The 144,179-nt window shown below is 37.7% G+C and overlaps 1 protein-coding gene across 1 annotated transcript; it reads left to right on the forward strand.

The window, feature by feature from the left end:
* Positions 1–9,828: 9,828 nt before the first annotated feature.
* EPYC (epiphycan) lies at positions 9,829–112,723 on the forward strand. Its single transcript, XM_053716911.1, has 7 exons — positions 9,829–9,958; positions 11,889–12,065; positions 94,312–94,477; positions 96,998–97,156; positions 101,050–101,252; positions 110,206–110,301; positions 112,138–112,723. Exons 2-7 carry the CDS (start codon positions 11,898–11,900, stop codon positions 112,306–112,308), a joined length of 963 nt encoding a protein of 320 aa, XP_053572886.1. The 5' UTR covers positions 9,829–9,958; positions 11,889–11,897; the 3' UTR covers positions 112,309–112,723.
* Positions 112,724–144,179: the final 31,456 nt, after the last annotated feature.

The following is a 144,179-nucleotide window of genomic DNA, read 5'->3' on the forward strand; positions in this document are numbered from 1 at the left end:
AGCCTAATTAATTATACAGATGTGAAATCACAGGAAGCAACATAATAGGAAATGATATTTGCGCAAACAAAAAGAGGGAAGAAAATAATAAAATAAGTTTAAAAGAGAAAAATGCAATAAATGTTCACAAAAAAATGTCATGTTATGTATGTATACATATTTCACAGATACCCCACTCAGGGCTAGATTACAAGTGCCACAGTAAATATTTTTTTTTTCATTATCAAAAATCGCTAGCTTGTCGAGTTCCGCTGGTATTACAAGTTGAAAAAAAAAACATATTTTGCGATAGTGGTAACCAAAAAGCACAAAAATCCTAAGCATAGTTTTTACGTGCACATGCATGTGTTCCCCCATAGAAATCAATGGAGACAAAAAAGTTGAAAAAAGTAACACCCTACTCGCGCAAATGACCTTGCATTTTCGCATTCCTCATAGAAATTAATGGAGGAAAAAAGAGTGAAAAACAACCCTTCCATAGGCCCCTAGCCTATTAAGCCCTAAACCGCCATCCCCCCATATCGCAAACACTAAATAAAACTATTAACCCCTAAACTGCCATCCCCCCACATCACAAAGTACCTAATTAACTGTTAACCGCTAAACTACTACCACCACATCGCAAAGTACCTAATTAACTTTTAATCCCTAAACTGCCACCCCACATCGCAAAGTACCTAAATCAGCTGTTCACCCATAAACCGCCATCCCCCACAACGCAAAGTTATAAACTTACAACTAAACCCCCTAACCTAACCCCCCCTAACTTAACCCAAATTAAAATACCCCTAAATTTACCAAAGAAAATCCTAACTACCTTAAAATAAATTACCTGTAAAATTAAATAAAAACCTGATCTTACCTTTTAAAAATAAAACCCTAACATTACAAAAAATAAACATTCCTAGCATTACAAAAAAATTTAATATAATAACATGACCGAAAATAGTAAAGTCTACATTTACAGAAAATAAAAAAGTAATTATCCAAATATATATAACTCCCTAACATTACAACCCCCCAAAATAAAAAAACATAACTTAAAAAAAAATAAAAAATTACCCATTGCCCTGCCCAAAAAAATAAAAACCCTAATCTATAAAAAAACCACCCCCAAAAATATTGTTTTTTTTAACACTTACCTCAAAGTTGATGATTACCAATGATGGCCTCGCTTCCATTGAGTCGTAATTCAGTTTGCGTGCACTCGCAAACCGATAAATATGCTGTTGGAAGCAATATCGTTTATCGACTGTTTCCAATGGCGCGTTATACCTCGATATCGGCAGAAAAGATCTTCGCGTCCCATAGAAAGTAATAGAAGCCGTTAATCGATAAATTATACCAGGTTTCCAATGAAAGCGCTAACCGTTAATACATTGTCGGAGGCTGTCGATACATTGAGATATATTACCCCCAGCTCAACTAGGTGTAAAAGAGGAAAATTGTGCTTTTTGAGACCTATTTTCTATTGAAATTATAAAACTTGCAAATAATGCAAGTGTTTTAATGTAGAAATAAATTGTTATAAGTAATATTTATTGTTGTCTCATGTATAGAAATAGTTGAACTTATATTCTAATAGAAATATCAGTATATATTTAAATATAATAATATATGCAAGAACATATCTACAGAATGCAAACTAGACCTATGCCTAGGGCAGCAAGAAATATTACTTATATTTATGAAGTATTAAATATAATTATATTAGAAAATAGTATTTGATTATTAAAAATATGGATAAGTGTTTTTTTATTTGTCTTGAGAGGCGATCACAGGTAAGAAGCACGGACGTTAAACGTAAATTCTATAGCGTAAGGTCGGGTTACCTTAGCAACTAATTGATTTTCAAGAAATCCGACGTCAGATGGAAGCGTTAACACAACGTTAACTTACAGCTACACGAAAAGAGCGACTGCGCGCAACACGCTAATCTTTTCAATGGAAACCTGGTACTAAAATGCAGCCGTAAATTACTTTTAGCTGTCGGCCGCTTCGGTAGCTTACGGCTCCATTTTTAACGACTCAATGGAAGCGAGGCCGATGATGGGTGGTGCTCGATCTTCATTGCGGCACTCCATCTTCATCCCGGCGGAGGTCATTCTTCTAACTTCATCCTGGTAGTGGCAGTGACGTCAGTCCTCCTCAGACCTTCAACACAGAGGTCCTTTTTGTGTGGTCTACAGCTGCACACTGAATAGTGAATGTGAGGTACCCCTTTTATATAGGGGTACACTTGCATTCCTGGAAAATTGTGGAACTAGAGTTGTTCCACTAGACAGTATGCACTTATAGCACTCTAATGCCCAGACTCTGAAGGTGTAGCTTCACAAGGATAAGTTAAAATATAACTTTTATTGTTCTATTTAAAACAGGGTTAAACAAAAACACTAAAATTATTAAAATCAACAATGAGCGATAGAACCTATATGGTGATGAATGTGATATTATTATATTGCGTGCCTCAATAAAGTCTATTTCATAGTATCTTCATCTGCTCTAATACCTAGTAATTATAGGGTCCACTAGGATTGTGGAGATATAGTATCTAGCTTAACATTGTGTGATAAATTGGCTAGGACTATAAATATTACTAACGGAGTCCTCTGCTCTATATGTAATCGTGCTGATTATCATGAGTGGGGATTCAATCTGTGTGCTGTAATTCACCCAACAATTTCTTCCACTTTAAATTAATTCTTACCACTAACGTAGGCATCTCAGCCTCTGGTAGATTGTTTCATACTGTGATTGGTTAATATACACCCCTGCAGGTTGTGCTGTATGCATTTGCACTAAATATCATAGGTAATTGCCAGATATATATACTGCTATTGGGTGGTTAATATACACCCTTTCAAGTGTGTCAATGGAGAACCATAGTAATTTTAATATACTCTGGGTAGAATACTGTGGTTCTAATGGTGGGGAACCATGCACTGTATTGGATGGACAGTTTATCTATTGTAAGGGTATTTGTTATCCTTAAGTAGGATTGACTAATGTTCTCACCCCTTGTATATAATAGATACTATCTATTCTCTAATAGTTAATATATTACAAAGTTATACTGTTTTACTTAAATAATCTTTGGTAAGTATTATACTTTAGGTAGTAATATAATGCTAATTGTGCCTGAGTTCACTCTAAACTAGGGGTTTCTGATAAGGACTTGTGTTAAATTGGTAAGTATCAAATCTAGGTTAACCTTTCAGTGGGGATTGCGTGTGTAGATTGTCAAATATCTGATTGTTTGTATCATCGTGTTTTACTGTGGTATCTCCACAGTGTACATCAATATACTTTATATTCCACCTTTTAGTGGGGATTGCATATGTGGATTGTCAATAATCTCACTGGTTTGATCTCCGTGTTTTACTGTGGTATATCCACGGTGTATATTAACACCATAAATATTCCCCTATAATTGTCTGTCAGACTAGAATTATGATTAGCCGTCACAGCTCATTATATTTGCTCGAGAATAATATATCTCTTTATCTGTATGTGTGCAATTCTCGTTACATCAATCTTAATAGCTGTTTGCACAGTTTTGTATCATCTGTGAATTGATCTGGTTACTTGTAATTGATAAACAGTACCAATATATACCAGGTTATATCCTAGTTAGTAATTTAGTTTTAAGCATCTTGTGGATTGTAATATCACAGTTTTTAATATCTGTGAGCTGTAGTGCCGGAGTAAAACTAGAAAAGCTGGATGTTTGTGTTACTAGTCGAATATTTGTATCCGTCTTAGTGGGTCAGGTTCCTATGTATGGAATATGTTTTTATTATAAATAGCAAGTTTTTGACGGGTTTTCTAGCATTTACACAGTGGGGAGATATAATTGGTCGTTTGTGCTAGTGGATGTATACAGGGTTAATTGTACTACATATATCCCCAATTGTGTGCCTGTATTTGGCCAACATAACTTTAACTTGTAGCAATCCCCTACTCCGAACGGATTTAGGTTCATAGTAAAAGTTGCACCCAGGTGGTAAATCGCCATAGAACAGGCTAAAAATAGTATTGAGCCAGTTGTTCGTTCCTGTGAGTGTGCTTCTCTCTGTGTGTATTTAGTCTCCCTATGGGAAAAAGGGGAAACCAGATGTGGACTCCTTACTCAGTGTGCTTAGAGGAATATGGCTATACCTCACTGACGAGGCCCAATGAAGGCCGAAATGATCATCTGAGGTTGCTGTGTTCCTTGTTCAGAGAGGAATTGCCTGGTATTTCAGCGTTAAACTGACCGTAATAGGCGGGATCAGACTGATATACTACAGGAAAGTTCTTCTCTGTGAAAAGCATTACTGGGCTAAAAGAAGCTGCACCCAGGTGGTAAATTGCCATAGAACAGGCTAACAATAGTATTGAGCCAGTTGTTCGTTCCTGTGAGTTTGCTTCTCTCTGTGTGTATTTAGTCTCCCTATGGGAAAAGGGGGAAACCAGACGTGGACTCCTTGCTCAGTGTGCTTAGAGGAATATGGCTACTCCTCACTGACGAGGCCCAATGAATGCCGAAGCGATTGTCTGGGGTTGCTGTGTTCCTTGTTCAGAGAGGAATTGCCTGGTATTTCGGCGCTGGACTGACCGTAATAGGCGGGATCAGACTGATATACTACAGGAAAGTTCTTCTCTGTGAAAAGCATTACTGGGCTAAAAGAAGCTGCACCCAGGTGGTAAATCACCATAGAACAGGCTAACAATAGTATTGAGCCAGTTGTTCGTTCCTGTGAGTGTGCTTCTCTGTGTGTGTATATATATATATATATATATATATATATTGTGTAGAGAAAATAACTCATTGTGTAAACTATTTACAGAATCCTTTGCTGCATTGGAAACAGTGTAATCGGAGAGTTTCTGTGGGAAAAGCAAGTCTTCGGACTTGTCTAGATTTGTAAATAGTTTACACAATGAGTTATTTTCTCTACATTTTGTATTTAGTGGAGGATTTTAAACTCACTTTTCCCCTCCCCATAATTTTAATTGTTGTTATATATATATATATACACACTGGCTGATAAGTGAGCTTAGTACACCTCCTGGTCTAAATGACAAGCTCTGGCTTAATCTTCTCACAAAAGTAAAAGGAGTGATCATGACCACAGAAAAAGAAGCAAAATATTACAAATGGACAGAACCCACCGGCTCACAGCACTGCAGCATGATTGTTCATGTAATAGATAGCCACGAGCACTGAGCACAATCAAATTGCTACTGCTGGCACAACTATACATTAAATGAGGGGGAGGTGCATAGCTGTGTCTGGGTGCAGAGATAGAGAAATCAGGAAAAACATTTTTTTAAATAAAATTAATAAGTAATGAGGAGTTAAACTTCCTTAGAATTTATTAAAAGTAACATAAATAAATAATTGAAGAAAATAAAAAAAATTACCACAAGAATATAAAGATTATTTATATGATAATCACTTACAGTAGAAAAAATTAACAAGTAAAAACCAAACATAACTGCCACTAGACAGCCACAATAACTATCAATAGTTCTTAGAACTGATGCCAGTCCGCCTACAATAAATGTCCCCTGCATTTCCAGCTGAGGCAAAACTGAACATGCATAATTTGAAATAGCTAACTGAAAAATATTAAACGTGCACTGCTTAACTGTCACACAAGCAAAGTGTGGAAAACAGCACCAACAGATATGTGGCTTGTGGGGCACGGAACCCAGGATCTGCCTTATCCTGCAAATACTCCAAGTAGCAAAAAGGATTTGTTCCAGCCGCCAATAGTTAAAAAACCTTTATTTCTTCATATGGGGTCTTTAGACAAACATACAACGTTTCAGACCTGCTATAGGTCCTTAGTCATGTATCTATAGCAGGTCTGAAACGTTGTATGTTTGTCTAAAGACCCCATATGAAGAAATAAAGGTTTTTTAACTATTGGCGGCTGGAACAAATCCTTTTTGCTAACTGTCACACAAGACAAGGGCTAGTTAGAGAAGAAGAAAGCAGTGGGTGGAGCTTGGTGGCCATTTTCAGTTGCTAACAAACGATTATTTAAAAGCTTCATGTACTTCTTAGAAGCTTATAAATGTTGAAACCACTGCAAGATACTTGTTTGGTATGTAACAATAAGTAGTAAAGAATAAATATTGGGTCTAGACTGTCCCTTTAAAGGTTGGTGAAGATTGATAAATTAGAAGCCAGACTAGATGTGGATAATTTTAATATTAATTAAACCTTTAATTGTAATATTACTGAATAAGTTACATAAAATACCACTAAAGTTTGATGGACAAGCAAAATATAATTACATTATACACATGTATTAGAAATATTATGCTTAGTAGCGATTCCTCTGACATTTCATAATTTTCAAAATGAGCATAAATCCCAGATTAACGCAGAATATAGTAGTCATGACCAGTACCAGGGAAGCCAGCACAAACGCTTATTATACATAGTTAGGCATAATGCTTTCTATTGCAGAATATCTATTTTCTTTCCTTTGGTGGTCTCAAAGCAATATGTGGAAATTATAAAGCACCTGATACATTTGGAATGTATTCACTGGTGTCATTCTTCTGGTGTCTCGGGGAGGCAAACATGATACTTAAATATTGTGTGCTTTGTGTTTAATACAGTCCGTAGGTGTCTGGAGAATATAGGTTGACTTATACCGACCACAACACTGGAACAAGATTTGAACAAAGTCATGGAAATAAAATGCAGAATGGCCAGCAATTTGAACATGCAATATCTTATGGTCTGTTAGAACTTCAAGACCACAATGGGGTGAAAACAATCTTGGCATCCTTATGCGTCATCTTTGATGTATAATTTCTTCCCTTTGCTGTAAAGCATGTTGTTGTCAATGGCACCATCTAAGGAGAACAGTTGCTGAAACAGTAAATAGCAAGACTTCCATCTTCAAGCACAATTATTATTATTATTATCAGTTATTTCTAGAGCATCAACAAATTCTGCAGCGCTATAAACGTAGGCATTATATGCAGGCAACATTTATAGGGAACAAGTGGTGAAGGTGATTTACAAACAGTTGGGTTCATAGGCGTACATGCTAAGGGGGTTCAAGGGGATAGCTGAGGAGGAGAGGAACTGAGGTTAGAAAAGATTAGCATGTATTGAATGTACCCCTGAACCGTAGATTCTGTAAGCAGAATTTTGAACTTTAAAATCTAGGGTAGAGTCTTGTGGAGTGAGGCAGATAGCTCCACAAAATGGGGGCCAGTTTGGAGAGGTCCTGTAGACAGTAATGTGAGGAGGTAACAAGAGAGGAGGAGGTTGTGAGCAGAGCAAAGGGGATGGGAGGGAGAGTATCTGGAGACAAGTTCTTGAGATATAAGGGGGAGCAGCACTCTTGAAGGCCTTGTATGTCATAGTCAAAATGTTGTGTTTTATTCCGGAGGCTAGAGGAAGCCAGTGAAGGGATTGGCAGAAAGGTGCAGCAGATAAAGAGCGATGTGTAAGGAAGCTGAGCATGAAAGAGGCATTGATTATGGATTGTAAAGGAGCTAGACAACAGCTTGAGAGACCAGAGAGAATGGAGTTGTAGTAGTCAAGGTGCAAAGGATGAGAGAGTGGATTAATATCTTAGTTGTGTCTTGTGTGAGGAAATGTCAAATTTTGGAGATTTTTTTAAGGTGGAAGTGGCAGGAATTGGCCAAACACTGAATGTGAGGAGTGAAAGAAATATCTGAGTCAAAGATGACCCCCAAGACATCAGGAAGAAGGAGGGAAAATGAGGAGTTAAGTTTTGGAGAGATTTAGGTAGTGAGAGGACATCCCAGATAAGATATGAGAAAGACAATTGGGGACACAAGTAGGCAAGGAAGCAGATAGGTCTGCTGCAGAGAGGTAGATTTAGGTCAGCATACAAATTATATTAAAACTTGTGGGACTTTAATAATTAACCTAACGATGATGTATAGATTGAGAAGAGAAGAGGACCAAGGACAATTATAAAATAAGACTTTTTATTTTTATGTCCCCACTTAAATTCATTCCTACATCCTGAAAATCTATTATTTTAAGTAGCTTTTGATTGTAGACATGTTTAGAATACACATTACTTAGACACTTGTTAGATAATTTAATTTAGACTTCTAGACTATTGTTATGTATGGAGTTCGCGACAGAGATGATGGAGAATACACATTTGCTATCTTGGTGGATTTTCATGCTCAACTTTCAGACTACACAGTGTGAAAACTTGGAGAACCTTATCACATTTGGCTTAATATAGACGTAAAATACATTAAATTGATCAGGCATGAATACAAATTGTGAACCTGGGAGCAGGGAAAAAAAACTTGTTTTGGATAGGGTACATACTTTGATAAATCTTAAACCTGAATTATGTATGTTTTTTGACACACGGACACAGGCAGATTGATTGTTGAAGCCATGATAAATTGAGCCCATAGTGTCCGGTCTATTCTGAATGTAGCTGCTTAACTTTGGTTTTAATCTGAACCAATCAGATAGTAGGTATGTTTTGAAAGGACTATGTACTGAGGATTATTTTAGATTTATAATTACAGCCAGTGAGAGAAACTTGTTAGGTCTTTATGTATTTGGACAATTTTTATGCTTGGCTCTGTGAAGCTTCTATTACTATTTCAAAGTGCTTGATACATGGCATTTTTTTGTGATTGTGGAGTAAGGGGACTCCTCCGTCCTACAGAGCCTAGCTTATAAGCTGCCTTTTAGTTCCTTTGGGTATGGAAGCAAGTTTTAGTGGCATGGAGTGAATATCACAAGCAACAAACCAAGGCTTCAGTTGTGAATTGTATCAATGATCAAGTGCCGTCATTATGTAGGCCTGAGCCAGTATTAAGTGGAGGTGAGCACTTGTTTCCAATACAAGTAATTATTACAGCCATAATCACTGTAGTAGGGTGTGTGACTTTATGAGTAGGAGTGATAGGTATAGCTACAGTTTCAGGCAGTTTCCAAGATGGGAACAGTGGAGCACTTATTTATATAAACACCTCATGGCTTTTATCATTGAGTGTGCCTTGCCTTATATTTAGGCTGCATATGGTAGCTTCTTTTACAATAGTTCATTCTCCCTCAGTTGGATATAACATTTTTAAATGACTTTATTAACTTTAATCCTCAAGTATGAAGCTGGGCTTATCCTGAACTGTGCTTTGAACACCTAGTTATATGCAAGCAATTATGCACTAACAAAATGTTTCAATATATTAAAGGATTTGGCTTTTTTTGCATGCTTATATCCCTTTAAATGTAGTTTGTTTGGATTCCTTGAGGACTGGGGTTGAGAAACACTGCTCTACTTCAGTTAAACAGGTGTATTTATAAGATGTAAGCCTTGTTGCATACATGTAATCCATGAAGTTAAAAGTTTGACAACTTGAGATCTCTTAATTTTATTATACCGAATACATAAAGGTATTAGGCAAAATATCCCCAGTAAAATATTATTCTATCTGGATGTTACTTTTGTCTGTCCTAAAGTATTTGAAATAGGGTCAAATGTATTGAAATCATATTACTAAATGTAATTATAATATCTACAATACATTTAAGATATGTCTATATCATTAACTATTCCAATTATTATTTGTAAATATATATATATATATATATATATATGTATATATATATATATTCTGATTTTTTTAAAAATCATTAAGCTTCTAAGCTTGTTTGTGTTTGTGTGTATAAATAATTATAGGTATGTATACATTAATATATCATTAAAAGGAACTTAGAAATCCAAAGCGCTATTACAATATGTCATTATCCAAATAAAGTGTATATTGAATATTGAATATCTAAAACCAGGTGAAGGGCAAGTCACAATGAGATCTTTAAACTGGAGGATAGGATTTCCATCCTCCCCCAGACTGGAATGTTTTACCATTGGTCAGTGTGAAGTAACATTCAAACTGCAGGCAAACTAACCTTAAGCCATTTCAGAAGTTAGGACTCAAGGTAAGTGTAAAATGTATTTTCCCCTTTTACTACTGATTTAAATAATTTACCTAATCTTTAAATGGGCAGATTATCAGTACCTTTGTTATGGTAAACATAGCAATATATAAGGAAAACCTACTTACACAGAATATAAATTATAGTATCCAGATAAAAAAAAAAATACTAAATGAATTTATGATATCTGCAGTCTTTATGTCTTTGTTTGTATGTGTAACTCAAATAGCTACAATATTTTTAATACAGAGTATGGAAATTTACCAGTTATTCCCTGTAATTCAGATGTATCACTAATTCACTGATTGCAGGAATCAAAATTGTAATTGTATGTATGTAAGAAACACATTCCACTTTACAAAATATTTCTAAAAATTTAAACTGTGTTTATATATATATATATATACACATATATATTTATATATATATATATATGTATATATATATGTATAAGTTTCTACATCTTTCTATCTACCTTTTTAACTTTCTATATATTCTTAAATTATACTTTTTAATATTTGAAGAAATACATCTAAATATCAGCACTTTCTTTTCAATGAATCTATTTCATGCAGAGTACTCCTGATTCAGACTCTTCATAGAATATCCATGAGAACCCAACATAAAAGGGATCTTTGTGCAATTCTCTGTTCCCAGAGGAATTTCATATCCTCATGACTAAATCTGGTTCATAAAGACTTTCTTTCAAGCAAGTGAAATATAGTTTGTGTGTCAGTGCATTCGGGTACATGAATTCATAATGTTATTGAATTGAACTAGCTAGAAATTGTAGATGAATAGAATATCATCATATCATATCATATCATCATTCCAAGACTAGCTTCTTCAAAAACTGACATTCTAAGAAGGATCAAGTTGCTCATATTTATTTGCCTAAGTATCAGACATATGGTTAATATGGGAACACCTGATAGACTCTTTTTCCTGGTATCAGTATCATTCTTATAGCAACATAAATTAAAGTGTTCAAAGTATTTCACATGTTTATTTAACAACTTAGCAACTCAATAGTTAAATATACATGGCAGAAAAAAATATGCTTTGTTTTTTTGTTTCAGCTCACTTATATTGTTTAACAGATCATTTTTTTAGCAATAGTGAAAAATACTCAGATTGTCCAACAGTTACTAATGACAGTGTATAAAAACTATTCACATGAAGATATTCTCCCTTTTGAACATCCTAAAAACTAATAAAGTATTTTGGAACATCGCCATCTTCATGGTACATTGATGATATATATATATATGTATATTGCTTAATAAACAATATCAAGTGCAACTTTATTAAACAATATTTAGTGCAACCAAATCCCCCATAGCTTTAATCTAAAATTAATGAAATATATGTAGTGCAGGCACATATAATACTTTCCTTGGAAAAGATGTTACTGTATGCTTATTTATATATTATGCATATATCAGTTTATTTTAAAAAAAAAAGTGAACTTTTTCTATTAAAGATCATTTTAAATATTACAAAAAATGTGTTTTCCATATGAGTGAGCTAAAGTTGACATGTGTCATGCTACAGTATTATCATTGCTATGCACTATCATCACTAGTTTCACAATGGGTGTTAAGGTTTTCTTCTCCTCTTCATTGAAAGCTAAGGGAATAATACTAATACTGGTACCAGGTGTTGGGCAAGACACAACTCTGCTCTGAGAAAAGGTGAAATCTTGTTTCATCTAATTAGCAAAATAAATTAAAATACTTTATTATTTAAACAAACAAAATATACCTTGCTAGTATTTAAGAGATGATGTAGAGGAAAGTTAGACATTGCATATCTTTTTAACTAATTCATTGACTTATAAGGTTTTGCTGCCTAAGGTCCAATGTAAAGTATTTTCTTTGTACACAAGTATAACTATTATAATGTTTTTTATTGATTATTCTTCCCACCGAAGCTTTGAAGAATGAAGACTTTTGCAAATGTTTTCCTGGGACTTTTTATTCTCAAAGCATCTATAGCTGCTCCTCCAACAGATAGCATTAACTATGATACCGATACATATGATGTTGATCTAGAAGATTTGGATAAGATCTACGATTATAATGAAGGACTTTCTGTCGATCATGGAGAGGTAAATTTGACATCTTGTTTACAAATAATGTTGAGTATTGATTGCAGTTTGTTGTAGTTTGTCGTAGTTTATCATAATACAATGAACATGTGAGATTTTAAACTGTTAAAAGTCAACTCTGCAAGGTTTTACTTTATTTACTTGGATTGTGTTATTTCAAAAAAACAACCTTTTAAAGACAGTACTAGTTTCAAAACAATGTTAATTCATGCAGGACTATTTGCAGTGATATAAAAATGAAATGAGCTGTTTATAATAGTTAGCATTGATAAGTTATTCTACATGCAGATATTAGGTGCATTTAAGCTTTTGAGAACCAGTTAGGTTATTTTGGCAATAACTGTGGAGTATTTATGAATAAAATATGTAAAAACAGAATAAATAGGTTGGAATCTTTACTACCTGACAACTGATTAATTACAGCTAAACAAAACGGAGCACTGTCAAAGACTGTGTTCAATGGAAGCTTTCCATGTTGTCTGACTTAAAGTTCCACAAGGAAACAGCACAAATATTTTCTTTCTGTAGAAACTGAGAAGCAAAGAGTAAGAAAACACTGCATGTAGTTGTATAGCCTTGAATAGTAATATTAGGCTGCTGGGGAAGGGTTTCTTTCTGTTTTTTTACAATTTGAAATGGTTTTGATGGCTTACATTTAGAAGATCTTGCAAAATATATATATATTTGTGAATAAGTAGATTAATATTTAAATTAATAAAATAAATGGTCCAAGCCAAATTAAATGCACATGTTTCTGGTATAATTGGTTTCTAAAAAAAACACGATAATCAATTAACAATTTATTTAATGACATATATATTTGAAAGCAAAATGGTAAATTTAATTTTCAGAATTTCATATTAGAATTAGAATTTAGATATTTATATATATTATAAAAAACATGACTTTCCTTTTATGCAAATACTTTCCTCAACAAACATTTCATGAGCTAACAGATAGGGCTGATGCATTCAGCAACCCTCTATTTTGGCAGTATCTGGGTGTCACCACAACTGAGACATGACAAGTGAGGCAGTGATGAGGAGCGAACCATAAAATGCAGTTAGGAAGTGTGCTGCAATGCAGTTTTCAGTCCAGAATCCCTTGAATCTCTTTTGCTCAGTGTGGTTAGGTTTTAAAATGGAAATTTCATAGCTCTTGAGCATTAAAGGTCATTTTTGCTAAAGATATTGGTGTTTATCTTCTTCAGCACTTTATGACTTCAGCTTGCAGTGCCTGCCATATTTTTTGCTAAAGATATTGGTGTTTATCTTCTTCAGCACTTTATGACTTCAGCTTGCAGTGCCTGCCATATTTTTTGAACAAAAACACAGGGAACTTTTCCAATCATTGAGAAGCATAGTGGGAAGTGATTTTTTTCATGTGGGGTTCAAATTCTAAACCAATCCAATCCATTAAAACAATGTTTTACATAGTTTCAAGAGGATTTGCACCAAAATGTTGTGAACATAATATACTTCATTGTCAGTTTTTCTTATGATTTTTTTTTGGGCTTTTCTCTTTTAACATTCTTGACTATTTGAAAACCCAAATAGCACATTTTATCTTTTTAATAATACCTTTGGATTTGCCTTTGGATTATATTTTCTAACACATCTTTACAGAGCTTCCAGGATATATAATTGGGCAGTGTTGTATGTTTTCTTAGCATTCTTTTGGGTTTTCAGAATATTTAAATATCCTTACTGCAAGTTAAGTCCAGAAATGGGTGTCTCCCTACAATATTTTTAGATTCATTAATTGGTGAATAGTATAAATAAGATGTGCTTTAGATACAGTGCTTTTCCATCTTTTGTATGATGTACACAGACAGCTAATTATCACTTAAAAGCACAACAAAATAGGGCCTACAGTACTTAGCAGTTGGTATCATGTTCAAATTGATCTGTATTTATGTTAGCATCTATTTTGTGTGATGTTCTTCAAGAATGTATGTTGTACATATGGTTTGATCTTTAGTGCATTGCTGTAATGACATTATTTTGTTGTCACATTTGTACCTTATGTTAGCGCTGTGCTTTATAAGCTTATTTTGATTTATATGCATTCATAGGGGCCTATCTATCAAGCTCTGAATGGAGCTTGATGCCCTGTGTTTCTGGCGAGCCTGCAGGCTCGCCAGAAACAGCAGTTATGAAGCGGCAGTCACAAAGACCGCTGCTCCATAACCCTGTCCACCTGCTCTGAGCAGGCGGACAGGAATCGCAACAATTCAACCCGATCGAGTATGATCGGGTTGATTGACACCCCCTGCTGGTGGCCCATTGGCCGCGAGTCTGCAGGGGGCGGCGTTGCACCAGCAGCTCTTGTGAGCTGTTGGTGCAATGTTAAATGCGGAGAGCGTATTGCTCTCCGCATTTAGCGAGGTCTTGCGGACCTGATCCGCACTGTCGGATCAGGTCCGCAAGATCTTTGATAAATAGGGGCCATAGTCTGCAATCTGCTATGTTAAAAAACAATGTAATTTTGTATTTTTCTTAGCTAATTGATTTATGTTCTATATAATACAGCATTCAATGTGCCTTACTTCAACATCTTAAGCTACTGTTTATTTATTCTATCTCTTTATTTTAAACTAGATACTTATTTAAATTCGCTATTTTCTTTTGGCTCCTGTTCTTGCCTACACTCCTTGCTTCTGTGGGGCCGATTTAAGTTCTGTATGGAGCTTGATGCCCCTGTTTTCGCGCGAGCCTTCAGGCTCGCCGTAAACAGTAGTTATGAAGCAGCGGTGTAAGGACCGCTGCTTCATAACTTGTCCGCCTTACCTGAGGCCGCAGACAGAAATCAACCCGATCAAATACGATCAAGTTGATTGACACCCTCTGCTAGCGGCCGATTGGTCGCGAATCTGCAGGGGGCGGCATTGCACCAGCTAGTGGAATGATAAATGCTGACAGCGTATGCTATCGGTATTTATTTATGTGCAGCAGACATGATACGCTACATCGTATCATGTCCGCTCGCACTATGATAAATCTACCCCTATGTATCATTCCACTAATTTCTTCTTTGCTCTAAACTATGAACAAATAAAAGCAAAATTTCAAAATTTGAATCACTTTATAGCTTACAGAAGTGTTCCTTTTTGTCTACATATATTTAATAACAGAAATTTCTGAGTAGAATCTTTGCTCTTTTTTTTATGTATATACAAAACTTTTCACTATCTACAAAAAAACAACATTTGAAATAAATATAATTACTCAATGTAATACATGCATTTTTATATCACATATTTATAAATTTCAGACAATGTAAACAAGGCTGTTGTGATGATTTAGCAAGACATTTTAGAGATGTTTTTTTTTATTATTTAAAGGGACAGTATATGTGTAAAACATTTTTTCCCTTAATAATAATAATAGAGTACCCTGTGAATAAATAACATAAAAATAATTGTCATGTGGTTGGTGCAGATGTGACAGTGGTATGGTGCAATCTTGCTACTAAGTTTGATGAACTGGCTAAGAAAATGTTTTAAGGAATATAAACCCACATTTTTCTTTTTTGATTCAGATAGAGCATGCAATTTTAAGCAACTTTCTAATTTACTCCTATTATAAAATTTTCTTCATTCTCCTAGAATATTTATTTGAAAAGGAAGGAATGTAAGCTTAGGAGCCAGACCATTTTTGTTTCAGCACCTGGGTAGCTCTTGCTGATTGGTGTCTAAATGTAGCCAGCAATCAGCAAGCGCTATTCAGGTCCTGAACCAAATATGGACTGGCTCCTAAGCTTACGTTCCTGCTTTCAAATAAAGATACCTAGAGAATGAAGAAATATTTATAATAGGAGTAAATTAGAAAGTTGCTTAAAACTGCATGCTCTATCTGATCTCATGTAAGAAAAAAAATTGTGTTTCATATCCTTTTAATACTGGTAAAGTAATGTTTGTCTGTAGTGTTTGAAATCATTGATTACTTGATTATATTATAGATTAAATACATATTATACATTATATAAAGTTGCATATATGAGATTTGCATTTGTAACACATTTTAATATATTGAGAAAATCTTGCTGTTAAAAAAATAAGTACACTTAATACAATACGAGAGTAGTGTTTGGTTGCATAAACCAGTTGCTTAGCACCTTTCAGGTTAGCCAGTGTGGTATGTTCATGTTCTTTCATTCACCCCACAGCTACACTTTCATGACACTCTCTTCCGCTCCCCAATATATGATCCCAGCTCACACACAATATTATCTTGCATTAAAGGGAAACTCACACTTATGCGTTTACATCCGGGACCCATCTCCTTCAACAGCATAAAACCTGATAATTACATCCGGTTTGCCATGGAGACTCCACACATTCGCAGATGCCCGGCTCGCCCCCTCTCTCGGCGTCCTGTGTTGCCTCTTCCCTTCGGCGTGTGTGCGGTGATGTCAAATGGGCGTACTTCAGTCACCTGACCTGCAGTGGGGTGTGATGGATTACAGCTTCTGCTCCGTGTGTGTGCACTCCCTCGATCACTTGAGTTAGACAAATATTAAAGATATAGGGGCACCACCACAGTGTGCAGTTAAAAGTTCCTTTATTTTTTCAAATAGAGTATGACAATTCATGTCAGTTACACAGCTCAGGTTGGAAAGGCATAGACTGCTCCCAGTGACCCACTGATGCGTTTTGGCTTGCTGGCCGTAATCGTAGTGTGGTCTGTTAGCCTCTGACAGCTCCTTTTAAATTAGTAGGCTTTTGCCCATTGGATAAAACCAAAAAACTGGGAATTAACCTCTGCCTCTTCAAATTTAATTTCAACAACAATTCATGTGTTCTGTAGCATAGTACTATTTCCCAATCACCCAATCTAGAGGAGAAATTCTGGAAATGTTTCAGAAACGAGTTGAGAGGGATTTGAACCAATTAGCGTATCGTGTAGATAAGAATAAGAGAAAAAAATTGACAAAGGCAGAACAAATAGCGTTGAAAAAGTTGGGAGAAAGAAAAGAATTGGTGATCAGGGCAGCAGACAAGGGGGGCTCGGTCGTAGTCATGGACCGAACCTTCTTTGTCAATGAAGCACTCAGACAATTAAACAATCCCTACCAATACAATAAACTTACTTTTAATCCTACATCAAGATTTCAAAATGAGCTAAGGCATCTAATTGACAATGGAATTGAAGGGGGTTACTTGGATAACAAAACCAAAGATTTTCTTTTAGTAGATCATCCTGTAATTCCTATCTTCAATTTCTTACCTAAAGTCCACAAATCGTTAAAAATTGTGGTAGGTAGGCTGATTATTAGTGGCATAAATTCTATCTTTGAACATCTTTCACAATGGTTGGATGAAATATTCCAACCATTAGTAAAACAGTTGCCAAGTTTCCTAAGATATACGAAGCAACTGTTAATTGAAATGGAAGCTATAGTCTGGGAAGAAAAGTTCAACTGGCTTACTATAGATGTAGTTTCGCTATATTCCTCTATTAAGCATGAGAAAGGTTTAGAGGCAATAAGGTATTTTTTACGTAGAAATAAACTATTCAGTGAAGGTTTTTGTCAGTATATTCTACGAGTAACTGAATTTTTGTTAACCCAAAACTTCTTCGCCTTCGAGGGAGATTTTTTCCTCCAGAGGTGTGGGACGGCTATGGGAGCAAAGTTTGCCCCATCCTATGCAAATTTGTTCATGGGATGGTGGGAGCTGTCCCACATCTTTGGAGGGGAATATCCTGAAAAGAGCCACATAGTGTATTATAGAAGATACATTGACGATCTTTTATTTGTGTGGTGTGGCAGTCCCTTGGAGGCAAAGAGGTTTGTGGAAAGGCTAAATAACAATGATGTGGGAATTAAGCTCACATTTGAGGTGGGCACTGAAAGCATTAATTATTTGGATGTCACCCTCAGAGGGAGAGATTAAGGGAAAGTAGAAGTTGAAATATTCAGAAAACCCATATCGGGCAATACAACTTTGCATGCTCACAGCAATCACCCGAATAGAGTTTTTAAGTCGGTAATTAGAGGTCAATATATACGACTTAAAAGAAATTGTACAAATAAAGATAGCTACAAGAAAAATGCCGAAGATCTTAATAAAAGGTTGAGGGAAAGAAGATATAAGCAAAAGGACATAGATTCTGTGAGATCACATATTGACGATAAGGATAGGTCCAATTTTTTGAGGTATAGAAATGTATCAAGAAAAAAATAAAAAGAAGAGGACAAATTGGTTACTTTTGTAACCCAGTATAGTAACCAATTTGAACAAGTCTGTAACATTGTCAAAAATAATTTACTGATGATGGATTAGAAGAGATAAATCCAAGAAATTGGAGATTTTCCTTTAGAAAGGGATTGTCCATAGGAAACAGGATAGTCCCTACCCAATTAAAATCAGATACCCCAAGGATGAGTTTGTGGTTAGAGCATAAAGGGGTTTTTAGGTGCAGTAATCTACACTGTAAAGCTTGTGAGAAATTGGATCTCAGATCAGGTTTCAAGAGTAGTGTAACAGGAGAAACTTTTGATCATAAAGAATGCTATAATTGTAGAGCTATATATTCTATTTACCTCTTAACATGTATAGATTGTGAGGTTCAGAACACGGGACTCACGACAAGAGAAGTAAGGTACAGAATCAGAGAGCACCTATCTAACATTAAATTAGGCAAATTGACCACACCACTGGTGCTCCATTTTAAGAATTACCATGATAAAAGTAGTAAATCCCTGAGATGGACTATAATAGATAATGTGAGAATGGAATCAATTTTAGCCAAAAGAGAGATATTTTGGATACACAGGCTGAAGACTAGGATGCCTTCTGGTTTGAATTCAGAATATGATGTAATTACTTTTTGGCAGTAGTCTTCAATCTGTGTATCTAAACAGTGCAAAAGGAAATAATATGGCATATCTATGTTTTTTTCAATAAATAGATGCTAGAAATACATACATATACAATATATGGTCCAGAGTTTTTTTAAAAGATAAATATACAGGTATTTATATATGTTTTCAAGCATATGTCTATGATAGACTTGTAAGTTTATACTTGAAATTAATTAAGAAAATTGAGCCTAATGATATGTATTTAAATTAATCCTGGGAATGTTTATTGATCTAAGCAAATCAATACACATATGCTTAGTTAGTCCACAGTACACTAATAAGTTAACGTATGTTTAGCAAATATGCAATGTATATAAATGAAATTGTGTAAACACATAAGGAAACTAACGATTGATAACATGAATAATCACAAAAAATAGAAATTTTTGAAAATATGATCACAATAGATTTTTGCAAATAGTACATGTATTTAGTTAATCTGCCAAAAAGAGTAGCATGTATATAAGAATGCTCATGAACCAAACAGGGTGATTTTGAAATAGTACTATGTTACAGAACACATGAATTGTTGTTGGAATTAAATTTGGAGAGGCAGAGGTTAATTCCCAGTTTTTTGGTTTTATCCAATGGGCAAAAGCCTACTAATTTAAAAGGAGTCGCCAGAGGCTAACAGACCACACTACGATTACGGCCAGCGAGCCGAAACGCGTCAGTGGGTCACTGGGAGCAGCCTATACCTTTTCAACCTTAGCTGTGTAACTGACATGAATTGTCATACGCTATTTGAAAAATAAAGGAACTTTTAACTGCACACTGTGGTGGTGCCCCTATATCTTTAATATTTGTCTAACTCTAGTGTTTGGTTGCACCAACACTACTAGATGAAGAAGTGGAAAACTGGTACAGAAAGGCATCTGCTCAGTATCTATTTTAGCTTTGATTGTTTTTAAAATATTTTAGCAAAATTACAAGTTTTGCAGTATGGCTATATCGCTGAAAAATTGGTCATATTGCGCGGAATATGCAGGTCTTCCGTATTACAAGTTGCAGCAGTACGGCTATGCACTCAAAAAATGACTTTTGAGTGCTGGATTTTCATTGCGCCTGTATTACAGGTTGTGCAGTCCGGCTATAACGCTAGCATTATAGTCTATACTGCCGCAATCTATTCCGCCATCTGAGACCAGTAGTTATGGATTTTGTGAAAACATTTTTTCACAAAACTCATAACTAAAATGTTACAAAGTACACTAACATCCATAAACTACCTATTAACCCCTAAACTGCCACCCCGCATTGCTAACACCTAAATAAACCTATTAACCCCTAAACCGCCGGCCTCCCATATCGCTACTACTATAATAAACATACTAAACCCTAAACCGCTGCCCCCCACATCACTACTACTATAATAAACCTATTAACGCCTAAACCGCCGGCCCCCCACATCGCTAAAACTATAATAAACATATTAACTCCTAAACCACCGCCCCCATATCGCTACTACTATAATAAACCTATTAACCCCTAAACTGCCAGCCCCCCACATCACTAATAATACAATAAACCTATTAACCCCTAAACCACCACCCCCCACAATGCAATAAACCTAATTAAACTATTAACTCCTAAACCGCCATCCCCCCGCAACGCAAATAACTAATTTCATCACTAAACCCCCTAACCTAAAACCCCCTAAATTAACCCCAATTACATAAATTAAAAAATACTAAATTAAAATTAAAACAAAAAATCCTAACATAACTTTTAAAACAAAACTAAGATTAATTTTAAATAAATAAATCTAAAATTACAAAAAATAAAAAAGTCTAAAATTACAGAAAAAAATGAACCAAATTATCAAAAATAAAAAAATTAAACTTAATCTAATACCCCTATAAAAATAAAAAAGCCCCCAACATAAAAACACCCCCTAATCTAACACTAAACTGCCAATAACCCTTAAAAGGGCCATTCGCCATTTGTAGGGCAGTGCCCTAATTTAAATACCTCTTTTTTAAACTCAAAAATACAAATTAATACCTAACAGTAAACCCCCTAAACCACCAAACCCCCAAAATAAAAAAAACTAACAAATACCTAAGCTACCTAAGCAATCAGCTCTTTTACAGCCCATTAAAATAAAAAAATCCCTAATCTAAAAAAAAACCCACCCCAAAAAATAAAAAAAAGCCTATGTCTAACCCCTGAAGTCCGGCGGTGAAGGTCTTCTTCCAGGCGGCGACATCTTCATCCAGCACTGGGACCTCTTCTATCTTCATCCAGGGCGATGACAGAACAGAGCGGAGGTGGCCGCGGAACAGGACCAACGTGGAGGATCCTCTTCATGCGATCGATGCAGTACACTGAAGCTTGAATGCAAGGTACCCATTTTATATTTTGGCTACCTTGCATTCCTATTGGCTGAAAAATTCAAATCAGCCAATAGGATGAGAGCTACTGAAATCATATTGGTTGATTTGTACTTTAGGAATGGTGAGTACCTATTTTGGGGTTAGATTTAGGCTTTTTTTTTAGATTAGGGATTTTTTATTTTAATGGGCTACAAAAGAGCTGATTGCCCCTTTAAGGGCAATGCACATACAAATGGCCCTTTAGGGGCAATGTGTATCTTAGGTTTTTTTAGTGTTAGGTTTTTTATTTTGGGGGGTTTGGTGAGTTGGGGGGTTTACTGTTAGCGGTTAATTTGTATTTTTGAGGTAAAATAGCTGTTTAACGTATGGCAATGCCCCACAAAAGGCCCTTTTAAGGGCTATTGGTAGATTAGTGTTAGATTAGGGGTGTTTTTATTTTGGGAGGCTTTTTATTTTTATAGGGGTATTAGATTAGGTTTATTTTTTTATTTTTGATCATTTGGGGGGTTTTTTCTGTAATTTTAAACTTTTTTATTTTTTGTAATTTTAGATTTATTTATTTTAATTTAATCTTAGTTTTTTTCAAGTAATAATAGGATTTTTTAATTTTAATTTTAACTTAGTATTTTTTTATTTTACGTAATTGGGGTTAATTTAGGTAGTGTTAGGTTAGCGGGTTTAGTGATTAAATTAGTTATTTGTGCTGTGGGATGGTGGTTTAGGGGTTAATAGTTTAATTAGGTTTATTGCGTTGTGGGGGTGGCGGTTTAGGGGTTAATAGGTTTATTTTATTAGTAGCGATGCGGGGGGCTGGCGGTTTAGGGGTTACTAAGTTTCTTTTATTAGTAGCAAACTGGAGGGCCGGCAGTTTAGGGGTTAATAGGTTTACTATAGTAGTAGCAATGTGGGGGCCCGCAGTTTAGGGGTTAATAGGTTTATTATAGTAATAGCGATGTCGGGGGGTGGAGGATTAGGGGTATTTAGACTGGGGGTTTATGTTACGGTGTTTGGTTTTTACATAACTTTCTTTTCCACATAGACATCAATGGGGATTGCATTACGGTGATCGCTATTCCGCGATCGTAGGTGTTAGTTTTTTTCTAACAATTTCTCTCCATTGATGTCTATGGGGGAAAACGTGCACAAGCACATCAAGTCAGGCCTTTTGGTTTTGTGCGGTATGGAACTTATTGCACCATACTGTACAACAAATGAAAGTTTTTTTGTAACTTGTAATGGTAGCGCTATGGAGAGTGTGATACTACTCAATTTTTTGCGTTATTTATGTACCCGGTTTAGCGCACAACTTGTAATCTAGGTCTTTGTTAATACTGAATATTAAGTTACAGTATATTTAGATTTCTTGATTGGTTTTGAATGAGAAACACAGTTTTTTTATGTAATGGACGTGTAATATGTAATTTTTATTGCATTGCTGGGAAATTATAATGGGTTATAGTATTTTAAGTTGGTACAGGTGTTTGGTCATGACATCCAATATTCATTAAAGTAACTGGAAACTACAATCCAAACTGAATATTAAAGTACACTGCAATTATATCACTTGCTGTTTGAGCTATAATTTAATCTGCTTTGTCATTAATAATACCACATGCTATGCAGTAAGTGATGTAATTTTTCACATGACCTATGATGTCATCCCTTATATCATTGATTTCATCAACAAGACTTCAAAGATGGAAACCTTTTTTTCCCATTTTTCCTGACTTGTGAATATTTGAGGAATTACACAAACTCATGCAATTATTTTTTTATTTTTGTTTTTTTATAATGTAATTTTTTTTTGTGATCATTTGAGCTTATCTGCTTTGCAGTAACTTATGCTAGTTTAACACTTTCTCTACCACATACTATTTATCTGCATATATTTATATAAATCTTCTGTAAGTAACTTTGAATATTTTCTGAAGCAAGTCAGTAGGTTAAACAACCTTATCTCCTTAGTATAAGTATAATAAAACACCAGGGAAAATATTTTTTCATCTTTTAACTACATCTTATGTTTTATCTTAACATTTTTCTTAATAGAAAAAAATGTAATGAATAACCTGAAAGATTTGACATCAAGGTTGTCAGTTTAAGATGTTTAAAATTCAAGATTTACAAATAATTTGGTTTTGTGGAACATAGAACTAATATGTTTTACATAGGAATATACCACCTTATTTCTGTCTGTATAAAGCAACGTTGGAACATACTATATTACTTCAACCTATTAAGCATTATTTGGACAGTATTGCACTGCATAAATTAGTATATTGCTATTATAATAATGAGAAAAAGGCAATAAACCATTTAAGACAGAGAGATCATCTTTAAAAGTATAGTACTTTACTTTAAAAAAATTGCAAAGAAAGTCAACTTATCAGTGAGTGCAGTTTACTACACCACCAAAAGGCACAACCGGAAGAGATCTGGCAGACCCAAAGTCACAGTGGAAAAAGAAGACATGTTTCTGAGAGTCAACAGCTTGTGTGATAGGTGGCTCACAGAACAGCAGCTTCATGCACTTCTTAACAATGGTCAGAGAAAGGAAGTCTCACATTTAGCTGTGAAGAAAAAACTTCAAGCTGCAGGTTTGAATGATGGAGCAGATAACAACATTTAATTCTTGGTTAGATAGGTGGTGCAGGGAAAGAGGATGTTAAAGGAACAGAGTATCTGAGAGAGGAGTCCAAGTGCTTTATTAGAAATCATTTAAACTAATAAAGGGAGTAGCATTAATATAACCACCTGCCCCCCACAAAACTGTTAGTCCAAGTAACAATTCTAAAAATTCTAGTAGAAAAATTATTTGTGCCATGAACACAAATGCTTGCAGCTTAGGAAATAAATGACCTGAACTCACTTCAATAATGACTAGAGACAACTTGGATTTAGTAGTTATAAGAGAAACATGGAACAATGATTAGCCTGACTGGGAAATAGTCATACCTGGATACAGGTTATTTAAAAATAACAGAGTAGGAAAGAAAGGTGGAGGAGTTGCTCTGTATGTAAATGAAAATATAAAGGTTACCAAAATTGTGGGAACAAATGATGAGGTGGAAAGTATTTGTAAATTGGAGATAAAAATGGTTTTAGAATAGGGGTTGTATATAGGCCTCCATTGCAGGATGAAAAACTGGACAATCTGTTATTAGAATAATTAACCAAAATGACCATGAAGGGTAAGGTTATAGTAATGGGGGATATAGACTGGAAGATTCCTTCTGCTAGATCAGCTAGAAGCAGGTATATGGTGTTGGGGAATCACTTGAGCAATTAGTTAAGGAACCAACTCGTAAGGAAGCTATATTAGATGTAATACGTACAAACAGTGATACAGTTTCAGATGTGTCTGTAGGTGAGAACTTAGGATCCAGTGATCATAAGTCTGTTTGGTTTAGTATTCATGTGCAGAAACTGTCCACCCAGACTAAAATGAAAGTTTTAGACTTTAGGAAGGCAGATTTTTCATTAATGGGACAATACCTAAAAAAACTATTTTAAAGGGAAAACTCTTATTACAGGGGTTCAAGAACAGTGGGAATTTGTGAAAGGTGCCATTTTAGATGCAACCACACACTGTATTAGAGATGTCTGTAAAAGTAAAAGAAGGCGGAAACCAATTTGGTTTTCCAAAGAAGTAGCACATGCTGTAAAGACAAAAAAGATAGCTTATAAGAATTACGGACACACACAATCAGATGATGATATGAAAATATGGAGACTCCAACAAAAAAAAGACTAAGCAGTTAATTAGGAAGGTTAAAGATCATGCAGAAGAGAAGATAGCACAGTCAGTAAAACATGGGAAAAAATTATTCTTTAGATATATTAGTGTAAGAAGAAAAAATAAGGTAAGAATAGTAAAATTGAAAACAGTTGATGGTAGAAGAATAGAAGGAAATAAGCAAATTGCAGACTGTCTCAATGATTACTTCTGTTCTGTTTTCACAAAAGATTGTGAAAATAGAATGTCTACATTAAGGGATTTCCACGAAAAATAGAAACGATCTTAACACTAATCTTTTTACAGAGGATATGGTTTTGTTAGCATTATCAAAAATAAATGATAAAAAGTCAGTGGGTCCTGAAAATATTCATCCCAGGATTTTAAAAGAACTTTGATCAGTGCTAACTGTCCCATTAACTGATCTGTTTAATCAGTCACTATTAACAGGAGCTGTTTCAGATGATTGGAGAATAGCAAATGTAATACCTCTTCATAAAAAGGGCAGTAGGGAAGAATCTGGTAACTACAGCCCAGTTAGTTTAACTTCAGTAGTGGGGAAATTATAAAAAAAAAAGCCTCTTAAAAGAAAGAAGTATTACTTACATAAAGACAAACAATTTAGAGGACCAAAATCAGCATGGTTTTACTTCAGGGAGATCATGTCAGACTAAGCAAATTGACTTCTTTGATTATGTAACAAAAGTATTAGACAAGGGTGGAACAGATGATGTAGCATATCTAGATTTCAGCAAATCATTTGACACCATCTCACACAACAAACTAATTCACAAACTGTATCTCCTTGGTCTAGACTCAAACATTGTGAAATGGATAGAATACTGGCTTGAGGACAGAAAACAATCGGCTAGATTACGAGTCTTGCGTTAGGGTTAAAAAGCAGCGTTGAGAGGTCCCAACGCTGCTTTTTAACGCCCGCTGGTATTACAAGCCTGGCAGGTACAGGTGTACTGCTCACTTTTTTCTGCGACTCGAGCATACCGCAAATCCCCTTACGTCAATTGCATATCCTATCTTTTCCATGGGATTTGCCTAATGCTGGTATTACGAGTCTTGGAAAAAGTGAGCAGTAGACCCTCTCCTGTCAAGACTCCTACCGCATTTAAAAGTCAGTAGTTAAGAGTTTTATGGGCTAATGCCGTAACATAAAACTCTTAACTAAAGTGTAAAAAGTACACTAACACCCATAAACTACCTATTAACCCCTAAACCGAGGCCCCCCCGCACATCGCAAACAGTTAAATAAAATTTTTAACCCCTAATCTGCCGACCGGACATCGCCGCCACTGTAATAAATATATTAACCCCTAAACCACCGCACTCCCGCATCGCAAACACTAGTTTAATTTTATTAACCCCTAATCTGCCATCCCTAACATCGCTGACACCTACCTACATTTATTAAACCCTAATCTGCCAATCCCAATGTCGCCGCCATTATACTAAATGTATTAACCCCTAAACCTAAGTCTAACCCTAACCTCCCTAACTTAAATATAATTTAAAATAATCGAAAAAAAATTACTACAATTAACTAAATAATTCCTATTTAAAACTAAATACTTACCTATAAAATAAACCCTAAGCTAGCTACAATATAACTAATAGTTACATTGTAGCTATCTCAGGGTTTATTTTTATTTTACAGGCAACTTTGTATTTATTTTAACTAGGTACAATAGTTATTACATAGTTATTAACTATTTAATAACTTCCTAGTTAAAATAAGTACAAATTTACCTGTAAAATAAACCCTAACCTAAGTTACAATTACACCTAACACTACACTATAATTAAATTAATTACCTAAACTAACTACAATTAATTACAATTAAATTAAATTAACTAAAGTACGAAAAAAACAAATACTAAATTACAGAAAATAATAAAATAATTACAAGAATTTTAAACTAATTACACCCAATCTAATACCCCTAATAAAATAAAAAAGCCCCCCAAAATAATAAAAATCCCTACCCTATACTAAATTACAAATAGCCCTTAAAAGGGCTTTTTGTGGGGCATTGCCCCAAAGTAATCAGCTTTTTTACCTGTAAAAAAATACAATACCCCCCCAACATTAAAACCCACAACCCACACACCCAACCCTACTCTAAAACCCACCCAATCCCCCCTTAATAAAACCTAGCACTACCCCCTTGAAGATCATCCTACCTTGAGACGTCTTCACCCAACCGGGCAGAAGTAATCCTCCAGATGGGCAGAAGTCTTCATCCGATCCGGGCAGAAGAGGACCTCCAGACAGCCAGAAGTCTTCATCCAGACGGCATCTTCTATCTTCATCCATCCGGAGCGGAGCAGGTCCATCTTCAAGCCATCCGACGTGGAGCATCCTCTTCCAACCGATGACTAACACTAAATGACGGTACCTTTAAGTGACGTCATCCAAGATGGCGTCCCTTCAATTCTAATTGGCTGATAGAATTCTAATTAATTCGGAATTCGGAATTAAGGTAGAAAAAATCCTATTGGCTGATGCAATCAGCCAATAGGATTGAAGTTCAATCCTATTGAATGATCCAATGTCAGGGAATTGGTGTGTTTGGTACTGTACCTTTAAATATCACTACTACATACCCCTATATAAGGCTCCTCCTCAATCAACTCTCTGCTTGGTAATTTGATTCAGTTGTACTCTCAGACTTCTAGCAAAGAAACCTAGCCGTTCCCTGCTGTTTAGCTTGGATTCCAATACGCTAAGCCACCTTCTGATTCTATTTCCCCCTGTTTGGGATATCCTCTGTGTGCATCTCTACACGGGTGTGCATTGTCCTGATTTCAGCCGGAACCAAGCTGCCTGTCTCTGCAGCCGTTCCTCTCGCTGCACCGGGTGCGTGTGACGTCACACCCGGCTCGCCTCAGCACTATCAGCGTATGCAGCTCTCTCTCAACAACAAGCAGAGTCACATATCTCTGCAGCACATCCGGAACTGCTCTCTCACCTGGATTACCGGTCTGTATAACATACATAACATACATAACGTTACTGGTAAACTTTCATCCCTGCCTAATAGACTATGTATTCCAGGCTTACAATTTGAACTGTGATATTGTTTATTTGCTTTGGAACTCTCTTCACAAGCTCAACTATCACCAGCTTTTGCCTCTCTAATCTGGATACTGACTGTTTAGCTTACTACTTCTGTGAAGTCATTAACCCATTCTAGTCCTTATTCTGGGAATTAGATATGTATTTGATTCTTCCTTGATATCATACCTAACTCAGTGGTCACTCTAATTACACACTAGGATCTATTAATATCCTGACCTTCTATTACATTCAGTAAAGGCTTTGTGTGTGTGAGAGTGTGAGTTAAATTGTATATATTTGATTTGAATGGGATGGATGTTTGATATTCTCTGGCATAAGTTGCATCTCCAAACCTATAACAGTGCCCTTATTACTAAGTATCTTGCAGTTACTGATACTAAGCTATACATTTCAAGTTGCGTGACGATGGTAAGTGGTCTGAGGACGGGGGAGACCCCGAAAACGTTTACCAATAAAGGAGGTTGTAAACGGAGAGTGTCTTCCCTGTTATATATATATATATATATATATATATATATATATATATATATATATACAGTTGTGCTCATAAGTTTACTTACCCTCACAGAATGTATGATTTCTTGGCCATTTTACAGAGAATATGGATGATAACACAAACACTTTTCTTTCACTCATGGTTAGTGTTTGGCTGAAGACATGTATCATCAATCAACTGTGTTTACTCTTTTTAAATCATAATGACAACAGAAACTACCCAAATGACCGTGATCAAAAGTTTACATACCCTGGTGATTTTGGCCTTATAACATGCAAACAAGTTGACACAAAGGTGTTTGAATGGCTATTAAAGGTAACCATCATCACTTGTGATCTGTTTGCTTGTAATTAGTGTGTGTGTATAAAAGGTCAATGAGTTTCTGGACTCCTGACAGACCCTTGCATCTTTCATCCAGTGCTGTACTGAAGTTTCTGGATTCTGAGTCATGGGGAAAGCAAAAGATTTGTCAAAGGATCTGCGGGAAAAGGTAGTTGAACTATATAAAACAGGAAAGGGATATAAAAAGATATCCAAGGAATTGAGAATGCAAATCAGCAGTGTTAAAACTCTAATCAAGAAGTGGAAAATGAGGGGTTCTGTTTGATAACATACTGCATTCATCTTGCCATCATTTCTGACCAAATTTCCTGTGCCTTTGTAGCTCACACATCCCCAATACATCAGCGATACACCTCCGTATTTCACAGTAGGAATGGTGTACCTTTCATCATAGGCCTTGTTGACTCCTCTCCAAATGTAGCGTTTATAGTTGTGGCCAAAAAGCTCAATTTTGGTCTCATCACTCCAAATGACAGAAGGTTTGAGGCTTGTCTCTGTGCTGTTTGACATATTGTAAGTTGGATACTTTGTGGCATTTGCGTAGTAATGGCTTTCTTCTGGCGACTCGACCATGCAGCCCATCTTTCTTCAAGTGCCTCCTTATTGTGCATCTTGAAACAGCCACACCACATGTTTTCAGAGAGTCCTGTATTTCACCTGAAGTTATTTGTGGGTTTGTCTTTGCATCCCGAACAATTTTCCTGGCAGTTGTGGCTGGAATTTTAGTTGGTCTACCTGACCGTGGTTTGGTTTCAACAAAACCCCTCATTTTCCACTACTTGATTAGAGTTTGAACACTGCTGATTTGCATTTTCAATTCCTTGGATATCTTTTTATATCCCTTTCCTGTTGTATACAGTTCAACTACCTTTTCCTGCAGATCCTTTTACAATTCTTTTGCTTTCCCCATGACTCAGAATCCAGAATCATCATGCAGCATTGGATGAAAGATGCAAGGGTCTGTCAGGAGTCCAGAAAATCATTGACCTTTTATACACACACACACACTAATTACAAAAAAAAAGATCACAGGTGAGGATGGTTACCTTTAATAGCCATTCAAACCCTTTTGTGTCACCTTGTGTGCATAATATCAGGCCAAAATTACCAGGGTATGTAAACTTTTGATCAGGGTCATTTGGGTAGTTTCTGTTGTCATTATGATTTAAAAAGAGTAAACACAATTGATTGATAATAAATGGCTTCAGCCAAACACTAACCATGAGTGAAAGAAAAGTTTTTGTGTTATCATTCATATTCTCTGAAAAATGGCCAAGAAATCATAAATTCTGCCAGGGTATGTAAACTTATGAGCACAACTGTATATATATGTATATATATATATATATATATATATATAGCTTTGTACCAATGGATGGGAAGAAACTTCATGGTAGAAACTTTCAGCTCTTTGTATCCCCCAGGAGTATGGTTATATGGTAGTAATTCTCGATGGAGTATTATGAAAAGATAAAGAAGACTTGCATAGTGTAATACTGTCATAAAAATAATGTATTATTTACAGATAAAACAATTTGCACTCACATTTAGTGCCCTCAATCCTTAATGAGGTAAGCATTCAGGCACATCAATCATTTAATCCCATATGAATATGTGAAGCTGTAATATTCGCCTCTGTTCTCTGAGGTCTAGATGTAAATTAATTCCCACAGAGTTCCCTCTATTTGGGAGCCTTTAAAAGTCACACCATATAGTAAACAATGTTTCAACCCTTTTTTGTTGGGTAATATAAAAGGATGTTTTTTTGAACGATACCAACTCACACTTAAATAAAATGGTCTCCTAGGGGTCTATAAAGATGCTGTATCAGACGTATACTGATATCATAGAGCCCCAACGAAACAGTAATTCACAATTAATAACAATTAATAACAATAATGTATCCGGAAATGGTGAATAAAAGCAATGATGATTTAAAAAATTGATGAATAAATAAAACCACTGCAAGTTGTCGGTTGCGTAGTATAAGTACTGTACACCCACTTCAATAATCCTTGCGCTGAATTATATTGATCTCCTCTTGCTTATTTTTAATCTTTAACAGTGCTACAGGTACACTGTATCATTTTGAAGCAGCACGATTAGAAAGATTCATATTGAAACATTTGTTCTTGACACTGGTACACGGGTTCTGTTACAACTATGTACTGAGATTTAAGTTTTTAGCGCTGGTAATTTATCTTTATTTTATATATATATATATATATATATATATATATATATAAATCCAAAGAAATTAAGGTATAGAGCAAAAACAGTCCAAAGACACCTGCTCTTAAAAAGTGAAAGATTTTAATGTAATCCAAGATTTAAAAGACATCGTAGTACAAAAATAGGAGTTAAAAAATGTTATAACTCAGTGTGTACAGAGACACCTGTCTGCAAACATGTTTCGTGCCTCAGCACTTGTTCACTGCATATGCATATAACTCCTATTTTTGTACTACGATGTCTTTTAAATCTTGGATTACATTAAAATCTTTCACTTTTTAAGAGCAGGTGTCTTTGGACTGTTTTTGCGCTATACCTTAATTTCTTTGGATTTCTACATTTCTCTGGAGTGTTTGCAGACACTCTGATTAAGCAGCTGCAGCAGTTCAAGTCTCCCTGCATCCACCCACTCTCCATTGTGCCGGGGAAGAAATCACAAGTTACATGCTGAGGATTCAGGATCAATGAACAGCAGTGTCACACATTAAGGGTAAGCTGATATTTGTAGTGCTCAGGTTTGGTGTCTTTGTACTTTTATATATATATATATATATATATATATATATATATATATATATATATATAAACAATATAAGGAAAGTGGCACACACCATCCAAATAGCTGCCTAGTGCACTGCTGTAGTGAAGATACAAACAGTCCAAGTATCCCGACCCAAACCTGGCTGGGGGTAAATCCAAAAAGGAACAAACAAGTAGGGCCTTAACCCATAACATTTCGGTTCAGATTTGAACCTTTGTCAAATGGAGGCCGTGACAGACATAACCGTAACCCACACAAACCCACCCTTATATACCTAAATAAGTGCATAGCCATACCAGGTGTATCTCATCAGCTGTACGCATCCAAAGAGAGCATGCCGCAAACACGGAAGATGCCGCCACACCAACCGATGACATCATCTACAACCGCCGGTGTAAACACACGCACAAAAGCAAATATAAACATAACAGTGCTATATACAAACAATGCTATACTCAAACCAAGATTAAATCAAGATTAAATAAACTAAGCGCAATTATTGCAGCAGATAAATGTTATAACATAAATATATCCTGCTAGAGGAAGGCTGACATTCTATACCCAATAGTATCAATGTCCAGCCCTCATATAACATCAATGAAACACCAAATATCTGGTGTTAATATTTATAAAGCTTAAAGCTTCCTGACACAAGGAATAAGTAGAAACGTTTTAGAGAAACTTTTTAGAGAGGATTCCCGCAGTTCAATGCGTCACTTGTACCAACACCCAAAGTCAATCATGGTGTTAAGGCTTCTTGGGGCTACTGTGTTTAGATTTTGCCTCTAGGCATAGCAGGGTCAGTGCCCTGTCACCCCCTGTCATCACAATCAAGAGACGTGATCAATAAGAATCGTCCTCAGTGAAGATACAGGGTGGCCCACGATGGGTTGATCAGAACGGCCTTTATCAATTGCATTAGAGCTTTTGTTGTTAAGTAAATGAAAACATGAAAAAAATGCAATATTCATATTTAATAAATGTTTTAACTATGTATTTACTGTAAATATTTCACATTCCAATGTTCTTTGTATTTTTAAATAGATAATCGTATATATATATCTGTATATATTTATACCTTTATATAATCATATAATGATAACACACATATATATATATATATATATATATATATATATATATATATATATATATAGTCACATTGATTGGAGTAGCCGTGTTAGTCTTTGTATTGCATTGAGCAATGATACTTTTTTTATTGGACTAACTATACATTTATAAGTTGACAAGCTTTTGCTTCAGACTTGACAAAGGAAGAAACTCTTCCGAAAGCTTGTCAACTTATAAATGTTACATATTAGATTTAGTGGAGGATTTTAAACTCACTTTTCGCCTCCCCATATTTTAAATTGCTGTTGTATTTCCCCCAGAAAAAAACTTTATCAAGTGGTGATGCAACCTACTCCCAGTTGATGAGTGGCAATAACCATGAAACAGCTGTCCTGGGATTGGTCTGAATCACTGTACTACCCCTAGCTAAGCTTAGAAGCTGTGTAATGCGGCGATGCTATGGCGTAAAGGGAAGTCTGACTTAAAAAGCAGGCTAGAAGTAAAAAAGTGAGTCATTGTGAACCTTATTTGCATATCTCACCCAGAATCCTTTGCTGCATTGGAAACAGTGTAATCAGAGAGTTTCTGGGGTAAAAACAAGTCTTCTGACTTGTCTAGATTTGTAACTGTTTTACACAATGAGTTATTTTCTCTACATTTTGGATTTAGTGGAGGATTTTAAACTCACTTTTCGCCTCCCCATATTTAAATTGCTGTTGTATTTCCCCCAGAAAACAACTTTATTAAGCAGTGATTCAACCTACTCCCTGCTGATGAGTGGCAATAACCACAAAACAGTTGCCCTGGGATTGGTCTGAATAACTGCACTACCCCTAGCTAAGCTTAGAAGCTGTGTACTGCGGCGATACTATGGCATAATGGGAAGTCTGCCTTAAAAAGCAGGCTAGAAGTAAAAAAGTGAGTCATTGTGACCCTCATTTGCATATCTCACCCAGAATCCTTTGCTGCATTGGAAACAGTGTAATCAGAGAGTTTCTGGGGTTAAAGCAAGTCTTCTGACTTGTCTAGATTTGTATATGGTTTACACAATGAGTTATTTTCTCTACATTTTGGATTTAGTAAAGGATTTTAAACTCACTTTTCACCTCCCCATTTTTAAATTGCAGTTGTGTATATATATATATATATATATATATATATATATATATATATAAATATATGAATAAATATATATTTGCTTAAAATACCATCAGATATATGTAGAAATATTTAATTATGAATAAATAGAACATTTTCCGTTACGTAAAGAACATTAGAATATGCAAGATTTTTGCGCTATTCGGCTTACCGCAAGAGCAAAATCAGTTTACTTTCAACTTGCAATACCTGACTAGCGCAATAATCTTAATTTTAGTGGAGTTATTGATATAGCATATGTAAAATACCGATCCACTTGTAATCTGACCCTAAGTAGGCAAAATTATGGTTTCTCATCATGTGACCCTAAGTTTCTGAGCCAAAAAGATTACCCCAGTATTATGCATCTCCATGCAATACCCTATGATACATAGCTAGTTAGTCAGGGGTTCATCCTACAGTAATATATTGACCTAAAACATACCTCAAGGCTATGTCAGAAGTATTTTGAAGCTCAATGCAATACCCTATGATTTATAGCTAGTTAATCAGAGGTTCATCCAACAGCAATATAATGACCTAAAATGTACCTCAAGGCTATGTCAGTGAACTACCTTAGAAGAAAATAACAAGGTGGTAGGCTTCAAATCATGGAATGTCCAGCACAGTCTCCAGACTTAAACCCCGTCAAGCTGGTTTTGCATTATCTGAACAGAAGAGTGAAAGCAAAGCAACCTACAAGTGCAACACATTTGTGGAAAATTAAATTCTGCAACAGTGGTAGGAAGAACTTTCTGAACAATATGTGATGTCCATTGTAGAAAGAATTCCACAAGTGTTTTTGGCTGTTATATATTGTTGTATATACTAGGTTACACAATTATTTATTATTGTCTCAGCAGTAACCTTCAATTATGTTGATACGTCTCAGGAGTGTCCTCCAACGTGTTATGTATTGTAATTATGAATATTAATAATTAATAGCAGTATAAAATTAATGTCAGCGATATCTACAATTAATATAGCAGAACTTTGTCAATACACTTCAGTAAGATAGCAAATCTCTGCAGTATACTCCAAAATATCACTACTGAGATATCTATAAATTGGACAACAATATTATTATTAAAAAATAATATTTAATCCTTTGTTCTGATCAGTTATCTTTATAGACACTTTGAGTTATATTTATGTAAAAACTAGATTGTGAATCAATTATATACGCTTATTCAGTTACAATTTTCTATATAAAACAGCCCGTAAAATATATCTCTAAAAATTAACCTTACTTACAATGAATCGCTTATTAAAATATCACAAATGAGAATACCAGAACAGTCTATAATTATCCAGCAATACTTACTCCAATACCAAAATATGGACTGCTAACTTAAAGAGACAGTCTACATCAGAATTGTTATTGTTTTAAAAGATAGATAATCCCTTGTTTACCCATTCCCTAGTTTTGCATAACCAACACAGTTATTATTATTATTTATATATTTTTTACCTCTGTGATTATCTTGTATCTAAGCCTCTGCAGACTGCCCCTTTATTTGTTCTTTTGACAGACTTGCAGTTTAGCCAATCAGTGATGGCTCCCAGGTAACTTCACGTGCATGAGCACAGTGTTATCTATATGAAAAACATGAACTAACACCCTCTAGTGGTGAAAAACCTGTTAAAATGCATTCTAAAGAGGCGGCCTTCAAGGTCTAAGAAATTAGCATATGAATCTCCTAAGTTAAGCTTTCAACTAAGAATACCAAGAGAACAAAGAAAAATTGGTGATAAAAGTAAATTGGAAAATTGTTTAACCCCTTAATGACAACTGACGTACCAGGTACGTCCTGCAAAAACTTGCAGTTAGTGACAATGGACGTACCTGGTATGTCAGTTGTCTTAGAGAGTGCTGGAAGCGATCGCAATCGCTTCCAGCAGCTCTAAGGGTATTGCAGTGATGCCTCGATATTGAGGCATCCTGCAATACCCTTTAGAAAGCATCCGATGCAGAGAGAGCCACTCTGGGGCCCTCTCTGCACCGGTAGCGATGCGGCCGTTCGTTGGTGGGTGGGAGCTTACAGGGAGGAGGGTGGGCGGCCCATCGCTACCCGGCATCCGGTTCCTTCAAGTGTATTGTGCACGCCGGATGCTGGGAGCGTGCGGGGGCTGCGTGCACGCGCGCGCATGCGTGTGTGTGCGCGCGCGCAGCAATCACTGGCACTGCCACCAATGAATTTAGGTAAGAGGGAGGGGGGCAGAATTTTTTTAAAAAATGATCAGGATCTGGATCTGGGGGGGGTGGTGGGGGGGGGGGGTTGGGGCAGCTACACTACAGAAAAAATAAAAATAAAACATGTAACAAAAAAAAAATATATATACATGTCAAGGGATATTCAGGGATTCCGGACAGATATCAGTGTTCCAATGTAACTAGCGCTAATTTTGAAAAAAAGGGGTTTGGAAATAGCAAAGTTCTACTTGTACTTATTGCCCTATAACTTGCAAAAAAAGCAAACAACATGTAACCATTGGGTATTTCTAAACTCAGGACAAAATTTAGAAACTATTTAGCATGGGTGTTTTTTGGTGGTTGTAGATGTGTAACATATTTTGGAGGTCAAAGTTAGAAAAAGTGTGTTTTTTTTCCATTTTTTCCTCATATTTTATATATTTTTTATATTAAATTATAAGATGTGATGAAAAAAATGGTATCTTTAGAAAGTCCATTTAATGGCGAGAAAAACGGTATATAATATGTGTGGGTACAGTAAATGAGTAAGAAGAAAATTACAGCTAAACACAAACACTGCAGAAATGTAAAAATAGCCATTGTCATTAAGGGTAAGAAAACTGAAAAATGGTCCGGTCATTAAGGGGTTAAAATTACATGCTCTATCTGAATCATAAAAGTTTTTTTTGGACTAGACTGTCCCTTTAATAGTGCTTAGTTAACAATATAACAAATTACTTAACACAAATCTTACTAAATCTCAGTAAATCTAAGAGAACTTTTAGAAAAGTATGATTAAACTATTTAATACAAATGGCTCTATATAACTTCAATTAAACCACCAGAAATGGTATAATGCTAATGCAACAGCCCATTTATATGCCAATTAACCTGGCCTGAAACAACCTCTTATTTAGCCACAATAAAACAAATTCTAAAATATATCGCAATAGCTGCAATTCACTTATGACATTAAAATACAAAATTTATTTATAAATTTTAATATTTAACACCAGTATACTTACTACCCTTGGTTTAATTAATATTAAATATAAGAATATATTTCCTTTTAACTCACAGCTTCAATTTAACTATAGTTTTAGAATACCTTGATTTAAAAAATTTAAAATATAGAGCAACCGTGTACATCACCAAATAAACCAATTAGAGGTTTCAGCTTTTTCAGATAAATCCGTTCACCGTCATATGAGCAGTATTCCTATTTTGGAAGTAAAAAGGTTAACCCAATTTTGTATTCTAGAGATTGTGGTCCACTGCAGCATGTTAAGTCAAAATTCAGCAGCCTTTCCTTTTTCCTTTTGTATGAGACTTTTATCAACTAAGTAAAGCCTACCTCTACTCTATAATCATTGGTGAAAACTAGGATATGCCCTAATCGGTGCTTGTTTCTCATTGACCCTCAAAGCTGAACATTTCATTGGTTCTTTGAGAATGCATATGGGGATTTCAGATTTCCCTGACACTACAATACCCTTTGGTTGCAATTCTCGCATAAACCACCGTAGAGCAACAAACAATAGAAAAACAGTTTCAATATCAGTTACTGCTACAGCTTAATATATATGTTTTAAAGTGTGAATTAAATACACTTATAATTTCCAGTATCAGCAAACAATATGTCCAATATGTATGGGACCATTTAATACTTTTAAGCTGAGTTTTTTCATACTAAACATGATATACTACTACTTATAATATTTTAAAAGATGCTTTTAAAAGTCCCATTTTTATGAGGGTCTAGTAGTATAAATTAAAAATTGATATATGTATATCTGACTTTATTTGTATATCAGTTTATTTGATATACTGGTATATATTTCATTTCCCAGTCACTATCTTATATCATATATGTAATTGGAAGTAAACTTTTCCGTAACTACTAGTCATATATGGAACCTAATTTGTACATCAGATGTCCGAAAAACAAAAGAATATGTTATCCATTTTGAAACAAGTTGGTTAAATGTTTTACATATGTTGTTATTTATTTAACACAGCAGACACTATCTGATATAGTATATTTAGGCATGTCTCTCAGATCCATTTATTTATACATATTATTTGGTCAGTCTGAGGCACATATTAAATATTTGAAAATCAGACACAAGAAATTAACAGCTAGATTACGAGTTTTGCATTAAGTTGAAAAAGCAGCATTAACAGGTCCTAACGCTGCTTTTTCACTACCGCTGCTATTACGAGTCTTGCAGGTTTAGGGGCCCCGCACACTTTTTTGGCCTTACCGCAAACCGACTTACGTAAACTTTGTAAACCCTTTTTTCTATGGGACTTCCATAGCACCGGTATTACGAGTCTGTCCTGGGAGGCCAAAAAGTGAGAGGTACACCCTCTACCTCTAAGTTCCATAACACATTCTAAAGTCAGTAGTTATGAGCTTTACGCCGTAGCATAAAACTCATAACTAAAGTGCTAGAAAGTACACTAACACCCATAAACTACCTATTAACCCCTAAACCGAGGCCCTCCCGCATCGCAAACACTGAAATAAAATTATTAACCCCTAATCTGCCACTCCGGACATCTTCGCCACTATAATAAACATATTAACCCCTAAACTGCCGCACTCCCGCCTCGCAAACACTAGTTAAATATTATTAACCTCTAATCTGCCGCCCCTAACATCGCCGCCACCTACATTATATATATATTAACACCTAATCTTCCGCCCCCAATGTCGCTGCCACTATATTAAATGTATTCACCCCTAAACCTGTCTAACCCTAACCCTAACAACCCTTAATTGAAATATAATTTAAATAAATCTAAATAAAATTACTATCATTAACTACATTATTCCTATTTAAAACCAAATACTTACCTATAAAATAAACCCTAAGCTAGCAACAATATAACTGATAGTTATATTGTAGCTAACTTAGGTTTTATTTTTATTTTACAGGCAAGTTTGTATTTATTTTAACTAGGTAGAATAGTTATTAAATAGTTATTAACTATTTAATAACTACCTAGCTAAAATAATTACAAATTACCTGTAAAATAAAACCTAACCTAAGTTACACTAACACCTAACACTACACCATAATTAAATTACCTACATTAAATACAATTCAATAAATTAAATTAAATTAGCTAAATTACAGAAAATAAAAAACAAAAAACCCTAGCCTAAATTAAACTACCAATAGCCCTTAAAAGGGCCTTTTGCGTTGCATTGTCCCAAAGAAATCAGCTCTTTTTCCTGTAAGAAAAAAATACAAATACCCCCCAACAGTAAAACCCACCACCCACACAACCAAGCCCCCAAATAAAATACTGAAAAGGACATTTGGATGGGCATTGTCCCTAAAAGGGCATTTTGTTATTTTGCAGGCCCAAAGCCCTAACCTAAAAAATAAACCCACCCAATACACCCTTAAAAAAAATCCTAACACTAACCCCCGAAGAGTCACTTACCAGGAGAAGTCTACGTAAGTCGGTTTGCGGTAAGGCCAAGTGTGCGGGCCCCTAAACCTGCAAGACTCGTAATAGCAGCAGTAGTGAAAAAGCAGCGTTAGAACCTGTTAACGCTGCTTTTTCAGCTTAACGCAAAACTCGTAATCTAGCTGTTAATTTCTTGTGTCTGATTTTCAAATATTTAATATGTGCCTCAGACTGACCAAATAGTATGTATAAATAAATGGATCTGAGAGAAATACCTAAATATACTATATCAGATAGTGTCTGCTGTGTTAAATAAATAACAACATATGTAAAATATTTAACCAACTTGTTTCAAAATGGATAAAATATTCTTTTGTTTTTCAGACATCTGATGTACAAATTAGGTTCCATATATGTTTGATTTTTAATATTTGTTGAATAAACTTGGACTTTTAAAGGAAGAAAGTTCTTGCTGACCTCTTTTCAAACTTATCACTATATATAGAGGTGAGAGTTAGGCTGGACATATGCCCTGCCCGGGTGCAACAGACAGTGTCTGCTTATCTTTTATTCTGGTTTGTGGCCATACTTTCTCTAAAAACAGGCATCGGGTAAGAGGTTTGTGTTACTTAATCTTCAATATTAGGAGACTTTATCCCTGCGATAGCTTCTTCGTAAACCCATATCTATAACAAGCTGGGCCTGATGTGCTGATATATCGGACATTTTCTTACTATAGAGCTCTTTGAACTGTTAGGCTACACATTTCACCTCTGTTGGCATATGTCTCTTGATGGACAACCACTTTGGTGTATGATTCTTTGGTTTACCTAACATTAGCACACAAAATGCGATTTTAGCAATGTGAAGCTCCAGGCCTACCTATTGTTATAATTTCTACTAAGATGGTAAAAGAATCTTACATAAAAACATTTATACAGTTAAGTTTATGGACCGTGAGTGGCCTATCAAGTTTTCTGTATACTATAAAATGAGGTTTTAACTTTGGACGGGATCCAAAAGTGGTCCCCTATTTACCATCTGCCTTCTATAGGTACTAGGTATTGGAAGGGCCTAAGAGCGGCCCCTCCCTATCATCTAGAAGGCCTTGCTTCCTAATAAATATGTTATCTTTTCTTTCTTGCTATTGTTTGTGGCAGGATGAGTTGACAATATATCCTACTGTTTGTATTTTGAGTTTATCCATGAATGCCCTGCATTGTAATTTGTCTGATATGCACAGTACAGTGAACCTCAATAAAAATTATTTAAAAAAAAAAAAATAGTGTAAAAATTAGAGGGTTAACTTTTTTGGAGCACTGGGCTGACGTTTCACTTGAGTACTATTTGTACAGTATGGACAGATTGTATCTGAATTATATGGGGGTAGGTGTGCTGGGGGAGACAATGGTAGCACAATTAAAGTAACTGCATTTGAAGCAGGCAGGTCTCAGGTCTCATGGGGAGAGATGCCGAAAAGGAGTGCAGCTTCCTTGCTGCCCGACGAGGTCCCGGTAAGGATCCTGACAATATCTTATATCTACTCATGTTGCTGTTATTATTCTGATCCTTTATTTATGAAGTGACAACAAATTCTGCAACGCTGTCCATAGGTACAAAGATAAAAATGCAACAATGATACAACATTTTTAAAACACAGGACAAAATGTATCAGACAAATACAAGGGGAATAGAGGGCCCTATTCCCTTTGGAATACAATCCTGGGATTTGCAAGATAGTGTGCATCTGTCATGTTCAAGCATAGTCATGTTATTCCTCTTCTCAATTTAACCCCTTAACGACGGTATATACCATGTACGTTGCCAGTGGTCTTTTATCTGGTGTACAATAGTTTGTCTGATTATTATTTTTTTTAACAAATATAACTCAATAGAGAATAAATGATCCTCTGAATTAGATTAACCCACCTATTGCAATTAACCCTAGCCTTTAACCTTAATTACAAACTAGCTCCCACTTAAACCTATCTGCAACTTTCCCCACCTAAAATACCCATAAAGGCTTAACTGGCCCTCTTCCTCTATTGTTTAATTTTCCCTTACCACAGCCTACGAGGCCCACACTGACCCCTGACATGATGCCCTACTGCAATATCCTCCCCTTCACAGATTTAGGAAGATACAGGTCAATTAAAAGAGACATACACAAGAGGAGAAAAAATGCCCTGGATCAGGCCTTTGTGGATTGGGGGAAACCTACTCATGGATATTATATTACACCCAAACATCAGGAGGTGACTGTTATCTGGGGCATAACTCCATACTGATGACTGCAAAAGAGAAGTAATAAAAGAGACTGACAAAGGAAGTCAGAAAGGGAACTTCATGTGATTGTAGATTCTGTGCACCTGTGATCATCAGTCGCTGGGAGGAGTATATGAGATGGAGAATTTCTACAGTTTTGACTGGAGTTGACACCTCAGCAGATATCCCACTAGTGCAAGAAATAATATGCGCATATGAAAGTGAAAACTGTCAGGATACAAATTATGTATTAAGGTCAAAGCAAAGTGAGAAGAAAACTATATTATAAATCTTCAAAACATCATATTTTGATAGAGCATTATATAGGAATCAGATGTTTTTTGTCAGATGTAGCAAAATCTACATATTATACAGATCCAGATTTCTAGGTGATATATGCACTGCAAATATCAGTAATATTTAAAAACAACAAGGTTATTTCTCACATATTTGAAAATTACAATTTAGGGAGAATGATTTTGTGTTTTACAGACATTGAAATACCTACAATTCATTAACTATAGTTTGCTGTATGTCATCTATTACCACTGATTTGGTTTACTGCATGTTATCAAGGCTTTAACACATGGCCTGCCAACATGTTTCAAGAAAAAATCCCTATCCTCATTTTTTATGTGTGACGTTTTCAGTTTTTTAATTATGGGGGCAGGTGTGCTGGGGGAGACAATGGTAGCACAATTAAAGTAACTGCATTTGAAGCAGGCAGGTCTCAGGTCTCATGGGGAGAGATGCCGAAAAGGAGTGCAGCTTCCTTGCTGCCCAACGAGGTCCCGGTAAGGATCCTGACAATATCTTATATCTACTCATGTTGCTGTTATTATTCTGATCCTTTATTTATGAAGTGACAACAAATTCTGCAGCGCTTTCCATAGGTACAAAAAAAATACAACAATGATACAACATTTTTAAAACACAGGACAACATGTATCAGACAAATACAAGGGGAATAGAGGGCCCTATTCCCTTTGGAATACAATCCTGGGATTTGCAAGATAGTGTGCATCTGTCATGTTCAAGCATAGTCATGTTATTCCTCTTCTCAATTTAACCCCTTAACGATGGTATATACCATGTACGTTGCCAGTGGTCTTTTATCTGGTGTAGAATAGTTTGTCTGATTATTATTTTTTTTTAACAAATATAACTCAATAGAGAATAAATGATCCTCTGAATTAGATTAACCCGACTATTGCAATTAACCCTAGCCTCTACTGACTTTGCCCCCAAACCCCCTTTAACCTTAATTACAAACTAGCTCCCACTTAAACCTATCTGCAACTTTCCCAACCTAAAATACCCATAAAGGCTTAACTGGCTTTCTTCCTCTATTGTTTAATTTTCCCTTACCACAGCCTACGAGCCCACACTGACCCCTGACATGATGCCCTACTGCAATATCCTCCCCTTCACAGATTTAGGAAGATCCAGGTCAATTAAAAGAGACATACACAAGAGGAGAAAAATGCCCTGGATCAGGCCTTAGTGGATTGGGGAAACCTACTCATGGATATTATATTACACCCAAACATCAGGAGGTGACTGTTATCTGGGGCATAACTCCATACTGATGACTGCAAAAGAGAAGTAATAAAAGAGACTGACAAAATAAGTCAGAGAGGGAACTTCATGTGATTGTAGATTCTGTGCGCCTGTGATCATCAGTCGCTGGGAGGAGCATATGAGATGGAGAATTTCTATAGTTTTGACTGGAGTTGACACCTCAGCAGATATCCCACTAGTGCAAGAAATAATATGCGGATTTGAAAGTGAAAACTGTCAGTATACAAATTATGTATTAAGGTCAAAGCAAAGTGAGAAGAAAACTATATTATATATCTTCAAAGCATCATATTTTGATAGAGCATTATATAGGAATCAGATGTTTTTTGTCAGATGTAGCAAAATCTACATATTATACAGATCCAGATCTCTAGGTGATATATGCACTGCAAATATCAGTAATATTTAAAAACAACAAGGTTATTTCTCACATATTTGAAAAATACAATTTAGGGAGAATGCTTTTGTGTTTTACAGACGTTGAAATACCTATACTTCATTAACTATAGTTTGCTGTATGCCATCTATTACCACTGATTTGGTTTACTGCATGTTATCAAGGCTTTAACACATGGCCTGCCAACATGTTTCAAGAAAAAATCCCTATCCTCATTTTCAGTTTTTTTAATTGTCACACATAGCATTATTTTTTATTTTTTTTATTTTTTTATAAGAGCTTTATTGATGTGAAATGTCATTTACAAACAAAAATCAAAACATAAAAGAGCCAGTTACATTTCGTCAACAACCAGATGACACTAGGAATATTTCACATCTTAAGTAATTGTATACTTCCATCAGACACCGTCCGAGTTGGAGGGAAGCTGTATGTCCATTTTCTGTTTTATCCTAAAATACATACTGACTGGGTGTAAAAGCTATAAAATAGATACAAAGGTGTCAGAAATTACTGGATGGGAGGGAAAGGAAAGATCAGAAGTAGGAAAAGAGAAGAGGAGAGGGGGATAGGGGAATGGGAGAAAAAAAAAAAAAAAAGGGGGATGAGGGAATATTCCTAAACAGTGCCACTCCATAGGGCCAGGATCGTCTCGTGCATTGCTAGATTGTGTGTTTTCAGGTAATGATACCTCTGTAAAAGTAAGGATTCCTCTACCTGAGCCTGCCATTCCTCAATCGTGGGAGAAGCCTGAGATTTCCATTTTCTGGGAATTAGCTTTTTAGCGCCCGAAATCATTATTAGTAACAGGGCCAAATGTGCATCACTCTGAACCTTGGGCAATGTCAGGAGCAATAGAGTCTCAGGGGTGTTTGAAATTTGAGTGTTGAGAATTCTGGACATCTGCCTTGTAGTTGAGAGCCAAAAGCTCTCCAACTTCGGGCATTGCCACCAAATGTGAAGAAGAGTTCCATCTCCTCCACAACCCCTCCAACAGGTGGGGCTGAGGACAGGGAAAATTTTGTGCAGTCTCGACGGAGTAAGATACCATCTGCTAATGAGCTTAATATGGGTCTCTTGTATGTGGGTTGATACTGAGGATCTCTTAATCAGGCCAAAGCCCTTCCTCCAAATATTGCAGTCAAATTGTGTTTCAAGGTCTCTATGCCACTGCTTGACATAAGAGGGGAGAGTCTCCGCATCAAGGACGAGCAAAATTTTGTATATTAATGATTAATGTCTTGGTGAGTGTACCCCGATGCATAGCTCCTCAAATGGTGTTAGTTTCCTCCCCATATCCTGTTTATTTTTATGAGAAGATATAAAGTGGATTAATTGGTTATAATGAATCCAGTGTTTGAAAATATCTTCATGTATCCCACCTAGTTTGTCCCGGGGCAGTATGTTCCCATCCTCAGTGATGCCCTGAAGAGATCCCTCCCTAAGGCTATATGTGTTAGTCCTTCTAGAGTTGAAGTGATAGTAGGGGAGTTTGGGGTTCTCGATGATCGGTAAGAGAGGAGAAAACCTTGTAGATATGTGAGTAGTAGTGGCTATAGTCTTGTCCCAAACTCTAAAGGTCTCCTCCAGAATGTGGTACAACGAGGTATTTTTCGGGCGCCTCTGAGGAGCTATCCAAGCAAGGGCACCCAAGTTGTTTATTTTAAGTAGGTTCCTGTCTAATTTTACCCAGGCTTTATGATCTGAGTTTTGGGACCACTCCACAATTCTCTGCAAAACAATGGCAATCCTATATGATTTTAAGTCAGGAAGACCCAGACCTCCCCTGTCTCGTGGTAAATACATTGTACGCCTAGGTACTCTTGGCCTAACTTTACCCCATACAAATTGGTCAATTAACCTCTGGAGCTGGTCCATATATCCCCTGGGGAGCGCGATTGGAACTGTTTGAAGAATGTACAAAATCCTGGGGAGGATGTTCATTTTAATGACTCCAACCCTGCCCAACCAAGAGAGGGGTCTATTGCTCCAAGAGGAAAGATCTGCCGCTATATTAGTTTTGAGGGGCTAGTAATTTTGCTTAAAGAGTTCAGATGGATCCGCGGTTAGGTGAATCCCCAGGTATTTCAGTTTATATGTGGCAATTTTAACTTTATAATCATTTTGTAAGGAATGCACTACCTTAGGACATGTATTTATGTTAAGTAGCTCCGATTTGTGCAAATTTAGAAGGAAATTAGATACAGTTCCAAAAGATCTCAACTCTGCGAGTAGTGCAGGGAGAGATGTTTTCGCGTTTGTAATGGTGTAAAGGACATCGTCCGCATATAGAGCTTGTTTATATTCTGTCTGGTCAATGCTCAGGCCCGTGATATTTGGGTTGTTTCTAACTTTATGGGCCAAAGCCTCTATAGATAGGGCAAACAAGAGTGGGGACAGCGGGCATCCCTGCCTAGTGCCATTGCTTATGGAAAAAGCTTCAGATGGCGTTCCGTTCACTCTAAGTCTAGCGTTTGGGTTTGAGTATAAAGCGAACACCGTGTTTAAAAAGGCGCTTTTGAATCCCATTGTCTACATAACCCAACGCAGAAAAAGCCAATCGACCCTGTCGAAGGCCTTCTCCACGTCGGTAGAGAACAGAACCATGGGGGTCTCCGAAATTCTCGCATGGGATATCAATTGGAGGATTTTGTGGGTATTGTCTTTGGCCTCCCTATTCGGGACAAAGCCTGCCTGGTCATTAGATATTAGTTCAGGGAGATATTTGTTAAGACGGCTTGCCATGATTTTTGCCAATAATTTCATGTCTGTATTAATTAAGGATATGGGTCTAAAGTTTTCTGGGGAATCTGGAGTTTTGCCGGGTTTGGGGATTACTGTTATGTGGGCTTCTAAAAGAACTTTGGATAGGTGAGGGTCCTCTTTTAAGCTATTGAACAACTGAAGAAGAGGGCCGGATACTTCATCTGCATATTTTTTATAATAGGACATGGTAAAGCCATCAGGGCCTGGGCTTTTTCCCGTAGGGGAATCTTTAATAGCCTGAGTTAACTCTTGTTTTGTAAACGGGGCATCTAAGTAATCTGCCGCTCCTTCAGGTAGGATCGGGAGCCCAATATCACGAAGATAGGAATCGATATTGTCTATCCTTTGACTATGTGATAACCCTCTCTCTCCAGGGTTTCTAGTTTCTATGATGTTGTATAATGAGTGATAGTAGGAGCGTAATGCTTCGGCAATCTGAAAGCTACTATTCAACTGTCTACCCTCCTTTGATTTAATCATGTGGATGTGTGATTGTAATCGCTTTCTTTTTAATGATCTGGCTAGGAGTTTGCCAGGTTTATTCCCTCCCTCATAATAAAATTGTTTTAGGTGTAGGGCTTTTTTTTGTTGGGATTCTTCTAGGTGTTTATTTAACTCTGATTTCGTGGAAAGTAGGTTGTTTTTAACTTCTGTGTTTTGAGGGTCACTTTTGTGCTTAAGTTCAAGTTCAAATAATGTGGTTAGTAGTTTATTGTATTTCGCCCGATATTGTTTGTTAAGTATTGCTTTATGTCTTATAAAAGCCCCTCTTAGGACGCTTTTATGAGCTTCCCACACTGTTAGAATTGAGGAGGACGGATACGTGTTTAGTTCAAAGTATTCTTTGAGCGTTTTACGGATGTCCTCAAGGATTATTGGGTCATCTAGTAATGTGGCGTCTAATTTCCATGAATGGTGTGTGAGTGGGATATCAGGCCATAGAACCGAGCATGTGACTGGGGCATGGTCCGACCACGTGATATGACCAATAGTACATCTTTGTGTGATAGATAGGCCACACGAGTCTGTGTAGATGTAATCTATCCTCGAGTAACTGTTGTGAGGTATTGAGTAAAAAGTATAGTCTCTCGACTTTGGGTTTATGAATCTCCACGTGTCATGTAATGCAATGTCTTTAAGAGTAGAATTGACTTGTCGGATTGTAGATGAGGGGGTACATGTGGTGCCTTTTGAGGAGTCCATAGAGGGATCAGCGACCATATTAAAGTCCCCTGCTAGGAAAGAAATCCCTTTAGTGTGTTCCAAAAGGAGGTCTGCAACTTTTTTTAACAAAACTATCTTGGGAGACACTCGGTGAGTAAACTGATGCTAATGTTATATAATGTCCGTAAAGAGTGCCAATAACAATTAAATATCTGCCCTCTGGGTCCCTTTCTACTTGTGTTAGGTGAAAAGGTATGGACTTATGAAAAATTATACCCACCCCCCATTTCTTGCTCGCCCCTGATGCAAAATACCCTGTGGGGTACAAAGGGTGATACCACTTAGGTTCTTTTCCTCTTTGGAAATGCGTTTCTTGGGCTAAGATGATGTGACTTTGGAGTTTGGCTAGTTCTCTGAAAGCGATAGAACGCTTACCAGGGTTATTGAGACCCTTAGCATTTATGGAAGTGAGATTGACGCCGTGGTCCGAGAATTTACTGGCTTTGTTCTGCATAATTGGCCGCTGAGTGTGCTGGCCAAGAGGGAAAAAGAAAAAAAAAAAAAGGGGGGGGGGGAAGGAAGAAAAGAAAGAAAGAAAGAAAGGAAGAAACAGCTATAACACCAACCTTCAAGCACGTTACAATCAGTATAAGTGTCAGAAGTATAAACAATAAGTAAATTTACCACAAAATACGTATAAAAGCCAAATATATTACAGAAAAATTACTGTGGTACAACAAATTCAAAGTATTGATCTAACTACTTAACAGGGGAAAAGCCCCAAAACTGACGTTAGTTATATATAATTTTAACGCCCCAATTACTTCATTGGGGCGCTATGACCTAAGGCACTTGGGATATTAGAAAAATAAAGGGGAAATGTTTATGAGCCGGGCAGGATGAGGTTCCGGAGTGAATGGTAACACACTTAAGGTGGCTAAAACTATGAGATTGCTGACCGTGCAAGAGGAGCTGCAGTGTTTTAAGTTACGTTAAGGAGCAGAGCTAACACCAATCTGGCTATTTCTGGTGATTTTCTCAGGCTAATTACTCCTTCCATTATTTCTGTCTACTCCTCTTGGAGACGGCATTAGTGGATAGATGGGTAGTTTAAGTGTTGTGATGCATGGTTATTGTTTAAGGACCTTCGTACGTAGGAGGGGGCATAAAAGTAATAGGAGATATCTTTGTTAATAAATCTGCTGGAAGAATAGGGAGGTTAGGAAAGCTAAAGAGGTTGGTTAATACTGATATGCCCTCAGCCCCTCAAAAGGACAGGATTACATGTTATAATTTCCAGGAGGTCTCACAAGTTACATAACATATTGAGACAAAAGATCATCAACATTCATAAGAGTTGTGCAATACAGTAATGAACCATTGCTACAATAAACCGCTAAGGGAAAAAACCAAACATAAACAAAAACAAACTTTTCAAGCATCGCTAGTCATAACATAACATTGTTAAATAAAGAGATATATTCAGATTTTTCTTAGACCCAGACAGGGCTTGTCCATACTGTTCAAATGAAGAAGTTCAGATACACTTGATATTGAATAAAGCGAACAATACCCATGATATCTGCTACATCTTTTAGAGACTACGTAAAGCTTTTTAGGGAGAAACTACAAAGACCCTTCTAGAGATTATTTATGCCTGAAAAAAACAACTTTATTCTTAGGTTAGTAAGTCTTAATCGTTGCCTTACCAGTCAGGCCATACTGTCAAGTTCAAAAGTCTCTGGTGTTATCAGATACAACATGCTGTACATTACCCACAGGTTGCACTCTTGAAAAGTTCAGCCGATGGAGGATTGAGAGGAGGGTGACTCGCCCTCCTCACCTGTATTTTTGGGAGGGGGAACCTGTAGAGACAAGTTCTTGTAGAATGCCCTTTCATCAGCTCCGGGTCTGAAGATGGCGGTTTTGTTGTTGTTACTTGCGATGATGGAGACTGGGAATCCCCATCTGTACTGGATCTTATGAGACCTCAAAAAGGAAGTTATATGACTCAGGTCTCTCCTCTTCTGGAGGGTTAAAGGTGATAGATCCGTAAAGATCTGAATTTCCTCTCCTGCGTGTAAGATGGGGTGCTTGCGCCTTGCTTCCTGAAGGATCACCTCTCTATCTTTATAGCTAAGGAATCTTGCAATGATGTCCCTTGGCGGAGCTTTGCTAGGGGGTCTGGGCCTTAGGGCCCTGTGTGCCCTTTCGAGTGGTATCTCTGGAGCTGTAGGGTTTCCCTTTATTATTCTGAACAGGGCCTGCAAATAGCCCTCAATCCCTTGCTGTGACACCGTTTCAGAAACACCACGAAACCGCAGGTTGTTCCTGCGGCCTCTATTGTCCAGGTCCTCAATTTTGTCATTAAGAAACTGTAGGTTATCAGCATGGTGTTGCAAATCTGTAGAGTTCTGTTTGATAGAGACAGAAGCAGAGTTAATATGAGTTTCCACTCTTTGAATTCGAGTATCTAGTGCTGCCATGTCATTTCTCAAATCCCCAAACAAGCTTTTCATCTCCTGCAAGACCCCTTTGATATCCTCTTTAGAGGACAGGTGAGAGATATCTTCCCTTGTGAGATACTGTGCCTGAGACATTTCTGTATTTTGAGAAAGGTTCTCTATTGTGTCAGGGGCCTCTCTGTGCACAGTTTTGTCAGCAGGTTTAAGATAGTGCAACATAGGTTTTGTGGTTACTGCTTTCTCAGCCCTGCTCTGCCTCTTGTGAGGCATTACCTGACAAATATGTGAATAATTACAGTGAAACTGCCAGGAGCAATCTTCTTAAGCTGTGACCCTGTCGTGATTTGCTCAAGTCAATTCCTACACACAAATTCTGCTCAGAACCGTTATCAGCAACTACCCTGGATTCCCCGTGAGAGCTTTATGATCTGCCTGTGTTAGCTCACCCCTCCGGGAAAAAGAGACAGTCTAATTATTTATATACAGGTTCGGCTTGTGATCCCTACACTCAAAGTGTGCTTTCACCGGATTAGCTCCCGGACCCAACAGTTGTGGCTGCAGCCTTTATTTAAGGCAGTGTTGTAAGCCCACATGGAGGATAATGTCCGCTATGTGTTCTGAGCCTGGAGTCAGACTACGCAGCTTGTGCTAGAACTCTCTCACCCGATGGTCCTCCAAAAGTGGTGATCTGCCCCCTCAAGAGGCTCTTGTCTGCTCCGGGACTCACCAACAGCTCGTCTCTGCTTTCGCCCATTCTGTGATCCAAGATGGAGGATCCCATGCTGCAAGGGGTCTATGGCATTCACTCCTTACAAGTTGAGAGTTTCCTTGCAGTCTTTTCCAAACTCCCGTCTCAGGTACCGCATTCAAGTATCGGAAGCTTTGTCTGCCATTTCCCGGTAAAAGGGATTAAATAAGTGCCCTGAAAAGCTTTAATGTCAGTTCAGAAGGCAGGAGCCCTTCTAGTGTGTGGCCATTACCCAGCGCGGCCAGACTCCGCCCCCACACATAGTATTATTTTATATTGAAATCCATTGAGTGCAAGTTATTTCTGCATTACGATGCTATTCTGTATTGCTTGTTCACCCTTGTACCTGATGTATCTGTAGTATTACAGCTGCATGACTAATGGTTGCTGAGCTATAAATGTTTAAAGTCTCTTTCCTTTTTTTTTTCCTTACTGTATTCTCAAACATACCCAGAAGAAGCACACTTCTTTAGCAGCAGAGATTTGTGGGAGTCTCAGATATTAGTCTGAATGTTCCTGTAACCTGAAGGGCAGTGAAAACCAGCATGGGGTTTTAATTATATATAATTTAGTCTAATATTTTATAATGCTATAAATTAAGTATATGAAATATTATATAGACTATTATAGATTATTATAATGGTCTTCATTATCAAATACAAAAACTAGACAATGTGGCTAGCAGTATAGCATGTTGTTGAAATTTCATAGGGTCAAAAGTAATGCAAATTGCACAATATACAAAAAGGCAGATACTATAAATATGTTAAATCACAACATGCCTGAAATAGTTATGAATATAGAACATAAACACTATTGAAAGTAATATAAGTGATGGTAAATGATAATCTCAGTACCCCAAGGCAGGGATTAAAGATTTATTGTAATGGGAATGCAGCATTAGCATTAGGACAGACATTTTCAATTATCACAAATTTCAAAATCTTGAAATAATGGTGTGTTAGTGAAGCCTAGGGATAAGTTAGCTCATCTATAATTTACAGACACATGGGCATCACTGATGTAAAACACATACTTTTGTTGACAGCTGAAATTTTTAACTTTTTTTTTACCATTATAAGGTGAAGTCTAGTGGTAAAAAATAACTCTTTGAAGGGGAATACATTGTTTAATCATCAAACACAATGTGTCACAAAATCTCTAAACATCTCTAAATGGTATTAGTTTCCACGGTAAATTTGTAAAACAAATCAGATATGTAGAGTTTTGGAAAATGTGTGTATGATCAAATATAGTTAAACATAGTGAAAAAAGGTTAAATGATTATAACATCTTTATATGCACATTTATTGTATTTGAAGAAAAAAAAAAAAAATAAAGCCAGTTATTGGAATCCAATGAGCCAATAATTTGAGCTATCACAGCAAAGTCATTCAACATGCACTTTAAATTGACAGTAAAGTCAACATTATTTTTTTATGATTAAAAAAAAGCATGCAATTAAAAAATTAAATTTCTGATATTAAATTAGCTTTTTTCTCTTGGTATCCTTTGCTGAAAAGCATATCTAGATATTATTGGGAGCAGCAATGCACTACTGGGAGCTAGCTGGTGATTGAGGGCTGCACATATATTATTTTTATCATTCTTTATTTATAAAGCGCCAACAGATTCCACAGCGCTATCCATGGGTACAAAGAAAAAAGTACAACAGTGATACAGTACAGTATAAGACACCAGACAAAATTTAACAAACAAATACAGGGGGAATTGAGGGCCCTATTACCATGAGGACTTACAATCTAGATGCCACTTATTATGGCTCACCTAAAGTGTTAAACTTGCTCCCAGTAATGCATTTCAGTTTCTGAGCCTTCCTTACTCTTCAGAAAATGGAAAGTTATTAAAGTTAAATTATCCTGTCTGAATTTTTTTATTAACAGGGTAAATGACAATGGCATTAATTCTTCTTTCAATTGGTTTAGTGCATAAAGGGACAATCTCCCTTCTCTTATTAATAGTTTCAGCCGAGAAATCTTGACATGTTAATATTTTCTTGTTTTTTGCCCCTTTAAGGTACTATGCATAATACAAACCCTACTACTTAAAATGAGGTAATGATCAATACCATTCCAATAAACATGATAAGTAGTGATGTCGCGAACCTTAAAATTTCGGTTGGCTAACGGCGGACTCGAACTTCCGCATCTGCCATTGACTTCAATAGGCAGGTGAACTTTAAAACCCACAAGGACTCTTTCTGGCCACAATAGTGATGGAAAAGTTGTTTCAAGGGGACTAACACCTGGACTGTGGCATGCCGGAGGGGGATCCATGGCAAAACTCCCACGGAAAATTACATAGTTGATGCAGAGTCTGGTTTTAACCCATAAAGGGCCTTAATCACCTAACATTCCTAATTTTTTTTTTAATAACGTGCTTTAAAACATCAGGTATGATGTTGTATCGATGAGGTAGTGTAAGGGTTACGCCCGCTTCACAGTGACAGACCAAACTCCCCGTGTAACGCACCTCAAACAACTGCAAACAGTCCATTTGCACAACCACGAGATAGATTTGATAGATAGATAGATACATAGATTACATAGATCAATAGATGCAATATACATATGATAGATACAAATTACATAGATCAATAGATGCAATATACATATGATAGATACAAATTACATAGATCAATAGATGCAATCTACATTTGATAGATACGAATTACATAGATCAATAGATGCAATATACATTTGATAGATACGAATTACATAGATCAAAAGATGCAATATACATTTGATAGATACAAATTACATAGATCAATAGATGCAATTTATATTTGATAGATACGATTGATATTTAGATAGATTCGATAGATAAATAGATAGATTTGATAGATATATGATTTCCCTGACAGAGTATAACAATAAGACATGCGGTCTGGGACCCGTGGTGTGTTAAGTAGTATTATTCTTAGCAGTTTACTACCTGTTACTCCCCCTATCGGGGGAGGTCTATATGGCCTGCATTTTTGGAACAGGGAGATGGAAGAAGATGATTGGTTTGTCCTCCTACTTCAAATTTGGCCTAAATACAAGTGGCTGTCTCAAATCAGTCCGGCCACGAGATAGATAGATTTGATAGATAGATATACATAGATTGATAGTTAGATAGAATCGATAGAAGATAAATAGATCGATTTGATAGATATATGACTACCCTGACAAAGTATAATAATAAAACATGCGGTCTGGGACCCATGGTAACTAGGTTGTGTTAAGTAGTACTATTATTTGCACTTTAATACCTGTTACTCCCCCTATCGGGGGAGGTCTATATGGCCTGCATGATTACCCTGACAAAGTATAACAAAAAAACATGCGTCTGGCACACACGCTGGCAAGTATAACAACAAAACAGGGCCTGGCACACACGCTGGCAGGCAGGCAACTTCAATTAGATTACACTAGCAGACTGATGTTTCACAGTCAAAATTTTTTTTTAAAAATATTTAAACTACTGTTATAACAAATATGATTGGTGGCACTAGTTGGCAAGTGGGCCTGGCACACACGCTGGGAGGAAGGCAACTGCAATTAGATTACACTAGCTGACTGATGTTTCACAGTCAAAAAAGTTTTTTTATTAAATATTTAAAATACTGTTATAACAAATATGATTGGTGGCACTAGTTGGCAAGTGGGCCTGGCACACACGCTGGCAGGCAGGCAACTGCAATTCAATTGCACTAGCAGACTGATGATTCACAGTCAAAAAGTTTTTATTTTAAATATTTACAATACTGTTATAACAAATATGATTGGTGGCACTAGTTGGCAAGTGGGCCTGGCACACACGCTGGCAGGCAGGAAACTGCAATTCTATTGCACTAGCAGACTGATGATTCACAGTCAAAAACATTTTATTTTTAAATATTTACACTACTGTTATAACAAATATGATTCGTGGCACTAGTTGGAAAGTGGGCCTGGCACACACGCTGGCAGACAGGCAACTGCAATTAAATAACACTAGCAGACTGATGTTAAAGTTTTTTTTTAAAAAAGTTACACTAATGTTACAACAGATAGGAGTGGTGGCACTGAGGATGGAAGTAGGTACAGTATGTGCTGGCAGCCTGACACACAGGCTGGTACTAGTGGCAGGCTGGCCTAGCAACTAAAATTAAATAACACTAGAAGACTGATGTAAAAGTTTTTTTTACAAAATTTAAACTAATGTTACACCAGATAGGAGTGGTGGCACAGAGGATGGAAGTAGGCACAGTATATGCTGGCAGCCTGACACACAGGCTGGCACTAGTGGCAGCCAGGCTGGCCTGGCAACTAAAATTAAATAAAACTAGAACTAGAGGACTGATGTAAAAGTTTTTTTTTTTATAAAATTTAAACTAATGATACACCAATAAGTGGTGAAAAATTAATCACAGTATATGATGTGGGCCTGACACACAGGCCTGATGGAAAATGAAATTAGATTACACTAGCAAAATGATGTAAAAGTTTTATTTTTTTAAATTTAAAATAATGTTCACCATATATCAGTGGTGGCACAGAAGAATTAATCACAGCATATGATGTGGGCCTGACACACAGGCCTGATAGAAAATGAAATTAGATTACACTAGCAAATGATGTAAAAGTTTTTTTTTTTTTTAATTTTACACTAATGTTACACCAGATATCAGTGGTGGCACAGAGCAATTAATCACAGTATATGATGTGGGCCTGACACACAGGCCTGATAGAAAATGAAATTAGATTACACTAGCAAAATGATGTAAAAGTTTTTTTTTAAAATTTTACACTAATGTTACACCAGATATCAGTGGTGGCACAGAGCAATTAATCACAGTATATGGTGTGGGCCTGACACACAGGCCTGATAGAAAATGAAATTAGATTACACTAGCAAAATTATGTAAAAGTTTTTTTTTTTTTTAAATTTACACTAATGATTGTTAAGCAGATATCAGTGGTGGCACAGAGCAATTAACCACAGTATATGCTGTGAGCCTGACACACAGGCCTGATAGAAAATAAAATTAGATTACACTAGCAAAATTATGTAACATTTTTTTTTAATATTTTACACTAATGTTACACCAGATATCAGTGGTGGCACAGAGCAATTAACCACAGTATATGCTGTGAGCCTGACACACAGGTCTGATAGAAAATGAAATTAGATTACACTAGGAAAATGACGTAAAAGTTTTTTTTTTTAAATTTACAGCAATGTTAAGCAGATATCAGTGTGGCACTAATAACAGTATATGCTGGGAGCCTCACACACAGGCTGACAGCCAGGCAAATGCAAATAAAATTACAAATGAAAAAAAACAAAAACGACTGAAGTTCTAGCCCTAAAAAGGGCTTTTTGGGCTGAAGTTCTAGCCCTAAAAAGGGCTTTTTGGGGTGCTGTCCTTACAGCAGAGATAAGATGAGTCCTTCAGGACTGTAGTGGACACTAAATACACTAGCCTAGCTATCTATTTCCCTATAAAATCACGAGCAGCAGCACTAACCCTCCTCTCACTAAGAAAGCAGGATCATAATGAATCTAAAATGGCTGCTGCCCAGGAGCTGGGAGGGTCTGGGAGGGAGTGTCTGCTGCTGATTGGCTTAAATGTGTCTGCAGGCTGTGAGATACAGGGTCAAAGTTTCCTCAATGATGACAAATAGGGGGCGGATCGAACATCGCATATGTTCGCCTGCCGCAGCGAACGCGAACAAGCTAAGTTCTCCGGGAACTGTTCTCCGGCAAACAGTTCGCGACATCACTAATGATAAGTGATTTTTTTTGTCTACAACTACCTTTTGAACAATACAGCTTTTTTTGGTGTAACGTTCACAGCATATTAGATATAATAAATAATTTCGGGCTAGATTACAAGTGGTGAACTAAACCTAGCATGAGTAGCGATTTCAATATTGCACTCATAGGTTTATTATGGCTGAAGACCACGAGTAAAGGGCTAGGTCTAAAAAAGTTGCACCAAACACAACACAAATAAAATTAAAATTTACACACACACACATATATATATATATGAGTTTTATAGAACATTTGTTTAGCTCATTACATGAAATTAAGGTTAATAATATAACTTAGATTACAAAATCTTCGGGTTTACTCAAAGTAGGTGATGCAGAAATGAATACACCCCACAACAAAAACTACTGCATAAAGTTTTTTGTATGACCTCCATGATTTGTAATAACAGTACCAAGTCTTCTAGGCATGGAGGCCGAATTATTATAAGTCTGTTGGACCTGATCCGACAGTGCGGATCAGGTCCGACAGACATCGCTGAATGCGGAGAGCAATACGCTCTCTGTATTCAGCATTGCACTAGCAGCTCACAAGAGCTGCTGGTGCAACGCCACCCCTGCAGACTCACCAACAGGGAGATGTCAATCAACCCGATCGTACTCGATCGGGTTGTATTGTGGCGATTCCTGTCCGCCTCATCAGAGCAGGTGGACAGGGTTATGGATCAGCGGTCTTTAGACCGCTGCTCCATAACTTGTGTTTTTGGCGAGTCTGAAGACTCGCCAGAAACACAGGCCCTCAAGCTCCATATGGAGCTTGATAAATGGGCCTCATAGAATGAACAGATTGGTGACATATTGCAACATATATCTTTGTCCATTCTTCAAGAACGACCTCTTTTAGAGCCTGGATGCTGGAGTGAGAGTGATGCTCAACTTGATTGGGTTCAGATCAGGACACATACTTGGCCACTGCATCACTTTCACCCTGTTCTTCTTCAGAAATGCAACAGTGGCCTTAGATGTGTGTTTTGGATCATTGTTATGTTGGAAAACTGCACAACGACCAAGGGCACGGAGTAATGTTAGCATCTTCTCTTTCAATATAGAGCAGTACATCTGTGAATTCATGATATTATCAATGAAATGCAGCTCCCCGACACCAGCAGCACTCATGGAGCCCCACAGAAGGACACTGCCACCACCATGTTTCCATGTAGGCACCATGCATTTTTCATTGTACTCCTCACCTTTGTGACGCCATACAGTTTTGAAGCCATCAGCTCCTAAAACATTTATCTTGGTCTCATCACTCCAGAATACAGAGTCCCAGTCATCTTCTTCTTTTTCAGCATGTGTCCTGGCAAATTCTAGGCGGGCTTTTTTGTGTATGGACTTTAGGAGAGGCTTCTATCATGGACGACACCCATGCATGTCATTCCTCTGCAGTGTATGTCATTTTGTGTCACGGGAAGCAATCAACCAAGTTTGGCTTTCTACTTCTTTAGCTAACTGCAGTGAACTTGCATGGTAATTTTCTTCAACCCTTCTCATCAAAAGACGCTACTGTTGAGGTGTTCCATGGACAGCCTGGACGTCTCTGTGAGATGGTTGCAGTTTCATCTTTGTTACATTTTTGTAACATTTTTGCTACAGTATTCTGATTGATAAGTAAAGCTTTGCTGATCTTATTGTAGCCTTCACCTTTCTTGTATAAAGAAATTATTTTCTTTCTCAGGCCTTGTGACATTTCTCTTTCATGTGGTGCCATTGCTGACAGCATGACATGGGAAGGGGTTTTCTTTGGTAAGCAATGCCCTTTTATAATCAACTATCTACTGGACACCTGTTTAATATATAATTAGACTCAACTTTAGTTGAATTCTCGTATATATATATATATATATATATATATATATAAACTTCAAGGAAAGAAGAGGCACTCACAGGTCTTAGTTAACACAAATTTTATTAATAGTTCCTTAATTCAGTCAGTCTGTTTGACTCACTGAATTGATGAACTATTAATAAAATTTGTGTTAACTAAGACCTATGAGTGCCTCTTCTTTCCTTGAAGTTTCTACCTATCTATCATAGAGTGCACCCAGGCAATATACACTTGGATCCCAAAACTATATATATATATATATATATATATATATATATATATATATATATATATATATATACATAAATCAAATCAGTAATATCCCCACATTCAAATAAATACAGTAAAGAAACAAGTGATGCATGAAATACACCTAGATATGCTGAAGTGAAAAAACTTTAATCTAAATAATGGTAAGCAAAAAATTCATATAAACATAGATGCAAGAATAAAAACATATAAACTGGGTGTCCCCAGTCATATTAAAATCATAACACCAGTCTATGACCAAAACTACCTTTCTTATCTTTGTTGAAATAATCAACCGTTGTGTGCAATAAGCAGCATAAATTAAAGGACCACTGAACCCAAAAAAATTTCTTTCATGATTCAGATGGAGCATGCAATTTTAAGCAACTTTCTAATTTACTCCTATTATCAATTTTTCTTCGTTCACTTGCTATTTTTACTTGAAAAAGAAGGCATCTAAGCTTCTTTTTTTGGTTCAGGACTCTGGACAGCACTTTTGTATTGGTGGAAGAATTTATCCACCAATTAGCAAGAGCAACCCAGGTTGCTCACCAAAAATAGGCCGGCATCTAAACTTACATTCTTGCATTTCAAATAAGGATACCAAGAGAATTAAGACATTTTGATAATAGGAGTACATTAGAAAGTTGCTTAAAATGTCATGCTCTATCTGAGTCACGAAATAAATAATTTGGGTTCAGTGTCCCTTTAATGGAAGCCTGTTTCAAAAGGCAAAGTGGATATAGTCACGCAATTTAAAGTAGCAGGTTACAATTTTCCATGCTCAAATATATAAGAAACACAGCAGCTGAGATAGAGACTAGCAAAGACCTCTTGTTTGATTATACAGCTCAAACTGTTTGAGGCATGCGGAAGCAAGCAGGCAACAGAATCCAGCACTCAAGGATTTAATCTGCCGGTCGTGAATATGCAGCTGCATCAGTAAACAAACTCTGCTCTATGAGCGGTCTCACCAGACATCAAAGGGTTATGCTGGATCACAGTTTGCTTCACTCAGTCCTGCATACACTGCTGATTCCAGTAGTGCTGTTATATGGCAACATTCGTAATGCTCAGAGGGGAAAGAGCATCAGTATCCAAACTGTATCCACATGGTCCGGTGTCTGACATCAGCAACGGGCGACTCGCGTTTCCGGTTCCTCCCTTCAACTCGGTCTGATTTCAAGGATGGCTCTCCTATTATTTAAGCAAGTTACCATTCATGATAGACTCCATTTCATTGGTCATGTAGCATAATAGGGTCAAAAGTAATGACCAATCGTAAGGGGTCAGTGAACATTGGCAGTTTGAGTGTTGAATGTAAAGAACAATATGCATGCTATATTATGCAGAAAATGCAGTGCATTTATTAACATATTCACTTTTAACTTGCTATATTTTGCATATCATAGTCTTTACTTAATAACACCCCTAATGGTCATTGAGATTTTAAGTAACCCCAACTAACACCTCATCAACCTAAACAACAATATTATCAAATATATAAGCAGTCTGCAGGTTGCTTCTTGTATTATGTTCTTATTGGTGTAAAATAAAAAAAGAATTATATTATTAATTAATGAAAAATATATACATAAAGCAAGAGGAGAAGCTTCCCACTAAATCATTACATGAGTACTAGGCAGGGTACCTTAATTATGGCACAAGTTAAAGTATCTCCTTTATGCCTGAATTCACAGCAAACATATACTCATTATGGGGTTTGTAGTGGATACATGTTAGTAACATTAAGTTAGATTGTATCAAGCTAAGCAACTGTTACAAAATGAAAACAGCCCACAATTATGGCCATAACCTTATTTTTGTTACAAAGTTCGTTATGCATATTGAAGTGCACATGTACAGTTCCTTAGTTTCAGCTATGTTAATAATCACGGCATAGTGACACAACAGTCCTCCTAGAGTGTGGCCAAACATAGAGGATACAGTTAATCACTTAAAGCTCACCGGACCTCCATATCAGCCCTCCTCAAGCTTCCTCCTGAACACACACTCACCGGACCTGTGTTGACTAATTTTCCCAAATACCATGTTCACAGCACAAATGATCCTCCCAGAGCCAAACAGAATCACTGCTCACTGGACCATGCTCACTGCTCACCAGGTCGTGGGCTGGAACAGGAGCTGAGGGCAACATGTGCACATCAACGTGTAGCGAATTACTTGACATTTGGTGTATTGACAACAAGTTGGAGCATCTCCGCTTGACAGTTGGTGTATTGACAACAAGTTAGAGCATCTCTGCTTTAGTGATAAAATGTCACCACACTCAGTAGTTAGCTTCAAACAAGCCACACTCATCAGGCAGAGGCATGACTGTTAGCTACACGCGTTTCACCCTTCACGTCTTTCTCAAGCATCATACTCAATAGCAGTCCTTCTGCATTTTATAGATCCTAAAAATTATATTGCTGAAATAGACCATCTTCTTGCTTGTAATAAACCATAACAGTGTCCATTGATTGTGAGATAATTTTACTAAATATTTTAGTTAATTGCAAACACTTATTCGCACTGCATACTTAATATTGATAAAGCATTACAGCTCATATTTTACTGAAGAATTCAATCACAGTAATGCTGATTATTTATCACACAAATGACAATGTTATAGAGAGTTATAGAGGGTTAGAGAATAAGAATTGAGTAATTCATTGGGGAATTTTTAGATACAAGTGTTTTTTATATCACAAAATAACATCTGGATTAACCCTTATTTATCTCAATATAAATATACAATTCTTGGGGGGGGGCGGAGCTAACCACCAAGCTGAGCGGTAGCACAGAGGTAGAGCTCCGTAAAGAACAAGCATTAAACTCTTTATAATTTGCCTTTTTAGCAAGTAGGAGACCCTTATTATAGTACTACAACAATATAACAATATACTTCTATGGGGGAGTACACCTAAGTCGCTACCCGGACAGTGCATATACTTTAAGACCGGGCCCAAATAATCCTAATGGACAGCTGAATAGATCAGAATCTGGGCCCTACAAGCTTACTATAGAAGCTGATTACAGTACTAATATCACCGATACCTGCAGACGTCTCCGGAGGGTCGGGGCTCCGCTGCCGAGTATACGTGGGTGCAGTGCTCCTTGTCTGAAGTGAGAGGGAAGTCATCTACATATGCAACAGCAGTTGCAAACCCCACGCCACACTCAGTATCAAGAAGGCCGAACCCCTGAACCTGATAGGCCCAATTCACCACTGATCTACAGATCCCACAGCTCCATCCGTGAGAGTGATCTCCTGTTGATACCCACAGCCACTGCCCAAGTGCGGGAAGAGAGACAGACTGTACTCCAGCTCCAATGGAGTGGTGCGAACAGACGCCATTTTGGCCCATCTCCTCCCTGTAAAGCCCTGAAAGCGGGAGCTCCAGAACCGAGGTAGACCCCCACCCGCTGTACACTCTTGCGGTGCCGGTATTGAGCTCTGTGGGAACAGCAGGCCCAGCAGCAGCAAAAGGTGAGAATTTTCCCGAGCCTAGCGCCAGCCACACAAACACAGATTATACAGACCTTCAGGCAGGGGTCCGCCATTAAGCCAAAAGCCATCTGTGTAGTTAAAAAGAGGGACCCTACTACCCCTAGATCTCCCAGTGGAGACACACAATACCAACACAGCTCACTGTGCAGTAGGGGGGAGAGGGAAAACAAACTTTATATAGACAGGCCATCTACAGCTGAAAACTGCCACATATATATACCTGGCGTAGTACTTCCCTGCAGCTAGACCCCTATGAGGCCGCACAGACTCTGTCAGCCTTACCACATCAGGGGCTACACACACTGGAAAGTGCAGCCCTGATACCTCATAACAGAAAAGCTCCAATTCTAGCTCTCTAGCACACTCTCTCTCCTTTCCCACCTGTCTCAGCAGGTGGGTCATACCCCAGTTCCCCTTTCCCAGCTTTGTCAAAAGGAGACACTCCCTTTGGAGAGTGGGCCTGGGCCACCCAAGAGCACTATGTTCGTCTAAATAGAGAAAACCTGAATGGAAGGGTCTACACAATATAATCCCATTACACTCTGGAGGCCTACTTGGTAACCTAAGGTGCATACCTAACTTTCCTAAACAGTCACATCTACTAACATCCTAAGGAGTGAGATCCATCCTATAAGTGAGACTGCCAGGCCCTTACGCTATAACATTGAGTCAACCCCCAAGCCCTGAGGCACAGACAGACCAGAGCAGATCCACCATGTCCCAGAACCAAAGGCGAAAATCAAAGGCCCAGGGCCCTCAAAAAAAGACTGTCTTAGATAATTTCCACCCTTCCACTGGGACACAGCAGGAACCCTCAGACTTGTCAGACTCCAACACTCCTTATGAGGCCCTCTTAGGACCTGCCCTGGGCAACACTCAACACTCAACCGGAGTCTCTACATCACTAATAGACTCTATCAAATCCCTACTGGCGGGGCATCATGATTCTTTGCCGAAAAAGTTTGAAAGATTACACGCTGACCTAAAGAGAGATATTGCCTCAATCGGGGAAAGGACAGACGCTTTAGAGTGGAAACAGGAAGATTTGATTGTAGACCTCACTAACCTTCTGTCCTACTCCAAAAAACCTCACTGGAAGCCAAGTTTCTAGATTTAGAAGATAAGTCAAGGAGAAATAACCTGCGAATTTGGGGAGTCTCAGAGTCGGTCTCCCCCCAAGACCTAGAGAGTTTCCTAAAAGAACTTTTCAAGGAACTAGCCCCTGAAGCTAAGGATTTTGACCTCTTGATGGATAGGGCACATAGAGTAGCGCGGCTGCGCTCTCTCTCAGTTGATAAGCTAAGAGATGTGATAACTAGACTTCATTACTTCTCCATTAAGAACCTACTCATTAATGTTGATATGAAGTCCAAAACACTACAGGAAAAATTTGAACACATTCAAATCTTCCCAGACCTGTTGACCCACACCCTGTGTCTAAGGAGGACTTTTGCAGACTACACTAGAATTCTGAGATCAAAGGGGATTAGATATTGATGGGGATTTCCGGTAAAGCTCCTCATAACCAAAGATAGCCATCTCCACATGATATCGATGCCAGAAAATGCCCGACTCCTCCTGTGGAGGTGGGGACTCTTCCCGGAAGACCAGGAGGCTAAAGAAACACCTACATTGAGATTGTTCCCATTGAGAGCTGGGGCCCCTGAATGGAAACCCCTCCCGAGTAGATCCACCCAACCACCCAGACGTCAGTCCACTACACCACACAACCCTCCATGAGGAGAGATTCAGTTTGACCTTGACATCCTACACATAGACTTGTCTACCACGTTGGCACACCTGGGAGGACTACCTACCTCTCTTCTACAGTATCCTTTGTAATATTCCCCCTTGACCACTGGGGACGTTCTTGGGCCTTGAGCCCTACATCCTCTACCATGTTTATTTCAGTTCATAAAAACTTATATTTGCACTAAATACTGTGCAATACCTTTAAGTCTACCCACCTCCCACCACGACCCCATATCTCCAGACATGTAGGAGATAATTAGGAGAGTCCCTTAGCTAACCAACTACCTCATATACCCATAGCTAGGTGTACACTACAGGCTTTAAATGATTGCTCATTCCCCATTGGTAAACCCTAGGAGGCCAGACAGTACACCTAAACACCTCTCCCCCTTATTGCTTACTCCCTATGACTAGGGACTCTCACATTTAATAGGATGCATATTAAATTACCTTCTTCCACCAGGCCATAGACCATGACCGAGATAATGCATCCTCTCTGATACCTTGATTACAGATGTAGGCTCTTCATATTCATATCAATACCCCTATTTTTGCTCTCCCTACTCTCCCCCCACCCTATAAGTACTTGGGTGAGTACTTATACTAGATTACCTCTGGGATATTCCCACCGGAATTCTCAGAGTGACCCTGAGCAGTGCTGTTATGCACTACTACCTGACAAGCAACCTTATGTAATGATTTGTAAATGTGAATACAATTTTTTTTTCTCTCTTCTTTATTTCTCTATATTTGCTTCTTTCCAGTTTTCCCTCCCTTCCTCTTTCCTCCATGTCAGCAGCACAGAAGGCCAGGTTCACAACAAACCCCCTACATAGTACAAGCATGTCGGAGTTGACAGTTAACATTAAGGGACTCAACACGCCCACAAAGCGGAGCTTACCGGTAAGACACAAGACAGCGATAGCCTACATACAAGAGACACATTGGACTCAGCCATCCCCACATACATTTTGATCATCTCTGTATCCAACATGTGAGTCAGCCTCATACATTAATAAGAAAAAAGGGGTCACGATACTCATAAGGAATGATATTAAATACACTCCTATTTCTTTTGAAAGAGACACAGAGGGCAGGTAACTAATCCTTGTCTGCTACCTAGACAATAACCTATATACTCTAGTAAACGTCTACGCCCCTAATACTCGCCAAGCCACATTCCTCAGGCAGCTATTAGCTAAAGTAGACCAACTGAAAAGAGGATTTTAACTCCACTTGGGACCCCTCACTATACAGATGATTTTCCGATAGGTCCGAGCCTGATTGTGGGCCCTGCCTCCCCTCTGGGAGATTTTGTAATCTCTTGATAGAATATAATTACTTTGACATATGAGATTCTTACATACGACTGGAAAGGATTATACCTTTTACTCCAGGGCACACCACTCTTACTCCCGTATAGACTACATATTTACTGACTCCTGGACCTTTGACAGAGCACACTCTGCAGAAATTGTAGTATGCCCATGGTCCAATCATGACATGGTAACTATCACACTTAAATCACTTCCTCCAGGGAGTTACAAGAGATCTTGGAGACTAGCAGATGGGCTAATCAAAAATCCCTGGACTAAACAAACTGCTACTGACCTCCAAGACTTCTTTAAAATAAAGGACACTGGACAGACGTCTGACACCATCCTATGAGTGGCTATGAAAGCATTCCTTAGGGTGACCTTCTTAAAAAGAGCAGCACAATTGAGACGTGAGAGGGGAGCAACTCTGGCACAACTCTTTGGGGAACTTAGACCCCTAGAGCAGCAGAATAAGTCATACCCTCACCCCGAACTAGCATTACGTATAGGACAGATCAGTGCTGAAATCACAGCGGAGACGATTAGAACACAAGAATCTCTACTAAAATTTCGGAAACAGTTTTATTATCAGGGCAATAGGGCAGACAGACTGCTGGCCACTAAGCTGAGGGCCAGAGCAAAGTCCACGCAAATACATTTTTTTTTTCATTCAGACATACCTCATACGCCCCTAATGACCTAGGAGAAGCCTTTATGACATACTATAGGGACCTATATAACTTAGATACTTGCCAGAACACCCCTAAAACTGACCCCCACATAATTAAAGCCTTTCTCTCTTCCCTCAACCTCCCAAGACTAGACCCTGACATAGCTGACCACCTTGCTGAAATTAAAAATGCCATTAAGATGCTCAAACTGCACAAGGCACCCTGGCCAGATGGGTATACCCCTTTATTCTACAAAATGTACACAACAGTCTTAATCCCATACCTGCAGAGACTATTCGCCGAAACTCTAGAGACCGGTTCCCTACCCCTGGAGTTTCTTAAAGCTGACATACTGACTATCCCAAAGGAAGGGAAGGACCCTTCACTTTGTCAAAGCTACTGCCCAATTTCACTTATCAACCTAGACGTAAAGATCTATGCTAAAATATTGTCTACCAGACTCAGCCCCTTGCTACCCATGGTTATACACAGAGACCAGGTGGGATTCATGACGAACCCTCAGGGCACAGACAGTACACGCCGACTGTTAGATATTTTTGCGGCAGCGGACAACTCTGGGAGATCCCTTCTCACCCTGTCATTCGATGCCGAGAAGGCGTTTGACAGGGTGCGCTGGGACTACCTAACTGCGGTCCTTGACTTGGTGGGGTTGCCTGAGGGATTCAGATGAGCGGTAGAGGTGCTATACTCCCACCCAACGGCCAGAGTTAAGGGCCTGGGATTTTGCTCCCAGCCTTTTGCTCTTAGAAGCGGTACCCGGCAAGGCTGTCCACTGTCCCCCCTTCTCTTCGTACTGTACTGGCCATAGAGCCACTTGCAACAAGCGCTTCTAAAGTAATAAAGGGTATCTATGTGCACGGGACCTTCCAGAAACTCAGCCTCTTTGCGGACGACCTAACTGTCTTCCTAATAGACCCAGAACGCTCCTTGCCAAACCTCCTTGAACTTTTTGACCGATTTGGTAGAATGTCCTTTTACAAACTAAACGTGACCAAGACTGAAGCTTACCCGCTAAATATCCCAGTAGCCCAACTCCATAATCTACAAGCCACGCATAAATTTAAGTGGAATTATGACGGAACCAGACACCTTGACGTCTTTCTATCACATGACTGCAAACAAGTAGTCACGACTAACTATGATCATTTTCTACAGACCCTCAAACTGCTACTAGCACTCCCTAGATATAAAGAAATATCTTGGATGGGTAGGATCTCAGCATTTAAAATGATGATCCTTCCAAAACTCACCTTTATAGATGTCTCCCGCTAAAACTCCCCACCACTTACCTAGACACTTTCCAATCCTTACTCAACAAATATGTCTGGGCAGATTCACGCCCCCACATTGCGAGTGGGATACTGCAAGCTCCGACAGACAGAGGAGGACTGGGCCTTCCCAACCTTAGAATGTACTATGAAGCAGCTATGCTTACCCATATCTCAGGATGGGGTGCCACTAAAGAGCCCCCTAGATGGTACGACATAGAACAGGCCTCACTTCCCCATGACATCCTCCTACATGACCTAATATGGATCCCACTACACTGTAGACCCCTTACTTCCCTATCTAATCTGATTATCAAACACTGCCTCTCTATGTGGCATAAATTGCGACACTCTCCAATGATAGCCTCACATCCCTCCCCTATTCACAGTATACAAGGACTCCTCAAAGGATTACCAGACTCTAACGCCCCTGGCTGGTCTGTACTCACCATAAAAACCATATATGACATGTACGTCGGGAGCGCCTGGGCTACTTGTTCTGAGTTGGTCGCACAGTACGCGATTCCGCGGAAAATGCACTTCAAAGTAATGCACTTTAGATCCCTACTGGGCAGCTGGAACTTCTTTAAATCTCTGCTGCATAATAACACACTATGGGAATCCAGGTGGAAACTGGGGCTACAGGGACACAAACCACTCACCATACATTATCAATGCCTCCAAAACTGTCCTACCCAACTAAAAACGCACAATATCTTAGTGTGGGAAAGAGACCTTGACGGAATATTCGACGCCCAAATATGGACGAGAGCTATCGCTGACACTAGACAGATGGTTCACTGCATAACCCTCTTTGAGCTATTCTATAAAATTTTAACGAGATGACACTGGGTCCCCAATAAACTACACATATTTTCTCCCACTACTTCGGATAAGTGCTGGAGGGGCTGTGGTGAAAAAGGAGATGACATCCACATTTGGTGGAGTTGTCCAGAAATCCTTAAACTATGGACCAAAGTCCTTGATATATGTAGACACCTCTCCCTCCCAACAGACCAGGGCCCTGACACCTATCTACTACACCTGAACATTCCTAAAATTCCCAAACCCAGGAAACACTTATATAGCTACATACCGATGTCCACCAAACTTGCTATAGCAAGACACTGGAAACAGCAGAGCGCCCCTTCTTTAGGAAAGGTAATAGAGATTGTATCTAACATTAAGTCAATGGAGGAAGCAGTCTACCTTAACAGGGGAATCATAAATTTACATGTTGATATCTGGTCCCCATGGAATGCACTCCCACAAACAATGCTTCCAAAGTCTTATCACATACAGCTGCCTGCTGACCTCCCCCTCTTCCCTCCCCCCATCACTTCCTGCTCTTTCTCTCCCTTTCCTTTTCTATATCTTTTCTGTCGCCCTCTAAGAAAATTGTGTGAAATACCTGTACCACAATGTTGTTTACTTATGAACTTTAAGAGAGCTGTCGTTTCCAGCTCCTATAGTTTATTACTGGACATTCCATGTTTTACAAGCTATTACCAGAGACTCAAGAAAGGAAAAACAGAAGAATGAGGTTCGCCGCTTAATTGGCCTCCCTTGCAGAGCCATAGAGGGACTAGCAGCAAGACATTAGCTATCCAGTTCTCTGATTACTCTGTAAAAATGGAAAGAAACACCTAAATATGTCTTACTATTGCACTGTTGTGTATGATTGTTTTGATTGCAACCTCAATAAAAATATTATACAATAGAAAAAAAAAATACAATTCTTGTTATTCTATTGGAACAGCCAATAGAATGCAAGCTCAATCCTATTGGCTGATTGGATCAGCCAATAGGATTGAAGTTCAATCCTATTGGCTGATTGTGGGTTTTATTTTTAGGTTAGGGTTTGGGCCTGCAAAAGAGCTAACTGCCCTTTTAAGGGCAATGCCCATCCAAATGCCCTTTTCAGGGCAATGGGGAGCATAGGTTTTTTAGATAGTATTTTATTTGGGGGGTTGTTTGTGTGGGTAGTGGGTTTTACTGTTGGGGGGTTGTTTGTATTTTTTTTTACAGGTAAAAGAGCTGATTACTTTGGGGCAATGCCCCACAAAAGGCCCTTTTAAGGGCTATTGGTAGTTTATTTTATGCTAGGGTTTTTTTTATTTTGGGGGGCTTTTTATTTTGATAGGGCTATTAGATTAGGTGTAATTAGTTTAAATATCTGTAATTTGTTTATTATTTTCTGTAATTTAGTGGGGGTTTTTTGTACTTTAGCTTATTTAATTTAATTTAGGTAATTGTATTTAATTTAGTTAATTTATTTATAGTGTAGTGTTAGGTGTTATTGTAACTTAGGTTAGGTTTTATTTTACAGGTACTTTTGTATTTATTTTAGCTAGGTAGTTATTAAATAGTTAATAACTACTTAACTATTGTACCTAGTTAAAATAAATACAAACTTGCCTGTAAAATAAAAATAAACCCTAAGCTAGCTACAATGTAACTATGAGTTATATTGTAGCTAGCTTAGGGTTTATTTTATAAGTAAATATTTAGTTTTAAATAGGAATAATGTAGTTAATTATAGTAATTTTATTTAGATTTATTTAAATTATATTTCAATTAGGGGGTGTTAGGCTTAGGGTTAGACTTTTAGGGTTTAGGGGTTAATACATTTAGTATAGTGGCGGCGATGTTGGGGGCGGCAGATTAGGGGTTAATAAATGTAGGTAGGTGTCAGCGATGTTAGGGCTGGCAGATTAGGGGTTAATAATATTTAACTAATGTTTGCGAGGTGGGAGTGGGGCGGTTTAGGGGTTAATATGTTTATTATAGTGGTGGCGACTGTGGGGGCGGCAGATTAGGGGTTAATAAGTGTAGGTAGGTTGCGGCGACATTAAGGGCGGCAGATTAGGGGTTAATAAATATAATGTAGGTGTTGGCGATGTTGGGGGCAGCAGATTAGGGGTTCATAAATATAATGTAGGTGGTGGCGGTGTCCAGAGCGGTAGATTAGGGGTTAAAAATTTAATTTTAGTGTTTGTGATGTGGGAGGGCCTCGTTTTAGGGGTTAATAGGTAGTTTATGGGTGTTAGTGTACTTTTTAGCACTTTATTTATGAGTTTTATGTTACGGCATTGTACCATAAAACTCTTAACTACTGACTTTTATATGCGTTAGGACTCTTGACAGGGTAGGGTGTACCGCTCATTTTTTGGCCTCCCAGCACAGACTCGTATTACCGGCGCTATGGAAGTCCCATAGAAAAAAGACTTTACAAAGTTTACGTAAGTCGTTTTGCGGTAAGGCCAAAGAAGTGTGCGGTGACCCTAAACCTTCAAGACTCGTAATAGCAGCGGGCGTAAAAAAGCAGCGTTAGGACCTCTTAACACCGTGTTTTTACCTTAACGCACAACTCGTAATCTAGCCGTATATGTATATAAAATGATATAAATGTATAACTCAAACATTTGAATTATCCACTTTTAAATAATTAATTGAAAGATGTCACACGTATGCCCAAATATATATATACAGTATCTGTGATCAAATTTACAACCTACAATCCAATGGAATGATAATCATAGAATAAAGATAAGAATTAAATAGTTCAGAAGCACCTAAGCAGTTTGAACTGATTGTTGTTAAACAACAACTACAGGGAGTGCAGAATTATTAGGCAAGTTGTATTTTTGAGGATTAATTTTATTATTGAACAACAACCATGTTCTCAATGAACCCAAAAAACTCATTAATATCAAAGCTGAATAGTTTTGGAAGTAGTTTTTAGTTTGTTTTTAGTTATAGCTATTTTAGGGGGATATCTGTGTGTGCAGGTGACTATTACTGTGCATAATTATTAGGCAACTTAACAAAAAACAAATATATACCCATTTCAATTATTTATTTTTACCAGTGAAACCAATATAACATCTCAACATTCACAAATATACATTTCTGACATTCAAAAACAAAACAAAAACAAATCAGTGACCAATATAGCCACCTTTCTTTGCAAGGACACTCAAAAGTCTGCCATCCATGGATTCTGTCAGTGTTTTGATCTGTTCACCATCAACATTGCGTGCAGCAGCAACCACAGCCTCCCAGACACTGTTCAGAGAGGTGTACTGTTTTCCCTCCTTGTAAATCTCACATTTGATGATGGACCACAGGTTCTCAATGGGGTTCAGATCAGGTGAACAAGGAGGCCATGTCATTAGATTTTCTTCTTTTATACCCTTTCTTGCCAGCCACGCTGTGGAGTACTTGGACGCGTGTGATGGAGCATTGTCCTGCATGAAAATCATGTTTTTCTTGAAGGATGCAGACTTCTTCCTGTACCACTGCTTGAAGAAGGTGTCTTCCAGAAACTGGCAGTAGGACTGGGAGTTGAGCTTGACTCCATCCTCAACCCGAAAAGGCCCCACAAGCTCATCTTTGATGATACCAGCCCAAACCAGTACTCCACCTCCACCTTGCTGGCGTCTGAGTCGGACTGGAGCTCTCTGCCCTTTACCAATCCAGCCACGGGCCCATCCATCTGGCCCATCAAGACTCACTCTCATTTCATCAGTCCATAAAACCTTAGAAAAAATCAGTCTTGAGATATTTCTTGGCCCAGTCTTGAAATTTCAGCTTGTGTGTCTTGTTCAGTGGTGGTCGTCTTTCAGCCTTTCTTACCTTGGCCATGTCTCTGAGTATTGCACACCTTGTGCTTTTGGGCACTCCAGTGATGTTGCAGCTCTGAAATATGGCCAAACTGGTGGCAAGCTGCACGCTTGACTTTTCTCAGTTCATGGGCAGTTATTTTGCGCCTTGGTTTTTCCACACGCTTCTTGCGACCCTGTTGACTATTTTGAATGAAACGCTTGATTGTTCGATGATCACGCTTCAGAAGCTTTGCAATTTTAAGAGTGCTGCATCCCTCTGCAAGATATCTCACTATTTTTGACTTTTCTGAGCCTGTCAAGTCCTTCTTTTGACCCATTTTGCCAAAGGAAAGGAAGTTGCCTAATAATTATGCACACCTGATATAGGGTGTTGATGTCATTACACCACACCCCTTCTCATTACAGAGATGCACATCACCTAATATGCTTAATTGGTAGTAGGCTTTTGAGCCTATACAGCTTGGAGTAAGACAACATGCATAAAGAGGATTATGTGGTCAAATACTCATTTGCCTAATAATTCTGCAATCCCTGTAATAATATATCCTGCTGAATTGATTTAGCTACTAACAATCTACACTAAAAGATGTCATAATTGTTCTTCTTTATTACACTTACTCCAACTTAAAAAAAAAAACATGCAATAAGCTGTAAAACATCAATCAGATAAAGAGCTTTATTCCAAAAAAATGTATTAAATAATTTTCTGAATTAAATCCATCTATTGCCAAGTTTAAAAATCCAAAACACTTCCCTGACTTCCATGTTCATCAATAAAATGTTTTTGAAGTAGCATCCAATCTCTTGATATTTGAGAGGTGTTCCCTGATCCCCTCCATAATCTCACTGGTGGTACATTCTAAATATAGTAGGGGACATTGGGAGCACCATATCAGATAATCCACATTGGAAGTCTTGCAGTTAACACAAGCTCTTACTTTAAAATTCCTGCCTGTTGCCCATGATTCAAAATGTGTACCCAGATCTACATGGGCACATGCTTTACAAGAGGAATAATTGTATTTATACATTTCTCTTAATAATAGCCAAAAATTTCAATCTGGTGGGGACTCCTCACCTTGCTTGGAGAAACAATCGGCTAGATTTAGAGTTTTGTGGCCAAAGGGGTGCGTTAGCTACGCGTGTTTTTTTTTCCCCAAACGCTGGTAGAGTTCTCTGAAAGGGTGCGTTAGGCTCCAAAAAGGGAGCGTAAAGGCATATTTAACGCCACTTCAACTCTCAATACCAGCGTTGCTTACGGTAGGGGCTAGCTGGAAAAACGTGCTCGTGCACGATTCCCCCATAGTAAACAATGGGGCAGTTTGGGATGAAAAAAAAACTAACACCTGCAAAAAAGCAGCGTTAAGCTCCCAACGCAGCCCCATTGTTTCCTATAGGGAAACACTTTCTAAGTCTGCACCCCGAGTCTAAACACCCCTAACCTTACACTTATTAACCCCTAATCTGCCACCCCCGCTATCGCTGACACCTGTATTATACTATTAACCCCTAATCTGCCGCTCCGGACACCGCCGCCACCTACATTATACCTATGTACCCCTAATCTGCTGCCCACAACAACGCCGACCCCTATAGTATATTTATTAACCCCTAAGCTGCCCCCCAATGTTGCCGCTACCTTACATACACTTATTAACCCCTAATCTGCCAACCGGACCTCGCCGCCACTATAATAAATGTATTAACCCCTAAACTGCCACACTCCTGCATCAAAAACCCTATAATAAATAGTATTAACCCCTAATCTGCCCTACCTAACATCGCCAACACCTAACTTCAAGTATTAACCCCTAATCTGCCGACCGGACCTCGCCGATACTCTAATAAATGTATTAACCCCTAAAGCTAAGTCTAACCCTAACACCCCCCTAAATTAAATATAATTACGAAATAAATTAAATATTATTAACTAAAGTATTCCTATTTAAAGCTAAATACTTACCTGTAAAATAAACCCTTATATAGCTACAATATAACGAATAATTATATTGTAGCTATTTTAGGATTTATATTTATTTTACAGAAAACTTTTTATTTATTTTAACTAGCTACAATAGCTATTAAATAGTTATTAACTATTTAATAGCTATCTAGTTAAAATAATTACAAAATTACCTGTAAAATAAATCTTAACCTAAGTTACAATTAAACCTAACACTATACTATCAATAAATAAATTAAATCAATTAACTACAAGTACCTACAATTAAATAATAAATTACAAAAAAAAACAAACACTAAATTACAAAAAATAAAAAAAGATTACAAGAATTTTAAGCTAATTACACATACTCTAAGCCCCCTAATAAAATAACAAAGCCCCCCAAGATAAAAAAATTCCCTGCCCTAATCTAAATTAAAATAGTTAACAGCTCTATTACCTTACCAACCTTTAAAAGGGCGTTTTGCGGGGCATGCCCCAAAGAAATCAGCTCTTTTGCCTGTAAAAAAACCACAATACCACCCCCCAACATTACAACCCACCACCCACATACCCCTACTCTAACCCAAACCTCCCTTAAATAAACCTACCACTACCCCCCTGAAGATCTCCCTACCTTGAGTCGTCTTCACTCAGCCAAGCAGCGATGCACCAAAAGAAGACATCCGGAGCGGCAGAAGTCTTCATCCTATCCGGGCAGAAGAGGACATCCGGACCAGCAAACATCTTCATCCAAGCGGCATCTTCTATCTACATCCATCCAACGAGGAACGGCTCCATCTTCAAGACCTCCGGCACGGAACATCCTCTTCTACCGACGACTACCAACGAATGAAGGTTCCTTTAAGTGACGTCATCCAATATGGTGTCCCTCGAATTCCGATTGGCTGATAGAATTCTATCAACCAATCGGAATTAAGGTAGGGAAAATCTGATTGGCTGATTGAATAAGCCAATCAGATTCAAGTTCAATCGGATTAGCTTATCCAATCAGCCAATCAGATTGAGCTCGCATTCTATTGGCTGATCGGAACAATCAGCCAATCGGATTGAACTTGAATCTGATTGGCTGATTCAATCAGCCAATAAGATTTTTCCTACCGTAATTCCGATTGGCTGATAGAATCCTATCAGCTAATCGGAATTTGAGGGACGCCATCTTGAATGTCGTCACTTAAAGGAACCTTCATTCGTCGGTAGTCGTTGGTAGAAGAGGATGTTCCGCGCCGGAGGTCTTGAAGATGGAGCCGCTCCTCGTCGGATGGATGAAGATAGAAGATGCCGCTTGGATGAAGATGTTTGCTGGTCCGGATGTCCTCTTCTGCCCGGATAGGATGAAGACTTCTGCCGCTCTGGATGTCTTCTTTTGGTCCATCGCTGCTCGGCTGAGTGAAGATGACTCAAAGTAGGGAGATCTTCAGGGGGTTAGTGTTAGTTTTTTTTAAGGGGGTTTGGGTTAGAATAGGGGTATGTGGGTGGTGGGTTGTAATGTTGGGGGGTGGTATTGTGTTTTTTTTACAGGCAAAAGAGCTGATTTCTTTGGGGCATGCCTAAGGGCTGGTAAGGTAATAGAGCTGTTAACTATTTTAATTTAGATAAGGGTAGGGAATTTTTTTATTTTGGGGGGCTTTGTTATTTTATTAGGGGGCTTAGAGTAGGTGTAATTAGCTTAAAATTCTTGTAATCTTTTTTTATTTTTTGTAATTGATTTAATTTATTTATTGATAGTGTAGTGTTAGGTTTAATTGTAACAGGTTAGGATTTATTTTACAGGTAATTTTGTAATTATTTTAACTAGGTAGCTATTAAATAGTTATTAACTATTTAATAGCTATAGTACCTAGTTTAAATAAATACAAAGTTGCCTGTAAAATAAATATAAATCCTAAAATAGCTACAATATAATTATTCGTTGTATTGTAGCTATATTAGGGTTTATTTTACAGGTAAGTATTTAGCTTTAAATAGGAAGACTTTCGTTGATAAGATTTAATTTATTTTGTTAGATTAAAATTATATTTAATTTAGGGGGGTGTTAGGGTTAGGGTTAGACTTAGCTTTAAGGGTTAATACATTTATTAGAGTAGCGGCGAGGTCCGGTTGGCAGATATGGGGTTAATACTTGAAGTTAGGTGTTGGCGATGTTAGGGAGGGCAGATTAGGGGTTAATACTATTTATTATAGGGTTTGCGAGGTGGGAATGTGGCGGTTTAGGGGTTAATACATTTATTAGAGTGGCGGCGAGGTCCGGTCGGCAGATTAGGGGTTAATAAGTATAGGTAAGGTAGCAGCGATGCTTTCGGGGGGGGCAGATTAGGGGTTAATAAATATTATGTAGGTGTCGGCGATGTTAGGGGCAGCAGATTAGGGGTACATAGGGATAATGTAGGTGGCGGCGGTGTGGGGGGACCTCAGTATAGGGGTACATAGGTAGTTTATGGGTGTTAGTGTACTTTAGAGCACAGTAGTTGAGAGCTTAATAAACCGGCGTTAGCCCAGAAAGCTCTTAACTACTGACTTTTTTCTGCAGATGGAGTCTTGTAGGTAGAGGCTCTACCGCTCACTTCAGCCAAGACTCTAAATACCGGCATTAGGAAGATCCCATTGAAAAGATAGGATACTCAAATGGCTTAAGGGGATCTGCGGTATGGAAAAGTCGCGGTTTGGAAGTGAGCGTTAGACCCTTTCCTGACTGACTCTAAATACCAGCGGGCGGTAAAAAGCAGTGTTAGTACCCCTTAACGCTGCTTTTGACTGCTAACGCAGAACTCTAAATCTAGGCGAATATTCCTAAAGTCAAATCTTTCCTATATGAAAATCTGCAACACTGACAAATCTCATAAACCACGAAAGCATTGGAGGATGTTTCTTAATTATTTTTCAGATTTTTGGAAACTGTGCATAATACTGTGTTACAAAATTAAATTCCCTTACACTTTCTTTTATGAATTGTTTTCTTACTATTTAGAACTGCCCAATATATTGTGTCTACCTCTTTTTTAGCTTTCATGATGTCTGTTTGGGCATGCCTTTGTTTTTGTAATTTCTGTACTAGAGAATTACTCTGTTCCTCATAAATCTTACATACAGTTTCTCCTAATTCTCATAAATTTTCCCTTGGCCACTGCATATGGGACCCTTCTGGGAATGCAAATTGTTATATGTAACACTTTGTTGCCAAATATTGGTGTCCTGTATAGTTTAGTGCTTATCGTATCCATCTCAGAAAAACCTGTTAAAGTTATATCCAAGAAGTTTGATGGCTATACTTTTATGTTCAAATGTGAACCTTAAGCCATTTGGACGTATGTACTACATCACACGGTACTTTGCCCACCTTCTGCCTCATGCTGCATTCCCAGCTTTCAGCTCTGACAACTAAGATCGCAGCCAGAGGCAGAAGGAATTTGTCTTCATATGGTAATTAAGCGATGATCATGCCCCGGTTACCATATGAAGTCAGATTGTGCAGATGTGGTTGTGGTGTGGGTGGTTTGGAAGGTCAGCAGGTGGGTGGCTCATCACCAAAGGGGGGCAGGTAGGAGGCGTAGTATCGATAAACTCTGGAACATATTTTACATACAGGGAGGGAGGTAGCCACTACACTACACTAAAAATTAGAGTGAGAAACTCAAAGTTTGTTAAAAAGCCACATGGGTCAAATATACTGCTAGAGAGTAGATCTGATAGAGGTTTAAAAATTAGAAATGTTTCCAAACTCTGTATTCCTTTTAAAGGAAATCCACAGTTTTAGGCATAACAAGGCCCGTACCTTGCTTGATAAAGATAATGGTCAATGTTGAGAAAGATAATGGGCAGTGTATATTATCTTTTCTTTGTTTTTGTTTTTTAGTAAACTAATGGAATATTTTGCAGCATGGAAAAGTTTGCATTAAGATGCTAATCTAAGAAACAACAGCATAAATAACTTGATTTCTCAACAACCCTACAGGGTAGTAAACTTTCAGGTGGGATTTATACAAAGAATAGGTTTAGTACATAAAATGAATAGTGATGTCGCGAACAGTTCTGCCGTTAATAGTTTGCAGCGAACATAGCATGTTCACGTTCGCAGCGGACGGCAAACATATGCGATGTTCGATCTGCCCCCTATTCGTCATCATTGAGTAAACTTTGACCCTGAAGCTCACAGTCACAAGACACATTCCAGCCAATCAGCAGCAGACACTCCCTCCCAGACCCTCCCAGCTCCTGGACAGCAGCCATTTTAGATTCATTCGGAGCCTGCATTCTTAGTGAGAGGAGGGACAGTGTAGCTGCTGCTGATTTAATAGGTAAATCGATAGCTAGGCTAGTGTATTCAGTGTCCACTACAGTCCTGAAGGACTCATCTGATCTCTGCTGTAAGGATAGCACCCCAAAAAGCCCTTTTTAGGGCTAGAACATCAGTCTGCTTTTTTTTTTTTTCCTGTGTAATCTAATTACAGTTGCCTGCCTGCCAGCTCAGGCTCACAGCGTATACTGTGCCCACTTGCCCAGTTCCACCACTCATATCTGGTGTAACAGTAGTGTACATTTAAAAAAAACAAAAACTTTTTTTAATTTGAAATAATAGCAGTCATTTTCCTTCACACGTGTGCGTTTGAGGTCCTGCCAGGGCACAGTGTGACACCAGTGCAAGTCATATCTGCTAAAACAGTAGTGCACATTGCATATTTAAAAAAAAACAAAAAACTTTTTTTACTGTGAAATAATAGCAGTCAGTTTCCTTCACACGTGTGCGCTCCAGGTCCTGCCAGGGCACAGTGTCACAACAGTGCAAGTCATATCTACTAAAACAGTAGTGTACATACATTTAAAAAAAAACAACCTTTTTTTTGTGAAATAGTAGCAGTCATTTTCCCTCACACGTGTGCGTTCCAGGTCCTGCCAGGGCACAGTGTCACACCAGTGCAAGTCATATCTGCTAAAACAGAAGTGTACATACATTTAAAAAAAAAACTACTTTTTTATTGTGAAATAATAGCAGTCAGTTTCCCTCACAAGTGTGCGCTCCAGGTCCTGCCAGGGCACAGTGTCACACCAGTGCAAGTCATATCTACTAAAACAGTAGTGTACATACATTTAAAAAAACAAACAAACCTTTTTTTACTGTGAAATAATAGCAGTCAGTTTCCCTCACACGTGTGCGTTTCAGGTCCTGCCAGGGCACAGTGTCACACCAGTGCAAGTCATATCTGCTAAAACAGTAGTGTACATTTAAAAAAAAAAAAAACAACCCTTACACTACCTGAACGATACAACATCATACCTGATGTTTTAAAGCACGTTATTCCAAACAATTTAGGAATGTTAGGTGATTTATGCCCTTTATGGATTAAAACCAGACTCTGCATCAACTATGTAATTTTCCATGGGAGTTTGCCATGGATCCCCCTCCGGCATACCACAGTCCAGGTGTTAGTCCCCTTGAAACAACTTTTCCATCACTTTTGTGTCCAGAAAGAGTCTCTGTGGGTTTTAAAATTCGCCTGCCTATTGAAGTCTATGGCGGTTCGCCCGGTTCGCCGGTTCGCGAACTTTTGCGGAAGTTCGCGTTCGCGAACACAAAGTTTTAGGTTTGCGACATCACGAACCTGGTGTTCAGTCCTACCACTATATAAACATGCATGTTACTTAAGATTATTATGCCTAAAGAATGTGTTTGCTGCTTTTCCCTGAGGCACTGATAAATCATTCATTCAAAATAGTGTATGTTATGTGGTATTTTATTTTATTATTATTATTTATTTATAAAGCGCCAACAGATTCCGCAGCGCTGTCCATGAGTAACAAAGGTAAAAGGACAGTACAATATGAGACACCAGACAAAATTTAACAAACAAATACAGGGGGAATTGGGAGCCCTGTTCCCGTGGGAACTTACAATCTAAATGGGTAGGAGGCTGAGAAACAGGAGGTGGGGACTGCAAAGGTGGGAATGATGTTGGTGTGGAGTTAGATGAAGGGCAACTATTAAGCAAGTGGAATGCATTAGTTGCTGATTTGGTGATAGGCTTCCCTGAACAAGAAGGTCTTGAGGGAGCGTTTAAAGGAGGAGAGGTTGGGGGAAAATCTGACAGTTTGAGGAAGTGCATTCCAGAGGGTTGGTGCCGCACGAGAGAAGTCTGATATAATAACTCTCTTTTAGGGCAAACAATCCAAAGGTAGTTTATTTTTAAATCATCAAATGTTATTATAAACACACAATGACACAATTCCAGTATTTTATTGCATGTTCTACTTCCTTCAGGGATGATTAGAGTTATTTACTTGTGTCACTAGTAAACTTGTGCCAGATAAACAATGGGGTTTGTAGGTGATCTAGATTGGTTATTGTTTGAGTGTTCCTTTGACTTGCCCCTGTAAACTATTTTGCAATAAACTCCCTTGATATGTTGGTAATATTATTGTTTGCTGTTTCCTGACAATACATTGTAAAGCCGCCCTTAGAAACATAATAAAACAAATGCTATGAAGAATAACAGTAGGAAACCAGAAGTGATTATTCGATTGACTCTCATTACTTATTGTAGCATCGTCAACAGCACCATCACCTAATTTTCCAAGGCAATGGTATTCTACTTCTATGATGCTCTACATAGAGCAAGTGGAGAGGAACATTTAAAATAAATAAGTAGTAGATAAGGTCTTACCTCATCAAATGAGCATTACAATTTTATTTACATTTATATATCTATATATAAACTGGGTGGCCACTTTATTAGGTACAGCTCTGTTGTGCACACAAATTGTTCATTCCACTACATTGTACATCACATGACCACAGTTTTGGTATAAATACAGCAGAACAACCTTCCTGCTATCAGTAAAGCGTAAAAAAATGCAGCAAATATGGTAAAGAGCAGTGATCTAATGGAATCTAATGGACTCTGAACATAGCATGATAGTATGTTCAAAATGTGCTGGATAACGCGTATCTGAAACAGCAGTACTCCTGAACTTTTCCCTTACCACAGTTTCAAGGGTTTATCGCATATTGGTGCAATGAATAAAAACATCCAGTCAACGGTAGTCCTGTGGAAGAAAAATGCTTGTTGATGAGAGAGGTCAGAGGAGAATGGCTAAACTTGTGCAAGCAAATAGACAAGCAAAAACATATTGCAATGCACCACTAGGCGCACCTTGTCATGGATGGGCTACAACAGCTGGTGGCCATGTCAGATGCCGTTGTTATCAGAAAAGAACAAGAGAGCACGCCTTCTGTGGGCACAACAACAACAGCACTGGACCATCAAATACTGGAAAAGGTTGATTGGACTGACGAGTTGAATGCTCTGAATTTGGCGAAAACAGCATGAATCCATAGACCTGTCATGTCTGCCGAAAACTGTGCAAGGTGGGGGGGTGCGGTGTTATAATGTGGGGAATGTTTTCCTAGCACACGTTGGGTCCATTGATACTCCTAGATTCACATCTGAATGTCACAGTGTACGTAAACATTGTTGCTGACCAAGTGCATCCATTCATGCTGACAGTTGATCCTCAGGCAGATGGTTACTCGCAGCAGGATAATGCACCGGTGCACAAAGCCCACATCACTATGGGATGGTTCCTGGAACATGACAATCCCCGGTTCTCAATCCTATTGAACATTTTTGGGGTCAGCTGGAAAGGATTATTAGCTGGAGGCCTACACCTCCATCAAATATCCAGAAGTTGCATAATGCATAACACACTAATATCTGCATGGTACACAACACTTCCACAACGTGCTACTAGGTAGCTATACCTAATAAAGTGGCTGCACAGTGTATATATATATATATATATATATATATATATATATACATATACATACATTCAGTTTGTTTGTGTGTATTTGTATATAAAGGTTGTGCTTTCTTTGAGCTATAAACATACCCACATGGTTGTCAGTGAACTCTCGATTAGAGACAATAGAGACAAGTCCATTTTTTTAAGTAATTCTCGTTCTTTATTATTTTTACATAGATTTGTTTATTAAAATTAATATTTACAATACTTGAATCAATTTTATAAATGTAATATAATCTTTTGTAGCTGTCTTGTTTCTTTCCTCTGTAAGGTTCAGTCACTTGTAAACAGATGAATCCATATATTAAGCACATTTTGCAACTTTGAATGTCTTTATTTTTTTTTGGTCATATATGCCTAAAAATATACAAAATCTAGGGGCTAAAACTCATGCAAGATATAAAAAATAATTTTACACACAAAAATGGTTGAAGAAGACATATCATACATTTTTAAAGCAGGTTGTTCTTTGGTCCTTAACAAGTTGTGGCTCTTTATAGCCACTCACAATGACCAGCCAGATAGCTGCTAACCATGGTTGCTATAAAATTGATACGTATCTCAAAAAGGTGCCAGTGTTATAGCCCTGTATCACTAATCATGACTTCCTACAACAACAACAATTCATAACTGTATCTAACCTGGATTAGCAATAATTAACCATTAAAGGGACAGTCAACACCAGAATTTGTGTTGTTGCTTAAAAAGATACACAATCCCTTTATTACCCATTCCCCAGTTTTGCATAATCAACAAAGTTATAATAATACACTCTTTACCTCTGTGATTACCTTGTATCTAAGCCTCTGCAAACTGTCCCCTTATCTCAGTTCTTTTGACAGACTTGCATTTTAACCAATCACTGCTCAATCCTAAGTAACTGCTTGTGCACCCTCTCGTGGTGAAAAACTGTTAAACAGACATTAAATACCTCATTATCGGCTAGATTACAAGTGTTGCAGTATGGCTATACCGCTGAAAAATTGGCCATTGCTCGTGGAATGGCCAGTAACGCATATTACGAGTCACAGCATTACAGCTAAACCGCAATCATTTTAGCCTGTACCGCAACGTTCATTCCGCACTCAAAAAAATGACGTTTGAGTGCAGGATTTTCCATAGTGGCGTATTACAGGTTGTGCGGTCCGGCTAAAATGCTTGTGTTACAGCCTATACCGACACGATCCATACCGCCATCTGAGAGCAGTAGTTATGGATTTTGTGTAACAAAAATGTTTCACAAAACTCATAACTAAAATGTTACAAAGTACACTAACATCCATAAACTACTTAATAACCCCTAAACCGCCACCCTCCCGCATCGCAAACACTATATTAAACTTATTGACCCCTAATCTGATGCCCACCCATATCGCAACTATTAAATAAACCTATTAACCCCTAATCCATTGCCCTCCACATTGCCAACACTATAATAAAGTATTAACCCCTAAACCTCCATCCCCCCACATCGAAACTACTAAACTAAACCTATTAACCCCTAAACTGCCACCCCCCACATCGCAAAACACTAAATTAAACTATTAACCCCTAAACCTAACACCCCTAACTTTAAATTACTATCTTTAAATAAATTAAAACTTACCTGTGAAATAAAAATAACTATGATTAAACTGTAAATTCAACTAACATTACTATTTTAACTAAATAAAATAAACAAAAAAAAAACATTACAAATTTAAAAAAACAACACTTTGAAAAAAAAAACTCCTAAGGATACAAAAAAACACTAAAATTACAGAAAATAAAAAAACACTAAGATCGCAAAAAATTATAAACGAAAATTATCAAAAATAATAAATATTACATCTAATCTAATAGCCCTATAAAAATATATAAGACCCCCACAAAATAACCCTCATAACCTACAATAAACTACCAATAGCCCTTAAAAGGGCCTTTTGTAGGGCATTGCCCTAAATTAAACAGCTCTTTTACCTAAAAAGTCCGCCCAACAGTAAAACACCACACAACCGAACCCAAAAATAAAAAACCTAATTCTAAATAAAACCTAAGCTACCCATTGCCCCTTAAGGGGCATTTGTATAGGCATTGTCCTTAAAGGGGCATTTAGCTATTTTACACTGCTCTTAAAAGAGCATTCAGCTCTTTTACAGTGCCCAAAAGAACCCTAATCTAAAAAAAATACACCCCAAAAAATAAAATATAAACCTAACACTAACCCCAGAAAATCTACTCATGTTTACTGAAGTCTGGTCATCCATCCTCATCCAGGTGGCGAGAAGTCTTCATCAAGCGGCAACACCTTCATTCATCTAGTGGGACATCTTCTATCTTCATCCTCGGGCCGGAGTGGAGCTATCTTGGATGGTGATGACATCCTGTGTGTCCTCTTTATATAATCACCGCCGTACACTGAAGTTGAATGCAAGGTACCCGTTTCAAAATGGCGTACCTTGCATTTCTATTGGCTGATTTGAACAGCTAATAGGATTTCAAATTCAAATCAGCCAATAGGATGAGACCTACTGAAATCTTATCGGCTGATTTGAACAGCCAATAGGATTTCAAAAGCTCTCATCCTATGGGCTGTTTTGAACAGCCAATAGAATTTCAGAAGCTCTCATCTTATTGTCTGATTTGAATTTGAAGAATCAAATCAACCAATAGGAATACAAGGTACGCCATTTTGTAACCGGTACCTTGCATTCAACTTCATTGTACGGCGGTGATTGTATGAAGAGGACACTCCTCCCAGGATGTAATCGCCGTCCATGATAGCTCCGGTCTGTGACGCCGGGATGAAGATAGAAGGCATCCCCTGAGATGGATGATGTTGTCTTCTCCTGGATGAAAACTTCTCGCCGCCTGGATGAGGATAGATGACCGGACTTCAGGAACCATGTGTAGATTTTCTGGGCTTAGTGTTAGGTCTACTTTTTATTTTTGGGGTGTTTTTTTTTTTAGATTACGGTTCTTTTGGGCACTGTAAATGAGCTGAATGCCCTTTTAAGGGCAATACCCATAGAAATGCCCCTTTAGGGGCAATGGGTAGGAAAATTTCTATTTAGATTTAGATTTTTTATTTTGGGGGGTTGGTTGGGTGGTGGGTTTTACTGTTGGGAGACTTTGCATTTTTTTTTAGGTAAAAGAGCTGTTTAACTTAGGACAATGCCCTACAAAAGACCCTTTCAAGGGCTATTGGTAGTTTATTGTAGGTTAGAGGGTGTTTTTATTTGGGGGGCTTTTTTTATTTTTATATGGCTATTTATTACATTAGGTGTAATTTTTAGTATTTTTGATCATTTCGTTTTTTTGGGTGTTCTTAGTGTTTTTTATTTTCTGTTTTTTAGTGTTTTTGTAATTTTATTTATTTTTATTTTTTTTCGTAGTGTTAGGTTTTTTAGATTTTGTAATGTTAGGTTTTTCTATTTTTTGTTTATTTTATTTAGTTAAAATAGTAATGTTAGTTTAGTTTATAGTTTAATCATAGTTTTTTTTATTTCACAGGTAAGTTTCTATATTTTTAAAGATAGTTATGTTGGAATTTAAATTTAAAGTTAGGGGGGTGTTAAGTTTAGGGGTTAGTAGTTGAATTTATTTTATATATAATTTTTTATTTAGAAGTTGAATTTACATAAATAGTAGTACAACTACTAGCATGACAACTCATGAACACAAAAACATTAAATATATATGGACAGATTCTTGTAAGTGCCAGTATCTAGTTCAGCGTCCATTTCTAAGCAACAGAGTCCAATAAAAGCATAGTTGTGTTGGGAGGTCCTCTGGGAGTATAACTGACACTAATCCAAGTCCACATATTATAGTTCTCAGTAAATAATACATATCTTTAAGTGGCACATAATAGAATTCACTACAAGACGTTTAGATATAATAGTCTGCTTAAACATTTTAGTATGATAACATTTTTAGGAAAAACAGGAGATCTCTCACACAACTTAGAGAAATTTAGTACAACAGTTAGAAGTAAATGTTTTGAGTGAGCTATAATCATCTCTACATAAAGGTTATTGAATTTATATTTTTGTGATCTGGCTTCCATGAAGGAAACTCTCTAGGTGTCTATGTAAACAGTTCCAGGAGTGGTGAGTGGGCTTGGGGGGTGGAAGAAGCGGGGCAGTAGGAAGGGGACCAGATAAGAGTGTATAAAACTCACCAAATGTGAGGAATAGAAGAATTTAGACTTTATCAGCTTTGTCCAGTGTTTCACTGTAGTGGAACCAAGGTTCCCAAATTTCCCAAAACAGATCCTCTTTGTTCAAAGTAAGATTAAAACTTCTTTCCATCTTAGCAAAGTATTTTATTGTCTTGTGTATCGCTGAAATCTCAGGGGGTTCAGACTGTTTCCAGGCTGTCGCTATGCAAAATTTCATAGCTGCTAAAATAAAGATGACTAGTTTAGATTGAGCTTTTGGAATTTTGGGAGGGGAAATGTGTAACAGGGCTATTTCAGGTCTCTGTGGCAAAGTAAGCCTCATCTCTTTAAATATTTGAAACACCTGTCCCCAGCAAATGACAAGTGCTGGGCAGTTCCACCAAATGTGGAGGTCTGAGCCTCTCTCTCCCCAGTTTCTCCAGCACAAGGGGAGTTGGTTTGGGAACATTTGTGATAGTCTAACCGGGGTGTAGTACCATCATAGGAGAATTTTCATATAGGATTTCATAGAATTTGCACAGTGTAGGGTTTTCTTTGTGAGTACAGTTGCTTGTTGAATGTCTTTATCTAAAATAGTAATGATCATGTCATATTCCTATGCTCGTAGCTGCCAAATCCTGTCAGAATTAGATGATGCTTGAATCATAGTGTAGTGCCATGAGAGGGGTTTAGGTAATTTAGTTTTGAATTGCAACATTTTTTCCCAGTTAGTATATAAGCGCCAATTTGATTTGGGGAATCCCCAGGATAATAGCTATTTATATAGACTGGAACATTCAAATGAGAACCAAGGGGGGGTGGATTTGGAACAGGAGGAGAAAAGTCTCCTGGGAGAGGTATAGTGTCAGATATATAGAGCTGGGAGACTGTCTGTACATTCCATGTATAACAGTGGGTACCATGTGTATCTGGGAGGTTAGTAAGAAGACCCTATATTGAATGCACTGGTGAAGGGTAGGGTGCTATGTCAGACAGGTGCCTAAAGGAGTTCCAGGCCCCTAGATTTTCTAGTACTATTTCATTTTTTATCTTTGTTACTCCTAAGTGATAGATTGGAATCCAGGGAAGGTCACTGAGGTCTAGCTCTATTGGTAAATTTGCTAGTTCTATAGCCTTCCATCTTTGCGGTTCTCCTTTGTCTGACCATGCAGAAATATGTGTCAAATGGGAAGCTCATAATAGTGGGAGATGTTAAGCATAGCAACCCCACCTTGATCAAATCTCTTTTGTAATATTTTTCCTGCTATTCTCGGCCTTGAGGAACCCCATATATAGGTCTGAAATAATGAGTGTAATTCGTTTAGTCTCACCTTAGAAAGATTAAAAGGTAAGCATCTGAAATAGTACAAGATTTTGGGAAGGATTGACATCTTCAATGAGGCTATACGGCCTACCCATGAAATTTCGTGGAATTTCCATGAATTTAAGAGGGAAGAGATTTCTTGGAAAATATGATTGTAGTTTTTGTCTTCTACTAATTTTAGATCTGGGCCTAATTGTAACCCTAAATGTCTGATTGTATCTATAGACCACTGGAAATCATAGGTTGTTCGTAGAATATCTAATTCAAATTCAAGGATATGGATGGGCAAATCTTCTGTTTTGGAGATGTTTATTTTGTAATAGCTATACTTACTAAAGCTTTTAATAGTTTTGAAACTGCTGGAAGAGAGCCTATCAGGTTAGACAAGAATAGAGTTATATCGTCCGCAAAGAGTGTGATCTTTTCACTCTCCTGACTTACTGAGACTCCTCGGATTTGTGGTGAATTATGAATGTTTTGTGCTAGGGGTTCAATAGCTAGAGAGAAGATTAAGAGCCCTGTCGTGTACTATTTGTTATGGGGAACTCCGTGGAGGTAAATCCTAGGCCTTTAACTATGGCCGATGGGTTGGAATATAATGTTTGGATAGTTATGATAATTTCTTGTGGGAATCCAAATTGGTGTAGTACCAGCCATAGGTATTCCCACCTGACCTTGTTGAACGCTTTTTCCACATCTAACGTTAGGGCCAGCATGGAATGTTTAGTCTAGAGGATTCTGAAATAATTCTGAAATAATATTAAGTACTCTCCTGGTGTTATCAGGGCCTTCCCTACCGAATGTAAATCCTACTTTGTCTGGGTGTTTAAGACTGGGGAGGAGAAGGTGCAGGCGGTTAGCCCAGAATTTGGAATATAATTTAGCATCCAGGTTTATCAGTGAGATGGGTCTATAGCTGCTACATTGGGCAGGGTCCTTTCCTTGCTTCAGTATGGCAAGGATGGTGGCTTGTAAAAATTATTTTCTAAGCGATCCCTGATCTCGAGCTTCTGCAAATAATTTCAAGAGGGTCAAACTTAGATTAACTCGGAACATCTTGTAGAAGTCTGACGTGTAGCCACCTGGACCCGGAGCTTTATTATTTTGCATATGTTTAATGGCTGTATTAAGTTCAGTTACTGTGAAGGGCGTTAATAACTGTTCTTTAGCTGAATTGGTAAGGATGGGGAGTTTTAGTTTATCTAAGAATGAAATAATGTCTTGTGGAGGTGATTCAGATTCGTGTGTGGCCAATTTAAGGTTGTACAGCTTAGAGTAGTAAGTAGCGAATGCCTCACCAATATCTCTAGGGGAAGTGACTGTGGTGTCTCCTCTATTTATTGCAAGAATTCTAGTGGCTGCTGTTCTCCCCCATAGTTTACGGGCCAACAGGGTAGGAGCTTTGTTGCCCGGGTAGTACTTTAATTGTTTGAAATGTGTGAAAGCATCTCTAATCCCTTCTAGTTCTTTTTCGGCAATCTCTTAAAGCTTTGATTTCTGACGCCAATTGTAATAGTTTAATTTAATTAAACTAGCCCCTAATCTGATGCCCACCCACATCGCAACTATTAAATAAACCTATTAACCCCTAATCCGCCGCCCCCCGACATCACTGACACTAAATAAACCTATTAAGCCCTAAACCACCGGCCCCCCACATCGCCAACACTATAATAAAGTATTAACCTCTAAACCTCCAGCCCCCCACATCTTAACTAATAAACTAAACCAATTAACCCCTTAACTGCCGACCCACCACATCGCAAAACACTAAATTAAACTATTAACCCCTAAACCTAACACCCCCTAACTTAAATTTACAATATAACTATCTTTAAATAAATCAAAACTTACCTGTGAAATAAAAAAATAATTATGATTAAACTATAAATTAAATTATTATTTGAACTATTTGAAACTTGAAAAATTAAAAAAATTAACATTACAAATTTAAAAAAAACTAACACTACGAAAAAAATCAAAAAAATCATAAAATTACAAAAAAACCCACTAAAATTACAGAAAATAAATAAACACTAAAATCATGCTCCGCGCCCCCGGGATGAAGATAGAAGATATCCCCGAGATGTATGAAGTTGTTGGCTCCTGGATGAAGACTTCTCAGCGCCTGGTTGAGGATGGATGACCGGACTTCAGGAACCATGAGTATATTTTCTGGGGTTAGTGTTAGGTTTACATTTTATTTTTTGGGGTGTTTTTTTTTAGATTAGGGTTCTTTTGGGCACTGTAAAATAGCTGAATGCCCTTTTAAGGGTAGTGTAAAAGATCTGTATGCCCTTTAAGGGCAATGTGCATACAAATGCACCTTTAGGGGCAATGGGTAGCATAGATTTTATTTAGACTTAGGATTTTTATTTTGGGGGTTGGTTGGGTGGTGGGTTTTAATGTTGGGGACTTTGTATTTTTTTCTAGGTAAAACAACTGTTTAATTTAGGGCAATGCCCTACAAAAGGCCCTTTACGGGCTATCGGTAGTTTATTGTAGGTTAGGGGGTATTTTTATTTTGGGGGGCTTTTTTATTTTTATAGGGCTATAAAAAATGATCATTTCATTTTTTTGGTGATCTTAGTGTTTTTAATTTTCTGTAATTTTAGTTTTTTTTTTAATTTTTTAATTTTTTTATTTTTTTCGTTGTTTTTTATTTTTCGTTTATTTTATTTAGGTAAAATAGTAATGTTAGTTTAATTTATAGTTTAATCAAACGCCTAGATTTAGAGTGCTGCGTTAGCCGTCCAAACCCCCTAATGCTGGTTTTGGCCGCCCGCTGGTATTTAGAGTCTTGTAGGTAAGGGTCTAACGCTCACTTTCCAGCCGCGACTTTTCCATACCGCAGATCCACTTACGTCAATTGCGTATCCTATCTTTTCAATGGGATCTTTCTAACGCCGGTATTTAGAGTCTTGGCTGAAGTGAGCGTTAGAACTCTAATGACAAGACTCCAGCCTCAGAAAAAAGTCAGGAGTTAAGAGCTTTATGGGCTAACGCCGGTTCATAAAGCTCTTAACTACTGTGCTCTAAAGTACACTAACACCCATAAACTACCTATGTACCCCTAAACCGAGGTCCCCCCACATCGCCGCCACTCTAATAATTTTTTTAACCCCTAATCTGCCGAACGCACACCGCCGCAACCTACATTATCCCTATGTACCCCTAATCTGTTGCCCATAACATTGCCGACCCCTATATTATATTTATTACCCCCTAATCTGCCCCCCCCCCAACATCGCCGTTACCTACCTACACTTATTAACCCCTAATCTGCCGACCGGACCACGCCGCCACTATAATAAATGTATTAACCCCTAAACCGCCTCACTCCCGCCTCAAAAACCCTATAATAAATAGTATTAACCCCTAATCTGCCCTCCCTAACATCGCCGACACCTAACTTCAAGTATTAACCCATAATCTGCTGACCGGACCTCGCCACTACTATAATAAATGTATTAACCCCTAAAGCTAACACCCCCCTAAGTTAAATATTATTTTTATCTAACAAAATAAATTAAATCTTATTAAATAAATGAATCCTATTTAAAGCTAAATACTTACCTGTAAAATAAACCCTAATATAGCTACAATATAACAAATAATTATATTGCAGCTATTTTAGGATTTATATTTATTTTACAGGCAACATTGTATTTATTTTAACTAGGTACAATAGCTATTAAATAGTTATTTACTATTTAATAGCTACCTAGTTAAAATAATTACAAAATTACCTGTAAAATAAATCCTAACCTAAGTTACAATTAAACCTAACACTACACTATCAATAAATTAATTAAATAAACTATCTACAATTATCTACAATAAATAAACTAAACTAAATTACAAAAAAGAACAAACACTAAATTACAAAAATAAAAAAAGATTACAAGAATTTTAAACTAATTACACCTACTCTAAGCCCCCTAAAAAAATAACAAAGCCCTCCAAAATAAAAAAATGCCCTACCCTATTCTAATATAAAAAGTTAACAACTCTTTTACCTTACCAGCCCTTAAAAGGGCCTTTTGCGGGGCATGCCCCAAAGAAAAAAGCTCTTTTGCATTTAAATAAACATACAATACCCCCCCAACATTACAACCCACCAACCACATACCCCTAATCTAACCCAAACCCACCTTAAAAAACCTAACACTAAGCCCCTGAAGATCTCCATACCTTATCTTCACCACGCCGGGTATCACTGATCCATCCAGAAGAGGGTCTGAAGTCTTCATCCTATCCAGCAAGAAGAGGTCCAGAAGAGGGTCCGAAGTCTTCATCCTATCCGGCAAGAAGAGGACATCCGGACCGGTAGACATGTTCATCCAGGCGGCGTCTTCTATCTTCATCCATCCGGCGCGGAGCGGGACCATCTTGAAGCAGCCGACATGGATCCATCCTCTTCTTCCGGCGACTCCCGACGAATGAAGGTTCCTTTAAGTGACGTCATCCAAGATGGTGTCCCTCGAATTCCGATTGGCTGATAGGATTCTATCAGCCAATCAGAATTAAGGTAGGAAAAATCTGATTTGCTGATTGAATCAGCCAATTAGATTCAAGTTCAATCGGATTGGCTGATTAGGGGTTAATACTTGAAGTTAGGTGTCGGCGATGTTAGGGAGGGCAGATTAGGGGTTAATACTATTTATTATAGGGTTTTTGAGTCAGGAGTGCGGTGGTTTAGGGGTTAATACATTTATTATAGTGGCGGCGAGGTCCAGTCGGCAGATTAGGGGTTAATAAGTGTAGGTAGCGGCGACGTTGGGGGGGGCAGATTAGGGGGTAATAAATATAATATAGGGGTCGGCGATGTTAGGGGCAGCAGATTAGGGGTACATAGGGATAATGTAGGTTGCGGCGGTGTACGGAGCGGAAGATTAGGGGTTAATAATAAAATGCAGGGGTCAGCGATAGCGGGGACGGCAGATTAGGGGTTAATAAGTGTAAGGTTAGGGGTGTTTAGACTCGGGGTACATGTTAGGGTGTTAGGTGCAGATTTAGGAAGTGTTTCCCCATAGGAAACAATGGGACTGCGTTAGGAGCTGAACGCTGCTTTTTTGCAGGTGTTAGGTTTTTTTTCAGCTCAAAATGCCCCATTGTTTCCTATGGGTATATCGTGCACAAGCACGTTTTTGAAGCTGGCCGCGTCCCTAAGCAACGCTGGTATTTAGAGTTGAAGTGGCGGTAAATATGCCTGTACGCTCCCTTTTTGGAGCCTAACGCAGCCCTTCAGAAAACTCTAAATACCAGCGTTATTTAAAAGGTGCGGGGGGGGGGGGAAACGCACCCCTTCTAACGCAAAACTCTAAATCTAGGTGATAGTTTTTTTAATTTCACAGGTAAGTTTATATTTTTTTAAAGATAGTTATGTTGGAGTTTAAATTTAAAGTTAGGGGGTGTTAGGTTTTGGGGATAATAGTTTAATTTATTGTTTTGTGATGTGGGGGCCCAGCGCATTAGGGGTTAATAGGTTTAGTTAATTAGTTACGATGTGGGGGATGGCGGTTTAGGGGTTATATTTAAATAGTGTTGGTGATGTCGGGGGCGGCGGTTTAGGGGTTAATAATTTTATTTAGTGTTGGCAATGTTGGGGAGCGGCGGATTAGGGGTTAATAATTTTATTTACTGTCAGCGATGTCGGGCGGCAGATTAGGTGTGTTTAGACTTGAGGTTTATGTTAGGGTGTTAGGTTTAAACGTAACTTTTTTTCCTCATAGACATCAATGGGGTTGCGTTACAGCGATCTCAATTCCGCGATCGCAGGTGTCAGTTTTTTTTCTGACACTTTCTCCCCATTGATGTCTATTGGGGAAAGTGTGCACGAGCACGGAAATTCAGCCTTTGGCAATAACACAAATTTTTTGGCGTTTTTTTCACACCCTGTTTAGCGCAAAACTCGTAATCTAGCTGTATATTAATATAAATTGTTTAATTGCATGTAGTAATAATTACATGTAGTAAAACAACTGTACAATATACTTTCATTATTCCTTTCCTGTAATGTGTGTATGAATTTGTGTGTGTATGTGTATGAATGTGTGTGTGTGTGTATGTATGTGTATGTGTGCGTGTTTATGAATGTGTGTATGTGTGTATGAATGTGTGTGTGTATGAATGTGTGTGTATGTGTGTGTGTGTATGTGTAAGAATGTGTGTGCGCGTGTATGAATGTGTGTGTGTGTGTATGAATGTATGAATGTGTGTATGTGTATATGTGTGTGTGTATGTGTATGTGTGTATGAATGTGTGTATGTGTGTGTATGTGTATGCGTGTGTGAGTGGATATGGTGGCAATTGCTTCCCGGGCTACCATTGATTGTAGCAAAGTGCCTGTGATGGGGAGATTCCCCCGAAGCATGAGTAAGCAGTGAAAGCAGTAGAATCAGCACAGCCTGAGGCATTATTTTTCTTTGTAAAATTAGTTGTTATGTTTTTTTCCCATTTTAGTTGAATGATAATGATCAGAATTAGTGGTGTCTTACATGTGCAGCTATTTAATTAGTGGCTGTCATTTCCATATCCAATATTTGTTAATTGTGCCAGTTATTGTACAAAGGGAAAAAATGCAATGCCAATGTTTGGTTACATTAATAGAAGCAGCAGTATTAGTTTGCACTGGTATGGTGTATCATATGCTTTTATACCACTTTCATGTTTGACTACAATCAGGACTAAAGTACGCCCACTTTTAAGCAATATTGGCTATCACGACCAACGCTAACAATAGCTAGCCCATAATAGTTACAAAGATAAAACCATACACTAACATATACTTGCATTGCTATATGAATGTTATACTATACTCTATCTTTCTAAATAAGTGACTCTAATTGTGCTAATAACTATAATATCTTTCTGAATGTTAAGTAGATGTATTCATTTTTCCTTGGTAATGTTTCAGACTGCCACATAGGCTCTTAGAAATCAGTTACACCTTGTACTATTCATTGAAATGCCTCATTGAATCATCAGAAAAGAAACAGCGACATCTATTGTCAGCTGTGATAAATAACATTTTGAAAATATTAAATAAAAGTTTTTTTTTTTTTTTAATTTTCTTAATTGAATATGTCTTTTAGATAGAGATTGGGACTGTGCTGCCCATTGTGAACAGACCAATTCTTTCCCCCGAACCACTTCTAGAAGAAGCAGAAGAAGAAGAAGAATCAACACCGAAATTAGTTGATGGTTCTTCACCACAGGGACCCTTGTCTCCTGGAGTCCAGGGTCCAGAAACCAGTGCAGGTTAGTGACTCTAATATAATGACCAAAGACATAACAAACTTTATATATGTGTGATGAAATTACTTCACTTTAATTTCCAAATGTAATAGAAAATGTTTAACTTACTACTTTTACACTGGTTTATTTGCTCATAAAATGAGAGTTTTAGAACTTTGAGCTGCTGATAATACCGGAGTTGATTATTTGCTGGCCTGATAGCAAGCTCTGAGTACTGAAAATATGTGTGTATGTATGTATGTATATATATATATATATGTGTATGTGTGTGTATGTGTGTCTGTGTATAATTATATATAAATGCAGCAACAAAACACATCCATCCTGAATAAAGAATGGATTTCTAACAACACTTTTTACTGTGACGTTTTGGGGGCATTCACTCCTTCCTCTTTATACAGGATACACACACATATCTATATCTATCTATCTATCTATCTATCTATCTATCTATATATATATATACGCACACACAAAAATAGATAGACAGGACCATCTTTAATATTGACTGGACCCTGGGCACACATTTTCTTGCCCCCCCACCCCAACATCCCAAAAACAACTAAATCAATTTATTTTATTTTTTTATTTTTTTAATTGTTTAGCCCAGCAGTGGATCATCCACTGCTGGGCTAATCATTTTTAAAAAAATGAAATAAATTGCAATATGTGAAACTGGACCTAAGCAGTACTAATAAGTAAATAAATATCTAAGTTCCTCCACTGTGGATTAATTTAATATATTTATTTACTAAATAATGAATTAATTTTTTAAATGTTGTTTTTAATTTTTTTATATATTATACAGTATATCTATTTTTAAGTACATAACATTTAACGCGATGCACGGCATTGCATAGTAAAATTCAGTGGCAGACCTAATGTCTACAGGGCCCCGGTGAAATAATTTATTTTGGGCCCCCTTAAAAGCATCTCACCAGTTTTGGTATATTCACTACATATTTATTGTTTAGACAGCCACTGTACAGCAAAATTACCACTTTCATGAATATCAAGGGAATGCCTAACATAACAAATTCTCCTAACCCATATACACACACACTCTCCAGAGCATACACATGTACACACAAACACACTCTCCAGGGCATACACATGTACACACAAACACACACTCTCCAGAGCATACACATGTACACACAAACACACACTCTCCAGAGCATACACATGTACACACAAACACACACTCTCCAGAGCATACACATGTACACACAAACACACACTCTTCAGAGCATACACATATACACACACTCTCCAGATCATACACATATACACACAAACACACATATACATGGACCAACAAACACACACATCCCCACTTACACACACATACTTAACAGCATACATAATAATATAACCACACTTGGCATAACAAACAGCACACATTAAATAAACAACTAAATGGCATCTCACAGAATGAATTTAGATGGGGTCTTTTTTTTTTCCAATGAAAGTGGAAAAAGCTCTAATAATTTGTACTGGGGCCAATATTAAAAATACAAAGTATGTGTGCGCTGTGCAGTATACTGACGTGTGTCTGACCTGTAAGGGATAATCCTGACATTTGGGGAGAACAAGATCAGCTATGGATCATCTAATCAATCAAGCTGATGCTTTTGAATGTGATTCTGATGTGAGGTTAGCTGGTTAAAGAGAATTAGGGCTGGTTAGAGAGATTTAGGGCAGCCAACAAGAGCAAAGCAAGGTAAAGACTGAGGAGGAAGCACGGAGGTGCAGACAAATATAAGTTTACTGACTGGAACAGCAGAACTACTATGGGAAACTGTAAAATCTGAGACAGAGAGAAAAAATCTATAAAAATAAACCTTACCTTAATGTGTGAAGTATCAGCATGATACTATACATCAGCCACAGCAGCACATGTCACTTCTCTGCTAGGAACAAGTTCCCTCTCACCCTGCACTAGACAATACTGCATGGGGGAATGGCGTGTGTGCACTTATTCTTCCCACTGGTAGCTTTCTACAAAGCACTGTTCCCCTAACAAACTTCAGTTAGTTGATCTGAGGGCCACAGCAGAAAGAGCAGGGCTAAGCAGACTGTAGAAGTTCTAACGCTGTTACATAAATTGTGGAAGTATAAACATAGAAGTTCTAACGCTGCTACATAATTTGTGGAAGTATAAACATAGATGTCTAGAAGTGGGAGCAGGGTCTGTGATAATGCTGCAACTGTGATGTGTTGTTACCACTGTTTATTTACATATATATGAATTATTTATATATATTTGACATTGGCAATTATTAGTGGCACTGGTCCCCGCTACATTTGACTGTATACCCAGCCCTAAATATGGCTCCTGGAGATATAGCATATAAATACATTTTTCATCATGTAAAACTTAATTTTGACATTCTGGATCTATTTTTGAACCAGTTGTGCTCATATAAAAATCTTGAAGAAAAAAAATGTTTAACATATTTTTCACTCTAATGTTTTCAGAATTTACAATTTGTTCTTTTACCTCTTATTTGTATTTTTCAGGCATTTCAACTTGTATTCTATGTACTTGCATAATTACAACAGTATACTGTGATGACCACAACCTTGATGCAGTTCCTCCTCTACCTAGAGAAACCACCCACGTCTATTTACGTTTCAACAAAATTAGCAAGATTAACAAGAATGATTTTGCAAATCTGAGTATGTATCCACTGCATTGTTTTGTAGACTAGTAGTTCAGTTTTATAACTCTGGTAATATAAGAATATGGTTTCATAGGGGCTGATTTATCATTGGTCTGTCCGACATCATCCGCTTAGCGGATCATGTCTGACAGACATCGATGAATGCCGACAGCATACGCTGTCGGCATTTATCATTGCACAAGCAGTTATTGTGAACTGCTTGTGCAATGCAGCCCCCTGCAGATTTGCGACGGAGGGGGTGTCAATCAGCCTGATTGTATGAGATCGGGCGGATTGATGTCTGCAGCCTTAGAGCAGGCGGACAAGTTATAGAGCAGCGGTCTTAAGACCGCTGCTTTATAACTGCTGTTTCCGGCAGTTATGAATACATATGTTTTGGGGGTTTTCTAATTCTGGAAACTGGAAGTGTACACTGCAGACTTTACAAACTTCACCCTGCTACATGTCTACCTATATGGTCTCAACAGAAGTGATAATATAAGATATTGCAAAACAATTGAAGCTTTACTAAAAAAATAATAGTGACAAGCAGGGGCAGAACTATCATTGGTGCAGCAGGTGCAGTGGCACCAAGGCCCAAGTGCTGGGGGGCATAGCAGCCAGTCTATACATAGGCATGTGCAGAATGTGTACAATTCTAATGCAGTGATCTATCTTCATAATCATTATACAGAGCAGGTTGTATAGTATTACAATTGCTTAATACTTAGTTACCTTTGGGGAGCCCAAACAATATTTTGTACCAGGGCCGTCTGTTGTGTAGGTCCATTACTGGTGACAAGATTTGGTAGGGAAACAGATTGGTACAGGATGTTGGTAGTTTTAGGGTTTTGAATGACTTTGAAGCAGTGAGAAGTAGAGTGTGCATACAAATGTTCTGGTAGCATCTGAATGCAGAAGAAGGTGGACGCTCACCGCATTTTGCTCTTTTTTCTCGTAGCCACATTTATTCTTGTGAAAATGCAACACATTAAGATCTGGATTTGCTCATATCTTAGTATGTTTTACTTACACAAAAATAAATGTAGCTCTGAAAAGAAATGGCCACCTTCTTCCGCATTCGTATGCAACCAAAGCATCCAAATGCACACCCCTAGTAAGAAGTCTGTATTGGCTCCTTCATATAAGGCAAATGATGGGGAGAGATTGGTAATTGAATAACAAATTAACGTAAATAAGGTGTTAATGTATTCACAAGCATTTCATGCTCCCCTACTGCCTGATGATCAAAGATTCTCCTGCTTGGAGATACATTTGTAGTGGAGACTTCACAGGGGCTGAGCTCATTAAATGCTCAAAGAAAAAGGGTGGAACTTTCCAGCACTGCAAGATCTCTTTTTTCTGTATCTAAAGGATAGAAAAGTCCAGTGCAATATTACACTGCATGATATGAGAGATTTGTTACACTTACACTTTGTGTATTGTATTTTATCTTACTTTAAACTTCAGATTGGGTCCTTTTATTTATTTATTACATTTAAAGTGTCAGTAAACCTAAAAAATAATGTTATATAATTCTGCACATAGTGCAGAATTATATAACATTATATTAGTGCTATCGTTATAAAAGCTTATATTCCCTTTTAATTTTTTTAAAATATGTCAGTTTTTCAGACCCGCTCTCTGCGCTCTTCTGAGCGGGTCTGTTTTTATTACACAGCGCATCGGGCCAGCTGTATAGTCACAGCCCAGCCCGACCGCGCCATAACACTAAGTGCAGCTCGCTCCTGCTGTCAGACAGAGCAGGAGCGAGCTTCACTTAGTGTTATGGCATGGTCGGGCTGGGCTGTGACTATACAGCTGGCCCGATCCGCTGTGTAATAAAAACAGACCCACTCAGAAGAGCGCAGAGAGCGGGTCTGAAAAACTGACATATTTTTAAAAAATTAAAAGGGAATATAAGCTTTTATAACGATAGCACTATGTGCAGAATTATCTAAAATTATTTTTTTAGGTTTACTGTCCATTTAAGCTTTGTACTTTCAGTTTTATATTTTAATACTTTTGGATTTAGAACAACTTACATTACACTTTTACTATTTTCTCTATTGTAAAATAATAAAGAGCTTCAGAAAGTGGGAGCGATATGGGAGTTCTGTGGGCTGAACAGGGGAGTTCCCAGAGTATGTCTGAAGGTTTCTCAAAAGTCTTGTGAAATGCTGTGTTTTAAACAAGCTGGTCTCACTGAGGCATATTTAAGAAATGTCTTGCGGACCTGATCTGACAGTGCGAATCAGGTCCGCAAGACATCGCTGAATGCGGAGAGTAATACGCTCTGTATTCAGCATTGCACCAGAAGCTCACAAGAGCTGCTGGTGCAACGCCGCCCCCTGTAGACTCGCGGCCAACGGGCCGCCAGCAGGGAGGAGTCAGTCTTACTCAATCGGGTTGAATTGTTGCGATTCCTGTCCGTCTGCTCAAAGCAGGGGGACAGGGTTATGGAGCAGCGGTCTTTGTGACCGCTGCTTCATAACTGCTGTTTCTGGCAAGTCTAAAGACTTGCTAGAAACACGGCTGTCAAGCTCCTTTCGGAGCTTGATAGATAGGCCCCATTGACTTATCTTGCCAGCTGTATGCAGGTGAAGTTTGCTCAAAAGATACAATACACTTATTTAACTGACAAAAAAGTAAAATATACTAAAATATAGGCAAAGGCAAGTTAAATTTTAAGGGAAACATTTCATTTTAATTTGTAATTGATGCAAATTGAGCCTTTGGGGCCTATTTATTAATGGTCTTGCGGACCTGATCCAACAGTGCGGATCAAGTCTGCCAGACCTCGCTGAATGCGGAGAGCAATACACTCTCTGCATTTAACATTGCACCAGCAGCTCACAAGAGCTGCTGGTGCAATGCCGCCCCCTGCTGACTCGCGGCCAATCGGCCGTCAGCAGGGAGGTGTGAATCAACCTGATCGTACTTGATCGGGTTGATTTCCGGAGATTCCTGTCTGCCTCATCAGAGCAGGTGGACAGGGTTATGGAGCAGTGGTCTTTAGACCGCTGCTTCATAACTGCTGTTTCTTGCGAGTCTGAAAACTCATCAGAAACACCGGCACACAAGCTCCATTTGGAGCTTGATAAATGGGCCATTTATATCAGCCACATGTGTTCTCCAGTTACAATATTTCTCCCCTGTGAAATTCTGTATCCCAGAGAGCTTCATTACTTTCTATGGAAGACATCTCTCATGACTTTGGACTTTTAGGTTCCTCCTTTTTTCTTAGAGAATTCAGTGAGTTCAGCCCCTCTGAAGTATGCACTATAATTTCTCTGCAAACAAGAGAATCTTTCCTTATTTGGTCCATAGAAAGTAATGAAGCTATCTTGGAAACTGAAGCTGTCAGTTTTTCAGTTTTATTTTAAATACAAATTCAATGTAATTTGTAAAAGATACACATACATATACAATGTATGATCCTAATGTGTTAAAGTTGCACATAAACTGTGAAAGCATAATTTCACAGTTTCAGTTTGTAAAATCACAATCCTAAATACACTGTTGTATACAAAATATAATACAAAATAAAAAGTACAAAGTTAAAATGTAATAAAACTTAATCTGGAGTGTAAAGTGATATAAAATACAAAGCACAAAGTGTAAATGCAGCAAAACTATCATGTTATGCAGTTCTATATTGCACTGGGCTTGTTTTTCCTTCACATACAGAAATGCTGGGGATGCCCCTTGGAAAAGTATAGCAAAATCTGCCTTTTACGAATTTCACTAGAGATCTTGCATTGCTGGACAATTATTTTAGATAATCACACCTAAATTACTGCACTAAATTAGGAAAATAACTGCACTAAATTAGGAAAAATATTTTTTTAAAAAATACTTTTTTTATTATTATTATATTTAGTATTATGTTTTTTTTCTTTCTACTAGATAAATTACAGAAAATTGACTTGACATCCAACTACATATCAGAGATTGATGAAGATGCTTTTAGGAATCTTCCACAACTTAATGAACTCATTATTAGAGAAAACAAAATAAGACAACTTCCAGAGCTCCCTAACTCTATGAGTCTTCTTGATGTTAGTCACAACAGACTTGGCCGAAAAGGAATAAAAAACGAAGCCTTCAAGGTGTGTTTACAGTTTTGTCTATTATATAGTATGTTATATATTCAGTGACAAAACACTGTAATAAAATACATCTGATTAGATTTAATAAAACTCAGAGGTTTGGTCAGTTCACAGGCAAATATGAGATTCATAAAGATAAGGGTGTGAAGCCACAGGAGCTGTGACTATTGAATTTAGTTCCGTTATACCTAGGATCCTTAACATGAATTTTACTCTTTCAGACTGTATTCTGAGGGTACCTACTACTAATTTCCCTATAAAAACCTGGTCACAAAGGAGAATTCTTGTTTGAACATCTTCTATGCAGCAGAGCAGGTTCATGCTTTACAGTTCCAGTAATGTAAAAATCCAGTATAAGACGATATAACAAGTCCATTTAATAGAACCCCATAGTTTTGTCCTTGTTTTCAGACCGGACCAAACCAAAAAGGGTGGTTTTACAATCAGTGAATTTAAATATTGTTAAAAAAAATCTTTTAATATATTAAATACAATAAATTGGGTCAATGAAACTAGCAATACGACTACGGTGGAAAGATTTTTAAATACGTTCAAAGATAACTTAATGTCACAAGTAATAGGGTAGTAAAAGAATTAAAGATATGCTGGATTTAGAGTTATCAAATAATACATAAATAATGTCTAACATAGAAGCAGGGCCGGACTGGGAATAAAAAGCAGCCCTGGAAAAATTGTAGAAGACCAGCCCACCAGCACTATAATCCGTCAAAGCCACATATATAGTGTGTGTAATATTTATATGTTTGTGTGTATATGTTGATAATGTTGATAATAATTATATATATACATACACACATATATATATATATATCTATGTGTGTATGTATATATATAATTATTATCAACAATTATCAACAGAGCCCTACTTCTATAAGTGTTAACAACACAGGGTTGATGAGTCCAAAAGATGATTACAGCCTATGACCGGAAATTCACAGGCATGAACTGGCCTTGACTTTATCAGAGCAACCAAAAACAAGCACAAGTCATTCAGCGGGTCTAAAGTCTAAACAATAAACATATCCTTGATAGCTACTGTAGGATACCCGCTCTTGCGCTCAAAATCACAGCCCTAAAAAAAACAAAAACAAACAAATCATATCCCTTTTGAAGATAACTGACCTGCCTCCCAGGGAACCTCAGTCCTGCAAGTTTCCAAGTACAGTTTCTGCAGCGCGTTGATCTCTCGGTCTGCTCTGTATTGGTGAGGTGATCCAGTCAGGTGACTACCCAGTACCCTTAGCCATTATCCGACCAACCGCAAGCTCCCTCACTGCTGTACCCTTGCCTAATGCCAATCAATTGCCTTTTGGAGTGGAGGCGGAGCGGCTGCAGCTGAGCTGCTTGTTGAGCATCTGTCTTGTCACATATCGTGCTCAAAAAGCAAACCGGCCGCTCCGCTCCCTCACCGGCTGCTTACATGTGCTGCTGAGCTCTCTCAGTCTCTCTCTTTGTGTAGCTTAGCTGCCAACTGCCGGGTGGCCCTGGCGGGTGCGGCCCACCGGGATTTTTCCTGGTATCCCGGCAGCCCAATCCGGTCCTGCATAGAAGTGAAAGAACATTTAGGTAACAGTGATCACAGCATGGCGACTTTTAATTTTAAGAAATCAAAATGTAATGATTTAAGGGAATTGCTTGGGACAAGCATAAGAGAACATTTAAAACTTTGACAAATATGTATGCATATCAACCCATACCACATGGCTGTTAAAGTCAAATAAATAAATCCAAGCTAAATAAAAATGTGAGAAATAAGAAAAAAATATAGGCCAGTACATATTTATAATTCCAAACATAAAAGGAATGTAACAAAGCATTCAAAAGTGTGATCAGATTAGCCAAAATTTAAAAATAAAAGAGTAATTGCAAAAGATTCTAAGACAAACCCAAAAACAATGTAAGAAGGACAGTATAGGTATATTAAAATGTGAGAAGGGTAGCATGATTAACAGTAACAGGGAGAATGCTGAGGTAAGAAAACCAGTTCTTTTCTTCAGTATACACAAGAGAGGAAGCAATGTGAGAGACATTAAAACAAACTAGAACATACAAGCCCATACTAATTATCTTAGTTATCTCTAGATGATATCAGGAAAAAATGGATAATATCAAGGTAAATTAAACCGCAGGTGCAGATGGAATACACCCAAAGGTTCTAAGGGATTTAAGCACTGTCAAAACCCTAGTTCTACTCTTAATTTTTCAAGACCTGATATCCTCAGTCATAGTACCCCAGAACTGACATAAAGATTATGTGGTGCCACTTTGTAAAAAAAGGGAAGCTGTGCTGATCTAGGAGGCTATAAACCAGTAAGCCTGATGCCAGTAGTAGGGAAGATACTGGAAGGGATTACACAAGATTATAATCAAGAGTATATTTCTGAAAACAAGATTATGTTCAAATCTGCATGGTTTTATAAGTAATAGATCTAATAAGATTCTATGAGGATTTAAGCAAAAATATAACTAAAGATGAATCAGTTAAGGTGATTTATTTGAATTTTGCAAAGGCTTTTGATACAGTACCACAAAATAGATTGTAATACAAAATTAAGAGACTGGGAATAGCTCTATTTTTGTAGATGATACAAAAAATTGTACAAAGTTATTAAGTCAGTGTAGAAGGAAATTGCTTTGCAAGGGGATTTACAAAAATTGAGAAATGGGCTGGTAAATGGCAACTGCGATGTAATATAAGTGTATTTAAGGTTTTATATTTTGGAAGTAAAAATATGCAGGCTACCTATAATTTATATGGGATTAGATGTAGCATAACAAAAGAGGAGAATGATTTTGGTGTACTTATAGATAGCAAGCTAAAAATGAGTGTGCAATGCAAGGCAGCAGCTTTTAAGACTAATACTAGCATGCATTAAAAGAGGCATAGATGCAAGGGAAGAATGCATAATTATGTTGCTATATAAATCCCTGATAAGACCTTGACTTGAGTATGTGTTGTTTTGGGGACCAATTTTAAAAAGGGACATTGCAGAATTAGTATATGTTCAAAGAAGGGCCATAAAACTATTAAGGGAAATGTAGGATTTAAACTATGAAAAGAGGTTAGGCAAACTGGGTCCATTTACTCTAGAAAAAAAAAACCACTTTAGAGGTGATATGATTACTATATATTAATATATTAAAGGCATATATACAGAGTATATTCCAAGGCAGTTATTTGTGACATGAGGTCACACTTTAAGGCTAAAGGAAATTAGATTTAATATCCAGCAATGTAAGTCAGATTGTCAGCTTCTTTATTGTAAATCAGGTAGGATCAGTATAGGCTGAACTCGATGGACTCCTGTCTTCTTTCAACATCATCTACTATGTTACTATGTAAAAGTGACAATATAGTCTTTGAGCAATCGTGCTCACTATGCCCATCATACAATTGGCATTCAAATGGTTAAGCAATGGGGAGGATAGACATGAATTGTAATAGGTTCCTTTTCAACTCATAATTGTGCAATTCCGTCTTCGAGGCTGGTTAGGAAGACATTGGTACTAATAGTGACAATCACCACAGTATGAGTGTGACTTAGAAACAAACATTAACAGAAAGATTGCTTCACACAATTTTTAGCTGTTGGGGTCCTAATCTCACTTTTCCTGCTTGTCCCCTTAGCTGTACAGTATATCACATACTCAACACATATTCATATGTAAATGAAGCTATACATATAAAAATGTGTGCCCTAGCCATTGTAAACAGCCTACACAATAGGGGTGAATAGTTTAATTACTAAATAAACCTCCAAAAAGTTACTTGATAATGTATTGTGAATGGCAAAAATTCTGGCTTTTTTTTCTGTGAGCCAAAAATGTTATTACAGTGCAGAAAATAGCAGAAAATGTGCTTTTGTGACCATGTTAAATCGAAAATAGATGAAAAGGCCTCAGCCAATATATTGTGATCAACCCCTCAGTATTTTGCTCTTTCAATTGCTCATACAAATTTTACCTTGTTGGGTTTTTCAGGCCAAGCATTTTTATAAAATAACTAGTTTGCCATAATACCAAAACATTGCAAAAAGTTAATGGATCCAATTTAACATTATGTTCCTCTTCTCAAAACAACATTTACACCTAGATTTAGAGTTTTGAGGCCAAAGGGATGCGTTAGCTACGCGTGTTTTTTTTCCCCCACACCTTTTAAATAACGCTGGTATTTAGAGTTCTCTGAAGGGCTGCGTTAGGCTCCAAAAAAGGGAGCGTAGAGCATAATTTACCGCCACTTCAACTCTCAATACCAGCGTTGCTTACGGTAACGGCCAGCTTGAAAAACGTGCTCGTGCACGATATACCCATAGGAAACCATGGGGCAGTTTGAGCTGCAAAAAAACCTAACTCCTGCAAAAAAGCAGCGTTCAGCTCCTAACGCAGCCCCATTGTTTCCTATGGGGAAACAGTTTCTATGTCTGCACCTAACACCCTAACATGAACCTCGAGTCTAAACACCCCTAACCTTACATTTATTAACCCCTAATCTGCCGCCCCCGCTATCGCTGACCCCTGCATATTATTATTAACCCCTAATATGCCGCTCCGTACACCGCCGCCACCTACATTATCCCTATGTACCCCTAATCTGCTGCCCCTAACACCGCCGACCCCTATATTATATTTATTAACCCCTAATCTTTCCCCCCCAACGTCTCCGCTACCTTACCTACACTTATTAACCCCTAATCTTCCGACTGGACCTCGCCGCTACTCTAAAAAAATGTATTAACCCCTAAACCGCCTCACTCCCGCCTCGCAAACCCTATAATAAATTTTATTAACCCCTAATCTGCTCTCCCTAACATCGCCGCCACCTAACTTCAAGTATTAACCCCTAATCTGCCGACTGGACCTCGCAGCTACTCTAATAAATGTATTAACCCCTAAAGCTAAGTCTAACCCTAACAACCCCCTAAGTTAAATATAATTTTAATCTAACAAAATAAATTATTTCTTATTAAATAAATTAATCCTATTTAAAGCTAAATACTTACCTGTAAAATAAACCCTAATATAGCTACAATATAACGAATAATTATATTGTAGCTATTTTAGATTTATATTTATTTTACAGGCAACTTTGTATTTATTTTAACTAGGTACAATAGCTATTAAATAGTTATTAACTATTTAATAGCTACCTAGCTAAAAGAAATACAAAATTACCTGTAAAATAAATCCTAACCTAAGTTACAATTAAACCTAACACTACACTATCAATAAATAAATTAAATAAATTAACTACAATTACCTACAATTAAATCAACTAAACTAAATTACAAAAAAACAAACACTAAATTACAAAAAATAAAAAAAGATTTTTAAACTATTTACACCTACTCTAAGCCCCCTAAAAAAATAACAAAGCCCCCCAAAATAAAAAAATGCCCTACCCTATTCTAAAATAAAAAGCTAACAGCTCTATTACCTTACCAGCCCTTAAAAGGGCCTTTTGCGGGGCATGCCCCAAAGAAATCAGCTCTTTTGCCTGAAAAAAAAAAACATACAATACCCCCCCAACATTACAACCCACCACCCACATACCCCTAATCTAACTTAAACCCCCCTTAAAAAACCTAACACTAAGCCCCTGAAGATCTCCCTACCTTGTCTTCACCCAGCCGGGTATCACCGATCCGTCCAGAAGAGGGTCCGAAGTCTTCATCCTATCCGGCCAGAAGAGGTCCTCCAGAGGGTCCGAAGTCTTCATCCTATCCGGCCAGAAGAGGTCCTCCAGAGGGTCTGAAGTCTTCATCCAGACGGCATCTTCTATCTTCTTCCATCCGGAGCGGAGTGGGTCCATCTTGAAGCAGCCGACACGGAGCCATCCTTCCTCACCGACGGACTAACGACGAATGAAGGTTCCTTTAAATGGCGTCATCCAAGATGGCATCCCTCGAATTCCGATTGGCTGATAGGATTCTATCAGCCAATCGGAATTAAGGTAGGAAAAATCCTATTAGTCAATCGGAATTCGAGGGACGCCATCTTGGATGACATCATTTAAAGGAACCTTCATTCGTCGTTAGTCCGTGGGTGAGGAAGGATGGCTCCGCGTCGGCTGCTTCAAGATGGACCCGCTCCGCTACGGATGGAAGAAGATAGAAGATGCCGCCTGGATGAAGACTTCCGACCCTCTGGAGTAACTCTTCTGGCCGGATAGGATGAAGACTTCCGACCCTCTAGAGGACCTCTTCTGGCCGGATAGGATGAAGACTTCGGACCCTCTTCTGGACGGATTGGTAATACCCGGCTGGGTGAAGACAAGGTAGGGAGATCTTCAGGGGCTTAGTGTTAAGTTTTTAAGGGGGGTTTGGGTTAGGGGTATGTGTGTGCTGGGTTGTAATGTTGGGGGGGGGTATTGTATGTTTTTTTTCAGGCAAAAGAGCTGATTTCTTTGGGGCATGCCCCGCAAAAAGTCCCTTTTAAGGGCTGGTAAGGTAATAGAGCTGTTAACTTTTTATTTTAGAATAAAGTAGGGCATTTTTTTATTTTGGGGGGCTTGGTTATTTTTTTAGGGGGCTTAGAGTAGGTGTAATTAGTTTAAACTTCTTGTAATCTTTTTTTATTTTTTGTAATTTAGTGTTTGTTTTTTTTGTAATTTAGTTTAGTTGATTTAATTGTAGTTAATTGTGTAGTGTTAGGTTTAATTGTAACTTAGGTTAGGATTTATTTTACGGGTAATTTTGTATTTCTTTTAGCTAGGTAGCTATTAAATAGTTAATAACTATTTAATAGCTATTGTACCTAGTTAAAATAAATACAAAGTTGCCTGTAAAATAAATATAAATCCTAAAATACCTACAATATAATTATTCGTTATATTGTAGCTATATTAGGGTTTATTTTACAGGTAAGTATTTAGCTTTAAATAGGATTAATTTATTTAATAAGAAATAATTTATTTCATTAGATTAAAATTATATTTAACTTAGGGGGTGTTAGGGTTAGACTTAGCTTTAGGGGTTAATACATTTATTATAGTAGCGGCGAGGTCGGGTCGGCAGATTAGGGGTTAATACTTGAAGTTAGGTGGCGGCGATGTTAGGGAGGGCAGATTAGGGATTAATAAAATTTATTATAGAGTTTGCGAGGCGGGAGTGAGGCAGTTTAGATGTGGGGGGACCTCGGTTTAGGGGTACATAGGTAGTTTATGGGTGTTAGTGTACTTTAAAGCACAGTAGTTAAGAGCTTTATAAACCGGCGTTAGCCCATAAAGCTCTTAACTCCTGACTTTTTTCTGCGGCTGAAGTCTTGTCGTTAGAGTTCTAACGCTCACTTCAGCCAAGACTCTAAATACCGGCGTTAGGAAGATCCCATTGAAAAGATAGGATACGCAATTGGCGTAAGGGGATCTGCGGTATGGAAAAGTCACGGCTGGAAAGTGAGCGTTAGACCCTTTCCTGACTGACTCTAAATACCAGCGGGCGGTAAAAAGCAGCGTTAGGAGACATTAGGGTTTTATACCCATTTTTCTTTCAAATAAAATGTTATTAGAATATATAATTTAATCCATCAGATATTAGATGCAATTACATAAAACCTTGTAGTGAACTACATTTTAGGAAATAAGCTTCAATTCTGATTTGAGGGATCAAGTTTTTTTAGAAGTAATGATGTGGGGGAAGTTGTGGTTAGATTTAGTTACAATGGACAGTTGATATGGTTCAGTTAGGATAATTTGAGGTGGGAGAAGTCACAATTGCGTTTCCTTGCATTATGGGAATCTGATAAGTGAGAACAAACACACTGCAGAAAAACATCTTTTTAATCTTCAAAAAAAATAAAAAAATAGATAATGTATTTATTTATTTTTAGGCTAATAGCTAATGCATACACCAAGTGGTGATCATGTAGCCTAGACAGGTTATTAGTGGTGATTATGCCCTGTTCAGCTAGATTTAAATGTGACCATCTTAATGTTAAAATCAGCTTTTTTGTAAGCACAGTTTTTATTGCAAAGTTAGTTTCAATAATATGCTATGACTTTACTGTAGCTATTACATCATAACAACGCCAAGAAAAAGTGACTGTTCTTATTAATGTATTGAATTGATGTGCTATTGATAGCTTTAGTTCTGATAATCACATTGAGTTCTGGTTCTGGACACACCAAGTAAAAAGCTCTGGCCTTTCAATGGGCTGTTCTGGTCACTTATGATTTTGATACAAAAAAAAAGTTCAGCCAAGGGGGGTGGCGGAAAAGATTTCCAAGGAAGGATATAAAAATTAATTTTTATAAGTTAATCTTACAGCAAGTATATAAATGTATGCATATATTAAAACTATTAACAACAGACATTTTATCTACAGTTTACCAACTATAAATAGTGGGTAAGCTTAAAATAAATATAGAAATGGTTTAAAAAATAAAAAGGAAAGGCAATGACTACACTAATAGCACTCTAGCCATAACTCTGTGGTGGAGATTATGCTAAGATTAAAAATAAACTTTTATTTATTTCATTAAAAACATGAAAATTAAAATTGTGCCCCCAATGTTCACATTATTAAATGTGAATATTGTTTAACCCAAGGAGTGTTGTAAAGCACACTATTTAGTAGGTTTACTAAACCTACTATGGCAATTAAGTCTATTCTTTGCTCTGACCACATGTTTTTGTGAAACTAGGCACACTTCAGGTAAAATGTTAGACAATTCACTACTGGCTTTCATATGTGAGATATTTCACCTTTATACTATTCTATGTGTGTTATATATTACATATATCTCCCTTATAGAAAATGCTATTAAAATGTAAATTGTGAAGTATATATACCTAATGAGATTTCATGTAAGATATAATGAGTATTGTTTTACAGAGCCATTTTTAAATAACCTTGTGATAATATATTGTTTTGTTTTTGTTTTTTTTTAGAAGTAATTTAAAGCTAAAACTAATTAAGCATTTATTTATCTTTATAGGACATGAATGATCTTCGTGTTTTGTATTTAAGTGATAATGATCTAGACCACATTCCAATACCACTCCCTGACACCCTGCAGGCTCTTCACCTCCAAGTAAGTATCAGTATTTATTTGAAACTATTTAAACTAACTGAGAAACACACCTGCCCAGTTTAAAAAATAAAATCTGCATTTTTTTAGTATGGCCTTTTAAAGGGACACATAAAAAATAATGTAAATCCTTAATCATACTACAATAAAATACGTATGCAAGTGGCTAAAATATACACTTTACTTTTTTATTTATACATTTTTTTCCATTTCCATTTTCAAATATGGCAAGTTGGTGTGGCGAATAGCAGGCTGAGTTTTAGGTTTTAATGCAGAATTCAAATACAGTTTATCCAATAAAATGTAACTCAACAGCAATAGGGAGATCTTTACTCAAAGTGCATCACATTTACAAATATAGAAAGTAAAACAAATATGAACTAACAAAAACCTTTTTTTTACATGTATTAAAACAGCTTTTGTAGGACTTATTTAAATATATATAACATTTTAATATCTTTTTTTTTGCTATAAAGAAGTTTCTGATATAAGAAGTTTTTGTTAGTCTCAGAGTTAAAGCGACAGTGTGCTATAACATTGGTTTGCCCACAATGGGCTTGATTACTTGTGGTTCGCACACATGATATTAAAATATTGCGCCCGTTTTGCAGGTTGACAGAAAACAAGCGCAAACTAAATTTGTGCTTTTCGAGTTAGCGGTACTGAAGACCTCACATATAGGATTAGGCCAAAAACATGGCATTAAACACAGCATAAATACATTAAAATATAGTGTTACACTCATATTCACATTACCTAATAAAAAAATATATTCACATAAATATTAGAAAAAGTTATAAGGATGAAAAGGTATATGGTATATGACAAGGTTTTTTATTTGATATATATATATATATATATATATATATATACTGCATATATATTTGTTTTTAATTAATCATATATATTTAGAAATATCTATTTAAAAATAAAAATAACATTTTCTTCTATGTCAAAACCTTTGGAATGTAAAATATTCATAATTACCTTTGTGATAGCACCGTTAGTCTAACACAGTGTCAGGTTAGCGTGTAAGCTATAAGTGTTAGGGTTTTTTTTAGTTTGTGCGCTCTGTTGAAGTTTATGGGGAGAAGAAGTTAGAGCAGTCATGATATGCAAAGTCCTGAAGTTAGCGCGCGTCAGCTTTCACTCGCTCACAAACATTTTACTTTCAACTTGTAATATGAACACTAACCTGAGCATGTTAAAAGTTTACTTCTGTCGGAGTTTGCATGCAAACAAGAATGCTAGCTAGTGCGTCACTTGTAATCTGCCCCAATGTGTTTTGAATGCCTTGTTATACCAGCTGCAGAGTTTTAAATGTATGGGGATTGCTCTTTTATGCTTATTTTTGTATATGAAATGGATGTCCATACAAAAACAATACATGAATAGACTGACCTTGCAGGGATAGCAGACCTTGCTTTTTATATCAGTGCAATAAGTGCATTGCATATTTTGAAACAGACTACCAAACTCCCCAAATTAAATTTTGTGATAAAAGCATAAATTGATTTGGGAAAATTTGTATTTTTATTATTTTATTTCATGCCTCTTATTAATATGATTGTAATGCATATTTTAATTACAATATCCCATTCTACTATCCGTTCTCTTTTTAAACTACTAGAAATGTAGTTTGCCCCCCTTAGCAAGATACACAGATATCAAGGTAAAGGTCTACTTCAGATAATCCTGTTAAGAACCTCATAGCAATGATGGATCTTTTTACAAAATGCGTAGCTCTTTACATATTAAATTAAAACTGTGATTGCTTTTTGCTTGTTTCACCATAACACAGTAACAATAAATTAAATGACTCATAACTTTTATTTGCAGGATAACAATATCCAAGAAATGCATGAAGACACTTTCTGCAAAATGAAGGATCTGACATATTCTCGCAGAGCCCTAGAAGATATAAGATTGGATGGAAACCCTATCAACCTCAGTAAAACTCCACAAGCTTATATTTGTCTACCTCGTATACCAATTGGCAGACTTGTTTAAATTCAAGGGTATCGGCTATATCATAAAAAATCCACTAACACATTAACTCTTCTATATAATAATTTACTTTCCAGTATCAATCGGTGAGATCTTACAATGTAAAATGATAAATGCTGAGAAGAGACTGTATATGGAGTTATTCTGATTGAGCCAAAAAAGAGTTTTCTTGTTGAAGCAAAATAATTATTAAAAAATAATGGAAATCAATCAAAAAATGTTTGGGAAATAATATGAAGAAAATGTACTTAAAGTACAGATGTATTAATTTGCATTTTGATTAAGTCTTTAATTGCTGCAAAAAGTTGGTATTTTCTTTACATTCTATGCTACCTACTTGTTTTTACTAATTTGGTTTATGTCAGATGAATAAATTGAGAAACATGTTATGTATGGTCAATAAATGTATATATGGTAATTATTCTCCCTGTTCATTTTTTTTTTTTATAAGCTCATACATTTTTTCAACTTTCTTTTTCACATGAACAGAAGAGTTCATTGCTAAACACCAGTTGGTATTAGGTCTTCCGTGAACCTTAATTAAAAGTCATGGAGCTCTGTAAATATGTATTCATTAAGACAATAACAAAAAAGTATGCCGATCACACTATAGAGCTATAGTTTGTGCTGAAACATAATTTAAACAAGAAAATTAAAATGTTGCTAGAACATAGTAAAAGCAATCCACAGGTGATGCCTTTCATGGCTTCTCATTAAACGGACACTCTACAATAGAATTTTTATTGTTTTAAAAGACAGATAATCCCTTTATTACCCATCCCCCAGTTTTGCATAACCAACAATATTAATACACTTTTTACCTCTGTGATTACCTTGTAACTAAGAACCTTCTGACAGCCCCCTGATCACATGACTGTGACTATATAAAATCTATTGAGTTGCATTTAGCATTGTGTTGTGCAAACTCTTAAATAACTCCCTGTGCCTGAACATTGTTATCTATATGGCCCACAGTCTCCTGTTTTTAAAAGCAATTTAAAAAACATGTGATAAGAGGCAGCCCTCAAGGGCTTAGAAATTAGCATATGAGCCTACCTAGGTTTAGTTTCACCTAAGAATAACAAGAAATCAAAGCAAATTTTATAATAAAAGTAAATTGGAAAGTTAATTAAAATTACGTCTCCTATCTGAATAATGAAAGTTTAATTTTGACTAGACTGTCCCTTTAACCCCTTAATGACAACTGACGTACCAGGTACGTCATGCAAAAACTAACTGTTAATGACAATAGACGTACCTGGTACGTCAGTTGTCTAACAGAGTGCTGGAAGCGATCGCAATCGCTTCCAGCAACTCTCAGGGTATTGCAGTGATGCCTCGATATGGAGGCATCCTGCAATACCTTTTTACAAGCCTCCGATGCAGAGAGAGCCACTCTGTGGCCCTCTCTGCACCGGTAACGATGGTGCTGTTGTCAGGTTGGGAGCGTAGCAAGGAGGCGGCCCATCGCTACCCGGCATCCGGTTCCTATAACTGTAAATATAAAAGGATCTGGGAGGGGGGGGGTTGGGGGTATTGAGGGGGGGCTGCTACACTACAGGAAAGTTTGAAAATACTGTTTTTGGGGGCAAACTGGGTACTGGCAGACAGCTGCCAGTACTCAAGATGGCGGCAATTAAGTAGCAGGGAGGGTTATAGAGCTGTTTGGTGGGGGATCAGGGAGGTTGGGGGCTAAGGCAGGGCTCCATTACAGCTGAATACATTTTTTTACAAAATAAAATAAAAAAACTCCTTTTATTTAGTACTGGCAGACTTTCTGCCAGTACTTAAGATGGCGGGGACAATTGTGGGGTGGGGGAGGAAAGAGAGCGGTTTGGGAGGGATCAGGGGGTGGAATGTGTCAGGTGGGAGGCTGATCTCTACACTAAAGCTAAAATTAACCCTGCCAGCATCCTACAAGCTACCGAATTAACTCCTTCACTGCTGGGCATAATTCACGTGTTGTGCGCAGCAGCATTTAGCGGCCTTCTAATTACCAAAAAGCAACGCCAAAGCCATATAAGTCTGCTATTTCTGAACAAAGGGGATCCCAGAGAAGCTTTTACAACAATTTGTGCCATAATTGCACAAGCTGTTTGTAAATAATTTCAGTGAGAAACCTAAATTGTGAAAAATGTAAAGGTTTTTTTTTATTTGCTCGCATTTGGCGGTGAAATGGTGGCATGAAATATACCAAAATGGGCCTAGATCAATACTTGTGGTTGTCTACTACACTACACTAAGGCTAAAATTAAACCTACAAGCTCCCTACATTCTCCCTAATTAACCCCTTCACTGCTGGGCATAAAACACGTGTGGTGCGCAGTGGTATTTATCAGCCTTCTAATTACCAAAAAGCAACCCCAAAGCCATATAAGTCTGCTATTTATGAACAAAGGGGATTCCAGAGAAGCATTTACAACCATTTGTGCCATAATTGCAGAAGCTGTTTATAAATAATTTCAGTGGGAAACCTAAAGTTTGTGACAAAATGTGTGAAAAAGTGAACATTTTTTTTAATTTGATCGCATTTGGCGGTGAAATGGTGGCATGAAATATACCAAAATGGGCCTAGATCAATACTTTGGGTTGTCTTCTAAAAAAAAAAATATATACATGTCAAGGGATATTCAGGTATTCATGACAGATATCAGGATTCCAATGTAACTAGCACTAATTTTGAAAAAAAGTGGTTTGGAAATAGCAAAGTGTATTTATTGCCCTATAACTTGCAAAAAAAAGCAAAGAACATGTAAACATTGGGTATTTCTAAAATCAGGAGAAAATTTAGAAACTATTTAGCATGGGTGTTTTTGGTGGTTGTAGATGTGTAACAGATTTTGGTGGTCAAAGTTAGAAAAAGTGTGTTTTTTTCCATTTTTTCCTCATATTTTATAAAAAAATTATAGTAAATGATAAGCTATGATGAAAATAATGCTATCTTTAGAACATCCATTTAATGGCAAGGAAAATGGTATATAATATGTGTGGGTACAGTAAATGAGTAAGAGGAAAATTACAGCTAAACACAAACACTGCAGAAATGTAAAAATAGCCCTTGTCCTTAAGGGTAAGAAAATTGAAAAATGGTTCGGTCATTAAGGGGTTAAGGGACTATAGTGTCTTGAAAGCTTGCAATTGTATCCACGTTTAGTTGGCCATTAAAGGTATAATCTGTACATTGCTTTTGTTTATTTTCTCGCAAAAGGATTTTTTACTTTTTTCAGGTACTATTAACCTTTCCAAATAATCATTTTTCATATTGGAGTTGACTCTGTAAACCATTATAAGTAAAAAAAAAAATATCCAATCAAATAGTAATTTATTTAAAAGGTAAAAATTCAATTTTGCTGGACAAATAAAAATAGATTTCTTTGCAAATGTATGCTGACTTACTGCTTAACCCCTTGACCCAATCTGACATATATATATTATATGCAGGTACAAAGCCCATATTATAATGTATATATACATTGCCCCTTCAGGAAACTCCAGCAGTCTCAACTGTAAAGTGACAGCTGAGACTGTTGTTCCTGAGCTGCAGTTATTATATGGTAACAGATCATGATCGGTTCTCCATTACCATATGAGTTCAGATTGCCATATCATTACAGACAATGACACGGTCTGAATATGTTTGAAAATACAGAATACTTTTACTGCCACCAAGTGGTAATTTTTAAGCATTATAACTCAAATTGAAATGTACATGCTGGGTACAACTACAATAGCATGGTTACTACTCACCATACTGTGGTTTCTCCTCGTGTGTTAGCTCCACATCTTTACACTAATAGCATAGGTATGCTTGCACTCAGTGACAGAAGCAGTGCACATTCACAGATCAGAGATTTTGCTGCATTTTTTACATTGTGTTTCAGTTTAGCGTGCACAATACAGAGTAAAAACATCACATTTTGGACTTGCTGGATCATTGCTCTGTATTATTCATATAAATACTAAATATGTAAACATAATACTGCTAAGGTAATACATTTTAAGTAAGTGGAGCAGGTTTAATCCAATAACGATATTCCTAAAAAGCTGTGTAGGAACGGTGCTGCTATCTGAAAAGAAATGGAGCCTTTTTTCCCCTTGATTGGATGATCTGTAACAGTTCAATTACATCACAGTATAAGCATATTATTAATTACATTAAAAATCCCTGCTACCATATACAGTTTTTAGAATGCATGTGAAAAAGAGCCTATCAGTCAAAATAACGAAGCCCACAGTCTGGGTCACCCTGCCATTTTCAGAATCCACCGGGATGCAGTGAAGGCGAGTGAACGGAGCATTACAAAAAAAAAAAACTGCCCACAATAAAGTATGAAAAAACACCTAACCGTCCGCAATAAGTATTTAAAAAAAACCAACTAACCGTCCGTACGAAGTATTAGGAAAAAAATAAACTAACAGCCCGCACAAAGTATTACGAAAAAAAACACAACTACCTAATAAAATTATTAACCCCTAAATCCGCAAACACCAACATCGCAAACTACCTAATACATCTATTAACCCCTAAACCGCCAACCCCCCACAATGCATTAAACCTAATTTACCTATTAACTCCTACACCGCCAACCCCCACAACACAAAAAAACTAATTTAATGACTAAGCCCTCTAACCTAACCTAACACCCCCTTAAATTAACCCCTTAATTACAATAAAAGTAAACGACATTACAATAAAAAATACAAAAAAAATTACATTAGATTAATCTAATTACAAAAAATAAAAAAGCTAACATTACAAAAAATAATAAACACATTGCCCTAAGTTAAACAGCTCTTTACATTAAAAAAATCCCCCCTAACAATAAAACCCCCCACCCACCAAACCCCCCCCAAAAAAACCTAACACTAAAAAAACCTAAACTACCCATTGCCCTGAAAAGGGCATTTGTATGGGCATTGAACTTAAAAGGATGTTTAGCTCTATTTCACTGCCCTTAAAAGGGCATTCAGCTCTTTTTCAAAGTGCCCCAAAAAACCCTAAGTTAAAAAAAAAAAAACGCCAAAAAAAAAAAAATAACACTAAAGCCCCAAATAGGTACTCACAGTTCTTGAAGTCCGGCGGAAAAGGTGTTCTTCCAGGCAGGTCCATCATCTTCCTCCACAGCGAATGTGGCGCAGAGCGGAGGTCCAGAGCAGTCTTCCCAGATGTGGCGATCCTCTGAGGCAGTCATCTGCGGCGGTGTTGCTCCTCGGTGGCGGCGTTGCGCTCCTCGGCGGCGGCGGTCTTCGGGGGAAGGCGTGGAGGTTCCTCTTCATGCGATCGTCTGCCACACACTGAAGAAATAATTTAAGGTACCCCATAATTATTTGGGTATTATTTCAAAATCAAACAATAGGATGAGAGCTACTGAAATCTTATTGGCTGATTTGAACAGCCAATAGGATTTCAGCAGCTCATTCTATTGGCTGTTTTTTTTTTTTGTTTTTTTTGTTTGAAAATCAGCTTTATTTTTCAAAAACTAAAGGTTACAGGATGTGGAGACGCAGCTCCTAATCTGTACATACACAGGCTGATTCATTTTTAAAAGTTAACACAGCGAAACTTAATATCGTCTTTTAAGAAAAACATGAGTAATTTTAACTGGGAGAAAATTTGAAGCCCTAAGGTTCCCTCTTATAATGCATGTACTTCCTTCATATAAACATAATAATAAAAAAAACCCTCTAAGTTTTCCTTCATCATCTGAATCTTCGCTTCATCTCTAACTGAATTGTTAATTAGGTTCTGATCCAGACACATTTATTTATCTGTATGGAATTAATAGAACAAGTTCAAAGGAAGCTGTAAAGTAGTTGAAACACAAAAAAAAAAACATAAATCAGAACAAAAAAGAAACAATAAACAAACAACAGTGCAACTACATCTAGTTATTTTACAGTATAGCCATCTATTACTAGAATTTTCTCTGTTCTAATTCTCATCTTTTACCTTAAGATATGCTCTCTGAGCATATTTTATGTTGATGGTTCATTGCTATGCATGAGGTTCCCCGGCTGCCAGGTTTACTGTCTCAGTCCTGTCTAGTGGACCGTCTGAGGCCTCGCTTCCATTGAGTCGTTAAAAATGGAGCCGTAAGCTACCGAAGCGGACGACAGCTAAAAGTAATTTACAGCTCCATTTTAGTACCAGGTTTCCATTGAAAAGATTAGCGTGTTGCGCGCAGTCGCTCTTTTCGGCCGTACGTAAGTTTGCGTTGCCAACCGATGTCGGATTTGTCGAAAAGCGCGCCATAACAAGTGCATTGCCATGGTAACCCGACCTCTGTCTATAAGAATAACGGTTTGCGCCTGCGCTCTTTACCTGTGATCGCCTCTAGAGAGAAAGACACAGGAGCTAGTTGCGTTGGTAGGAGTTTTGGGTTTTTGAGAGTTGTTTGAGAGTTAGTGGAGAGATTGATATTTTATTTTCATATATTCTTATTGTAGGCCTCATATAATATTAGGAACACACACACACATCCATACATTAGTTAATTAACACACATTAGTTTATACACACAAACACACACACACACACTTTTATTTGATACAAACACATTCACATTTTTTTTTTATTTCATTAACCCCCATATCCCCATCTTCCTTTATTACTCCTTTCATTAATCCCCTTATTCCACTTCCCATCCCCCCTTTGACTACCCTTCCCTTCCTCACTATATAACTTTTTTTTTTTTGTATATATATACATTTTGCCCATCCTATTTTTTTTTTTTACATCCCATATTTTTTGTTTCATTTGACTATATTGCCCACCCCTTTCTTCATTTGCATCCCTTATTATTTTTCTATAATTTTGTTATAATCCTCTTTAGTTTTTCCTTTTTCATTTACATCCCTTTGTTTATTTTCACCCCCACATTTTATTTTTATTTTGAGGGATATAGAATAGAGATAGTTAGGGTCTAGATAGGTTAGGTAGTTAGTTTTGGGGATATTTAATTTAAGGTTTAGTTAGGTGAATTAGTGTAGTTAGGTAAGCTAGGGACTTAAGTGTTAGGTTAGAGTTAGGGAGGAATGAGAAAGGGATGGATAGGCCTAGTGGAGTTGGGAAGGGGGTGGCTAGGGGGAGGGCAGTGGAGAGGGTGGTTAGAGGGAGGGGGAGGGGGGAAGTAGGGAGTAGTATGGGCAGGATTAGGGGCCGAGGTTTGGGTGGAGGATTTGTCCTTCCTCAAACCCTGGCAGAGGAGGGAAGGAGAGAGGGTGGAAGAGGAGTGGAGGTGGGAGGAGTGAGGAGGAGTCAGCCTCAGCCAGGCACAAAAAGAAGAGGGAGAGTGGGGCAGACTGTGGCAAGTGGGGGTGGGACTGGTGGTAGCCTGTCACAGCCTGCAGGGACAGAGGAGGTAGAGAGGGCTGGTCCCCAGTCACAGGAGGGAGAGTCTGTGTCTGCTGGCCCTTCAGGTGTGAGGGGCAGGCTAAGAGAGGAGAGGTACTCTGAGGAGGAGAAGGAGGCTCTTGTTGAGGCCTACTTGGAGAGGGCAGCTCAGCTGGAGAACCCTAACCTGAGGCCGTGTGTCCGGAATAAGCTGTGGGAGGAGATTCGAGTGGCAGTCAGCTGCTTAGGACGTAATCGTTCTACTGCCAGCATTAAACACAGCTATCATGACTGCAGGAGGGAAACCAAAGCTAAGCTGGCACAGCAGGCCAAATATGCACGTGGGACAGGTGGTGGTCCTAGCAAGAGAATACACCTAAGGTCATGGGAGGAGATGCTGTCCAATGTCATTTCGGATGAATCTGTTCACGGATGTAAGGGGACAATGGACACCTCTGTGCCACCTGAAGAGGTGTATGAAGGTGAATATTCAATATTAAATATAACCATATATGTGATGTATATATGTTGTATATCATAAATACCCATCTGTGTTTAGCTATGAATCTAAATTTACATAGTTGTATTTAATATGTTCAGCAAGCACTCTGTATTGTATATCTGCTCCGACAAGCAAGAATATTGATTATATAATATACAAGAATATTAAGCATTTCATATAAATCATGTGTCATTGTCCTTAAAGGGAAACTGTACCCAAATTTATTATTTTGTGAATCAGATACAGCATGCAATTTTAAGCAACTTTCTAATTTACTACTATTATCAATTTATCTTCGTTCCCTTGCTATCTTTATATGAAAAAGAAGGCATCTAAGCTTTTTTTCTAGGTTCAGTACTCTGGACAGCAGTTTTTGATTGGTGGATGCATTTATCCACCAATCAGCAAGGACAACCTAGGTTGTTCACCAAAAATGGGCCGCCATCTAAACTTACATTCTTGCATTTCAAATAAAGATACCAAGAGAATAAAGAACATTTGAAAATAGGAGTAAATCCGAAAGTTGATTAAAATTGCATGCTCTATCTGAAGCACACAAGAAAATATTTGGGTACAGTGTCCCTTTAACAATCTTCCTTTAAGACACAGTCTATAAAGATTCATCAGTTATGGTCATATATGCTTGGATTTTATCCCAAACACACTATATGTGTGTGTATGTGTGTGTGTGTGTGTGTGTATGTGTGTGTATGTGTGTGTGTGTGTGTGTATGTGTGTGTACGTGTGTGTGTGTGTGTGTGTGTGTATGTGTGTGTGTATGTGTGTGTGTGTGTGTATGTGTGTGTGTGTGTATGTGTGTGTATGTGTGTGTGTGTGTGTATGTGTGTGTGTGTGTATGTGTGTGTGTACATATATACACATAAATATTGAATATAATAGTCTGTATTGTTATGCTACAAAGTAATATATTCTATTAGATAGATAATGTAAACATACCATATATTTATTTGTAGGTTCCGAACAAGAGGAGTATGAAGCTGCACCAACACCACAGCAGGATGTTCCTACATTCACTGAGGAGGATGAGGATATCTATGGTGACACTACCTCCTATATCAGCCTCTTAGAAGATGATATGCAGCAGCCTAGGGCATATGAGGTGGAGGATGTATCATGCCCTTCTCCATCTACCTCGGAGACAACTTTTCATGTTTTGGGTTCTGAACTCCAGCAGACTCATCCTCCTCAACAATGGCAGTTCATGCATACTTCACAGCAACAAATGGCACAGCCCCCACAGCTGCACCCACCGCAGCAGATGATGCACCCCCCACAACATCCTCCTCAGCAGCAGATGATGCACCCCCCACAACATCCTCCTCAGCAGCAGATGATGCATCCCCCACAACATCCTCCTCAGCAGCAGATGATGCACCCACCACGACATAATTATCCTCAGCAGCAGATGATGCACCCACCACAGCAGCATACAGATCTGCATCATCTGTACTATATGCCTCCCACTCCTATGGCACAACAGGAATCCACACCACCACCCACTGCACCCACCAATGTATTGCCAACAGTGCCATCACAGACAACCTCACAGTCACCAATACGGAGAGACAGCCCTGGAACCAGCCAATTATTAGTTCCTGAGACACCAACTGTACAACAGGGTCCGGCACAGTCTCAGCAGGATGATCTACTGAGGCTCATACATAGAGAGCTTAGGCTGTCCAGGCTCCAGCAGCAGCAGGATTTGAGAAGGATACAGAGCCAAATGGACGTCCATAATGCCTCACTCGTCCGCCTGGCAGAGGCAGTGGAGAGGCTCGCGGATAGGCCCCAAACTCCATCCTCCCTTGCATCCTCTATCATTTCCCTGCAGGACCCTGAATCCCGGTTATTAGCCTCACATTCAGCTGGTGGGCGTCGCACCAAAGTCAAAATCAAAAGTTACCTCTCCTCCAAAGTCAAAATCCCACCGCAAGAATTAATTTTCTTTTTTTTCCACCCAAGATATATCATATCTAATTTTTGCACTAAAGCACTTTTTTAAGTGCGATTTTCATCTCATAAATATGCATCCATTTTTCTAATCCAAATTTGAACATATATCTTAATATTATTCTAATAGCTGTTTATCTGCTAAAAATTAACAGCTTTATTCATTTTTATTTCACATGATGTCAATTAATATGCAGGTGTACATTGTTGATAAATTTATGTGTCCTTTTATTGAGGATATTATGCCGTTTAAGAATACTTGGGGATACGTGTCTGAAATTTATACAGTATATGCTATCTAACATTAGTCAACGTGACATGTGTAAATGTTATGATTTATATTCCACAAGCATATGTTGTTTGCTCCTTCAGATGAAGCTAATAAGGGTAATACAGTTATAGAAGAGTTGAAAAGTAAATACTCCTTCCTGTTGATATGGCCAAATACCTTGCATTCATTCTTATAGTCTATGTCTATGTGGAATGTAATATCTAAAATATATACCTATCATGACTAATACCTATCATGACTAATGCACTCCTTTTTGTCAAGATTATTATTCAATATTTAGAATAATTAGATAAATGTATCTTTATGATATTTAAGCACTGATGTATACACAACATATATGTGATTGCCATGATATAGAGGTGATTAATACATTTTAATTTACATCATATGAACAGACACAGACTCACCCTGGGACCAATGCACTTTTAAAATGTTTCAATAACTCCATGTTAAAGACAATACTTCATATCTCTTGAAGTATGTAATATTAAGCACTTATGTATTTTGGTTAATAGTCTAAATATTGCAAATGGATTATCTGCTTTAGCAGACATGACATTACATATATTTTATAAATATTAGTACTATGACACATTATAACTTTAATGTGTCATTGTTTTGTATTGAATAAATATGATTTTCACATTGAAAATTACATTTGAATGAGGGTAAATCTGTAATAATAAAACTCATCTTCATGATAAACAACTTATTTCCTTTGAATTATTTTTCTATATGTATTGAGATTATTTATAGCATCCCTGGGCAAAGGTTTCATTTTGAATAGGTAGATATTTTATTTATTGTTATAATATTTTACCAGGAAAGATACATTGAGATTTCTATAGTTTTCAAGTATGTCCTGGGTCCACAAAACATTGCATTGATACAATGGGTACAATAAAATAAAAAACAATAATAATACATATGCCCAAAAATTTAACATAGAACAGGTAGGAAATATATAATCAACAATGACAGGTGCATTATGTTTTGAGATATGTAGAGAGGGATCTCTTAAAGGATATTAGGCATGGGGAAGGTTTGAAAGTGTGCGGGAGGTCGCTCCATAATTGTGGTGCTTGCATATATTTTTATATGTACATACATATTGATATTTCTATGACAACATGGGTGCAAATATTCCTGTACATAGGACCAATAAATGTAGCATATATGATGTTTTTTGTATATTGAAACACTCATAATTTTTTTGTGTTTTGCAATTTCAATGAGAAACAGGCCTCAAAAAAGCTCTTTTTCCTCCTTTACACCTAGTTGAGCTGGGGGTAATATTTCTCAATGTATCGACAGCCTCCGACAGTGTATTAACGGTTAGCGCTTTCATTGGAAACCTGGTATAATTTATCGATTAACGGCTTCTATTACTTTCTATGGGACGCGAAGATCTTTTCGGCAGCCGAAGTCCGGCTGCCGATATTGAGGTATAACGCGCCATTGGAAACAGTCGTTAAACGATATTGCTTTCGACAGCATATTTAACGGTTTGCGAGTGCACGCAAACTGAATTACAACTCAATGGAAGCGAGGCCTAAGTCTGTGGTAATGTTATATAAAGAGTCCTCCCACAGGAATTTCATGTCATGTGCGAACCGGAGCTTGTGTCTTTTAAAGTACCCGTATTCTTCTAGGTCTATAAGTTCCTTTACTTTTTCAGTCCATTTCTGGCCTGTTAGGGGTCTTTGTGTTTTCCAGTTTAAGGCTATCAGACTTTTAGCTCCATTTAGTCCCGTCTGTAATAGCTGTCTTCTAATTCTACAGGTGATAGAGGATACATTGTTCAATAGAGCCATACTCGGCGTCAGAGTGAAGTCGTCAGTTAGTATTTTACGGAAGTGAGTTTCAATGTGTGTCCATAATTGCCGCACTTGGGTGCAATCCCACCACATGTGTTTAAAACTCCCCCTCACCTCACAACCTCTCCAACAAAGAGCACTGGCTGAAGGGTAGATTGAATGTAGTTGAGTGGGGGTCAAGTACCATCGTGCCAGAACCTTATAATTTAATTCAAGTATTTTAGGTGACGTGGAGGACCCATGAGTGTTGCGAAACATGATTTCCCACTCTTCAACTGTGTATGATGTGCCTAGCTCTTCATGCCACCTTGTCGTGTAGGATGGTAATACTATAGACTGTGGTTCTTGCAATAGGAAACGCATCCTTGATAGTGTGTGGGGAAGGGGTGTGCCATTCAAGCATAATTTCTCAAATAAGGTAAGGGGTCTTAGGAAATCTGTCTTATATGCTGATGTAGAGAGCAGGTGTGATAGTTGCATATGCTTCAGCCAGGAGGAAAACGTCCCCCCCGCCACCTCTGTTAGTTGGTTACTTTCTATCAATCTGCCCGCCCTTGTAAATCTGACTAGTGGTGTGGTATATGGCCATTCTGTTATTCCTTGGTAGTTATCTCCCAGACCTCCTGTTAATTCTGCGTTGTTTGGGATTGGGAATAGGGGAGATCTGGGGCCTGTGATATGCCTGTTACGTGTGATCAGGCTGTCCCAGGACTCAAAAAAATGTTGGTGTATCGGTAGTGTTGTGCAAGATATGGGCCTTGATCCCTTGGGAACCCAGCATAGCGCTCCTACTGATGGGGTTTTTAATATGAGGGAATCTATGGCAATCCATGCCTTATGTTCGCCGGCGCAGTGCCAGTCTATTACTCTTTGCAGGACTGTGGCTTCAAGATATGTTCTAATAAGAGGGAGTCCCAGTCCCCCCGCTAAGTTGGGCTTGCGCATTATAATCTTATTTATCCGAGGCTTGCTATTTCCCCAGACAAAAGCATTAATATGTCTCTGTATCTGGTTCGACCACCAATTTGGAAGGGATATAGGAAGGGCTTGAATAATATACAGTATTCTCGGCAATGTCGTCATCTTTATACACTGTAGGCGTCCCCACCAGGAGATGGGTTTATTTGCCCATGTGTTTAGGTCTTTTTGCACATTATGTAAAAGAGAGACGAAATTCGCCTGGAAAAGGTCTTTAGGTTTAGGTGTTAAATATATTCCTAGATATTTTATGTGCTGGTGTTGGAGTTGCAGTTGGCATGACTGTGATAGGGACATAAAGTCCCTTGTGGACATAGATATGTTAAGTATTTCCGACTTGGATGGGTTAACAAGGAAATTCGAGTGGTCACCAAATTTCTTCAACTCTATAATTATTGCTCTAACTGAGTGTTGTGGATCTCTGACTGTAAAAAGGACGTCATCTGCATAAAGCAATATTTTAAAGTTATTTGTATCTAATTCTATGCCCTTAATTTGATGATTTTTTTCTAACATGTGCCGCTAGAACCTCCATGGTAAGGATGAACAGTAGTGGGGACAGAGGACATCCCTGCCTTGTGCCATTACTAATTTTGAATGGGCGGGAGAGAAGACCATTTACCTTTGCTTGGGCTGTTGGGCAAGTGTAAAGACTGAAAATTCTGTGAATCATTTTGGAGCCTAATCCGATTGATATTAGAGTCTCTTTTACGAATTGCCAATTGATCCGGTCAAAGGCCTTCTCAGCATCTGTTGCCAAGAAGACCGCGGGGATTTTGTGGTATGTAGCGTAAGTCATAAGTGTTAAGGCTCTAATGGTGTTGTCCCTAGCCTCGCGGCAAGGGACAAATCCCACCTGGTTGACATGTATAATTTCTGGGAGAATTTTGTTCAGTCGTTTGGCGAGTATCTTGCCCAGAATTTTCAGGTCAGTATTTAGCTATGATATGGGCCTATAACTTTTGGGATCAGTCGGTATTTTATTTGGTTTCAAAATTACTGAGATGTGCGCTAGCTGTGTCTCTGGCATCAACGTTTGATCCTCATCAAGGGCTTGAAACATCTTGAGTAGGTAGGGGGCCAATACAGACTTATATTTTTTGTAGTAGGAATTAGTGAAACCGTCTGGACCAGGGCTCTTCCCTGATGGAAGGCTTCCTATAGACAGCAGAACCTCCTGTAAAGTTACAGGGGATTCTAATTCCTCAATCATTGTGGGTGTAATCTTGTTAAGGTCAGCTGCTTTTATGTAATCTATCATGTCTGCTTTAGTGTCCTGTAAGGGCTGTTGCGGAAGGTTATATAGTTCACTATAAAATGAACCAAAGTGGTTTGCTATGTCTACACTGTCCAGCAGTTGGCGTGCGTCAGTAGTTATCAATTTGCTAATCTGAGTTTTGGCTGTTTGTGCCCTCAGGGTTCTGGCTAGTCGAGGGCCTATTTTGTTGCCTTCATAAAAGAAGGTTTTTTTCAAGGTTAGTGCTCTGCGTTGAGCTTCTTTGTTTAGCAAGGTGTTTAGTTCTAGTCTAAGTCTTGTGATAAGTGACAACAATGCTCGGTCCTTAGGCGTCTGTTTGTGAAGAAGTTCAGCTTTATGTAGTTGTGAGGTCAAGTGTGTCATTGTTAGATTGTAGTTCTTCTTACAGATGGTTCTAAGCTTGATACATTCCCCCCTGATTACTGCTTTATGGGCTTCCCATATAAATTTGGGTTGTGTGTCAGTACTTCCATTAATTTGGAAGTATTATATGAGAGACTTGCTTATGGCTTCATTTGAGTCAGGATAGTGGAGTAGGGATTATTCTATTGGCTGTTTTGAAAAATTCAGCAGCCAATAGAATGAGAGCCACTGAAATCTTAATGGCTGATTTGAACAGCAATAGGATTTTAGTAGTTTTAAAAAATTCAGCCAATAGGAATGCAAGGTACCCCAAATTGATTGCGGTACCTTGCATTCTTTCTTCAGTATACCACGGACAATTGGATGAAGAGGACCCTCCATGTCACCGAGGACTGCCGCCGCAGAGAACCGCCGCTGCCGAGGACCGCTGCCTCCACTGAAGATCGGCACATCTCAGAAGACCACTCCGGACCTCCGCTCTGCACCGCCTTCGCTGTGGATGAAGATGATGGACCCAGCTGGTAGAAGACCTTCTCTGCCGGACTTCTGAAACCGTGAGTACCTATTTGGGGCTTTAGTGTTAGTTTTTAAAAAAAAATAAAAAAAAAAATAACTTAGGGTTTTTTGGGCATTTAAACGGACCAGGAGAACTGCAGCATGGATTAGTTATATCCCCATTATCTGACCTAAAATCATTTTACATTCTAGCAGTCACACTTGAGTTTTCCCGGTCCGTAAAAATGTGGTGGAATTCTATCCCCCTCATCACCGTTTAGGGCACCGGACAGGAAGAAGCACACACAGCTCTGTAAAATGATGTGAGGATCATATTTCAAATTGACAGAGCTGTGAGTGTGATTCATGTCTGTTTTTCAGTAGTGGCCAAGTAAATGAAAGATACAAAGAGAATGAAGAAAATTTGATAATATGAGTAAATTAGAAAGTTGCTTAAAATTTCATGCACTATCTGAATCACAAAAGAAAAAATTTAGGTTCAGTGTCCCTTTAACTGATACACAATATATGTTGACTCACAGGTGCACATATAATTAAAATTGTATATTTTTGTTCCTTGCGAGTTTGAAAAAGTGTCTCCTTTGCTAACGTGCAAACACATAGAACAGGGATCAAGTGAATGTACCACTTGGTGAGTAAGCCAATTGGATTTGTTTCCTGGCCCCCTCATAGATTTCAATTTTGCGGGTGCCAGGAAATGTTTAAGATCTCTATTCTTGTTGTATATTATATGAGGTTTATGCTCTAACACTGGTCCCAGAACTGGGTCCTTCTGTATGATATGCCAGTGTTTTCTTAATATACGTTCAATGGCCTTCCCCCTTCTGAATAGGTGGTTACAAATAAAGGGTTATCTTACATAGGTCTATTTCTTTGTTGTTTCTTTTTAGGAATAAAAAGCTCACTCCTATCCATAGCTGAAGATTTATTAATGGATTCTACTAGGAGCTGTTTCTTGTAACCTTTTCCTGGGAATTTCTTAGTTAATATCTCTGCTTCTTTAATAAAATCTTCTTTGTTAGTGCTTGAAACTTTTTAAATACATTTCTTAGAGTGACCACTAGTGGCATTCAAAAATTACTTTGCGAAAATTCTTACATAAGACTCTATTAATGTTATCCACAAAGAGACATAAATCTAGAAATTTTGAGTGTGGCTCTGAAATTTTGCTAGTAAATGTATAATTTAAATCTTTTTTATTAAAATATTCAATAAATTGACCTGCAGCTGTAGCATCACCCTTCCAAATTACCACAACATCATCTATGTACCTGTAATATTTTTCGATATTTGTAAAAAACATATTGTTATATCATATTAATTGATCCTCAAACTCACCCATAAATAGATTTGCGTTGGAAGGAGCCATAGTGGTGCCCATGGCCATCCCTTTAATCTGTTTGTAAAATTGATTACCAAATGCAAAATAGTTATGGGTGAGAATGAATTAAAGTCCAAAAACTGTACATATGAGTTGGGAATTGACCATTTGTTGTACTTTGACTTATTTGCCCTAAGGCCCTTTTTGTGGGTGAAAAATGTGTAGAGTGAGGTAACATCACAGGAAATGCACAAATAGTTTTAATCCCAAATCAAACCCTCCAGTTTATTAATTACATCCATAGTATCCCTTAAGTGAGAGCAGACCATTGCACTATGGGCTGGAGATACCATCTATGTATTTGGAGGGATGGTCAGTAAGTGGGCCGATACAAATGAGCAGAACAGTTTTACTTTTAACTTGTAATACGTGCGGTATCCGACGAGCGCAAAAACCACTCCACTCGAAATCTAGCCCATATTTGGCCTACCTGGAGGTGCTACTAGACCTTTGTGGATCTTGGGTAGATATTAAAACACTGGGATATTAGGATTTGTTTAAAAGATAAAATTGAACTCACTATCATCTAATGTGTTCTCCTGTTTAGCCTTTCTTAACATGTTTAGTATGATTCAGTTGGATCACATGTAACATTTTGATCTGTGTCTATGCAATTGAATATATTTAAGTCTTCTTTCAGATAGTTACCTCTTTTCTGAATTTCTAAGCGCCTGCCCTTGTCTGCTTCTCTTAGAACTGTTATTCTCATAGGAGTGGGTTCAGGATTTCGGAGCTTATGTGTGGATTTGTCAAACTTAGTGCTGTCTTTTGTATTAAAAGGGGCCAGTGAGATGGACTTCTTAACCCCTTAACGACTGAGGACGTGCAGGGTACGTCCTCAGAAAAAAGGCAGTTAATGCCTGAGAATGTACCCTGCACGTCCTCAGTGTGGAAAGCAGCTGGAAGTGATCCTGCTCGCTTCCAGATGCTTTCCGGTTATTGCAGTGATGCCTCGATATGGAGGCATCCTGCAATAACCTTTTTAAGTCATCCGGTGCAGAGAGAGCCACTCTGTGGCCCTCTCTGCACCGGAGATCGGTGGCTCCCTGCGTTGGTGGGTGGGAGCCGGACCGGGAGGCGGGTGGCGGCCATCGATGGCCCTGTTGATGTGAAGGGGGGCGGGATCGTGGGCGGGGGTGGCTGGGGGCGCGCGTGCACGGGAGGGTGGGGGCGGGCGCGTGCACAGGGAGGGAGCGGGTGGGAACCGCTACACTACAGAAAATGTGGAAATAAAAAATATAAAAAAAAATGTCAAAAAAAAAAAAAAAATGATCAGCAAGGTGGTGGGGGTTTGTCTGTGTGTGTGTGTGTGGGGGGGGGGAAGCTACACTACAGAAAAAAAAAAACAAACAAAAAAAAAGCACTTTTTATTGTAAACTGGGTACTGGCAGACAGCTGCCAGTACCCAAGTTGGCCCCCAATAAGGCAGAGGGGAGGGTTAGAGAGTGGTTTTGGGGGGGATCAGGGAGTTTGGGGGCTAAGGGGGGGATCCTACACAGTAGCATATGTAAATATGCTAAAAAAAAATTCATTTTTTTTTAAAACCCTTTTATTTTAGTACTGGCAGACTTTCTGCCAGTACTTAAGATGGCGGGGACAATTGTGGGGTGGGGGAGGGAAGGGAGCTGTTTGGGAGGGATCAGGGGGTGGGATGTGTCAGATGGGAGGCTGATCTCTACACTAAAGCTAAAATTAACCCTGCAAGCTCACTACAAACTCCCTAATTAACCCTTTCACTGCTAGCCATAATACACGTGTGAGGCGCAACAGGATTTAGTGGCCTTCTAATTACCAGAAAGCAACGCCAAAGTCATATATGTCTGCTATTTCTGAACAAAGGGGATCCCAGACAAGCATTTACAACCATTTGTGCCATAATTGCACAAGCTGTTTGTAAATGATTTCAGTGAGAAACCTAAAATTGTGAAAAATTTTATGTTTTTTTTAATTTGATCGCATTTGGCGGTGAAATGGTGGCATGAAATATACCAAAATGTGCCTAGATCAATACTTGTGGTTGTCTACTACACTACACTAAAGCTAAAATTAACCCTACAAGCTCCCTAAAAGCTCCCTAATTAACCCCTTAACTGCTGGGCATGATACACTTGTGGTGCGCAGTGGCATTTAGCGGCCTTCTAATTACCAAAAAGCAACGCCAAAGCCATATATGTGTGCTATTTCTGAACAAAGGGGATCCCAGAGAAGAATTTACAACCATTTATGCCATAATTGCACAAGTTGTTTGTAAATAATTTCAGTGAGAAATCGAAAAGTTTGTGAAAAAGTGAACGATTTTTTGTATTTGATCGCATTTGGCGGTGAAATGGTGGTATGAAATATACCAAAATTGGCCTAGATCAATACTTTGGGATGTCTACTAAAAAAAAATATATACATGTCAAGGGATATTCAGGGATTCCTGAAAGATATCAGTGTTCTAATGTAACTAGCGCTAATTTTGGAAAAAAATGGTTTGGAAATAGCAAAGTGCTACTTGTATTTATGGCCCTATAACTTGCAAAAAAAGCAAAGAACATGTAAACATTGGGTATTTCTAAACTCAGGACAAAATTTAGAAACTATTTAGCATGGGTGTTTTTTGGTGGTTTTAGATATGTAACAGATTTTGGGGGTCAAAGTTAGAAAAAGTGTGTTTTTTTCCATTTTTCCTCATATTTTATCATTTTTTTATAGTAAATTATAAGATATGATGAAAATAATGGTATCTTTAGAAAGTCCATTTAATGGCGAGAAAAACGGTATATAATATGTGTGGGTACAGTAAATGAGTAAGAAGAAAATTACAGCTAAACACAAACACCACAAAAATGTAAAAATAGCCTTGGTCCCAAACGGACAGAAAATGGAAAAGTGCTGTGGTCATTAAGGGGTTAATGGAACTACCCCTTTAAGGCATAGTCAATGAAACAGACAGTCAATGCAAGTTTATTGTACAGAAAACTGAAGGATCGTATACTGGAAGCAGTATAGGTGAGCAGGTGTTCCCACTATAGAGCTAGAATCGGGAGTATTGCCCATGATAGGGTCAGGAACAAGAATGTACACTCTAAGGCTGACACTGGAGTGCCCTTTTGAGGTTAAGGCAGGAATGTCCACTTGAGGCTATAGACTGGAATGCCCATTTGAGGCCGAAGACTGGAATTCCCACTATAGCCTGAAGACTGTTATACCCACTTGAGACGGAAGACTGGAACAGGATACAGATGCTAAGTAGCCACCCACTGCAGAGTTTGAGTGCAATAGCTGGATACTGGTGTATCCCACTGCAGAGCTTGGAAGCAGGAATTACTAGAGACTGACACTTGGCAAATACCCTCTGTACAGCTAGGGTACAGGAACTGGATAGACACCCTCTGCAGAGCTTGGGTATAAGAACTGGATACATGAACTTGACAGACACCCTCTGCAGAGCTTGAGTGCAGTAGCTGGAGACTGGTGCTTTTCAGACACTCCCTGCAGAGCTTGGATGCTATAACTGGATACTAAAACTTGGTAAGTGCCCTCTGCAGGATTAGGCACTGAAATAGGATACCAGTGTTTGGCAGGCACCCTCTGTAGGACTTGGGTAAAGGGGCAGGATACCAGAGATGGCCGGATGGTGACACAGGTAGCAGTGATAGGCTGGTGATGAAACAATAGCCAGGAGAGAAGCTGAGAGTCAGACACCTGAGAGTAGTCCAATAAATCAACCAATGCAGGGAGAATCTGAGTAGTCAAGAGACAAGGACAATTTTTGTATACCAGGATAGCAGTCTTTCATCAAACAAAAATTATATCCAATAGGGCAGTTAGGAGGCAAGCTGAATTCAGTAACCAGCAGAAAAAAAGGCACACAAGCAAGGTCAGAGTCACTAACAGAAATGTAGAACTACAATGTCAGGGCAGGGAGCGGTCTGTGAGGCTGAATTTTTTAGGAGTGCTATGAACAAAGCGAGGTCCATATGAAGAAATGGCTTAATAAGTTTGGTGAGGAGGAACTGAAGTGGCCTGCACAAAACCCTCACCCTATCATCACTGAACACCATTGGGATGAAATAGAAAGCGATTGCAGACTTTCTTGACCATCAGTGCCTGACCTCATAAATGCTGTTTTGGCTGTTGTTACAGCTGAGAGTGAACTTGTCTGGGTTTAAATGTCCTGTTATGAGCTGTGTACTACTGCAGGATTGCTCTCTATTTTCCTGTGCTCCCTTACCAGCTGTGTAACATGCATAGCTATGTATTGTAAGTTACTTTATGTATCAACTTGTCAATGAGCTATATGAGAAGTTTATGCTGTCAACTCACTGAAAAGACTAATTTGTTGTTGAGGTTACACTGTGCAAGAATGATCAACCCAAGCAGGGTTATCAGGGGCAGGGAGGCAGCTGCTGCTAATTTGATAAAGAAAACTGCTTCAGTCTTTTCTGTGTGCAGTACAATATACCAAGTTGGTACTATAGTAAATAAATGTCCAATAAGCTGCTGCACCATCAATCATCCAGAAAGGTTTATTTAAACAAAGCCATCAAAAATCACAATATTTCAGTCCCACTGACCATAATCATGTTAATACAAACATATACAAACCAGCACTATTTAAACCCATAATGGGCAGAGATGCACCTGACACAGGTACATTTTTTAACATACATACATTTCTATTCAACACTATGTGCTCATTTTTGGTTTATTAACTTGGGTAGCGCTTATTGATTGATGGATACTTTTAGCAAGTGCTACCCAGGTGCTGAACCTAAAATGGGCCGGCTCGTAAGCTTACATTACTGCTTTTCAAATAAAGATGCCAAGAGAACAAAGAAAATTTGATAATAGGAGTAAATTAGAAAGTTGTTTAAAATTGCATGCTCTATCTGAATCATGAAAGAAAAAATGTGGGTTTCATATCCCTTTAAGGGTGAACAGTGAATTTTGTAGAAGCAGGACATAGTGTTGCACAATTAAGATTCCAAATTATAGAACCTGTGTTGAAACCAAGAAAGGAAGGGACAGAGAAAATCTATTGAAGTGTAGACAAGCATTTTAGATCTATAAATTGGATGCAATGCATCCGCTTGGAATGAACAGGGAAATTGTTTGGTTCCCCTTCAAGAGAATTTAGGTTAAATAGTTCTAGATAGTTGATAATTTATTTCCCAATATCTTGTTATGATGGTTATTGTTCATCCTAAAAATGAATATAAAATAAGGTTTACTAGTATGTAGGCAAATGTGTATAGATTACAAGAGATGTATAAAAAATTATAAAGATGTATATGTATTTTATTGTTATGTAAAAGTGATTGCTGCTGTGATATATTTTAAATGGTTATCTACGCATAGGGCGAGCTAGAATATAAATGTATTCCTGAATATAAGGAGTTAAAAAATGTGCCTGTGTAAGGTGCATCTCTGCCTATTATGGGTTAAATAGCTGTAGTTTGTATATGTTTGTATCAACATGATTAAGGTGAGTGGGACCGAAACGTTGTCGTTATTTTTGATGGCTTTGTTTCAATAAACCTTTCTGGATAATTAATGGTGCGTCTGCTTATTGGACATTTTCACTGTAGTAGATAGGGTTATGTGCAGAACCCTGCAATGTGCACTTGGCCAATTTATAAAATGAGGTGCTATACACTTCCAATGTTTATCCCAGTTGGTACTATAACAACCATTGATGTCTGGTGTACACAGCATACTTTGCGCAGGCAGAGGGTATTGCATATAATACAGCTAGCTAGAGAGTAGTAAAATAATGAGCTAAGTGAGGAGGTTACAGTACAGCAGTATTATACAGCTCATAAAAAGAAATCAAAACTCAAATATTTTTTAGCTGTAAAACTTTTAATATATAGCAAAAGTTCAATCATGCTTTTTAAAAAACAACAAAAAACATTTCACTTTGTTTTACTTCAGCTTCTATAATGTATATTTTCACACCTATGACTGTATTGTTTGTGTGTAATCATATTTCTGAGTACATAAGTTTCCTTTCAATAGCTGTTGTTTTTGCCTTGAACAACCAACTAGTTTTCAGCAGACTCTAACTTGTATTTTGCACAAACAGCATTCAAAATAGACAGTTTACTGCCACCTTGTGGTATGTTTCTTTTATATATTTTCAATCAATTTGAAAACAAACTGGAGAACTGATTTGTAAAAGAAAATACATTGTTTTCAACAAATTAAAATTAATCATGTATTAATGGTTGTACAATATGCATTTACCTCAACATTACTATTAAATAAAATAAATACATGTTATATGCATCTGCAAAAATAGCTTTTACTGCAGAACAAATAATGGCACAGATAAAATATATTGAAACAATTAATTGAAAATTGCATTGTTACATATGTTTTTACTAAGACAGTAGCAACTGATAAGGTAAGTATATATATATATATATATATATATATATATATATATATACTGAATATATATATATATATATATATATATATATATATATATATATACTGTATATATATATATATATATATATATATATATATATATATATATATACAGAGAGCGCAGAATTATTAGGCAAATGAGTATTTTGACCACATCATCCTCTTTATGCATGTTGTCTTACTCCAAGCTGTATAGGCTCGAAAGCCTACTACCAATTAAGCATATTAGGTGATGTGCATCTCTGTAATGAGAAGGGGTGTGGTCTAATGACATCAACACCCTATATCAGGTGTGCATAATTATTAGGCAACTTCCTTTCCTTTGGCAAAATGGGTCAAAAGAAGGACTTGACAGGCTCAGAAAAGTAAAAAATAGTGAGATATCTTGCAGAGGGATGCAGCACTCATCGAACAATCAAGCATTTCATTCAAAATAGTCAACAGGGTCGCAAGAAGCGTGTGGAAAAACCAAGGCGCAAAATAACTGCCCATGAACTGAGAAAAGTCAAGCGTGCAGCTGCCAAGATGCCACTTGCCACCAGTTTGGCCATATTTCAGAGCTGCAACATCACTGGAGTGCCCAAAAGCACAAGGTGTGCAATACTCAGAGACATGGCCAAGGTAAGAAAGGCTGAAAGACGACCACCACTGAACAAGACACACAAGCTGAAACGTCAAGACTGGGCCAAGAAATATCTCAAGACTAATTTTTCTAAGGTTTTATGGACTGATGAAATGAGAGTGAGTCTTGATGGGCCAGATGGATGGGCCCGTGGCTGGATTGTTAAAGGGCAGAGAGCTCCAGTCCGACTCAGACGCAGCAAGGTGGAGGTGGAGTACTGGTTTGGGCTGGTATCATCAAAGATGAGCTTGTGGGGCCTTTTCGGGTTGAGGATGGAGTCAAGCTCAACTCCCAGTCCTACTGCCAGTTTCTGGAAGACACTTTCTTCAAGCAGTGGTACAGGAAGAAGTCTGCATCCTTCAAGAAAAACATGATTTTCATGCAGGACAAGGCTCCATCACACGCGTCCAAGTACTCCACAGCGTGGCTGGCAAGAAAGGGTATAAAAGAAGAAAATCTAATGACATGACCTCCTTGTTCACCTGATCTGAACCCATTGAGAACCTGTGGTCCATCATCAAATGTGAGATTTACAAGGAGGGAAAACAGTACACCTCTCTGAACAGTGTCTGGGAGGCTGTGGTTTCTGCTGCACGCAATGTTGATGGTGAACAGATCAAAACACTGACAGAATCCATGGATGGCAGGCTTTTGAGTGTCCTTGCAAAGAAAGGTGGCTATATTGGTCACTGATTTGTTTTGTTTTGTTTTTGAATGTCAGAAATGTATATTTGTGAATGTTGAGATGTTATATTGGTTTCACTGGTAAAAATAAATAATTGAAATGGGTATATATTTGTTTTTTGTTAAGTTGCCTAATAATTATGCACAGTAATAGTCACCTGCACACACAGATATCCCCCTAAAATAGCTATAACTAAAAACAAACTAAAAACTACTTCCAAAATGATTCAGCTTTGATATTAATGAGTTTTTTGGGTTCATTGAGAACATGGTTGTTGTTCAATAATAAAATTAATCCTCAAAAATAAAACTTGCCTAATAATTCTGCACTCCCTGTATATATACACCCTACCAGCAAAGAGAAGATGACTTGCTAGATAATGGTAAGGATTTTTTAACAAGAAAGTATTGTTTTCATCAAATCATGTACATTGTTTTTTAGACATAATCCTATTGCACACTTAGGGCTAGATTGCGAGTAGAGCACTAACAGTTACTTGCGAGCGATAAAGGGTATATCGTGGGTCAGGTTTTCTCCTCGTATTACTAGTTTTTTAATTGAATCTTTGTGTTAATGCTGAAGCGAAAGCTGAGTTTCATTCATAGTGTGACAGTCAGATAAGACAGTCACACACAGTAGTTAGAGTGGGTTTCTATATTTATTTTGTCTGCTTACAACTTCTTACATGTGGCCTGATATTCAAAAGCTCTCCACTCAGAGAAGATGATCTAAGGCAATCTCGTCAGTACGGAGAGGTCACAAAAAATGTTAGAAACCCACATTTTAATTTGAAATATATTTATCTCACTATGCAGGATTCTTGATGTGAAGGAGTGACAACTACATAACAGTATAAGGTATAAATAAAATCCCAAAGATTTTGCAGGATTTCTCTCCATGCTGGCAAGCTATTAAATATCTTTCACTTAGACTGTATGTGCAAATGATTGCCTGGGTTATGTTTGTTGTTAACAAATGCTCATTGGTTGTCTAGTTAACTGATTATAATGCCTGGCAGAAAAATCTTCTGACTTTTACAGACAAAAAAACATCCAGTTCTCTTCTTGATCAATCTTGATCCTCATTGCATTCTATTAAAGGGATATAGCACTATAAACTTTTAGCCTTAATGTGTTCTAAATGTTTTGTTATACCTACTGCGTGTATGGAAAATGATTTCTTCAAGATTATTTTTGTATTTGAAATAGCTGTTTTCTTTCATTAACACTATCATCTAGGACATCCCCATAACAAATGGCTGAGCGTACCAGTAAAACAGACCTGCCAATGTTATCTACAGGGAGTGCAGAATTATTAGGCAAGTTGTATTTTTGAGGATTAATTTTATTATTGAACAACAACCATGTTCTCAATGAACCCAAAAAACTCATTAATATCAAAGCTGAATAGTTTTGGAAGTAGTTTTTAGTTTGTTTTTAGTTATAGCTATTTTAGGGGGATATCTGTGTGTGCAGGTGACTATTACTGTGCATAATTATTAGGCAACTTAACAAAAAACAAATATATACCCATTTCAATTATTTATTTTTACCAGTGAAACCAATATAACATCTCAACATTCACAAATATACATTTCTGACATTCAAAAACAAAACAAAAACAAATCAGTGACCAATATAGCCACCTTTCTTTGCAAGGACACTCAAAAGCCTGCCATCCATGGATTCTGTCAGTGTTTTGATCTGTTCACCATCAACATTGCGTGCAGCAGCAACCACAGTCTCCCAGACACTGTTCAGAGAGGTGTACTGTTTTCCCTCCTTGTAAATCTCACATTTAATGATGGACCACAGGTTCTCAATGGGGTTCAGATCAGGTGAACAAGGAGGCCATGTCATTAGATTTTCTTCTTTTATACCCTTTCTTGCCAGCCACGCTGTGGAGTACTTGGACGTGTGTGATGGAGCATTGTCCTGCATAAAAATCATGTTTTTCTTGAAGGATGCAGACTTCTTCCTGTACCACTGCTTGAAGAAGGTGTCTTCCAGAAACTGGCAGTAGGACTGGGAGTTGAGCTTGACTCCATCCTTAACCCGAAAAGGCCCCACAAGCTCATCTTTGATGATACCAGCCCAAACCAGTACTCCACCTCCACCTTGCTGGCGTCTGAGTCGGACTGGAGCTCTCTGCCCTTTAACAATCCAGCCACGGGCCCATCCATCTGGCCCATCAAGACTCACTCTCATTTCATCAGTCCATAAAACCTTAGAAAAATCAGTCTTGAGATATTTCTTGGCCCAGTCTTGATGTTTCAGCTTGTGTGTTTTGTTCAGTGGTGGTCGTCTTTCAGCCTTTCTTACCTTGGCCATGTCTCTGAGTATTGCACACCTTGTGCTTTTGGGCACTCCAGTGATGTTGCAGCTCTGAAATATGGCCAAACTGGTGGCAAGTGGCATCTTGGCAGCTGCACGCTTGACTTTTCTCAGTTCATGGGCAGTTATTTTGCGCCTTGGTTTTTCCACACGCTTCTTGTGACCCTGTTGACTATTTTGAATGAAACGCTTGATTGTTCGATGATCACGCTTCAGAAGCTTTGCAATTTTAAGAGTGCTGCATACCTCTGCAAGATATCTCACTATTTTTGACTTTTCTGAGCCTGTCAAGTCCTTCTTTTGACCCATTTTGCCAAAGGATAGGAAGTTGCCTAATAATTATGCACACCTGATATAGGGTGTTGATGTCATTAGACCACACCCCTTCTCATTACAGAGATGCACATCACCTAATATGCTTAATTGGTAGTAGGCTTTCGAGCCTATACAGCTTGGAGTAAGACAACATGCATAAAGAGGATGATGTGGTCAAAATACTCATTTGCCTAATAATTCTGCACTCCCTGTATATTAGATATTTAAATGCTAATTATGGCTGAGGGATGGAATAAGCCCAAGCAGCTTTTTTACATTAAAAATCTCTGAAGGCTGTAATTGAAAACCACGGCTATTTCACCAAATATTGATTTCTGGATTCTTTGCATTATTCAAGGTCTGAAGACACTGAATATTTTTATTATTCTGACCAGTTGTCATTTTCTGCAAATTAATGCTCTAAATGACAAATATTCTTATTTGGAATTTGGGAGAAATGTTGTCAGTAGTTTATAGGATAGAACAAAAATGTTATTTTTACCCAAACACATACCTATAAATAGTAAAGGCCCCATGTACTAAAAGGTGAGTGGACAAGCTTCGCTACATACAGGCGGTGGACAAACAGGATCTGCTGCCGTATGTATCATTACACGCTCAAGTAAGCATGTTAATCCCGCCCCTTCTCTCGCAAGACCAATTGCATGAGAGAAGGGACTGCCAATCACCTGTAGTGAGCGAGAGCTCAGTGATTTCTCCTCGCCACCTCAGAGGTGGCGTAGAGCGTTAGACGCAGCAGTCTAATGGCCGGTGCTTCTTACATTGTGGGAAGCAGGCACACATATGCAAACCTGCCCATCAAGGACTCCAAAGCTGCTTACGCTGCTTAGTACATGGAGCCCTATAACCAGATAACTGATAAAGTGGTCTATTTTTCCTTTATATATTATAGCCCTTTGCAGTCAAATACATGGCCATATACCATATACCTTTGAACCCGTATAAAAAATTTATAAATATTTATATCAATATTTATTATCAGATAGTGTTTATATGAGTGTGACTGTTTATTTGAATGCATTTATGTTGTGTTTGGTGCAACTTTTTTTTAGCCCTAACCTTTACACAAGGTCTTCAGTCACTCTAGCCGGACACGCTATACTTTCAACTTACACACAATACCGTTATCGGCACCCAGCGGCTAATGGACGAGAAATATCAAATGATGACTGATAAAGCGAAGCCGGTATAGCCCATTGGTATAAATTCAGATTAGCAGCAAAAAGGATTCAAGGAAAGAAATAGTGGAACTCAACACAGCACAATATCCAGAGAGGAGAATGACCAATGGCACTACTTATTTAATATTTGTAGACTTGTGTCCAGTAATAGGATACTTGGGTATTATTGACCCAGGTTCCAGGGTAGGTGCTGTGTATATAAGAAACTACAATTGGAGAAAGTTGTGGAGAAGGGAAAGCTCTGCACAACAAGTATATACTTATAGCACTCTGAAGTCTAAATAAATGAATCACCATTAGGTGATGCTTAGAATCACAAAAGTCATATAAGAATACTGTGGTACTTATGGGCAAGATAGATAGAAGAGAACTAAATTAAAAATTAACTTTTATTGGATTATTTAAAAATTCTCACATACATACAACACACAATTAAAACTACGACTAGAGGGAATTTTCATAGATGTGCCCTTCCTAATAATCTATGCTATAAATATAGCAAATAAAGGTAGTAGTTGTGTACTCTGTGCGGTGAATTTTATATATTGTCTGGCTTATGTGTAAAACTACCAGAACAATTAATTATTCACCCAGAGATATTGGGACTACTTCCAGATATAAACTCTTAACTAATGGGACACTGGGTTAAGTGAACTAAAGTTATGGCGTTCCTTAAGAGTGTAAGGCAATAAAGTAATAACACACTGTTAGCTGATAGGGTGGTAGTTGATATCGAAGGTAATCAATGCTTTCGTATCTCAGTAGCAGATAGTGTTATTGGTGTGATATTATGCAAATCCAGCTGGTTCATGGATCATATGATCAGATATGATACCACTAGAATCAGCATATCTATGTAATAATATATAGATGCAAGCACCCAAGTGAAGTTAGTAAACATATACAGGTATTGGTGTATCACCATTAATCATAGACGGTAACTTGCTTCGTATTATTAATTTTATTCGGAGGTATTTGAAGCAGATTCTAATGTGCTGCAGCGGATACTCTCATACGCTTTAGTGCATGTAGTTGGCCAATTGCTACTTATGTAGATTCGTACAGCGTGTAAATAGAACGCTACAAGATATGCTTAGGTGCTGCTAGGAGTGTTGTTGGTAAGATAAATGCTTAGCAAATTGAAGCATATACATTGTATAATAAAGCAATTGATACAGAGAGGTTTTGTGCACTGTGGCGATAGTGTAAGTACCTACACTTGCCTCGTAGTTTGTGGCTATTAATAGTTAACTCACACACATTGGTTATGTTTGTTATATTTGGAGCAGATTCTAGTGTGCTGCAGCAGATACTATCATACGCTTTAGTGCATGTGGTTGGCCAATCGCAACTTATGTAAATTCGTACAGCGTGTAAATAAAACGCTACAAGATATGCTTAGGTGCTACTAGGAGTGTTGTTGATAAGATCAATACTTAGCAAGTTGAAGCATATACGTTGTATAGTAAAGCAATTGATACAGAGAGGTTTTGTGCACTGTAGCGATAGTGTAAATGCCCACACTTGCCTCGTAGTTTGTAGATATTAATAGTTAGCTCTCACACATTTGTTATGTTTGTTATATTTGTATCTTACAAGGAACAGAGAGTTGGCTGTCAGGTGTCTGAGAGTAATTACCAGTTAGTTGGTCAAATGTTTGCACCGTACATTGAGACAGTAACTCGTAAAATTGATCAGTATGTTATTGGTAGGTATGGTTGTACTGCTGGTTTTCGGTTTGTTTGATGCCGAATAGAATATATCTACTCGTGAGGCTTCTGAATGAAATTAGTACCAGATATAAACCATATAGTAGCTACCAATAAACATTAACCCCAGTGTCAAATAAATATAGGATATTAAGAGTAGCTGGAAGGGACACGCTAATCGAGCCCTACTAGACGATTCCTAAAACACAGGAGCTCACTAGACTCCTCACCATTTCCCTAACATGTTTCGCCGCTTGTCGGCTTTCTCAAAGGGTGCGCGCGCGGCGCGCGAAACTGGATTTAAATATTGTTTGTGACTCATGGTACTGCCCCCTTATTGTGATGTCACAGATTGCTGCTGAATGTTATTCTGGGTCCTAGTTTCCGGAGTGTTCTACAAGATGTAATAGTAACGGAGAAATTGGAATCCACTCTATATATAAGAATTACGTATTGGAGTGAAGATATCATATATACAGGGCAAGAAATGAGATACATATCGGGAGTTAGTCCTAATTGTGAAAGAAAGGCCATTGTCCCAAAAGAGTGATTGTGCTATGTGTTTATACTTGATACAAATAACTTAACATGAATTACATAAGGTAAAAATTATTTTAAATGTAGGTGGTGGTGTCGCCACTTAAATTAAATTATGTGCATGTATTATTATTCATATGTGCTGTGATATTGGTTACCTATAAAGTACTAATGTGTTTAATTTGGAAAAACTATCGATAATAAAGTAAATTTGGAAACATATTAAAATGAGGTTATATTAACTATAGTGCTTATGTGCTTCCTAACTGGAAATCTAACTAGTGAATAAAAATCTAGGTGAGGGAAAACAAAAAACAAGAATAACTCATATTAACGTGAGTGTACAAATAGGGGTGTTTTAATGATGATTAATCAGTGAATAGTATCACTAGTGAATTGAAATGTGTCACATGATTGCCATTCTATGTTATGATGTATAGATATCCATTTCTCACTGTGACATGTTTCACACTGTTGGGAAAATATAGCTAGTTAAAAGACATTACTTGTGGGGGTTTGTACAAATAAGTCACTGTTACTTGAATTTAAAGGAATGCTGCGAAGTTATTGTTTTCGTTCAATCCAAATGGATGAATGGAATTTAATAAATAAATCCATCTACTCTCTGCTTTCAAAAGGGCTTGTTCCACATTGCCTCCACGGATACCTAATTCGGCTTTGTGTATGCCCCAACATTGTAAGTCAGACTGTCTAGATTTATGTTTTTGCAAGAAGTGTCTGGCTACTGACGTTATAGTTTTGCCTGCTTTGCTGTCATCTGCAGCATTTTTGATGTTCCTTAGGTGTTCTTGCAGTCTGGTTCTTATTTTTCTGGTTGTCATACCAACGTAATATTTCGGACATTTGCATTGAAGTACATAAATGACTCCCTCTGTGGTACAATTTATATGAGCTTTAATTTGATGAATTTTTCCAAATCGATCTTCAATTTGATTGGTTTTTTTCATAAAGCAACATGTGCTGCAAGTACCACATTTATATGAACCATGTCTCAATTGCGTTCTAGTTCTTGTACCCTTCAAATAACTGGGGCTAATCATATCCTTTAGATTTGATGCTCGACGGTAGCCTACTTGGATCTTATCACCAACTATGTTGCCAAGGGATTGATCAGATTGCAAAATATGCCAAGATTCTCTGAGGATGTTTATCACATCAGCTGTTTTAGTGTTGTAGGTAGTAATAAATCTAACAACTTCTTGTTGGTTACTGGTGCGTTGTTTAGATTTCAGTAATTCTTGTCTGGATGTGATTTTAGCTCGGTGTTCTGCTTTTTTAATTGATCTCCTACTGTATCCTCTTTGTAGGAGTCTAGTTTTTAATTCTTTTGCTCTGTTCTTATAATTTGTATCAGTTGAGCAGTTCCTCTTCATTCTCAAGAATTCCCCAATTGGGAGCGATTTTACAGTGTTAGGGGCATGAGCACTGGTACTGTGCAAGATGCTGTTGGTTCCTGTTTTTTTCCTGAATACATCTGTACTTAGGGTACCGTCAGAATTTTTGGTGATTGTCAAATCTAGGAATGATATTGAATTCAGGTTTGCTTCATATGTTAATTTAATATTGAGATCATTGGAATTGATTGTTGTTAAAAAGTCATCAAGTTCTTCCTTTGA

Source organism: Bombina bombina, chromosome 6 (genome assembly GCF_027579735.1).
Source record: "Bombina bombina isolate aBomBom1 chromosome 6, aBomBom1.pri, whole genome shotgun sequence".
NCBI lineage: Eukaryota > Metazoa > Chordata > Amphibia > Anura > Bombinatoridae > Bombina > Bombina bombina.

Excerpts from the sequence above, each read along its gene's own strand:
- EPYC (XM_053716911.1), top strand. The coding sequence starts at position 11,898 with ATGAAGACTTTTGCAAATGTTTTCCTGGGACTTTTTATTCTCAAAGCA. Across the intron at positions 12,066-94,311 it reads TTTCTGTCGATCATGGAGAG|ATAGAGATTGGGACTGTGCT; the intron begins GTAAATTTGACA and ends TATGTCTTTTAG. Across the intron at positions 110,302-112,137 it reads TGCAGGCTCTTCACCTCCAA|GATAACAATATCCAAGAAAT; the intron begins GTAAGTATCAGT and ends TTTTATTTGCAG.